This window comes from Oryzias latipes, chromosome 3 (assembly GCF_002234675.1).
Source record: "Oryzias latipes chromosome 3, ASM223467v1".
NCBI lineage: Eukaryota > Metazoa > Chordata > Actinopteri > Beloniformes > Adrianichthyidae > Oryzias > Oryzias latipes.
In genome coordinates this window covers 15,972,777-16,116,955 of record NC_019861.2, presented here as the reverse complement: position 1 = coordinate 16,116,955, position 144,179 = coordinate 15,972,777, and the positions used below count along the sequence as shown (strand labels likewise).

The 144,179-nt window shown below is 39.9% G+C and overlaps 1 protein-coding gene across 4 annotated transcripts; it reads left to right on the top strand.

Annotated features, from left to right (window-relative positions):
• The first annotated feature begins 42,338 nt into the window (after positions 1 to 42,338).
• Positions 42,339 to 100,388, top strand: pcdh17 (protocadherin 17). Of its 4 annotated transcripts, none has more exons than XM_020713010.2 (5): positions 42,339 to 43,070; positions 43,760 to 46,345; positions 63,971 to 64,029; positions 64,418 to 64,587; positions 95,251 to 100,388. In XM_020713010.2, exons 2-5 carry the CDS (start codon positions 44,060 to 44,062, stop codon positions 95,946 to 95,948), a joined length of 3,213 nt encoding a protein of 1,070 aa, XP_020568669.1. In that variant the 5' UTR covers positions 42,339 to 43,070; positions 43,760 to 44,059; the 3' UTR covers positions 95,949 to 100,388. The 4 variants fall into 4 exon arrangements, with proteins under 4 accessions (XP_020568669.1, XP_011488753.1, XP_020568666.1 ...); XM_011490451.3 differs by having other exon boundaries at positions 42,340 to 43,070; positions 43,760 to 46,555; XM_020713007.2 differs by having other exon boundaries at positions 42,341 to 43,070; positions 64,415 to 64,587.
• The last annotated feature ends 43,791 nt before the right edge of the window (positions 100,389 to 144,179 follow it).

The window sequence follows — 144,179 nt, the reverse complement described above, 5'->3', positions numbered from 1 at the left end:
TCACGGTTTCACAGCTGGCTTCCAAAACAATCTATCTTCAAACATTTGCCAATCCATTGTGCCTTTTCATGCTGTTCTGTACACGGGTGAAGAAAAAAGTCTGGGGAGTAACACATTAGACAAAGAGATTAGGATGGTGTTTTGTACATCTGCACATAGTCCTGTCCAAACTATTAATCAAAGATTCATTTTGTCCTCCATCATGAGGAGTTTTAAATCCTTTGGGAGATGAGAGAATTACTACATCCTTACCTCTGTAAGCTCTTCATTTCTGCAGATTTAAAGCGGCATTGTGTCAAAACTCCTAGCAGACCAGCCGGCTCACTTTGTTCTAAAAGCATTAGTCTCCTAATCTCTTCTCTTTTTTTCGTGTGGGGCGACAGGAGTGCGGAAATTAAGCCACAACCACTCTCAAAGTTAAGATGCTGAATAAATCAAATCTGCTCAAGCAGCTTATATCTGTGGTGAGATTGAACGCCACATCTGAAAGCATCCACTTTTGCTTGTTTATTAAATGTATGAGAGGATTGAGTTTTATTGATATTGTGCATAGGCGTCCATGAATAGCCCGGGTTCTGGTGTTTACCATTTCTTAGGCTGTCAACACGGTAATAAATAGGTGCTACTCTTTTCCCATTTGACTGAGTAAAAACAGAACTTTGTTAATCATCTCTGCAACATTCCACATACTGAGCCATTATTTGCCAATAAGAAAACGTTGGTTTGGGACTACCTTGAAGTAATTGTTTTAGTAACAAACTGTGATCTGACTCTGGTAACATGTCAGCTCACAGACAAGGACAATTATTCTATTATCCATCCCATATGGGGCAGTTAGGCAGCCAATTACGAATAGACGCCTCTGTCCTAGATCTTGAAGGATAATAAAGGCAGTAATTATGATGTGTTCATTTTAATGCGGTTTTATTGACAAACATGGTAGCAGCTCGGCCTTGCCCCCCCATTGCAGCTGTTTGTGAAAGCAGCTTTGCAGGTCAATTAGCTTTGACATTGCACTTGACTTAAACAGATGTAGGTGAAAGGAAAAGAAAGATTAAAATGACATTGAATTTTAGTGAATAAAGTCTATTTTCATATCATAAAGTAAAGTTCCTTTTACTTGGTTTCAGCACAGCTTGCCCTCTGTTGATAGAACAATTCTGTCACATCCATGTGACAATGTTTACAAAGATATCTGTGACAAACATTGGTGCAGACAAAAAAATACATACAATATCATTTCATTTAAATTTTTTGTCCTTGCTCATGCTTTCAATTAACCTCTTTTGTGAACCCGTTATTGATTTCACACTCTCTTTATTGCTCCACTTCCCCCTGCACAGGAGGTCTTTACCATCTTTTTATATCACACTTCGTCTTTTCCGCCCTTTTCTTGTCCTCAAGATCCTTTTATATTTATTATAACAGGATTTTACTTGTGATTCCTTTTTCCTAACCGCACTCTTCCTCCTCTCTCGTTTCTCTTGGGACTTTTAGGTCGTGGATGACCATTCATAACCAGGTGTTTTAAACGCTTTGCAGCCTTATCTCTTTATGCTTTATGGGTGTTTCATGACTGAAGGCGTAAAGCCAGAGTACTGTCCTCCAGGTTCTATGACAATAATCTTCATTCTCTCTCGTTCCCTGACAGCTATCGTCTCTCATCTTTTCTGCGCATATGGTATGCAATGCATCATGCATCACACTTCCCAGTATACCAGTAGGCGAGCTACAGCTGACGGGGATGTGGATGGCCAGTCACATGATTTAACTAGCCCATGTGTTGCTCCTTGAAGGGCACTGACGTCATGGGCAGAAGTGGAGAGCTGGTGCAGTGACTGTGTCAATGTCACCTTATGTTCTGCTTAGTTGTTAGCATAGAGTGTCGCTGCTCTAGCTGTTACTGGCCTGGCAGACTATGTTGTGGCAAGGTGGGGGCAGCAGCGTGGCTGACAAGTCATCCTAAACTGCCACTTTAAAACCTGCTGTGGCTAATGGTGTGAGTCTAAAAGTGGTATGTGCGTGAGGCCATTTGCATGTGCCTGAGCGCACGTTGAGAGCATGTGCGCCGCTACATCTGTGGGTGTCAATTTTAATGTGCTTTCATTTAGTTTAGCAATAAAAACACTGTCCATTAACCTTCTAATATAAATCTAATCTATTTTAACCCTTTGTTAAAGGTCAGAACACAAGAATAATCTAAATAATGGCCAAATAATGTTGTCTGTCATGCACCTCTTCTTTCATTTCATTAGCATGCCATCCATTTGTGCTGCCTCTAATATCATTATTAATTCATGAACATATAGTGTTATTTAGCCTTAAGGAGAAAGGGAAGTGTATATATTAAGGTCAGCTGTTCAAGAAAACTGAAGCTGCAGTGAATTAAATGCTCTAGCATCTCTCCACTTTATGTGTTTTTCAGCCAGATGTGCTGTTTCCCTGTCACTTCTTGAACTGTACGGGTGAGGGTTCACAAAAGCATCTGAAGTTGTACAGAATAGTCTGTGTGTGCATTTTTAACTTGACACTACAGAGGAAAATACAGACTGTTTGTTGAAATGTTCTGCCTAATTACTTGTGATTGTCACACCCAGACTCCATCAAAAAGAAAGAAAAAGAAAAGAAAGAAGTCTATTCTCTTTTGCTGCTTATGATATTGTATTTGCGAGCTCCTGTTTAAAACGGAAAAAGCACAGCCTGCACATACACATACTAGTATGGCAGAGTTTATGCTGTAAAAAGCCCTCAAGCCACTGTCAAAATTATCTTTTGTTGCAGGTCCCTGTAGCGTTGTGTGACTTTATGACTGCCTAAGGGTTAACCACGCAGTGGCAGCTCTGCTTGGAACCTGGACAAATTGCCTCATCACAAACTCAGTATATCCAAACATCACTGCAGACAACTGTGATGCCGCATAAATAAACATGTCAATAGTAAAAAAAGTTACATTCAAGAACCTGTTATGGCAGCCTGCATTTGCCTGTCTCTCTTCCCAACTCTATATATCTGCACTGCCATTTTCAGTTGCCAGGATACCACGTTTGTGATGTACAGTCCTAATTGTTTTGAATGAGTAACAAGCTGTTTAATAAAGGCACCTTGTACAATGTTGCAATTCGAGTCATGCACCAGCTCTGTGGATTAATATGAGGAAGGGGCGGAGGGGGGCTTGTGTTGGTGTTCATATCTGTTCCTCTCAGTCAAAACACCACCTCATACCCAACATGAATTCAAATTTAGCCCAATATGAATTCATGATCTCTGTCTCTTATCTAGTTCAGATCTTGGCTCATCACCTGTTTGGTCAAACACAAATAGATAATTCAGGTGAGTTTTTTCCTGTATCTACAGAGTAATTAATTCTGAAGAGAAATAAAGAAAATAGCCATGGTTTTTCTGTTATGATCTATGTCTCAACTCCTGAAGGTGTTAAGTGCCATTCACCAACAACCACTAGCAAAAGCAAAGAATAGAGAGCTGTGATAAAGTATAGATGCTGTAAAGCACATTGTGAGTCTGAGAACTACGGCTTTTTGTTGCATCCACCACAGGAACCCATTCACTTTTTAGCAGCTGGAGGTCTTTTTGATAACATGTCTAACAGGCTTTTATCAGTTTTAGAATTGTATTCAGCCTGTTTATTTCTAAAGAAAATCTCTGTATCTGATTTATTATTTCTATTTTTTTTACTTGGCTTTTGAGAAAAACATGCTCATTTTTTAGAAAGGCTATCCATTTGTGCATGTTTTGCAGGGTCACAGAGGTTACTGGAGCCCATACCAGCTACTCAAGGGCTTAGTGGGGTACACCATGGACAGTTTCCCAGTCAAACGCAGGAACCACACATAGACGCACACACACACACACACTTCTAAGAGGCGTCGTAGTCACAGTTTTAGGACTGTGGGAGGAAGCCAGAGTGCCTGAGGAAACCACACGCATGAGGAGAACCGGAAAACTCCGTACAGAAAGGACCTAGTTGGGATTTGAACCCATCATCCTGTGAGGTGACAGTGCTAACTACATGTCCACAGCACAGCCCCAATTGAAAGCTTATGAGTAAAATGTAATAATTAATAATTTACGAATTTACTGAAACAGAAACCACTATGGATAAACTTATGAATGAAACCTTGTGGGGCTTTGGCTGGGTAAACACAACAATACATGACCTGAACAAATGACATTAGTTATTTTTTTTACATTAAGGAACTTAGAGCAGAAAACCTGACTGTTTTAAAACATGCATTGGGGATCAAACTGCAATAAAAAATAAAGGCTTTATTGTTCCAATCATTGGCTGTGAAAACTGGCTCCTGGGACATGAAACATTACCTCGCCACGAGTCTGAGTTATAGTGCACTGTTGAGATCTATCCACCCTGAAAGAACAAATCTACTTGAGAAGGGGTTCTCAAGTTGAGAGGCAACGACCAGCTGTACCTTCCCAAGTTGAAGCCAGGTCATTAAATTCCTCCTCAGGGAATAAGCTTACCAACTGATCATGTCCTTGGTAGGGAAAAATCTTAGAAAGAACTGGTGGGCCTAAACCTGTTGGGAAGTTTTGTTAGGAATGTAACTTAAAACAATAAAATTCAACCTGGATAAAAAGTTTTTCGCAATAAATATCAACCTCTGCAAATGACCTAAATTATATTTCATGTAGTATTAGAGCATTTTTACATTTTGAGCAAATAACTGTCAAAATCTAACACAGATTTCATGCAGTTTCAATATAGCTAATTTGCCCATAAATCATATGTTTGAAATGTCACCTATTTTGCAAGTAAACATTTTAAAGAGTGATGTAAAAGAGGAACAGCAAAGGGGTAAAGTAAAAATCTGATAATGTAATCTTTTTATAACTATCCTTAATACTAAAAGACAAAACATGTCCATTTTATTTAATACAATTTAAACTTACCATTGTGGAATCTACAAAACCTCCAATGGAGGTTTTCTTTTTTTTTTTTTTTTGAGAATGGCTAAAGCAATAAAATTTACCAGCAAAGTTTAATCTGCTACTCTTAGTGGCTTCTTTGTAAAACATGAGTAGACACAAACAGCTTCATTTGGTGCACTAAAAGCTGAACTTTATTAATCTTGACCAAAACCTGTCCTCTAAATGCCTATTGAAAACTACCAAGTTTTTTTTTTTTTAGGTAAAACACTCATGACAAAAAATGTGTATAAAACTAATGTTAAAAAAGGTCACACAACATTATAATCATTCATCAGATTTTTCCAACAGTTAATCACAAGTTGATGAAAAAGTTGGCATTTACAAGGTATGCTTGACACAATGTGTTTTTTTAACCAACCAGAGAACTAGTTGTCAACTAGTATTCAAAGTCCTAAATGCAGGTCTCAAAAACCATCATTATATTGGCTTTATATATATATATATATATATATATATATATATATATATATATATATATATATATATATATATATATATATATATATATATATATATATATATACACATGTATATATGTGTATATATATGGGCGGATCCACTAATTTACCATTGGCTAATGAATCTGTCAATCAAATTCATCAGCAAAACAGGCATGCTCTCTTTCAGCCAATTGAATGGCCTCTTAGACTTTCTCTAAGCTTTCACACAGGTGACAAAAAAGCCCCGCCCATCTTTGATTCTGTACCGGTCGGTAGTTAGTGTGTTAGCTTTAGCATGGCTCGTAGGTTTATTGCCTTTGGTCTTTAAAAATTACTGGCTTGTGCAACTTTCCAGTGGACTGGGAAGCAAGATGGCATTGAATCCAGGGAACTGTGTCCTGGTGATGGGATTTGCAATGAGTGTTTCACTCAGGATAGATGCTATTACTTTATCCTTATTAGCTATGATGCTAGCGTCAAGCTTTATGCTTTGTGGTTGTTTGTGGCAAAAGCATTCCACACTTTAGATGAGGTACTGCAAAACATTCAATAAACTGTTAACAAAATCAATTAATACATTTGTTAAGCTTGGAAGCAGTTTAGTAATACGGACTTTGAAGTCAATGGCTTCATAGGTCAATTGGCAACTCTAAATTGTCCCTATATTTGGTCTTCAACTATATTTGAAACTATGGGTTAAAAATCACATTTAGATAATTGCTTAGACTTAAATTTCATGTAAAAAATCAAACTAGAACAAGGCAATTATTGACAGTCTTCCAACCTGGCTGTCACCACTTTGGAGAACCTCACTCATCTTTGCCATCTAATTAAAAGCTCTACCTCAAGGCATTCATTGCAGTGGGCTGCATAAAGATATGAAACTCACTGAGGAAATCAAAGCAGGCTACAGTGTTAGGCAAATGGAAAATTTCTTCTTGTTTGTACTAGTCAGTCAGTCTTAGCATTGGGAGGTTGGTGTGAGTGGTTGGTGTGCATGCAAATGCCTGTGTCTGGGCTCAGAGTATGCATCAGCTTTTCTTTAAAATACAACTCAGACTCAGCGGTCACACAGTCTTGAACTTGTACCTGATGAGGCAAGCCATGTCCTTCAAATGAATCTGAATCAATCAGCATGTGACAGGATTACCAACCCTAACCCTGCAGAGTCAGCCCTTTGTTTCTAAGGCAGCTGTAAAAAACCACAACATTTTTACACTTGCATTGGAGAAACAACTGATGGGTAAGTAGATACATGCATGAAGATTAATTTCTTTTGAAGTTGCAGGGTTTTGAACCTTAATACGTTTGGTTCGTTAGTTGGAATGAATGGATTATTTTTGATGCAGAAAATTGTGTTTTAAATGAACATACTTTATTTTTTTCTATTTTTCTATTTTGTATATATCACAATTCACAAATAACACTATTACTTTACTACTTCTGATCATTAAAAATAAGAATGACAACGAGCTTTGGAATTACATTTTTGATCACAACCCTGTAGTGAAAATATTTAATGATAAAATTAAAAAAATGTTCCTTGCTTTATTGTGTTTTAAAAGATATTTGATTACTCCAACATGTTTTTTTGCCCTTAAGCTCTCACTTGGTCATATAGTGAAAGAACCTTACAAGTTTCTTTTTGCTGATGAAAGAATGTCACAATCTTCAGTTTTGTTTTACCTGTTGTGTCTTGTGTACAAGTTGGCTGTGGGTTCTTCTGAAGGGCTCCGCCCCCTCTCCTGTGACTGTCATGAGGGGCGCACAGCTGCCTGCACTTTAGGTTAACTTGTTTGAGCTCTATTTAAGTGTCTTCGTTTCTGCTCTCTTTGTCGGAGTGTTGCCTTAGTTCAGTCTGTTATCCTGGCTTCCTTGCCTGAGTCATGCTGTTGTTGAGGCTGTTATGTTTGTGGAGTTTTTCCCCCACCAAGAGTGCTGTTTTGTTATTAAAAGAACTCTGGATCTTCCCTCAACCTTTTTGTCTAGTCCTGCATCTGGGTCGTCTTGATACACCGTGACAAAGAAACCTTTGCATTGAAGTTCAAGTTGTTGAACTTTTAGTTATAATAAAAGACAATTTACAAATTATGAAACTGCTTAAAAAAAACTTTAAAACACAATTGCATTTGGTGCTTCTACAATCCCAATACAAAAGAATTATTGTGGTTAGACCTGACAGTGATCTCTTGGGGATAAAAAATAAGAGCTGACAAATGAACATTGTTCACAAGTGCCAAACCTCAAGTCTTAAATCCTTCAGATTAAGCCTCAAGTCAAGTCTCAATAAAACATAAATGGTAAGCGGCTTTTACTTGTATAGCGCTTTTCTACCTTCCTCGAAGTCCCAATGCGCTTTACAGTCAAAGTTCCATTCACCCATTTATACACACATTTATACACACGTCTGCTGCAAAACACTCACGCCAGCCTATAACCACTAGGGACAATGTGCAACTCAGGTCCAAATCTCAAGTGCAAGTCCAAAATTTCTGTCTACATGCTATATAAACCTCAAATTCCCCCTGTTTTTTTTTCCTGAAAAAAAGAGGTAATTGATGCGTGAAAAACCAATATTTCAAAGAGTTTCAACATTCACAGAGCTTGTATGCTTATTTTTTGTAAGGCTTTTAACTATTGTAACAGATCTAAAGCCTCCACAGTTCTTTCCTGTTCTTTATGATAAAGCAATTTATCCCTAGTTGTTCTTGTCATGTTGTTTGAGCTTAAAGATGTTTTACTGCTTGTCCGAGGAGCTTCTCCCATCAGCCGTTTGGAACTGAATAACCTACACTGATGATGAGAACAATTTCTTCTAGCTGAAACTTTGAAATCTGAAGAACACATTTTGTCTGCTTTGCCTGTATGTTTTTTCCAAGTTTAAGTTGATCAAATTGTTGGTTTTTACTGTTACCATTTAATTAATACATTTTACTTGTGATTTTTCATGAACCTCATTACAATCTATATTTACCCCCCCCCCCCCCCATTTTTTAGCATGATCTGATCAATGTTTCTGTTCATTTTTATTTCTAATCATTAATTGTTTAGCCAATACCTTCATGCTTTTCTGCATGAGTGGTGACCTGATCTGCATCTCAGTCCTTACTGCATAATTACCATGGACAAATCCATGGTATCTCCATACCTAAATACAGGGATGATAAAAATTGATGTTGTAACGAAATGCCATAATTAGTGCTTGGTTTCCTCCACCCATACTAAGGGCAACTGTTGCATCTACTTTTTAACCAGAAAACATTTTTTGTTGAAGAATCTTTCAGCTTGCTTTTGATAACTTTTCACAAGTTATCGAAAAAAAAACCCCTCTACCTCTCACTGTCATCTGATTTACAACGGTAGAGTCTTTAACATTCAGTTTCATGCCAAATCTTAGGTTTTTTTGCTAACAGAAGCACATGCAAGTGCAAATCTCTGTTTAGCTTTTACTGTTTATTCATTTCATTGGTTGTTGTGTGAAAGACTGCAAGGCTGGAGAAAGACTTGTTTTTTATTTTTATTTTATTTTAAATAGTGCATATTAACTACAGCATCTCAAATGGAAGATGATAATAATGTCTTGTAGACATAAAAGATAATTTATTTAACCTAGACAAACACTGGAAGCTCAGTCTCAGTCTGTTTGCGTGGGCTGTTTTGTAAGTTCCAGGCAATAATTGTAAAACGTTTTCATTCATTTTCTTCTGTTTATCCCTTTCAGGGTCACGGGGCTGCTGGAGCCTGTCCTGGCCACTTATGGGTGAAGGCAGGGACACCCTGGACAGGTTGCCAGTCTGTCGCAGGGTCACAGGTATCACACACACTCACATTCACACAATTTAGAGTGACCAATTAGCCTATGAAGCATGTTTTTGGACGGTGGGAGGAAGCTGGAGTCCCCGGAGAAAACCCACGCATGCACGGGGAGAACATGCAAACCCCCCAGCTGGGACTTGAACCAGGGGATTCTTGCTGTGAGGTAAGAGCGCTAACCACTGCCCCACCGTGCAGCCCCATAAAACATTTTTTGGTTAAAAAAGCTATTTTCATGGAAGACTCCAGATCATTCTTTAAAATAATTTCCTCAGGATTGTTAATGAAGACCCACTTCGAAGAAAATTATGTTTTTGTTGTTTTACATATTCTAGTAGCATTTTTCTCATGATGGAGGACATATACAATGAAAATTTAGTTCAATATTGGATTTCTGAGTATTTCCTTATTCAAATCATTGTGAATAAGGGGCAGATTATCCCTTGTGCTATCTTAGATGACCCCATCCTTAAATTGACGTGTTCTCCATACCATGACAAAGGTGGATAAAGGTGGAAAGATTTCATGTAATCCATGGACACCAGTGAAGATCACAAATCATTGAAGAAAAAAGGTTCAGAGCACTGTCTTGTGGGTCCAGATGACCCAACTCCCAATGTCAAAGTGCCTAGGATAGCACAAGGGTTGCAAACTGTAGTTGGAAAAAGCTAGGAGAAGTGACGTCAAATATACAACAGCATGTCACAAGCTCTCTGCAAAGAATGATTGGGCTTTAAATGTCTGACACACAATTATTCATTGGACATTTTTGAAAATCTTTAGAACTCCTCTGTTAATAGACAGTAACAATGATGTAGACCACGGTGATGCCAAAAGATAAATTATATTGTGTACTAAGAAGCCCACCTTTATCAAATAGTCAATACACTTTGGGGGACTTCCAGATGAAGACAATTGTGGTGGTTTTTTGCTACATTGTATGTGGCTTTGCAACAATTCACTGGTTTGCAGTAGCTGACACTGAAGTTTGTTTCACACCACACACACAGAAAGTACCAGAATTACTAGCGATAAATGTACCTAATGTCTTTTACTTAACATTTTGGAATAAAACTTCAAAACACAAACATACCATTGATAAGTGTCTGGTATAGAAATTAACAGCAGTGGATTTGTGGATTTTTCTTTCATGAAGACTTTTAGAATAATTGACCAATATTTTTATTTATTTATTTGTGTATTTATTTATGACTGTCCATTCCCTTCACTGACATACCAGCAGGAGCAGCAGGTCTGCACAGATCAGTGTAAACATCTTCTGACTTCAGTTTGAACACCAATGCCCAGCCTGTCAAAACCGGCTGGTATGAAGTGATGTGTCAAACAGGCACATCCCTTCAGGGGATGAGAGATTATACAACACATTTGTGTTCAAAACACATTTTGCTTTAAAAAGTATCAAGCTTGTCCTTATTTGCACTTACTGTACAATCGGATTTTGCACCGTCTTGATGGCAAGCAGAGCAATTTCTCTATAAAACATGCAGAAGAAAAATTTGATTGTGCTATACATCATCAAATTAGTATTCTTTGATGTTATGAATAGATTTTAGTAACAAATTTGCATCTCACTGTCATTATGACTATGGAAGTTTGCTAGACATTTCTTGTGGTTAGATTTGAAGTTATTTGTGAAAATGCCCTAAGTGGATATATAGTATATTTAACCTATAAGGCTCAGAGGCTGTTCACTTACAATTAACAAATTCTTGGAAGTGAAATGTATTATTACTTGAGCTTGAGGAGCTGATCTGAGCTTGTCACAATAGGACCTCCAGACTTAAACTGGCAAAGGACTAGAAAGATAATTGAAATGAATGAAATTGGAATGTGCAATTGAATGCTTTGTTTATGCTTGATACTAAATGATGTTGATTAAATAAGTGGATGCTGTTGGATTGGTAAGTGTGAAGAAAAGTTGGACCAGCGGTGAAGGGGATGTGTTTATCTTAAGAGGAGCGCAGGTGTGATTTGCAGTACTGTGAAACATTCATAAGGATACTGTAAGGTACAAGCACACTTGCCGTATGGTGCGTGCACCTTTAGTAATGATCAGTAATGCCGGTAATGATGCTTCCGCAGGTTCACCTACGGGAACCTTGTTTCGACTTTTACTTCCTCTAGATAGTCAAGTTTGATCATCTTCTCGGCGTTCCACTGGATCCTTACTGGCCCCATGAAAATGCTGCAGTCGGTGGGATTGTTAGAACGAACCCTCCGCTCATGTCCCATCCCATCTTTGTTTACACTCTCTCCTGCTAGCTTGTAGCCCCTTACAACCCCAAGCTAACATTAGTGATACAACAAAAATGACAAGCAAGATTGGAGCTATCCATTCATACAGTTTTGAGCCAGACGGTAACTAAGACGACGAAAGTGAAGACATAATCGTATCCATTTGTCTGCAAGTGGATGCATCAGAATGGAGCAGAGCAGGGAGACTTTGGCTCTCCTATTTCAGTTGGTGCATCACAAATGAGAGCTTTTTCAACAATGGGTTTACATGTCCTCCCAATCCATCATGATTTGAATAAAGAAATACTCAGATCTTGAACTATTGTCTGTTGTCCTCCATCATGAGAAAAATGCTACAAGAACATGTTAAACCAAAAAAACACAATTTTCATTGGAATGGGTCTTCAAGCCTTTTTAATCCACACAGTATCTTAGACCGTACATCAGTTTTGCACAGAAAAGCGTTTGCTGCTTTGAGTTGTTACTGTGCTTTTTGAAACATGGTCCTTTTGTCTTTAGTGATTTTTTTAAATATAAGTATTTTCTTTTCTTTTTCTTTGCAAATTCTTTATGACTTAACAAGATTCCTAAAAGGGATTTTTAACATTGATCCTTCTTTCTGCTTCTGTTTATTCTGACAATCTGTCAGACTGTTCCTTAGCAACCAAAAACATCATTATTCTTCAACAGTATTAGCACCTCACACTACCATAACATTCTTTTCTTTAGTATGTTTTCTCCAGGTCCCCCATTAAAGGAAGAACAAAAAGTGAATCTTTTTTGATGTCGAAACATCATGCGAACAGCACCACCAACACTGTGTACCACAGTGTTAAAGCAAAACAAAGTCTAAAGAGGTGAGGAGGGGTGACCCTTGACTTTTCAATCCGTCTTTGCTTTTCTTAATACAACCACTTACAATCACTAGAGTTTCTCATTAAAGGGCACCTCCATTATCAGCCAGTACTTCAGGGTGTATGGTTTGAAGCTTAGGTAATTTCAGTCATATGAAGTATTCGTCAGGTCTTCTCTTCAGTTCCTTTTTTTGACATGAATTAGACAAATAGACAAATACAAAAAGAAATGAAGGCAAATCGGTGTAAACCTAATATGTATGAATTAATTTTTATTTTGCTTTGTGGATAATATTCAGGCATCTGTGTTTAAAATACACATCGTGCCTTAGTCACATGCACCCGAATGGGGGTTAACACATGAGGGTTTTTGGGTTATGTGTTCCTGTAAAGGGTGGTAGACAGGGGCAGCCCCATTTTAAGCCCTAGTCAAAACTGCCTTTATGCGCTGTCTGCAGGTGAAAAATGGGCAAATATGTACAGTGGTCAACAAGTGGCCCTCATAAAAGTTTAAGATTGTAGACCACCCGGTGAGCCCATAAGGCAAAAGCGTCAAAACTTTTTTTTCTGATGCATGCTGTGGGCGACAGGTTGTAGTGAACATTTAAGGCACACATAAGTGTAAGTAAGAGGTAAATTTCTGATGAACTTCTGCTATTCTGCAGAAAATGTTCTTAAAAAAAGGACACAGGCTATTTCATTTTGGCTAAAAAATACATAATCATAATTAAAAAAAAACAAAAAAAACTGGAAAGTTTTCACAATGGATAAAAATGTAGTTAGAGAGGGACTTTAAATCCAAAACAAATTAATTTCAATTTAAAATTTCAAACATAGATATCAAAGACAACTCATATTTCCTATTCTGTAAAATGTCCAGTTCTGTCTTTGGTTTGTTTCTAATTGATTTTATCACCAAATCCATCCATCCATCTTTCAAATCTCATGGGGTCGTAGGGTTTCTGGAGCCCACCCAGCTGCTGTTGGCAAGCTGGTATACACCCTGGACAGGTCTGTTGCAGGGCTAGTCCCAAATCTGTTTGCCAAATTAAAATATGAAGTAATCCCACTTGTTAATTAATTCACTAATGTTCAGATGTTTTTTTTCCAGTGCTTATTTGTCAACCTTTACTGATTTGGATTCTCAAACAAGAAAAATGCATTTTGAAAAGGATCATATTTGTAATTCTGGACGGGCCACAAGCTCCCTGCTCCCCTCCATTCTGATGCATCCACTTGTAGACGATTATGCCTACGTCTTTGTTTTTCTCGTTCAAGCTGGCATCTGGCTAAAACCTGTAAAACTGAATAGCTTCAATATTGCATGCCATTTATGTTGCACGGGTAATGTAATGTTGGGGGTTTGAGGGGCTGTAAACAGGTTGTGGGAGTGCATGTACCAGAAGGATCTCTGGAAGCAAGGGCAGCCTTGCTCCATACCAACAGTTCCGCCCACAACTCAGAGAAAATTTTCTAACGCACTACTCCCGCTCTGCAGAAACTATTCCACAAAATGACACAAGTCTTTGGATTTTCCCTCAAAACACCATAATCGTAACTAAAAGACCACTGGGGACACTTTTACAATAGATTAAAAGATGATTGGAGAGGGTCTTTAAATATTGAGGTTTTTAATGAGAGGAAGCATATTTTTAAATCAGTGTGAGTATAGATTAAAAACAGAAAGAAAACCCTTAGGATTGACATTTACTAAGTTTGTCTGTCACCTGGGTTAATGAATGATGTTGTCTGTTATCAGGCTGCATGCACCAACTTGGCCATGTACCAGCTGGCTGAAAACCTTGGAACTCTACAGGAACTGAGGGAAAAGCAAAGGCTTTTGCTCCAGAGTCTGCTTAGAAATACCAAATAATAATGAAATCACCTGCAACAAAACAATGTGGTCTCTAAACAAGTGAGCTGAACACAGCTTATTGAAGACACCAGTGAGCATGTGTTTTAAATAGATTTGTTACCATTCACATACTTGTTAAAGTCCAGCAGCATGGAAAACAAAAGCGCAATTTAAAACAAAGAAAAGGGAACTTCTGCAGCGTTTTCTATATATCCAGATGATGGAATTTCAACTCCAATTGTTGGGAAAAACAGAAGTTACTTTTGCTGTGTTTTGATAATTCACTGTGATGATTCACAAACCATGTTTTTAGGGTTAGGATCAGACAGTGTCATGTGGTCTACTAACAAGTTGCAGTTGTTGAGGCTCCTATAACTCAGGTTTAAAAAAATATATAAATTAAAGACTTCTTCTTTGATTAAGGAAAAAAAACATTTTATTTTCAAAAACATGTTTTATTGGCTCTTTAATACTTTTTTAAAGTGATAGTGAAAGAGTGAAATATATTCTTCTTTCTTTGTGGTACCAAAAAAGCTTCTTTTTTATTGTTTTCCACTGCTATTTAAGCTAATACCACAACTTGCTAAGAAATTTTCCAAATAGGTATCTACTTAGCTGTTGTTTTATAAAATGTTTTTTTTTTTCAGAGTAACACCATTGGTTAAAATTAAACCAGTGGTACATTGTAAAGAGTGAAATAAAATAAGACAATTTTTAAATTTCTATTTAAACCACTGAAATGTAAAATTGAAAAAAATGGATTGACATCGAGGTGCATGGTTTACACCAACTTGTATGAGACAAAGAATCTCAAGTAAAACTGATTGCTTCTTCTTTTTGCTTTTGTCATCCTACATGGATCTGGTCACGATTTGCTGCAGGATTGTGTCAAAAAATTGCATCCAGAGCACTGAAAAAAGTGAAAAAATATAATCATGACCCAATATTACTTGTGTGCTATTGGGAAGTATTGTAAGAAATGCCATATTTTAGGAATGGGAGGTGCTAAAATGTGAGCTGAGGGGATCTAATATGCTTGAAAAGAATTCGATTTTATAGCCACAAATATTTTAAACTTTTTTGACTGAAACATGTAATGTATTGCTTTAAAACAGAGGGAGGTTTTCTCAAACAAAAAAACCTAAAGTAAACCTCCTTCAAAGTTATTAAAAAGCATTTAAAACTACTAATCTTGCTGGTACTTTTCCTAAAATGGCTTTCAAAGAGGAAAAACCTCATAAGCATACTTTTTATATATATATTTTTTTTTTTATTTGCATCAGAGCATCTAAGCAGTATCAGTCAAGCAAAGTCAGTGATAGTTCCTAGAGATTTTTTTATTCATTTTGCAAACATCTACATAATTATGACTGACTTTAAAAAAATGCAAATGGAAGGAGAACGGTTTGCATACAAAAACTTCTCTCATTTTGCACAATTATTCTATGATTTGTTCAAGGCTTATTAGCATTCTGTAAGTACCCTGGCAAATTGTTGAGCTACTTTCTGAACACGGAGCACTGGCACTTCCAAATGGAAGTAAATGTGTGTGCTCACTGGGATGGGCCTTGATGTGTGTTTGTCGATCTTGACTGTCTTCAGCCTGTCTATCAGAAAGCTGAGCGTCGACGTGATGCTGTAGTATCGCGAGAGCCGACGAGAGGAGTGTGGTGAGTTTACTTGGCGGCGCGTAAGTTGTGAACAAACATTTTTGATTTATTTAATTACACCGCCATATTTAAATAATCCAGAAAGTTTAAAAAATAAAAATCTGAAAAAGTTTGTCAAGCATTTGCCAGCCTGGATGACCTGGAGGACCTGGAGGATCTGGAGAATTACATCGACGAGTGTTTCAATACCTGCCTCATGAAGAAATCCAACACCGCCACTCCGTCCACCAAACGCAACCGTCCCGAAGACTCCCCGGGGGCTGCCTCCTCCCCAGGCAGCAACATGAGTGATATCCTGGATTCAATTGATAAAAGGCTCTCCAGCCTTGATTGCCGTTTAAATCTGCTGGAGATCCTCCATAAGGAATTCCAAGGTCTGCGAGAGTCTCTGGAGTTCAGCCAACAGCAGGTGCAGGAGCTCGCAGCGGAGAACCAGGCCCTCAGAGAGACCGTGAAGATCTTGGGCCACGACACCGCCCGTCTCTCTGAGGAAAACCGATCCATCAAGGAAACCCTCCTGGATCTTCAGGCGAGGAGCATGAGGGACAATCTAGTGTTCGCAGGGATTCCAGAAGAGGCAGGGGAAGTCCCGGAGAACATTGTTAAGTCCTTCATAGAGGTCCACCTGAAACTCCCCAAGGAAGAAGTCCAGAAGATCTCCTTCCACAGGGTTCACCGGCTCGGAGGAAAAAGGCCGGACAATCAGCGTCCCCGTCCTATTGTTGCTAAATTTGAACATTATAAACAAAAGATGCAGGTAAAAAGCAGAGGGCGAGAGCTGAAAGACACACAATACAGCGTGAATGATCAGTTTCCAGGCGAGATCCTCCGCCGGCGGAAAATCCTCTTCCCGCTGAGGAGGAAGCACCTGTCTGCTGGAGCACGCGCGGTGGTTGCCGTTGATAAACTTTTTGTGAATGGCAAGCTGTTCCGGGACCCAGAGGTAACACCCTGGCTGTGCTGAAGGCTTTCAGAGGCGCACTGACATCTGCGCTGCCCAGAAGAAACCCGCAAACTTATTTAACTAGGAAATAATCGGATCATCAATAATCCACACCTCTCAGGAAAAGTGTTTTTTCTTTCTCTCACATTCATGTTTCTGTTGTTGTTTCGTTGTTTTTGTTTTTTGTTCTTTCTCTTTCCCTCTCTCTTTTCTCTTGTCCCCCCCCCTTCCCATGTCCTCATATGTGAATCAGGTAAAGTCAACGCAACCACGGTGAGTATTTATTTATGCACGGAACGGGCGCGCGCGCATACTAGCGCGCATAAGAGCATGCACACGCGATCCCGCACACACACGTTGATAAACTGCAAAAACCTCACTTAGGCTCACACAGGACGCACATAACATGCAGCTCATAGCCAAGACACGTTCACCCACAACGCATAGCGCTTGTCAGTGTAGCAGGTACGCACAGCGGGCACGCGCACACGGACGGGCACACGCACTATTTAGCCTTGCACTCTCCCGGTTAGAACAGCTATGAACAGTCTTAACATCGTTAGCTGGAATGTGCGTGGACTTGGTTCTGGGCCAAAGAGATTGAAAGTGTTAAATCACCTGAATGATCTTAAAGCAGATATAGCTCTGCTGCAGGAGACCCATTTATCATTATCAGCTGGTCATCTCCTGTGCTGTTCCCAGTATCCAGCTATGTATTCTGCCAGTTTCAACTCCAAACAAAGAGGGGTTGCAGTTTTGATTAATAAAAATGTTACATTTACTCATAAGGATACAGTTACTGACCCAGAAGGCAGATTTGTAATCATTAATATATCCATTCAGAATAAAGACTTTTGCATCGCCAGCATCTATGGTCCTAATGTTGACGACTCTTCCTTCTTTCACAGATTCTTCACCTCACTCTCAGTTCACTCTGACTCCACAATCATTATAGGAGGAGACGTCAACCTTGTTTTGGACCCTGAACTTGACAGACTCAGCACAGCAGCAAACCAGCGTACATGGCAGTCTGCAAGTATTCTAAAGCAGTACATGAATGATCTGGGTCTCTGCGACGCTTGGCGCTCATGTCATCCAAGCACTAAGGGGTTCACCTTTTTTTCTCCAGTTCACCATTCACAATCTCGTTTAGATTATTTATTAGTCAGTAACTCCCTTTTGAAAGAAATTAAAAGTTCCAACATTCATCCAATTATTATCAGTGACCATGCACCAGTTTCTGTTACTATTTCAAGGGAAGTACCCAGACCCTCGGGTTCAACCTGGAGGTTTAATACGTCTCTGTTAAAAGACCAGGAATTTATTGAATTCTTTAAAAAAGAGTGGGCAACCTTCTTAGAATTCAACGATACTTCTGAAATATCACCAAGTATTCTTTGGGAAGCAGCAAAAGCAGTCATGAGAGGGAAAATCATCTCTTATTCAACGCATAAAAAACGCAAGGAGAAAGCAGATTTATTAGAATTAGGAAATAAAATAAAAACTCTGGAGACTGCTTATGCTGCTTCTGCACAGGAACACATACTGGGGGACCTGAAAAATTTAAAGCTGCAGTTAAATGACATCATCAATAAACAAACACAATTCCAGATACAAAGGCTTCGACTGGAAAGATATGAAAACTCAAATAAATCTGGCAAATTTCTAGCTAATCAGCTTAAAATTAATAAAGAAAAATCAACAATCACTTCGATTATGGACCAAACAGGGAATGTCACCCATGACCCGGTAAAAATTAATAATGCGTTTAAAGACTTTTATCAAAACTTATACACTCCACAGATCAATCCATCAGAACAAAGCATCAACTCATTTCTCAACAATATAAACCTGCCCAAGTTAAACGAAGATCAAATCACAAATTTAGACTCTCCGCTCTCGTTGTCTGAGCTTCATGAAGCTCTGTTACTTATGCCTAATGGTAAAGCACCAGGGCCTGACGGCTTTCCTGCAGAGTTTTATAAGGAATTCTGGGAACAACTGGCACCAACGTTTTATAAAACGGTAAAATTTATCAATGAAAGCCAATCTCTACCACCTAACATGAACTCTGCCAACATTATCCTTCTTCTAAAACCAGACAAAGACCCCACGAGTCCTTCAAGCTATCGCCCCATTTCTTTAATTAATGCAGATGTAAAAATTATCTGCAAAGCACTAGCACAGAGAATAGAAAAAGTCACTCCTCACATAATTGACTTTGATCAAACTGGATTCATCAAAGGCAGACACTCGGATGACAATGTCCGCAGACTCGTTAACATAATAGACTTTGCCACCATCAAAAACCAGGAAATGACTATACTATCACTGGATGCTGAAAAAGCCTTTGATAGAGTAAATTGGAAGTTCCTCATTGCTGCCCTCCATAAGTTTGGGTTTGGAGAATCATTCATCAATTGGATCAAAATATTATATCACAACCCCAATGCATCAGTTAGAACTAATAAACAGACTTCCAACAGGTTTTTTCTTGGAAGAGGAACTAGACAGGGTTGCCCACTCTCCCCCTCGCTTTTTGCAATATTTATCGAGCCTCTAGCTGCAGCAATAAGACAGAATGAGAGTATTAAAGGAATTAAAACCAAACACAGCCATCATAAAATTAGTCTCTATGCAGATGACATATTACTGTTTTTAAGTAATATACATTCTGTAAATGAAACGGCAACAATCATTAATGAATTCTCTTCTATATCAGACTATTCCATTAATTGGAATAAATCTGTTTTATTACCACTGAACAGTAATGCGGAGCAAGGACTCACAATACCAGTTAAATCAGGCAATATAAAATATCTAGGTATTTATTTTTCCCCCAAAATATCAGAACTGGTGCTGCTAAACTACACCCCATTACTGAAAAACATACAGGACGACCTAACACGCTGGACCAACCTGCCTTTGTCCCTTATGGGCAAGGTAGCCACGGTTAAAATGAAAATCTTACCCAAAGTTAATTATCTCTTCTCAATGATTCCCACACAACCGCCATTAAAATGGTTCAAAACATTAGACTCATCCATATCAAGCTTTCTATGGAACAATAAACCTGCAAGAATTAGTCTAAAAACTTTAAAATCTGCAAAAAGCTGTGGAGGATTAGAATTACCTAACTTCCACAATTACTTTCTTGCAAATAGATTACAATACATCTTAAAATGGTTAAAAAATAATCCAGAAACCAACTCATGGTTAGACTTGGAACAGGCGTTATGTGGAAAGATCAACCTGTCAGATCTTCCATTTATTAGTCAAATAGTTAAAAAACAGGATTGTTTCAAAAGTATTAATATAAATGCCACTTTAACAGCCTGGTGGGAATTTCTCAAAATATCAAAATCATCAATTCAACCGTGCAAAATGACACCCATCTGGAACAACCCAGACATCCTCATAAACAAAAAAATTATCCACTTCCCAGCTTGGCAAGCAGGGGGCATAAAACAACTAGAGCACATAATTATTGATAGAAGATTCATAACTCCCCAGGAACTTCAAGACAAACATGGAATATATAACTTCTTGGAATATCAGCAACTTAAATCAATTATTACTAAAAAGTTTAAATACAGAGACAACGATTTAAAGCTACCAGATGTAGTTACCACTCTGATCAATTTCTCAATGAATAAAACTCTCTCCAAAATATACAAACTTTTATGTAATTTAGATAACAATATTTCACTTCCGACAACAAAATGGGATGCGGATTTGAGCATCAGCACAGATGAAAGTTTTTGGTCAGAACTTTGTCTAAACACCTTTAAAATGACAAAAAATCCAAATCTGCAGCTAATCCATTTCAAAACTCTTCACAGAATTTACTACACTGGACAGAGGATGTTCAAGATGGGTCTCAGTAACTCAGACATTTGTCAGCACTGTGACAGTAATCTACCCGACAATTACATGCATGCACTATGGTTCTGCACGCCTGTCCAGGCTCTCTGGCAGCAGGTATGTGCCGATCTATCAGTCTGGCTTAAGGTTTCAATCACAGCTTCACCGTCACTTTGTGTGCTTGGTGACATGAGTGCCATCGATGTAGAAGGAGGATTAGGCTCTATCATTTTCATAACTCTTTGCATTGCTAAAAAAACTATTTTAATAAATTGGAAAAGCAAAAAAAATATAAATATAAGTCAACACAGAAATCTGCTGCTTGATCATATCAGCTTGGAAAAAATGTCAGCCCAAAGTTCAAGTAACTTTGAAAGAATTCGGTCTCTCTGGTCTCCCATAGCTAACTCCGTGACTTAGGGGGTGGGGGGGGCATGGTCGTCGCTGCTCCTTGCCCTTCTGCCGTGGGCCGGGGTGGGGGTCGGGGCCTCCGGTGCCTGGCCGGGGGTGGTGGGGGCTCCGTTGGTCGGGGGGTCGGGTCCGGCGCCTGGATGGGGCGGCCTGGGGCGCTGCGTGGTCCTCTGGGCTTGGGTGTGGGGGTGCGTGGTGGGGGGGGTGGGGTGGTGGTCTGGCTTGGCTTGGGGGGGTGGTCCCTTTGCCTGTGCTGGGGGGGGTTGGCGGGGGGCGCTGCTCGGGGGGGGGGCCCAGCGGCGCTGGATGGGCTTCCCGTCTACACCTGGGGCTGGGATCGGCCCTTCCCTGGCTCTGGGGCGGGACGGGACAACCCTCTTGGGGCCCCCGGTCGCTCTGGGTGTCATCCGCTTCGGCTGCGGGGTCTGGGGGTGGGGTGGGGTGGGGGTCTTGTCGGCCCTGTCCTGTGGGGGGGCATTCTGGGGGAGGGGGGGGCCACTATTGGTACGGGGCAGGGGGGGTTGACGGGTCGGGGTCTCCGCTGAGGCCATCGGCGGTTTCCCCGGCCGGTTGGCTGCCTCGGTCCCGTCGAGGCCTGACCAGAGCTCTTCTAGGGCCGGCGTTTGGGGGTGGGGGCCTGGGCTTGCTCCGGGGGGGGCCGGCGCTTTCTGGCTCCCCTCTCTCTGTGTGGGGGTGGTGGTGCTGGGCCTGGGGTGTCTGCGCCTCCGGGGGTGGGGCCCCGGGGCTGGGTGGGCCTGGCCCCCTTGCTGGGGGGGGGGGCGGGGGACGGCTGTTTGACCACCGGGGCACAGTCTATCATCTGTCCCCAACTTACCCCCTTCCTCATATAACCTCATAATAGGGTGAGGGGGTGGGGGGCTTAGCCTGCGATGAGCCTTGGGGGGGGGGGTTTACTAGGCAGTGACCCCCCTCCTGTGGTTGCCGTATGGAGTGGGCCCCCCCTCTTTCGGTTTTATTTGCACCTTAGACATGTAGGGCCCTTGGTAGGGGGGGTGCTTGGACATCACTGCCAGCAAGCAGCGGATGTCCTCCTAGCACCCTACCCGCCAATTTTTACCGCACCTTAGACATTTAGGGCCCCTTGGTGGGGAGGGTGAGGGGACGTCACTGTGAGTAATCAGGAGACGTCCCCTTAGTGCCCTACCCGCCAATTTTAACCGCACCCCCCTTAGTACACACACCCATCCCCCCTCAATATATACATCCCAACATAAACACACACACATGCACACACACACTCTCTCAAACACACATACACGCACACACATTTTGCAAGGAAGGTGGGACCTAGGACCATCTGTCCCCTGCCTCTTCCCTGGTGGGGGGTACGGGCCCCTTTGCAACGGCGGCTGTGTCCCCGGGGTGCTGGCTTCCTGGGCCCGGCGGTGCTCTCTCCGCGCGGTGGGGGGGTTCACATTACATCTGAGCCGGGGGTGTTCGTGTCCCTGGGGGGTGGGTTCTGGTCCTTGCTCCTGAGTGCTGGGCCCCGCCAAATTTCCAACTGTGGCCGAGCCTGGTCGGGCCATATTTACAACACCCCTTGTGGGCCCTCTTTTTTCCCCGGGGTTCCCCCCTCCTGGGCGGGGGCGGCGGGCCCCTGCCTCGCTCCTCCCTGGACCAACCGTGGGCCGGGCGGATGGCTGCCTGGAGTGCGGAGTGGGTCTCCCTTGGGGGGTCCTGGCCCGTACCTGGGGTTGGGGCGGGGGGATGCCCGGAACTCCTGGGTGGTGGTGGGGTGCTCGTCTGGGGCTGTGGGCGTCCTTCTCCGGTGGGGCCCTGCGTTGGGTTCTCCCGGCGCGGCGGGGGGGCTGCTCTCCTGGTTGGGCTGGGGCGGCGCCCTCTTTCCCTCCGTGCCTCCCTGCTCTCTGTCTCTGGGGGCCTTGCGGCGGCCCTGCTGGCCCTGGCCTGGGTGGCGGGCTTGGTCGCCCGGGCGGCGGTTGTTCCCTGCCGGTTCCCGTGTGGTGTTGGGGGGAATCCGGCTGCCGCTGCTGGTGCGGTGGGGGTCTTGGGGTGGGGATGGCTGGGCACTCTCCCTCCTTCTTTTCACGTTCCACCATCCATTTTAGAAGAACATAAACACTCACCTGAGCACAGGTGTTAGCTCAACAGACTGAATGACTGAAATATTTCACACTAGTTGGTTTTAAGGCATAAGTATGCGTGTGAACACTATCTGTTTTGTGTACATGTCGACAGGTGGACATTTTTGCAACTAACAGGTGTGTTTATAACATTTGAGTGTGTGTGTGGACAGGCTCCGCCCTTTTTTTTTTGTTTGTTTTTTTTTTTACATTTGAACCTTACCATAATGATTAACAACCAGTAAACTTGTTGCTTTATGCTGCTTCATGGTCTTATCCCCCTTCCCCTCCTATTATCACCCCCTACCCCCCCTCTCTCTAACGTCCCTCTTTCTTCTTCCCCTCTTTCCTTTTCCGTCCGGTCCAACACCAAAGATTTTCAGACATGTTTGAAATTAATAAAGTTTGGCCTCAATTACAAAAGGGGTTTATTCAGACATACCTTTGGTTTGTCTGAAGATTAATAACCCCTCTTGTTAAAGTAAAATATGTCCAACCCAAGAGGCCCTCAGCTCTCATCTGTCTGCCTAGCTGTTGGACAGGACAAGTTAAAGAAGAAAAAAAAGAAAAAAAAAAAAAAAAAAAAAAATGTGTGTTTCTAAAGGAGACATTTGAAGATAATTACATGAATATCGTAAAAGCAAATGCGCAAATTACTTGACATTCAGAATTCTTTATCAACTGGCTAATTAGCTGTGGTTTGAAATTTCTCTTAATTAGAGTACTTGATCTGCCATGCATACTGAGTGTATCAGAGTTTATGATTTAATGCATTCTTTGCCAAACAAGGGTTATATAAATAGATTTTTTTGTGTCGATGAAAGTTACAGGTACAGGTTGGATCCTGCAGTGGGACAGAGGTACTTCTAAAGTCAGCACTAGATGGTGCTGATGTGATTGCTACCTCATTAGTGTCTATAAATAGATTTTCTTAGTAATATATTTGAAGCAATGGGGTTAAATAAACATTTACAGATACATCTAATTTTTACACACTGATGTATTCTGTTTAAGGCTCTATGGTTTGGGTGAAAACATTGTGAGAGCTTTGGTCTTTCTGGGGAGAAAACTTCCTGCTTGGGCTTTACTGCAGAGCTGCATCCTCTGCAGGATCAAATTCAGTTAATTGTCAAGTGGGGAGTTTATTTATGAAAATACATCAGGAGATAAAATTATATAACAAACTTGTACATTTAACCTTTCATGCTCAGTTTGTAAATGATAAAAAAAAAGGTCCAGGGAAGAACAGACAGAAGAAATAGTACAGGTTGTGAACAATGAAGTGTGTTCAACAAATCAATACAGAGAGCTAATAAAAGTCATCCCATCTTATGGGAGTATAAAAAAAAATTGTTGTTTAGAAAAGAGATAAAAAATGTAAACGTGCCAAGATTTAGCACAAGAGTTCATGTCATTTTGCTTGTACAACAAATCCCTCATAATGCCTACAGGGGCTTTTCCTAGAGTCAGAAAGTTGTCTCCCTGACTGTTGTGTAGCCACATCAACTCATGATTAATACAGCTCATATGCATACTTCAAGGCCTCAGGAGTCTGCAGAGATGTCCGTCAGTTCAGAGGGAATCGGGTGTTCCACTTTTGTGTGATGCACATCTGAGCGCAGGATCCACAGTGCTCTGTGGGCATTTTTTTTTCTCCCTCTCATCCCCTTTGATAACTCGTGATGTGAGGGTAGATGGTCATGCACAAGACAGAGAAAAATACAAATGTGAAAGAGACATAGGGTGTAGGGAATTCAAGTGGGTGTTAGGCGGGATCGTTCTTGGTTTTTCTGACCTCTATATTGGCCAGCTCTGTGCCATGGAGCCTTAGAGGATCACTGAGTACATTTGTTTGGTTTGTTATTTATATACTTAGAATAAGAAACAGTACAGAGGTTGACATCATGATTGAACAGCCCACCCAGTGTTGTATTTCCCTGTTACTGCAAATACAGAACATTGAACTCAATCAGTGAAACCGCATTATGAAACTGGAGTGTAATTGCATCTAGTGACATGTAACCCTAATCTCTGCATTGCCAGTGCGCACTCTGCCACTCTCAGTTTTCACTGTAAATATTTAATTCAGAGCATTTCTGATCAATATGTCTTGTAATAGAAATATGAAAAATATAATTATATTATTGAAAACACATTTGAAGGTGTCACACACTTCAAAATCTTAACTATAACAATATACTTTTCAGGAACTTGCAATGATTGTTATGTAAAAATTGCAATGAATCAAATTAAACTTAAAACCAAAATCATTGAGTACATGGGATCCACTTGCCCCTGGTATGACAATTCAGGTAGGATTTACAGGTTAGTGCCAGATTGAAAAACCTGAGATATCGATAACTTTAAAAGATAAATTGTATTTTAATTGTATTATTTATTGAAGACACACTCAGATGAAAATTGTGTTTTTAACATGTTCTTGTGGCATTTTTCTCATGATGAACGTCATGTATAAAGAAAATTAGGTTTAAAATTACATTTCTTCATTCAAACCGTTGTGAATCAGGAGCAGACGAAAAAAATGCAGTTGGAAAAAGCTTATAGCCATGATGTAAAACCAACAATGGCAAGCGACAAGTTCCCTTCCCCGCTCCATTTTGACGCATCCACTTGAAAACGACAAGATTCATTTTTTTCTTGTCTGAGCTGGCTTCTGGCTCAAAATTGGAAAGCTGGATAGCTCCAATAATGCTTGCCGTTTTTGATGAGCCAGTAATGTTATGTTGGGGGTGTGAGGGGCTGTAAGCCAGCGTGAGAGAGTGTAAACAAAGGTATGATGGGAGATAGTCCCACCCACAGCTCAGAGGAGAATTTCTAGTGAACCCCTGCTGCTCTGCAGAAACTATGTCCTAGAAAATAACTTTTTTTTTTTTTGTCTGAAACTTGCAAATTCATAATTAAAAGAACCCTTTTACAATAGACCAAAAGATGATTGGAGTGAGACTTTAAAACCAGTCTGTATTTAAATCTAACTGCTCCAACCATCTTAACACAGGCCTAGTGTTAGTGATTTGAAATGTACATGCCAATATGTGATGTTTTCAAACATAAACAAACTAATGGGATCATGTGCTAAAAACTACCCACAATGCCTTATATTACTATGGAGCCAATCTCCAATCATAGCATCACAAACATGGATGTGAGCAATATCCCAAGATGCATCACGCTTACCTAAGATGCATTTCGATCAGCCAATCATTGGTCTTTTTGTTACACCTCAGTTACAGGGACACGGTGATTGGCTGAAATGCATCTTGGGTATGAATTTCGGCTAGGATCTAAAAACTAGGTCCGGCGAAGCAGCCAGCCTAATCTTATGATATTTTTCTGATTTTCATCGAGACAATAATAGATCGATCAGTCTTGCTTTTTTTGTTACCCCTATTGAATGCTCACAGAGACACGGACGTAGTGGCAGAAAGCAGCTTTTGCAGCAAGATGGATGCAGACCATACCAGGATCATGTGAACGAATGTGATTACCGATGCTTTTTTGCTTTTTAAAATAAATAAATCTGATCTATAAACATCCTCCGTGTCTTCAATGCAATGTAATGACACACAGACAGACAGAAATGTGAAGGTATCTGCTGTAAATCAATGACGTGACTAACAGGATAAATGATCGGCTAGTTAGTTAGCATGTAGCCTGCTAGTCTTCGAATGTAAAGCCACTGCTAAAGAGTATGTTAATAAAGGACAAGTCCTGAATATTATTATTCCTATTCGACCCTAAACTACAATATCAGCTGGCTGTCTGTCTACCGGCCAGCCAGCTGCCCGAATGCCGGCATCACAAGCAAAAGAGCTCGGCGGCGGAGCTAGTAGGAGCTATGTCCGGTGAATCGTATGGCAAAGCAGCAAGCCTAGATAAGATAAATCTTATGTACTTTTTCTTACTTTCATTGAGACAATAATAAATTGATCATTCTTGTTTTTTTATTTCCTTTCTTGAACGAATGTGGGTCACAGAGAGACGGAAGTTCCCGCTGAAAGCGGCTTTTGCGACCGGACGGAGAGCATATCCGTGTTTATGAATGACTTAAGACGTGAACAATTATTGCGTTCGCACGAGTTAATCATTTCGAGGGAACAAAATAGTATTTTGAGGGAACGCAATTTTATCTTGTTGGAACGGTATAGTAATTTGGGGGGAAAAAGATATTAATTTGTGGGAACAAGATATTAATCTGTGGGAATAAGATATATTTAAATTTTTTAATGTCAGGACACGGGCTCTTTACATTACTGTCATATACTGGATTTATAACTGATAATGACAGGTCCTAGAACCATCCAGAACTAAAGGAGCATGAATATTCTTAATATTTCAGCCTATTTTGCGTTAAGTTCAGTGCTTTAAAACATTTGTCACTGTTACAGAAAACAATCCCCCAAAACATATTTTTTTCTGTTCCTGTAGAGACTGCACAGTCTGACTGTGGAGTTAGGTCATAGTTTGTTTGATTTAGAATCAATTGTGAGAGGAATCTGTGCCACAATACATGGTACGTACAGTGAAAGTTAGGAATTCTACTGAAGGTTCTTGTGTGATATTTACTTTAGTAATTCCTCTTCATAATCTTTGTTTCTTGTGTGATGATAGTAAATGATGTTCTGAATACTTTTGTAGCATCTTAGAAAAACAGTGTTACTAAAATATAAAACAATACACAATTTGTTCTAATTTGTTTCTAAAACCAGACAAGATTTTTTCTATCAATTTCTGAGCATAACCTTTCAGATATGACAGAATTTTTTGGACAGTTTAGTTCCTTCCCTGCAACTATTAGCCCATTTGGCTTGTTTTTATGTAACACTGTCATAATTAGTTGTAGCACACAAAAACTCAATTTACAAACCGTAAGATTATGTTTACATGCACACAGTAGTTTCCCCTGGTGGGATGAAAGAAGTCTAATCTTACACTGTAAAACTAACCTTTAGATAGGCTTGCCTGTCACAAGATATAAATGAGATTGCACTGCTAATGCATGCTACTTCTAAAAATAAAGTAAACACGTTTGTGTAATTTAAATATGTTTTAAATGTTGTATAATTTGGTGAACTTTTGGCAACACTTTGTTGAGAAAAAACATCAACAGATCAAAATTTTCCTACTATTTTTCAGGTTCTTTTAAACCAAACTTTTGATAACATTTTACAAAATTGAGAAAAAAAATCTTTTTGAGTGAGACCCATGGTGTCGGATAACGGGGGCGGCCGTAGTGCAGAGGTTGGGCGGGCGACCCATGATCGTAAGCCTTCATGTTCGATTCCCGCATTGCAAGCCCACGAGTCAATGTTTCCTTGGGCAAGACACTGAACCCCACCTTGCCACTGGTGGGAGGTTGGCCCCAGCGTTCGGCAGCGGAGCCTCCACCAGTGTGTGAATGTGTGTGTGTGACTGGGTGAATGGGGCTGTGACCCATTTGGCTGCACCAAAGTGCTTTGGGCCTTGTAGGTAGAAAAGCACTTTATAAGTATACACCATTTATTTATATTTTAGGCCAATTATACATGTTTTTGGGTATATGTTTTCTAAAAATGAACTGAGAATGTTTGCATATCAAAATATCTGTAAACATTTTCTATTTACAATCAAATCTCACCACACTGTCTCTCGTTTCATCATTAGTGCGGAAAAAAGGGCTACTGTGTTTGCATGTTTGTCTGTCTGTCAACTGCCTGACATGTGAGATGACGGAAGTGACTGTGAAGCAGATGGACTCTGATGGGGATGGCTTGATCAAGTGGAGCGTTATCAGACCACCCACTCTGGCTGACATAAGCTGTGAGGGCTAAGCGTATTAGGAGGCAGGGGGTCTACGGGGACCACAGAGCCACTTCAGAGTAATATACTCATCAGGAGAGAGACAGATACACCTGTTCACCACAGGGTGATGGAGAGAGAGGTCACTGAGGAGGAAAAAGGAGGAGGGAGTGGTACAGCGGACAGACAGAACAGAGGGGTTGGCTGCAGAAAACAGGGGACAGAGATATAAAAAGGAAGAGACAGACATGCTAAGCCACTGAGAACCCAGTCTGTGACCATCCCTGGAGTCCAAATCGCCTTAGACAAGACAAATTGAGCTGGCCCAGTTGATTCCAAGTCAAGCCAAACACCAAAGAGGAATTCTTAAATCCTCTTCTCAAATGACAAATCCACTCAGAAGTGTTGGCTGAAGTAGAACGATCAAAATGAAACGAATAATTCTAAGAACAGTGCTCCGATGTCAGCCATAACTGATAGTTTTATGTATGCCCATTTCTGCCTGATACTCTTAAAAAAAGCATGAAGCATGAGGTCAAATTACTGAATGCTTTTCAACATAGAAAGAAACTGTGCTTTTGCAGCACTTCAGCTTTGACAGTCACAGGAAACCATTCTATAACTAATGGTGACAAAGAACAAAAGTGATGAAGTTCAGATGAAAGGAAATGGAATTTAAGACACAGTGAGAAAGAGATAAATCTACACCTTCCACATATAGAAAACCTAACACAAGACAAATATAGACATTCTTGCAGGTCACCTATATAAAAATGATTGGTAATTTTTAACAATGCTTGCTCTTTCTCAATTGCCAGAAATATTGCAGTGACCCATGTAATTCCATTTCCTCAGTAGAAAATCACTGACCTATTTTGATGTAAAGTAGTCCATGTTCTTGTTTCTGTCCTAAGTCTTTTAAAGGAATGGAGCAAACGAAACATGTGGACAGGTCTAAAACACAGGCTACGCCACACCTCAGACTTTTATTCAGTGTCAATCAAAAGAGTTTGCATTATTGGCCCTGCAAGGAGCAAGCCGGTGAAACAATCCTCCATCTAAAGCACGGCTGTTGCTGATTTTGGAATACACGTTATTATGAGTTTGTGATATGATAAAAGTTTGAGATTAATATTAAAATGTGAAATCACAAACTCTTCATCCGTGGAAGGTCTGTTAAAGAATCAAATTATACATGGAAAAAAATTATTTTTGGTGTTAAAACAGCAAAGGAAGCTCCTCTGGTTGCATTTGTGTTGTAGCAGTCATTTTCTCCATCAATAACATTGTGTAATTTCAATTACATTTCCTTAAAATATGCTGACTCTTCAGAATTTTCAAAATGCGTTTATTTCAGCAGGACAAAGTCAAATCAAGAGCACTGCAGATGCTACTTTTAATACTGAGAAAACATGACGCTAAGATCAGACTTTCAGTTGTGTTTATTGAAAGTTTTTTGTGTTTATTTGTTTGTTTTTATTTTTTTTATATGAAACTGAATGGATGCATGCTTTTGTATTAGAAGGTAATGCCTTGGTCACAACTGCCCTTACAGATGGACACGGGCTGTCTGTCTAAATTGTCCATAGGTGTGAGTGTGAGAGTGAATGGGTATGTGATTGTGGCCCTGCAACAGACTGGCGAACTGTCCAGGGTGTACCCTGCCTTCACCCACAAGTGGCCGGGTAGGCTCTGGCAGCCTCGTGACCCAGAAAGGGATAAAACGGCAGAAAATGAATGAATGAATCAACTCTCCCGAAACCTGCACATTGCACAAGGGGTCTGTCAATGCTGTTCAGGTGATGCACTCCTGTTGCGTTTTTCATACTTCAAACCTGACTGTTAGTAAATAGACAATCAGAGGGTAGTTTGTGAGGGCATTCTAAAAGCGTCTCATGTGTACTCACGTTTCATGCGTGCAAAAAATTTGAATGGTCAGTGAGGAGCCAGCACACGCACCTTACAAATGACAGAAGTGTGGCGTCAGAGGAACGTACAACAGCATCACCAGTACATTTAAAGGTGTGTTACTTACATAATCGTTACAAATACTTCACAATACACTTACCACATGCATAACATTGGTACGTTCCATTCTTATGAAATCCCTTACAGTGGCCACAAAAAGCCTCAAAGGAACTCCAAGACACACCTGCACTCCCTTTAAGATGTGGCCACACCTGTTTATGACCCCCCTACGGGCCCAGAACACCCACAAACCTGCAGCACCCCCACGGGTCAAAGCATGTGATTAAGACATATGGGGTTGTTTTCGCACTACAAACAGACGATGTTAAGAAGGCGTAAAGAAATTATTGTCAAACGATCAACTTTTCTACTTGTTACTACGCAAGTTTTTCTTGCAGATATGAAATGAAAGAAAATGCACCAACTTGAAATCCCACATTACACCATTTGTATTCATGTTCAAACTCATTTTAGCAGTTATCTTTTGTAAAACTAGATTTTACGTGAGTGCTTGGAGATTTTTATCCTTCGTAACTCTGAGATCTTCTAGTTTTAGGTGACCTTATACAGTGACACTGTTTCAGCATCAGTCAAAAGCTTTTCATTGATGTTAAGGATGACTGTGTCACAGCAAAACCTTCAGCTTTCCCCCTTTTGTTGCAGGTTTGGTAATGAATTATTTTCCCTCTTGCTTTCTTCATTTCTCTCTATCCCTCAAGACACCCGCAATCAAGGTCATCTGTTTGCAGGTGCAGCTTTACAGTACAGCAGCACAACATTACTAGAGTCTGCTAAATGTTCCTGAAGGTCTTTTGTAGGTAAATGACTTTGGGTTGTCTTACCATAAATCCCAGAGGAGATGTTATATTGGAAAGTTTCCTTGGTCCTCTAGAAATTAACTTGTCCTACAATGTTCCTGTTAACAGCCATTTCCTAAATTACATCACAGAGTGAAGAAGCCTTTCAGTGCGGTGCTGTCTTCTGATGTCGTAGCTGCTGATCATTAGAACATAACGGTATAAAAACATAAAATGTGCCTCACATGGCCCAGATGGTAGGCCAAATGACTAAAGAAAAATATTAAATTCAGAGAAATGTGTTTATTTCTTACAATGCTATGTGATTAAAAAATAAACTTATAAAGAATTAAAACAAATCCAGATTTGTACTTGAGGGTATGACCTTATGTTTAAATTTTATACTTAATTGAAAAAAAAGCATTAATACACTTAAATTAGAACCTTTGAAGAAATTTGAGGGTCAAATACTTTTTTTCCCTCTTTTTTTCTCACAATATTGGACAGACAATTTATTATGGCCTTCAGTTTTCATAAAAAAAGGTTAATATCAGAAAATACCTTTAAAACTAAAAAAAAACAAAAAAAACATTTTATCTGAAAGATTAGAGAGACTTTAAAATAAAACGACAGCAATGAAAAGATGTAAAAGGCATTTGTAATGGATGTTTTTAAGGTCATTCTGTTGATTTAAAATTTCTGTCCTGATGTTTTTTTTTAAATCTCTGTGCATATTACGAACACGTAGCCACAGTTCTACATTAGGTTTTAAAGTAACCAGTAGGGCTGAGTCGCTGAATGGATATATGGATGTGGTAGCATCATTTTATCTTATCCAGGCATTTAAAATCTGGCCTGGGGCAAAGGCCACAGTTGGCCTCATCTTATTGCCTCAGCATGTTACCTGACTCTTTGAGGAAAGGTAATTATTTGCATCTCAGAATAAATCAAAATCATATTGATGGTAAACAAACCAACGTGCCTTGCCACATATACCACTGCTCTGAGTTCAAAAGTCTCGTCAGCCTGGATGTGCACAGAGAGCAATAGTCGATGCAAAGAAACCACATTTAAACAACAAGTCACTTGATTTAATTACATTCATTTGACATTCAAACTTGAATTTTCAGTCTAAAGAGAACAGTTTTTGAATATAAATATTGTAATCTCTGAAATCTTCTTAAATCCTCTACAAAAAGAGTGTAAAATAAAGATTTGCATTGTCAAGTAATGCTTAGTGTTTATAGAGATTAAAGCAGGTAAGCTGCAAAGTCTTAAATAGGTACCACAAACCTGGCAGTATTTCATGACATAGATAGTCACAGTCACAAGTGAACTGAACACAAGTGAACTGACATTTTTTAATCTAAATCTAACAGTGGAAGTATTTATCGTTCCAGTCGTGATGGTAGTAAACGTATGCACATAATTTCCCCACTCATACCCAAATACATTTAACACTAGGTTTTCTTTTGTTAATCTTTTTTATGCTAAACATATTTTAAAAGGTTTTGTTGCACTGCTGATAAGCTGTTCTGCTGTTAAAACAGATCTGTATAGCAAAGACTAAATATTGTTGATGGACAGATTCCTCGCAGTAAGAAGTAAGTTAAGCTTTTCCTGGATGTCTTTCTGACCCGATCAATGCATTGACACTTGACGCGCCTTTCCCATTCTTTCCAACTGAATGTTTAAATACAGGTTTGGCACAGATTGGCTTTAATGTCAGCAATTAACTGAATTAATTGATTAATGACATGCATTTATTAGAACAAAACTCTGCTGAAGACTATAACACACTGAGCTTATTTTACTTTCTGTTCAGCTTTTGGATTAGATTTAAATGTATATAATCAAACTGGGTTTAGCTTATTCTGCAAATACACGTTACATTTTTTAATTTATAAAGTCTCATCAGAACCTTAGCATTATAACATCTGTGTCTGTACATCTGCCTTCAAATAGGCCTGAACAACATTTTACTCATTTGGTGTCTTGAATAACAGATCATTAAAAATTATATTAAAAATCAAAGAAGACATTCCAATAAAATGATGACAAATGATAAAAGATTAATTATTGTATTGAGTTATGTTCTGTCACTTCCGCTTTCCCCTTCTCCTTGAGTTATGGTAATTTTCTCTGCTCTGGGTCAAAGGGGTCTCACCTTTCTTTTACCTAGCCAATCAGCAATTCTTCTTCAGAACTTTCTCATACTCCATGTCTCTATCCGCCAGGCTTCATCAATCCGTGGGGTATTTAAACCCTCCGAGATCCACCCCCAGTGTCTGGGGATTCTATCCTATTCTGTGTTGGAGTAGCACCCTGACAATCTCTAGGTCTGACCACCATGGATTTTTGTTCCTACCCACAAACTTTCTTCTCAAATAATTTTGTATTTTAGGATTCATGAAAGATCCATCTTTAAAAAAAAAAAAGCGTTTAGAGTCAGCTCATGTGAAGGTAAAATGAGCTAAAAAAGGTAAAAGTAACCAATCATCTTGGAGGGTGGCACAGTCTGGACAGATTGCCAGTTACATCCACGTGTCCTCAGTTCTTACGTTGACTGTTGCCAGATTATACACTTCTTTGATGACTGCAGTACAGGCGTTCTACAAGCACTAATGTATGATGTGTACAACCCATGCGTGCAGTATTTTTGCTCAATCAGTTAAGGGGGCAGTTCTTGCACCTTACTAATGAGCGGGGGATAAAGGTTCCATACAACAGCATCACGCGTACATGATGACACAGAGCCTGTAGGATGCCCACACAAATTCTGCTAAATTTCCTAATTTCCTCTGTCTTACAGCCTAGCTGCACACAAGGGATGCACACCTTTCACTTGAACAGCACTAACGGGCTTCTTGCACAGTGCGCTGTTTTCAGGAGGGTCAAAAAATAAAAAATCTGTAGGACACGCATGCATCTCACCTACTTCCCCCTTATGTGTCTCTTAAGTCTTTACTACAACCTGTTTCCTACAGCATGCCCGTTGATAAAATGTGCATGAACAACTTAGACTTACAGGCTCATTAGGTTGTTTACGATTTAAAAATCTTATGTGGGTCACCAGCTTTTGCCCATTTTGTACCCACAGACAGTCTTTATCCACCCGTAAGGGTAGATGTGACTATGCCTTTACAGTTTCCTTATGGATGCACTCACTCTGTGCACGACAGTCATATGTTGACAGTATGACAGTTAGGCACTTCTCTCTATAACCCTCCACGGACCAAAAATCGAAAACCCTACAGCACCTGCATGGGTGAACCCCCTTATGGGTGCATGTAACTAAGGCTGAAATTGCAGTGTGAAACTAGACCAATTGTAGAATTCTTAGATTGCTTGCCATGCCCCAACCAAGCAAGTTTGTTGGCTTATTTTTGCCTCGTAATACTCTGAATTGGTTATAGATACCTGAGATGCACCCATTCCTATGTAACACAACAGCAGAGTAAACTGTTAGCAAGAGGAGAGGTTCAGAAGCAGATGGGAGAACAAAAAATGTGAAAAAGAACAGGCAGAGAGAAAACAAAATACAATGGGAGAGGTGGGAGTATATAATATTTAAATGTACTCACCTTTAAAGGTAGTTTTAGTTTTAGTCTCTTTGGTTTTCTCACTCAAAAGGTAGTACGGGTTAAAAAACAAATGTAGAAACATACATTCAGACACTGAGCATTAAAAATAGGTTTCTGTCAGGTGGAAAAGAGTGAGACCTTTATTGCTGAAACAAAGAGAAGTGTAATCATGTGGGAAAAGAAGGAAAAATGAATTCAGGAATGGGTTAAATAGAGTTGGCAGGAAAGGAACTTCTCTCTGTTATTACCACCTGAAGAAAGGCCATCACCATTATATTGAAATTTAATTTACGAAATAGGGTTTTAATGCAGCTGTTCACCAGCAGCCCATTCCAAATACACTTTCTGTCAGTGCATTTCCTGAGGGCCATTTAATTGGGCTAATGAAGAAAGCGGCTAATGGCTGGGTTTATCTCTGGAAGCACTGGTGACATTTCATCAAAGGCAGGTAATTTTCACGGCATTGTTTAAGCTCGGTGCATTTCATGGTTAGCGGGAAAAGAGGAAGTAAAGAAAGGCAAACATGCGACTTGGACATATTATGGAAAACAGAGAGGGGAACAAAGTGATCCTGATGAAGAATGGCTAATTCAACTTCATTTTAAAAACAAAATGAATCATTTTCAAATTATTTACACGCATTGTGCATAAATCATTCATAGAAAATCATGTTTCAAAATGGGCTTGTTGCTACTCAGCAGTTTTATCGTGAACCGTTTAATTATAGAAAAAAAGGCACAATGAGTGGGCAAAGTACACAACACATTTGAATAGGCACACACCCACGCAGCCGCACACTGACACACAAGCACGCATAGTGTGCTGATATAGACAGTGATGACATTTACCTTCATCAGTTATCAACATCTTGACATTAGTACATCAAACCTGCTGTTTGATAATGAGCTTTGGTCGCCATCTGACTGAACGAATCTGACACTCTTGTCATTCGCTCCTGTCAAAGGGAAAGGTCAGCAAGGAAAGTCAAAGAGGTTGAGGCCTACAGAAATATCAAACAAAATATTTGGTCAACAAACTCCACAAAATACAGGTTGATGCTAGGTACACAGCAGGCATGTGATGCACATTCAAGAATGCACTAAACAGGCTTCTTGAACGTGCTTTTAGAATACAGTGTTCCCACTGACTGTTGCTACCTGATACTAGCGCATGTACCTAAAATTGGAAGAGGCTTAGTACAAAATGTCGGACCAGTGCAAATCTCAAGAATCTTTCTGTCACAAGTACAGGCAGATGGCTGGTTCCAATTGCAGCAGGTTTATTAGCTCAGCTAAAAGTCCACAAAGCTAAATCAGGGTCCGGTGTAGGTACCACAACCGTTCGGTCTGGAACTTCCGTTCGGGGTCCTCGGACTAATGCTGACGTCACATTGTGTGATTAGCTGTACGTTGGTCCGATGACGTTTCAGACAGTGACAGATTACAATACTACCATAAAAGAAAATATTATGAAGTCTGTTGTAAACAAACACAGCTCCGACACAGAGCGAGATTGTCTTCTAAACGTGCCTTTATCATAGTTGTTAGTATTGAATGCATGTTCGCTTATAGTTTTTTTTAATCCATGCGCCCAGTGCTTTATTATTGGCAGAACGGACCCGGAAGAACAACATTTAGCCGTGCTGAACTTAAACTGGAATAACAAGCGGATTGTGGCAACATGTCTTTATCGAAATTACAAAGAATATTGTCAGACACAATTTATGTGGGAAAATAACTTTAGATTACAATAGGGAACGTGAAAATATAAAACTTTTTGTAGAGCCCGAGCAGATCTCGACACTACATAGTTTGCCCAAGTGGGGTTACCGTAGCGTGATGTCGAAAGGACCCCGAACGGAAGTTCCAGGCCGAACGGTAATGGCACCTACACCGGCAGGCAGGGATCAATAAAGAGCATGAGAGCGTCAAAGAAGTAACAGGGGTAGTCAGGATCTAGACAAGATTCGAAGCAGGCAGCAGTCAAACTGAGTCAGAGGCAAAACAGGGTCAGGAAACAGATGATCAGATCCAGCTATAACACTTAGTAATGCAGGCAGAGTGGTACAAACAATATGTCACACTAAGTGATACTCAGTGCAGTGCTTAAGTATGTAGTGCTTGATAGAACTCCGTCTCCCTCTGTGGTCACCGGCGGGAACCATCCCCAAGACATCTCCCAGCAACCCCAGCGCACAATTCCTGGATGCCGCACACCTGACTAATTTATTCAGACTTCTGACATTTGCTCCAGGCTTTAAATTTAACATCTCTAATCTGAAATATGAGAGATTTGGTGTCATATGATTTTGACCAGGCACAAACCACAATTATGAATTCTTCCTGCACAATCAGTTTTCCAACGGTTGTCACTTCCGTGAATTAAAGGACACTACACATACGTCTCAAATCCGGGTCCCTGATTGGTCCAAGTTCAATGGTTTAACTTCCAATGTTCATACTTTTTGAACATAGAGCCTGAAAATGGACTTAAAAACTTGCGTAGCGATGCGTGAACTAAACTGTTTTGAACGGCTAAAACGTGGATATACCGGTATTTACATAGATTTTTCATTGGAAGTGGTCACTTGAATGCATATTTCCGGGCCTAGTGTGCATATAAAATTAGGATTAAGTCAGGGTAGTCACAAGGTACACGTACTGCATTTCATTAGCAAGCCCCTTTATTTTTATAGTTTACATACTGAATTTATTTTCACCTGCCAAACAGCGTACCAGCCTCAGCTATATTGAGTGTAAATTTACACATTTGATGATAGGGTTTCACTCTAATACATAAGCTCAGGTGATTAATAATAAATTAATTTTGAAGTTTTCAGTTTAACCTCTTGTTTGTTTTCAATTTGCTTGGGGCTGTTCACAACAAATTCCCCTGTCATAAAGGATTCTCTTACGGGAAACACGCATCCCAACCTTAAAAAATGTATAAAATAATGTTAAAAGCCATATGGAAAAACTCCTTGTGAACAAACGTTTGTATTTTAGTAAATGGTTGTAGTTTGCATCTTCTTTGCACAATTTAATATAGTAGTCACATGTTCAAAAACCTCTAAATAAATTCTGATACATTTGTTTTTAAAGGAATTACAGAAGTTATGGCCAAGGGTGAGATTTTACTTAATTTTAACTGGAAACATTGAAATTAACCAAAGAAAATCTTGTTTCAAGTAACAAAAACCATTTACTTATATTTAAATCTCTGTGTTTTTACCAGTTTTTTAAATTCTGATCTCCTGATCTAAATCAAGATAGATATTATATGTATTAAATCATTATCATTTGTATTTTAATACATCCAGTAAAAAGACATACATAATGCAATTGTACAAACATATAACATTAAAAAGACAGAATCATGGTTTGATCAATGAATCGCTGAGCTTAATTCGTGAATCAAATTGGATCGCCACCTAAGCAATGATCCACAGCCCTGGCTATGGAAGCTGAAGCTGTCCATAATGTGACATAGAATTACATTTGAAGGTCCATTTAAAGACAACCAATAAAAATGTTGAAATTCTCAGTTCGTAAAAACTTATTTCAGATGATAACCTGTCTGACACAGTAATATAAAAAACAAAGACTTGATAAATAAATCCAAAATAAAACAAAAATTCCAAAATTCTTAGCTCTTCAGCTTTCACAAATGTGCAACGACAACATAATCTGAAAGGCATTATCTAGAGGGGCTGCGTGAAACAACACCAGTGCCGGCAATATTCAATTTGGCCTTCTCGCAGAATGGAGGCAAGTTCCCCAGAAAAACTGAGCGATGTCATGTGTGAATGCAGAGGGTAATCCTCCAGAGCATTCATGACAAAATGCTCCAGAGCCTGCAATGCAAGAGCCAGCGACGAGAGAGCCATCTATACTGGAGCCAAGTACAACTCAGCCACTGCCAAGGTCCACGGTGCTGCTAGTGCCAAAGCCTACTTGGCCCAGCTGCTGCCAAGGTCTACGTCATGGCTGGTGCCAAGGTGCATGCCACAGTCCGTTTCTTTTCCACCTGTCTACACAGGACTGATGTTCACCTGCTCCACAGACATTTTTACTGCTCCAGCAAGGTGAGAAGGTGATGCAGGATCTGCAAAGCCAACTCTTGCATTTCTTGAAATTTTATGCATATATCCCCATTTACTCATGACACTGGAGATCAAATCAAAATCAAATCAAATCAAATCATCAAATCATCAGATCATCATGCTTTATTTGTTCTTCAAGTATATTCTGCTCATGGTTGTTAGTCTTTGTTTCCCTTACCTTTTCTGGAGTTCACCTATATGAGCCATGGCTGTTCTGACATTCCACCACTTTCTTCAGCCCCTGATTCCATGCTTGTCTTTAAGTCTCTGCCATTGACTGTATAAGAGAACTAGTTTTAGCGTGTGTGACGTCACCCATAGAAAATGCATTACTTCCGGCTCCAGCAAAATGAAGCCAATTCAGTCACCATATTGGAGCCACTCGACGGTGCGAGTTGGTCTGAATCAACGTTTCTATGGCAACCACAGTTCCCAATCAGGAGTTAGCTTGTTCGAATTCCATACCCTTTCCACTGTAAACGGGCTTGGGAGAATGTGTCAATCAAACATAGAGGTGGGGACCAGCGGACACCACATTCTTTTATTGAGGCATCTGATTGGTCAGTTTATTACTTAATTAACTTGTTATAAAGAAGTCAATGGCAGAGATTAAAAGACAAGCGTAATAAAGAAAAAAAAAACGTGAAAAAATATTAGGATTATCAAAAATATGTTAAAAAAATATATCAGAGCAAGAATGGTTATTTTGACAATAATGACTGAGTTATAGCTGTTTATTTCTCAATAAATAATAAATCTCTGTATGAGATTTTGGCTTCTTGAAGCCAGTGAGTACTTCCTGTTTGGAAAGCGAGGAGGGAGGAGTCAATCAGTCCAGATCTCTTTTACAGTCAGTGGTCTCTGCAGTAACTTCATCAGCTATGGAACCAACTGATGTCTCTCTCCAAGGACCTTTTGAACACTCCCCTCAGAACCTCCAGTCTGAAGTCTGGACTCAAATCTGGACTTTAAAAAAAGCCAGAGAATCCTAATAATGAGGTAAACGTTTTATAAGCAACTCCAACAATAGTAAATGTAAGCTTCTATAAATGTCTTCCCCTTTCCTGCAGATGACTGATCATAACATTCATGAATCCTACTTTGCTTGAACTCTGCTTTTCAATTAGATTTTTTTCTTTTTTTCAGTTTTGGTTGTAACATGTTTAATTTTTAACCAAATTTTCTTTCTTTTTGAACAACAGTTACATCCTTCAAACACAAAAAATGTAGCAGCTTTCCCTTTTTTGTGTACATAAAGAGGAAAGATGATAGGTTCTTGACAATTAAAGTAACATCTTTGTATAAGTTTCTGCCATCAAAATCCCACTCCAGTCATGTTTAGATTTATTTTAAAAGCGTTCCCAGTGATTTTTTAACCCTTGTGCTATCCTATGACCCCACCCTTACATTGACGTGTTCTCCCTACCATGACAAAGGTGGATAAAGGTGAAGAGGATTTCATGTAATCCATGGACACAGTGAAGATCACAAATCATTGAAGAAAACAGGTTCAGTGCACTGTCTTGTGGGGTCTAGATGACCCAACTCCCAATGTTAAAGTGCCTAGGATAGCACAAGGGTTAATTAGTCGTTTTTAGCCCAAAAACAAAAACCATTGTTTTCTAAGACTTGTAGTTCCTGAAATTAATCTCTAAGTTGTGTGAAGGTCTGTTGGGAAGAGTAAGCCTTCCACTCTTCCCATAATTCCCTTGTTTACATGCTCTCCCACTATCTTACAGTCCATTATACCCCAACATAAAATTAGCGGTGCAACAAAAATGGCAAGCAATATTGGACCTATCTAGCCCTACAGTTTTGAGCCAGATACCAGCTTGGATGAGGAAAATGAAGATGTACATGGAACTATTTGTCTCCAAGTGGATACATCTAAAGGAGTGGTGCAGGGAGCTTGTTTTCCGCTGACTGCACCTACGACACTGCTAAAAGCTTTTTCCAATCATTTGTTTGTCTACTCCAGATTCACATGCAGTTTTAATCTTAATTTTCTTTATATATGACCTTCATCATCAGAAAAATGCCAAAAGAATATGTTAAGAACATAAAAAATACGGTTTTAATTGGAACTCTGCCTCTTTAATATTTTTGAACCACACAAGCATAATTTTTTATATGTTCTTTCATTCATCTTCTAAACTTGTTTTGTCCCTTTTGGGGTCACAGGGATGCCGGAGCCTATCCCAGCCACTCGTGGGCGAAGGCAGGGGACATCCTGGACAGGTCGGCAGTCTGTCGCAGGGCTTATATGTTCTTCTTATTCATTTAAACATTTTTTTTCCCCATTAAGGATTATTTTACTTTTATCAGCACCTCATAGCTTCATTTAAATACCCTAAATAATGGCCAAACTAATCCATTTTTGTCTAAATTAGACTTTGAAAGTAATTCCCACAGGAAGTAAATGAAAAGTCAGACAATTTAGCAAATACATGTCCTTTTGACAAATGTGCTTTTTACAAATGTTCAGTCATAATCCTGAGCCTATGAAATTCGAGAAATACTTCATTTGTTTTACTGTCATCTGGAATGAATAGACAGAATTCAAAAGTCTTGATCCCTAATTTTGTTAATCTGGAACTAAACTCATTTTTTCTTGAACTGGATGTCACACACACACACACACACACACACACACCCGTCCGCTCTGTTTTTCTACCCTTCCAACTGAAATTTCAAACCCCATGCGTCCGGCCCCCAGCGCGCTGGAGTCCGTTGGTGACCGTGTTCAGCGCACCGTTTCCTTTAATTGTCGCCTGAACAACAATGAAGACTGATATTTGAAAAAAGACAGCTCCTCCACCGGTAAACTCCCAGCCACCAATCATTTGTAGTCTGGACCCACAGCGGCATTTGAATCCCTCCTCCTCTTCCCCACCTCCTTCAAAATCATTGGCTGCTGCGAGGAGCAGCGACAATGTTTAACGCACCGTGCGGTGTCCGGACTTCAGTCAGTGAGAGGAGGCGCTCTCTGTGGTTCAGCTGCCACTACGTGTTGACAATAGCAAGCTTGTAGGTGAATAGATACAAACGGTAAACTGCATCAACAAATCAGTCCATTTTTGACAGCTACAGAAAGACATGTGCCAGAATGCGCCATTCTTTCTGACCACCTTGAGCTGCCCGCGTGCGGACTTTTGACGGGGACGCGCCACAAGGACAACATGCCACGGAGAGCAGGAACTCAGAGATGAGTCGGACTTGAAAGAAAACCTCTGATCGTCTTTTAAACACCTGCTTTGGATCTACATTTTCACTCGTGGGGATGTTTTTTCTTCTTCTCTCTTTTCTCTCCTGTCTTTTCTTCACAATAGTTTTCCTTCCTGAAGAACGGTGACTCACTGCAGGCAGAAGGAGAGACGCTGCATCCTAATCAGACAGCAGAGAGGATTTCAGCTCATTGACATTACAGTCATACTTTGGAGGACTTTTTATCCCCCTTCAATTTGCGCTGTTCTGTACTGTCGCGTGCATGCGCTTTTGAGGCTTGTGACTATTTTTGCGCACAGAAAAGGAGGATGCGGGTGGGAGAAGTGGTGTGAGGATGAAACTCTCCCTGAGCCCCACTGGAAATGACTGTTATATTTTTTTGCGGTCTCTTTTACTATCTTGAACTGATAGAGGAGTGTCTGAAGGTAAGATTGATTAATCTTTATCTTTTTTCACAATGTCCTACTGCAGGTGCAGGATGTCGTTCATTTGCCTTTTTATTTTACATGGATGCAACAGCTTCTTTCAATGATTGAATTTCTCAGACAGAGCATCAGTGCAGAGAATTACACGGCTGTGCTGAGATGCTGGCAGCTCATTTCGGATTTTTTTTTATAAGGCTCATTTTTAAATATCCGGATTATGCGGATTTGTTAATGCCTGTAAGAGGCTCATTTTATACTCACTCATTCAAATAGCCGCCACAATAGGTCATCCTTAGTTTCATTCCTGGGATTTTTACCACATTATTGAAGTTGCTGTTTTTCACCCTAGTTTCACCCAACACTCCTATCACCGGGAATGAGGGTTTTGTTCCGAGGTTTATGTAGTGCACTTCACATCAGACAATAAAAATCCTGTATTGGTATGGTGAATAAACTGACAGAAGAACCTGCATTTACCTGTGTCTCTGGACAGCAGTCTTTTCCAAGGTTAACTAATTGACAAGCTTCTCCTGTAATTCTGGAGATGAATTACACATGAGCTGTGCTTCATTTTTGGCTTGCCAGTGGATCTGATTTCCTAATGGCAGAGATTTTTGTCTTTTAAATATTATTAATTTATATATTAGAATTTCTAATGTAACATATTTATTTTCCTTTTTTCTTCTCAGGTGGTATGATTGAATACTTACAACGAGAATTCTGTTTGGAGACTGGGACACGATTATTGTTTAGTTGAGTCTGGGTGCTCAGCTGAATATAAATTAGGTGTTCAGCACCAGAGATTGCTTGCAGAGGAAGAGAGCAACGAAGCCAAGACAATCTTCAAAGATAAATGCCGAGGCCTCACACGATGAACGGGACTCTTTATTTCAACTGGAGAATTAGAAATACCAAATTTTAACAAAACAGCAACAGGTTAAAGGAAGTGCAAACCTTGCACACATATAAGTAGCTTTTACAGTGTGGAGATGCATCTTTCCATTTTCTTTTTTCTCCTTTTGTGGGCTCAAGCCCAGACACTGAAAAACTTGAATTACTCGGTCCCGGAGGAACAGGGACCAGGGACAGTGATTGGGAATATTGCCAAAGATGCCAGGCTTGGACTGGAACAGATTGGGCAGGGAGGACAGGGTAAGAAAGCCAACTTCAGGGTGCTGGAGAACTCTGCACCTCATCTCATTGATGTGGATCCCCAAAGTGGATTGTTGTACACTAAGCAGCGCATTGACAGGGAAACATTGTGTAAAAGAAACCCAAAGTGCCAGCTCTCCATGGAAGTGTTTGCCAATGATAAAGAGATATGTATGATAAAAATAGACATTCAGGACATCAACGACAACTCACCTGTTTTCCCCTCGGATCAGATTGATATTGACATTTCTGAAAATGCAGTGCCAGGAACACGGTTTCCCCTGACCAGCGCACATGACCCAGATGCTGGGGAAAATGGCCTAAAAACCTATCAAATTACGCGTGATGACTACAACCTCTTTTCCTTAGAGGTAAAATCCAGAGGGGATGGGACAAAATTTCCAGAATTAGTCATACAGAGACCACTGGACCGAGAAGAACGAAGTCATCACACCCTTATTTTGTCGGCTACTGACGGCGGGGAATATCCTCGATCTGGAACCATGCAGATAAATGTTAAAGTTATTGACTCCAATGACAACAGCCCTGTGTTTGATCCACCCTCATATGTTGTGGAAATTCCAGAAAATTCAACTCCTGGTAAAGTCTTGATTGATTTAAATGCCACTGATCCTGATGAGGGAAACAACGGTCAAATAGTCTACTCTTTTAGTGGTTATGCCCCCGAGAGAATCAGAGAACTCTTTTCCATTGATTCCAGAACAGGAGTCATAAAAATTCAGGGTGAAATTGACTACGAAGAGAGCCCGGTTATTGAGATTGACGTTCAGGCAAAGGATCTTGGTCCCAATCCAATCCCAGGCCATTGCAAAGTCACAGTTAAAGTGCTTGACAGGAATGATAATTGGCCGTCCATAGGCTTTGTGTCTGTGCGACAGGGAGCCATCAGTGAAGCTGCACCCCCAGGCACAGTTATTGCTCTGGTTCGTGTCACAGACAAGGACTCAGGCAGGAATGGCCAGCTTCAGTGTAGAGTACTGGGTAATGTCCCATTTAAACTTGAGGAGAACTATGATAACTTCTACACTGTGGTGACAGAGAGGCCCCTGGACAGGGAAATGCAGGATGAGTACAATGTCACAATAGTAGCTAAGGATAATGGCATTCCTCCACTAAATTCTACAAAATCTTTCACTGTCAAGATTCTGGATGAGAATGACAATGTGCCTCGCTTCACCAAATCAGTATACATTCTCCAAATCTCAGAAAACAACATTCCTGGAGAGTATTTAGGTTCTGTTCTGGCACATGACCCAGACCTTGGACAAAATGGGACAGTTTACTACAGTATTGTTAACTCCAATGTCAGCGGCGGGGATGTTAACACCTATGTTAACGTAAATGCAGCCAATGGAGCCATCTACGCTGTAAGATCTTTTAACTATGAGCAGATAAAATATTTTGATTTTAAAGTTCTCGCTAAAGATGCAGGATCTCCACACCTTGAGAGCAATGCTACTGTCCGCATCAGCGTTCAAGATGTCAATGACAACATTCCCGTTATAGTTTTGCCGCTCCTTCAAAACGACACTGCTGAAATCCATGTTCCACGAAATGTTGGTGTTGGCTACATTGTTACCACAGTGAGAGCAGTGGATAATGACTATGGTGAAAGTGGAAGGCTCACCTATGAAATTTCAGATGGCAATGAGGAGCACCTCTTTGAGATCGACCCAGTTACTGGGGAGGTGCGAACAGCCCATTCCTTCTGGGAGGACGTAAGCCCTGTTGTGGAGCTAATAATCCGAGTGTCGGACCACGGCAAGCCAACACTAACTGCTGCCGCTAGACTCATAATTAAGGCTTCCAATGGACGGCCTCCTGACGGACTGCCCCACATCAAAGACAATCAGAATTGGGACACTTCTCTGCCTCTTATTGTAACTCTAAGCATCATATCTCTCATGCTTCTGGCTGCCATGGTGACCATAGCAATCAAGTGCAAACGGGAAAACAAGGAAATACGTACTTATAACTGTCGCATTGCAGAATACTCACACCCTCAGCTGGGGAAAGGCAAGAAGAAGAAGATAAACAAGAACGACATCATGCTGGTGCAGAGCGAGGTGGAGGAGCGGGATGCCATGAATGTGATGAATGTGGTAAGCAGCCCTTCCTTGGCCACCTCTCCCATGTACTTTGACTACCAGACACGCCTGCCACTCAGCTCACCAAGGTCAGAGGTCATGTACCTCAAGCCCACTACCAATAACCTCAGCGTGCCCCAAGGCCACGTGGGATGCCACACCAGCTTCACAGGCCCAGTCACCAGCACTACAGACACACCTACTAACCGCATGTCCATCATACAGGTAAGAGAAATGGCACCTTTCTCCTTCACTGTTGTGCCACCATTACTACTCCACAACCCTCACAAAGCTCCCAGTTCCTCCACCCAACATGTGACCCTTGTTTTGTATGAAATCAAAAAGACAAGAACAGACAATAGCTCAGAAGCCCACGAGCACAGAGGGAACGAGAAGAAAGGGAGGGGTTGAGCATTAGAAGGATTAAGCAGTCATTCTGCTGCTCTTATAGAACAGACCCATTCACATAAACACTCATCAGTTGTATCTGTGGGTTGTAAATGCAGACTTCTGCAATCAACTTTGGAGCAGAACATTTTCATTTGAAACTGAAATTAAGTTGTTTAATCTGTAAAGAGAACAAAAAAGTCTAGGTTCTGGCTGAAATTTTCAGTTCGTTTTAGTTAATGTACCAATCCCAGTCTGAATAATCAACTATTTCACAGAGCCACCATTTTTATTTTCACGATAAAATGTCAGTTAAATGTGTTTTTACATATTTTTTTTTTTTACTAAAACAGCCATATCTTAAATTCACTTGGTAAATCAAATTTTTTTTCCAAACAGAAGGAACAGGCATGTTTTGTGTTGTCATGAATTCCTATAACACTTCTGAGTTTTATTCCAGCAGATTTAATACCTTGAGATTAGGAGATTGTACTTATTTTCACAGCTTCTTTATACGTCTTTGTGCGGGTTACTTTGGTATATAAGCCTCTAATGTGATAACTTCTCTCTGTCTTTGGCCTTAAGCTCATTAAAAGTCTGTCGTGGCAGATGAGGATTATACTCCACTTAGGACAGTACTATGTGACACTGGAGATAATGGACAGTCCCAGCAAAGTGAACGGGTATTCCTATTATTTTGTGTTTAGTTAAAGCACATGGCCACAGTACGGTTATCCTGTTTAAATGGACAATTTTTCCCTTCCTCTAGTACCACATGTTTTGTTAAAACAAAACAGTTAGGTTCTTACTGCAATTTGGGTTGCACAATGTATGTTCCAGATTATATTTGACAAAAATACTATAAACCTGTTTCATATGCTCTAGCTGTAGCCAAGGGCTTTTCAACACAATCAAGGAGAAACACTTTATAATTCCATCCCAATGGATTTCATCTAGTTGTGTTTAGATTGAGCGGCCTTGTGTCTTTTATATCCCTCTATTTTCACTAGACATGGATGTGATGATGACTGTGATCAGATGTGACATTTTCTCACCAGGGAGGAAGGCCAGTGTCTGTTGTTTTCACTACCGGTTCCTCTTCTGCTTCTATTATGAACCAGCTGCATAGGGCAGGGGTCAGTTCAAAGAGCGTTAAGGCTTTCTAATCAGAGGGACACAATAATAACACAATAAGTGTTGTTCCATTCAACAAATCTGGTGATGATGAATTGGGCTGAGACAGCCTGCCACACACCCATTTGTTCGTAGACATCTTTCTGTCTATCTCGTCAAACACTAGCAGCATCAACACATTTCATAGTAGGTTGTTTACAGCAGGTCTCCTTAACATATCAAGCTTGGGTCCTCTGTTGTATTATTCAACAGAAACCTGTGTTTAGGGAGATGGCCAGAGGCATCAAATTTCTTCAGATGCTGTACAGAAACGTATCACTTTCCTTCCTCTTGCTTTCCTCTGTTCAACTCTATCCGTGCATGCGAACAGTAAGTAACCTGAGCCAGGAGGGTGTCTATGGGAAAAATGTCAGGAAACAAAGACATAATTCCCTTTCCATCGATCCCAAATTCCTCAGCCCATCTGTCAGTACAGTTGCCATATTGAAAAACACATAAAAAAATTGTAAAAAAAAGTGGGAGGGAACATTATCCGCTCCCTCAGTCACACAAAGACACCTCAGTCCGTGATGTGCTTTGTGGGAAAACTGTGTAGAACTTGTATCCTGTTCAGTGTAACTAGACTTTTTCAGTGATGTTCTGTAGAGTTGCACAGGTGGACACATTGTGTCTAGATGGAGAGGGGAAATTGTGTGAAAAATACACAAGAGCTCTTCTAGCATTATTGATATCAAGGCTGGTTCTTTTGATCCAGCAGAGAGCGTCAATTTCATTTTAGGAAAATTTTTCTGAGATTAGATGAACTGTCATGTCTAATTTTGGTAAAGGTGCTGAAAAGAATACTTTAATCCTGAGTCAATAGTAAAACCAATATATAACAAAGTTAAAGTCAAGTGTTCAAGACAAAGGGAGATGTAGTATGTTTCAGAGAGTTAGCCTCAGCGTACGTGTACTTTTTTTTTGACCTTTGTAAGAATTTGCATTTTCTACGACCATTCTGAACAATATGAGCCTTAATCTGAGACATTTATTTACAGTTCTTTGTCTTTAAATTTATTTCTGAAAGGGAAAAAAGTCCAGTTAACCTTAATTAAACCAGATTCTCCAGGATTTTTTAGATGCAAGAAACTCAGTCTAGAGCTAGAGCACAATGACAAAAGTCAGTCTAAAAAGGGTGTATAAGCTGCCTTTAGGTGGCAGCATACTGCCTTGTGTAGGGTGGCATTGAGATAAGAGTGGCAAGGACAAACGGGGCTCCAGTCTCTGCTGACTTGATATCATTACTTGTCACTTTGTAAGAAGGCCCCTCCTGCTCTACTGAAAATGCCTGACATGGAGAGATGAAATATGGCGTGTCATTTTTAGATCTGCCTCTCATAGCACTTCAGTTCAGCACTTTTGAATGACAATGACTGCATTTACATCTGCACAGAGTCTAGGATTTTTACAGATCTCCTATACAAATTTGAGACAATCTCATTACAACTCACATTGTAGCATGGTTTTGGGACTCATGGCCTTAATCCTGTAAAAATTGAAGAAAGAAAAAAAGTGTAATAAATGTGACAGTGGTTATTACGGCTTAAAGTTTCTTTCTTCTGAAGGAGATGTCAAATCTGCATGTAAGCTGATGCAGATGTTGAAAATAGATGTTTCGAGGAATGGCTTTACTTTGCACAATTTGAAGAGATTGTGCTCATTTGGGTGTGTGGGTGTAACTTCATTGTGTATTTCAGCCTCCTGATTTAAGCATTCAGCCGGCAGCCTCTATGAAAGAGCTCCACTCTTTTATGAGTCTGACAATCTCGCATTTGTCCAAACCTCAAGACACCCATAATGCAAGAAACACCAACACAAAGACGGTGGGATGTTTTTTAAGGATTCCCCCGAAAAAGGTTCCATCAAAGCCTCAGCTGTGTATTGTGTTGCAGATGCTTCTGTGGCCAATGAGCCCATGAATATTAAATCACTCTTTATTTGATTTACCTTCATCTTCAGAAAACTGTTTTCTTTTTTCTTTCTCTTCCTTTCATACATTACTAAACCTCCATACTGAAACGTACTTGCATTTTGGATTTCACAGTTCTGAATCCGCCATGAATGTTCAAAGAGTTATTGATAGGAAGGAGAGACAGTTTAAGAAACCTACTGTAAGTTGTTTACATTTGCCCCCCAGCAGAGACTCGTGAGTCACTTGGCCAGATTTGTTTTATTTGAGTGTGCCTGTACATGAAGAAATATTATCTTACCTAAGGGTGCATTTTCATATCTCCTCAAATAAATCTGCCCTTACTGTACATAAAACATCACACGGAAATTCTAAATTATTAATAGACACTTTTATTTGTCTTTGTAGCCCCCGAACCTGATAGAATAGAAGCAACCAAGAGGAAGTGTAGTCAGCCTCCGCAGTGTTTTTCTGAGAAATCAACTTTAAATGTTTTTTTTTTTGCTGCTGTTGTTTCTTTAACAGCAATAAAGAAGTTTAGATTAAATCTTTTGTGTATTAGCTACCATCTCCGGTGTTTTATCTGTGGTTTTGGCAAATGTGTATGTCTCTATAAGTAGCAAAATACTTTGTGTTCAAAGCCAAGAACAAGTCATATTTGCATTTCTTTCATTAATTCATGATGATGTTTATTAGACGGGGATAAAAAACTATGTCACAATAATTATTGGAGGTCCCCGCCTCTTTTTATGAAAATATGTGCACAAAGGTGCAAAACCCTACTCTGAAAGCAGTAAAAGAGAAGCTGAATAAATTCAGGCAATTTTTTTTTCCTATTTTTTTATTTTTTTATAGATGGAATTGGAGAGGGCTTATGTAGTAAACTCTTCAGTAGGTTGTTTACCTCTCCATGACAGTTCCATTTTAGCTTATATCAAAAGAATACCAGAAATTATTGTGACTGAAGTGCAACCCTTGTTAAAGTCCCACTCCAATCATTTTTTTCATCTATTGTCAAAACGTTCCCAGTGGTCTTTTAATTATGATTAGGTAACTTTTAGCAAAAAAAAAAGAAAAACTGTCGTTTTCTAGGCCATAGTTTCTGCAGAGTAGCAGTAGTTCTTTTGAAATTCTAAAAAGCAAACCCCCCCCCCTTTCCCTTCACTCATAACCGAGCTATCTCTTTACATGCTCTCCCACTAGCTTACAGCCCCTCAGACGTCCAACATAACATTACTAGTATAACAAAAAAGGTGAGCAATATTGAAACAGCTCAGTACAGTTTTCAGCCAGATGCCAGCTTGGAAAAGTAAAACAAAGACGTACATGGATCTAGTCGTCTATAAGTGGATGTATCTGAATGGAGCTGAGCCGCCAGCTTCTGGCTTGCCCAGCATATTGTCTTTGCCACAAATAAGCTCTTTTTCCATCTTCATTTTTTTGCCTTCTCCTGATTCACAACGATTCTTAAAATAAATACACAGAGATGCAATTTTGAGCTAAATTTTCTTTATATATATTGAAATATAGCCTCCATTATGAGAAAAAGGCCACACAAACATGTTAAAAACACCTAAAACGTTGATCTTTAACTGATATTTTTCTTCTTTTTTTATGTTTTGCTTGGCAAAAATTTATGGACAGTATCCCTACTCAGTAAGTTTTGATAGGCTTGTTTATTCATAAAATATATTTTCATGAATTTTAGCCAACACTGCTGAAGAATAAAATTAAATCTTTAAAATTCAAAGTGTGCACCGTAGCTGAAAATGTCCCCCTTGTTTTTCCATACGCCCCCTCTAAGAATCAGCCTGTTGACAAGGCCTAAATTTGCCTTCCTGGTCATTGGGTTTGTATCCTTTCAACATCAGCGTAGAACATTTAATATTTCCTCACCCCTCACCTGAGTTGCATAATATTCATTTATTTAACTGACCTTCCAACCAACCAGTGCAGAACACAGGAATTTTATTTTTTTGTGATTACAAAGGAAGGAAATGAGAACAGGAAATGACCTTCCTGATAGGCAGATTGGCCAGACACATTAAAGCAATTTTCTTGGTTCAGTAGGAAGCAGCCGATGGGAGATGACATGGGCATGATTGTAAGACTGTGTCATTGTGTGTTTTATGGTACAGGAAGAAGTGAATGATCGTGACTCTTTTGTCTAATTTGGTGATGCCGGAGCCTCAAAATGTCATGTCATTCTGTTGAACAGCAAGAGTCTTTGTTTTTTTTTTTTTTTTTCCAGTCGGCAGACAAGTCTCATGTGTCTCACTAATTACTTTTCTTTTCTGGCAATTGAGATCATGCCTGCTAATACTTTAGGTAACAACCTTTTTCTTTCTTTTTTATTTGTGGCTGTTGTCTTATGTGAGACTTTACCCTGTTTTCCTGACCTTGTTGCTACTTGCCAGCATTTCTATTACTCTGCAGGTGCACACACCTACACAAGATGGAACAACGCATTTTGTGGCTGTCAAGCACTGTAAAACAATGCATTTCCTTCTTAATGTAAACCTCCTTCAATATGAAATGTTGAAATTGTAAAATATATATATATATATCTGCTTGCTCACAGTTACTTTGTGTTCAAACAAGTCAGACGTAAGACAGCAACTTGGCTTTGAAACAGGCAGTAAAAACAAGACAACAAAGAATAACCTTCACAGCTGAGGAACCTATGATTCAGCTGCCATGGATCTATGTGTGAGCGTACACGTGCGCACACAAGCATGCACCTGTGTTACTCCCAGCTGCACTCTGAAGCACAGGTCTTGCTGGTTTCCTCAGATTGAAATGGGCTCCCCTGTTGGGGCCGCCAGCCCCCTGAAGGCTTAAGATCCCACCTGGGGTCTTTAGACTTAAAATTTTAGGCAGCAGGGCGTCTTTGATGCAGCATGAGATGGGTCCAGATAGGACTGACCACACAGTAATGTGTGGGAAAACGCATAGGTAACATAGGGTTGTGTACTGTAGGTGTGCACGGCACGGTGATGTATTCTTTGAAGTGCCAGCAGCTGGGTCTCCTTGCTGTAAATCAAACACGCTCAAAGTCAAACAAAGTGGAGCTGGCTGTGCTGTGTCTTGGAACTGGTCCAGCCAGGAAGAGCTTCTATTCATGCCACATTTTCTTTCTCTGTGCCCCCTAGACATGTGCTTTAGAATCAACACACAGCTCAAAGCATGAGATGTGCGAATCTGTTCTCACCTTCCATCTCATTAGTGTAAGAGAGATGATTTATCCGCCTTTGCTTGAATCTCTCTTGCTCTCCTTGTCCTTGCTTTTTACAGTTCAACACTTCTTCGGCTTCATCAGTAATGTGATTAATTGTTTGGAGGAATAGATCTTGCGTATTATCTCATTTGCGGTAATTCTACCTTACTGCATGTCAAAACAAACGGTTATGACTTTTTCTCTGCTGCGCCACCACTAGTGTGATACTGTCAGATTCCAGTCAGCCAGCAAATTATGATTTGCTTTGCAATTTGATGATCATTTTCCTAAAAGAGTGAAATGGAAATGGGAGCAGTGGATCTCTGTTTTATTTTATTTTATTTTATTTTGTGTGTGTAATGTGTCTTCAAAGAGAACTATCTCCTCTTTTAGTCCTAATATTTGCAACCCAGTTTGTAACCTAACGCCTGTTTCCAAGCCCTGCGTTGTCTGAGGGGAGTTGACAGCCACTGTGTTTTGCTACCACTGTTACGTGTTTTGTGGCAACAGAGGCCAGACTTACCACTCTCAGATGTTATTGCCTAAACAAAAAGGCTCTCTAAGAGGTAGTCGCACAAGATTTGTGGTCAAACGTTGGTGGTGTCTGTTCTTAGGCGTTGCAGTTGGATAGCTGAGGGCAAGAAGTTTGTAAAAAGTTGCATATTTGAACAGTCTTATCTTTTTATTTATTTATTATTTTTTTTTCTGTTGTACAGAGGTACAGAGGTAATTGGTCCCTCACTGCGTTTATGTTTTGGAAAGAAACCTTTCTTTGCTCTTAAGCATTTGGATCAATTCGTGGTTCACTCGCTGTCTTATTGATTTTTTGCTCTGTTTGGTACTGAAATTCTGGTTTTCATTATCTATTGCTTTAAGCATTGTTAAGTGAAAATAAAAAAATAAAAGAGCTCGTCCTTTTTGGTTCAACTAATATTTTTTGGAGTTCTTTTATATTCTCTACTCTTGTCATTTTGGATAAGCATCGCAATTGCTCACGTTACAGACGATTCAAGCCAAATTCATAATGATGAGATTATCTTGTCAACATTACATGGTGTATATGTCTGCTGTATTGATCTGCACGTAGCTCTAATAAATTAAGTGACAGGATGAAAGTGTTGGCTCAGTGATAACACTGAACAGATCTTGCTCTTTATAAACTCTCAACACTGCAGATGATGAATGGAACTTTTTTCAGTTTTCCTCCTGGTTGCTAGTCCTCTCCTCATCTCTCTCTATCCTCTCCTCTCTGATGTGATCAGCATGTCACGCTGACATGCCGCGTCTAGGCGGAGAGTCATGGGTGCTGCTGTGTGAGAAACCCATCAAATAACAGCCTGCGACTCACGACAACTGGGAAAGAAACAGATTGCCAGGGCTAGACTCAGTTGTGTGTGCGCAAAGTAACGAAGTTCGAACGGACGTTTATCTTTGCATTTGAGGAGAAGGTCAGCGGGGTTTAGAGCCTTAGATTACACGTGATTGCTTCTTCTGTAGGCTAGCTGATTAATGCTAAGGCTGAACTGACAGACTCCTAATGCACAGTAGACACACTTGAAAGAGGCCGAGAGAAACTGACTTCCCACCCTTTGACAAAAGAGCATTATCCTAAAGCCTTTTCAGTGAGCCTTTACCCAGGTGTATTGACAGCTTCCTCCCTTTCTGCTCTTCCTTCATTCTCTAACTCAGCCTTTGCTAAGATACCTCAGCTCTATTGACCTGATATATATACTGTAGATAAGTGACCTTGATATGAAACATACTCAATCTGTTTGTGCCTGTGCCTGGGTGTACGTGCGCTACTGCAGGCTTTTGAATTCAATGCTTGGCATGAGTTTGTATTTGTGTATTTTATACATATGGCCTTAATTGTGGGTTTTTGGGAAAACATGTTCAACCTTTGCGACTCTGAACACTTCCGCCCTGTTCTATTTAAATAAAAGAATTAGATTTTTTTGAAAGTTGGAGCTCCAGCCTTATTAACCTATGGACAAGTCCTTAATTTGTGAATCATTTGTTTAAACACTATGTAAAAATAAATAAATAAATAGATAGAAAAATGACAGGAGTAGAGAAAAGAAAACCATAGATTTAAAATAAATCAAGCCTTTGAACAAACACTGCCTCACAAAATACTTGTTTAGAAATGAATCCAAACACCAAAAAACCCAAATTCATTAGTTTAATGAAGGCATCTGTATTCATTTGTTTTCTTTATCCCGTTGTTCTGCTATGTATTCATTATAAACACATCTAGTAATCCAATCCCTCTAAAAAGAAAACAATATGAAATGTTCTTTTTTTATATAATTTTGGTTAACTGCTGTTTTACTTGAAAGCAAATTAGCACAGAAGTCAGTTTTGTTTCTTGCTTAGAACAAAAAGGCAGGTTAATAATTTAGACCCCACTCCTGGTATTTGCGCAAGTAGGATTGTGTCTTCCTGTGAGATTTGACTTCTGATTCTTCAGTATTTGAAGGTAAATAGTTTTTTGAGGTAACTATGTTTACTCAAATTCTTGAATCTTTATTTGTATAGAACAATTAACCAGACAAAATGTTTCCAAATTTCTGTACACTGAAAAAAAAGTGTATGTATGTATATATATATATATAGTAACAAGAAAGTAGAGGCTTGTGTATACACAGGTTTCAGGTTTCCAAATTAATTCTCGTGACGTAACTCACTTTAATGAGAATTCCCTTTAGTTTAGGGCTTGATTTATTTACAAAAGACCTACCTAACCTTAATCACCACAGGGATTATCATAACCTGCACTGTAACTTAACCTTAAAAGTTGCCCTGCTGTGTATTTTCAAAGCACTATCTTTCCCTAAATTGTAATGAATGTACTTTTGTCTTTTTGGTTTCCATATAAAGGTGGGTCCCCACAATGACACTGAGTAAACAGGTTTTGGTCCCCTACAAATGAATAATACAAGTACACGCAGACGTGCATGTAGGCACACGCACACACAGATCCCCTCACACATGTAGACATCAATTCCCTGGTCTGCCAGAAGAGGATTATAGCAGACTTCTCACTCAGCTCCAAAACCCCAGGGTCAGTCATATGAATTCACTCAATTTGAATGTAGTTTGCAGCTTGTTAGGATATGAATTGTGCCAGTGCCACCCAGATGAAACCGGAATTAATTCTTTTGCTTGAACAAACGACACATATGGCATTTTTTGCTAAGACAGTCTACTCGCCTGAAGACAAACAGCAGCTTGTAAGGTAGCACAAAAGTGCAATGTTTTCCCTTCAAACTCCTTTCTTACATCAGAATTAGGATTACTTTGTTTAAGGTTTAACAAACGAGAATTAATTTTGCATAATGAAAAACAAAAAAAACTCGGTTCATGAAAGAGATTACAGTATATTTCTTAAAAACAAAATTCTAAAACTGAAAACAAAAATTTTACTAAATGCATGTATGAAGTAGAGCAGGACGGCTTTAAAGAATGCATTCTAGTTATAAATATCTCACAAATATCTACAGTTGGTAAGTTTAATAATAATTACGTCTAAATTAGTACTGTTATCAGCTCTTCAAAAGGGTTATATTTCATTTTTATATAGATAATTGGATATTTACATGCATCAGTGAGCAAGACATAGGTCAAATTGTTTTTATTGCAAAATACTATACTGCATTTAGCCCAAATAAACTGGTTTCAGTTGTTTAAATCATATTTATCTAGGTCTAAGCTTTATTAATAAATAATCTCAAAGAGGATTTCTAGTGGTTACTACAGTGTCTTGTTATGGTTAAGCGTGAACCTAGTTTTCATTAGTGGACCTGTTGTTCTCCAGGGATTGATCCTTCCACCTCTGATGGTGATCTGCTGTGTTTGTGTGAAACAGCACAGGCTGGAGCTCAAAAAGTAGATGAATGAAATCTGTAGGATTCCTATTTTAGGCAGATCATTTACCAAATTAACCTTGCCCCACTTGTTCTGTGCTCCTATCCTTTAATGTAAGTGCACACAGGGAAGAGTTGTGCTCTGTTGAAGGTGATACATGATGTCCAACTGAGTGAGATTACACTACCTTTACATGGAAGTGACCGGGGCACTTATTCATGCGTGACGCCAGCACTTTCAACTGCCATCATATTAATAGTCTTATAGGACTTGTGGATCAAAGCGATCCTCCTTGACAAATACTTTAATTTGGTGGGGTGGGTCACCGAATTCCTTATTTTTACTTATTTAAATTGTATGCAACTGTTGTGTGTGATATTTTCATATTTGGTTATTAAGCACATGCTTTTGTCCCACCCAACCTACAGGTATGATGCAGTTTTTCAGAAAGCCTCAATACACATTGCGTTAAATCAAATGCATCTATTTTAATGATGGTACAGGTTAAATATGTAGATGATGAGAATAATTTATTACATGCAAAATAGTTACATGCAGCTCTAAATACACATTAAGTCTATGCTTGTTAGCCATTTTACTTGTAATGTGTCATTCATACTAAAACTATCCTGGCTGTGAGACCCTTTTGCGCCTATATTAGTGCAAGTGTTTAGTATATGAACTGAGGTGGTTAAGGAAGTGATAGAAAAACAAGTTCAGGTGAATTCAATCTCTCTGGTGTGTGTGTTTTAGTGTAACCTACGTGAGCTGCTTCTCAAGATGATAATGGCCTGCTCAGGAAAGCATTCAGGCTTTCTCTCATAGTCAGGGTCTGTGCACCTACTGGAGTGTCCTTTCCATGTCCTGTGAAAGTATCAGTAATAAAAATGATTACCGAACAAATAAACTGAAGAAATTACTTTTCCAAAGAAAAATATTAAGTATTTATGGTTAAATGCCTACTTTATGTGGGAAAGGATTAAAACAAACTAGCCACTCTGAGGTAGTAGTGTTTTTGGTGTTTTTAACATGTTATTGTAGCGTTTTTCTCATGATGGAGGACATATTCAAAGATTAAAATTGCATTTATGTGTTTTTTTTATTAAAATTGTTGTGAATCAGGAGCGGACGATATAATGTCCTTGGAAAAAGCTGGTAGGTGTGATGTTGAAGGTACTATGGAAAGCCACAAGCTCCCTGTTCTGCTCCATTCTGATGCATCCACTTGAAGACAAATAGATTCATGCATCAGCTTTGTTTTCCTCATCTAAGATGGCATGTGCCTCAAAACTGTATAACTGGATAGCTCCAATACTGCTCGCCAAATGTGTTACTAGGTTTGGGTGTGTGGGGCTGTAAGCTAGCGGGAGAGTGTGTAAACAGATGGATGATGGGACATAGGTCTCCCCTACAACTTAGAGGCAAATTTCTAATGAACTACTGGCGCTCTGCAGAAACTATATCCTAGAAAACAACATGTCTTTGATTTGGGTTAAAAACAGCATCATCATAATCAAAAGACCACTGGGAACGCTTTTACAATACTTCAAAAGATGGTTGGAGTAGGACTTGAAAATAAGCAAATCTGTTATTTATGTTTAATCTACATTTAAGTTCTGCTATGATGGAAGCTATTAGGGGATTTTGATGTTTTTATAGCGGTATTGAAAGGCAGCTCTAATGACAGTTTATAGTCAACCAAAATATTAGCTGATCAATGAGAGCTGCGGTGTTTCAATCATGGCTATCGAATTTTTTCTGGGGAAGAATTAGAAAACGTGAGAGGTCATTGTGTTTATGGAACTCCACATGAAAGCCTTCCAAGAGCTATTTAGCGCTATATAATAAATGAGAGAGACATGTTTTATCAATAAGTGGACGCTTGCATACACACAAAAGGCGAAACTCATAAAAATAATCCAATGGTCTGTTTGAATAAAGTAAAGTCATTACTTACATGATGAGGCCAGTACATTGCATTACCAGTGCCACTGGTGTCACAGCAAACCAGCAGTTTGTTTTATCAGAAGATATTCTAAAATAAATTTGCAACTAAGTATCTTAACTAATTCATATCAAATTTGTTGTATAAAACAAAGCTTTGAAACAGAAAAGGAGATCAGAGGCACACACGCACAGAACACACCAGATCTTCCTGACTATAAAAAAAGAAAAGTTCTGAAGTTCAGTTTGAGCATTGCACACTGGCTGTAGATTTTGAACAAAGAAACTGTACATTTTTACTCTTGTAGTGTTTATGCCAGACTTTTTTTTTCAAACTGGTTTATTTTATGAAATCTATTAAATATTTGGAAAAATTTAAAAGCTGTGTTTTAAACGTGAAATGAGTCAGATCTCTCTTTTTAATTTGTTTAGAATACATATTGCAGTGAAATTACAATGACACCATATTTGTATTTGTGTTCCATGATTTAAATTAACCTCACGAGTAGAAATAAGCCAGGGTAAAAGTAAAAGAATAACTTTATCTTCTCAAATTTAGCCAGAAGAGCCAAAATCATTCACAAACCAAATACCTTCAAAGTGCATAAGAAACAAGAAAAACAAATGTGTTATATTCCATTATTGTTTCATCTCTTTTGTGAATTACTGATAGTTACAATACTTTAGAAAACAGCCAGTCTGGAATGTTTGGGTACTTAGTAAATGTAAAAAAGTATTGGACAGCTTCTGTTATGTAAAAGATGACATGTTTTAATGAAGCAGTTTTGTTTCTTCCTCATAGCTGTTAAGCCTCATGACAAGGAAACAATCGTAAACCCTTCAGGTGATATGATTAGATTTAAGTTCTTTTTACCTACTTCCAGAAAGAAAAGAAAAACAGCCACCTCCTGTTTTACAGTTCAACATTGCAAATTCCAAAATGCAGGTCAACATCCTAAAATCAGTTCTTCCCACTTTTATTCCGCTTGTGATCTTGCATTTGGAACTGAAATGTTTTGTTTTCCTGTGTCTGTGGAGCCAACAGAGCACAAAAAGATAGCATGAGAAGTCTGAAATAGGTGCATTAAAGCAGGCCAATCATAAAGCACAACCAATATTATCTACTGTCCAACCTTGGACAAACAGTAAATGACAAACCTGAGATTCTAGGGTTTTGTCTCATGATGCTGTTTTTGAAATAGGCAGTGGATGTAAACAATATCATTTTTTTTGTATAAAAGTCACCCAAGAACAAGTCAGCAATGCAATAATGTGAATATTGTGACAACTCTGAGACACATCAAAATCCAACTCTTTCCTTGTACTGATAAGGTATCTTAGAGATAACATCCCATTTTAGTTTAAGACTTCAACTCTTTGTTCTCTGGCATCAGAAGATCAGCCTAACTGTCAAAGCATTCCTTTGGAGCAGATACGCAGAAGAACAGAGGAGACATTCCACTGTTAGCCTTAAGTTCATTCAAGTACATTCACTGAACAGTCTCTTATCTCTAGGAAGACGCTTCAATGCTAATTAGATCTGATCACTTACAATTGCTCCTTGGCCACCAGATAATCAATGCAGTGTAATTATTGTCTTGTTTGCCCGCCCATTTTTTTTCTACTCTTTTTGCCATCCTCACCAGTTGCTGTTCTGCAAATTCCCCCTTCCCACACATTCATTTTTGCTTCCTTTTTATCACAATTCTTTTTTATGTCTGCTTAATTGAATCATTGTCTAATAATCATATATTTTTAAGATAAAAACACATGTTTATAATTGACAAATAACACCTGTAGATATAATGAGCTTAATGACAAAAACAGGTTAGAGATTCCTCACACCATCTGATCGGGAGACACAGATGTTCTTACAAACACACCCAGACACACACAATAAGAGTTATGTGCATCTTCTGCAAGACAGCAAAGGACAAACACATGTATCATACCAGGCGGGATAGGTAGAGGGAGGGGTCCTCACTCGTGTTCGCTGAATAAAAGAGAGCTGTCCAATGATGTGTGAACGAGAAGCTGCAATTTTTCCTCATTCACCATTCCTACGTAAGGTACCAAACCATGTGCACACAACGACACCTAAACACAGGTGTAGCTTTACAGAAATGAACAGTGTTCCAAAATGCACCAGCATGCGCCGACGGCAGGACAGCACTCCCGCATTTTCTCCCTATTTTTCTCAATCGGCCCGCTGTCTGAGCGGTCAGTCTTTGGCCTCATTGGGAATACAGAAGAGAGTGCAGCTTTTTACACTTACTCAGCCTCCCTGTACTCAGTATTCCTGTGACCTTTGTGGCCTTGCTTCATGAACTAGATATAACCCATCAGTCACTGCTACTTTGCAGCATGCTTCCATCCAAGCTAGACAAAAGAAATTGCTCTGACAGCCAAACATGGCGGAACAAGACGGTATCTCTGTGCATTTTAAGCATGTCTCTCAAACTGCATCGTACAGGTTGCAATGCGGAGATCACCACTAACCTCCAATTAACTATACCCTTTTAGACAAATCTAACCATCATTCAAAGGCACTTTAATGGGTAATGCACAGATCTCCCTTTTTTACCACCAGTTGGGCTCAAAGTTGAGTTGAAGTTAGATAAACTACAGTCAAACCTTGTTCACTAACATTCAGATTAAAGATCAGATGTTGGGGCTTTACATTAGTGTTGTTGTTAGTACTTTTACCTCACAGCAAGAAGTTCTTGTTTCAAATCCGAGCTGGCTCCTTTTTGTGTGGAGTGTCCAATTAATACAATTGGTCAATCTTAATTGTCCCTCAGTTTAATTGTATGGCCATACAATTGACTGGCAACCTGTCCAGGGTATACCCTGCCTCCATCCACAGTGGCTGGGATAGGCTCCAGCAACCCCATGACCCCAAAATGGATTAAGAAGGTTTAGGAGAAGGAAAGATTGGATCAGAGGTTGTTTGGTCAATAAGTAAATTAGTTGTTTAGCTCAGCTCTGATCTTTCCAGTTCTCTCATACTTTGCCCATTTCTTAAATTTAGAGTTTTGAAAGCTTTTAGGATGAAACACAATATTTAAAGCATTTAATTGATTAAACACTCTGTGTGGTTCAGATTATCAACCTCTCCTAAGTTATCTTGTATTGGTTGTGAGCACTGACTGGCTCAGTACAAAGCAGCTCATACTGCCCGTTATCGACCCATTCATTTGAAAGCGCTCCATTGTACTGAAAGGGCTGTGCAGTTTAGACAGACAGGAAGAGATGAAGGCTTGAGATCAGCCTGGACTCTTAACTGGCAGGAAAGAGGTTTGTATGAAGTGGAGTAATGTGTTTTTTATTGGCTTGTAGGGCTTGGAAGGCAGGTTTCTTAAGCTGTGATCTTTGTCTTAAGTGGAAGAAAAAAAAAACTCTGTTAATTAAATCTTGTAAGATTATTTTCATTTAAACACATGTTCAAAGACAAGTCTTACCCACACATGTCCTTATGCCAGTTGATGATGAAGTTTTTATTTAAATTTATTGTTGGAGAAATTTGGCACATTTTTTTCAACTAGTTATAAAAAATAAACGAAAATGCCCTTTAACCCTTTTTTGTTTGTTTGAATGCTAAAGCTATTGAAAAAGTATGTCCAAGTTCGCCAATCATAAAGCATAAAAGAGGTCAGTGAATAAAAAAAAAACGAAAACCTTATCTTCCTCTTGAAAAAAAAAACTGTTTTTCTGCAGCTTTTATTATTTCATTGCCAAACATTGATACCTTCTTTTCTTTATGGTCAGATATCAGCTTTTGATATTTTCTATTGGGGTTTTCTATGAATACTGGTGAAGGCTGAACTGGAATAAAGTGCTTAGGTGGAGATAAAGCTGTTAGTAAAAGCATGGAAGGTCAAAGTACCGAGGTGGCCTGTCTGACCTTCACGCACCCCTTTTTCAAACTGAGCTACCGCAGTGCATGGATGACATTGAAATACTCTGTTGGCTGTGAGTCAAGCTGTGCATGTGAAAAACCCTGGCACAAGGAGACATTACTCACTAAACATGACATTTTACCATTATGAATTCAAGACAGCGAGTTGTGCACAACGTTGGGTAATTATGTGTGTTGCAGTGAGGAAAAGAACGGTTGCTGCATGAAAGCAGTTCTCTGTTTAAGTCATTTCTTCCCTCATTGCTTTATCTACATGAAATCCGCATTGTCTGTATTCCAGTCATAATTTGAACTAAAGAAAACAGCTTAAATGTAGTATTATTTTTCTTTTATAGATAGAAAAAAACCCACGACATACATGTCGCAGAAACACCTGAAGTTTTTTCGTACTAATGGGCTTGTGTTTCAGAAATTTGCCAACGAGCGCACTTAGATCTATGTGACCTTTTAACTGCCTTAACATGATTAAAACCCCTGATGCACTCTACATTGATATAATTACCAAGAGAATGAGACAGACTGAGAGAAAGATAGAGTGCTTCATTGCCAATGTGATTGATCCAGTTTGTAAGGCGGGGCTGCGCACAGTGCTGACCGTTCAGTGTTTGCATGCTCCCCCATAGGGGTTCATACCAGTTTTCCATTATTCTTCCATACACTGTTACTGTTTGGTAATAATGCTTTGTGAGTCCATGTTTGTACAAGCATTTGTTTGCAAGGTTTTTTTGCCCCTATTGATCTAAATGGAATGAAGACCCCAGCGTAGGATTGGGTACCCCTTGGCGAATAAACATAATACAGTTCAATAGCTACAAGCTGCAGTTCTTTAAAATACAATTACAATGTGTCAAAATGGAAAAAAATAAAAAAGTTAGACATTCGGGAAGTCAGCGGGGTCTAAAAGTAACAAGAATTAAATTGAAATTTCACTTTTAGTCTGGTTATCAAGAGTCTTACAAAAGAACCATTTGTTTTGTTTTTTCTCAGAACTGTTTTATGAATCATCAGATCTTTTCTGTCTTGTGTTTAATTCAGTAGCACACTTTTTAACAGCAGACCAGCCTCACTATTGTTACTGAAATGACAGCTTAAACTTTCCTTCTAACTTTTATACCCCTCATCTGTAATTTTCTCTCTATAATTAGTCATATTTTGTCAGGATTGAGTGTTTTACATTCATTTTCTGCAGAGCTTACTACATATTTTCTTCTGTCTTCTTCACAGACGGACAATTTCCCCACCGAGCCTAATTACATGGGCAGCAGACAGCAGTTTGTTCAAAGGTAAGAGTTGGAATCTATAGGCACCCACTGAATCTCAGATTTTGATTTCTTAATATCCCCAGCACAGTATGCTAATAACAGTAGCTGTGCTGATTGTTTGCACACTTAATAAGGTTCAAAGCTTCACAAGAAGACAGAAAATGTATTAAATGCAACTTAGAAAATGGTGTACTTCCTCACCATGGCAAAAAGTGAGGCTGCAGAACTTTGCACTTTGTGGCATTTTTTTCTTAATGATTTTCTTCCTTGTTTTTTCATTTAACTATGTCTATCACAGTTACTACAGTTCTACCAAAGCTTGTGAAAACATTATATTGTCATCGATCCACTACTGCACACTAACAAGTTTGTATCTTTTTTATTTTGTGTGGTTTGATTTTTCTAGTAGTTCCACATTCAAAGACCCGGAGCGAGCGAGTCTTAGAGACAGCGGTCATGGGGACAGTGACCAGGCTGACAGTGACCAGGACACCAACAAAGGCTCATGCTGTGATATGTCTGCAAAGGAAGCCCTCAAGCTGAAGGCTGTGGGTGTGAAACCACCACCTCTGGAGCAAGGTGAGCTCTCACAGGGAAATTTAAGTGGATCTGAAATGAAAGAGGGAGCGTTCTTTTCTTCTTGTGTTTGTGTATAAATGATGGCATTGTCTGACTTGCCTGAACCAACCCCTGCGTTCTGAACTTATTGAGCTACTTTTTTCCCACTACTTTGTTCTTTGCACTTTTTTTATCATTTAAAGTGCATGTGTTGGAGGGTGTGAGTGTGTGTGCATTCGGTTCGCGTGCTCGGTTTATCAAAGCAGACAAGGCCATTGTGTTTTTATAAGCCCAACCACTTCAGCCTCTCCATTTAGTCCCCCTTCCCACAGCAACCGTTTCTGAAACTTTGATAATGGAACATGGAAAATGACTTAGTGAGCGGCAGATGATGTAGCTCGGTAGTGAGGTGATTAAATATGAATAATTATTCTAAGCGCTGTGGGTCGGGCAGATTACACATGACATGTGTAGAACAATAACTCCCCAGATATGAGGTGTTGCAGTCACCCCCAGCCACTTCACGTGATTAGCACAGGGTCAGGGGAGGCAATAGACTGACGATTATACATTAAGTAGATTTAGGTAGAAGTAATGGGATAGGAGATACATTTCTCATTGCTGCTTCAACAACAGATGCGCTTTGGTCTGTGTCATTACCTGCTTAACAAAACAGTTATTGCCACAGAAGCATAAACGTACTGACATAGCCAGACTAAATCGTATAAATTTCTCTGACAGAATCAAAAAGAATAATCTTGTATACTGAGCATGGATTCCCTTTAATGGTGCTATTAATCCATGGAGCAGAAGGCCTGTTTTACTCCTCTGCGGAAGGACAATGACAATTTGTGCAACATTCTGCGCAGCAATATGCATGTCTGACTAGATAACAGTTTTTGTTTTCCATTTTCATTGGTTTTTTAGGATGGGTGGAGAAAAAAAAAACACACATGTTGGCAAGAGAAATTGGCCAATTAAAAAGCTCCATATGTTTCTCATTTTGAAAATGTTCTAATTTAATTGTCCATGAGAGACCAAAAGGATCGCGTTTACACACACAGGGCACACGACAAAAGGACGTACGAGTGGTAGGGCATGTTGAATGTTTGTTGGTGCCCCCATTCATTCACGTCTCCGCATGTGGTCCTGAAGCAGCACACGGTGAAAGGCCACGAATGCCCTTTAAGGTTTTTTTTTTTTTTTTTACTGCCCTGCTCTTATGACTTTCATTCCACTTCTCCATCTCTCCTTGTTTGGAGAAATTGACTGATGCAAGATTAGACAGTTAACCGACTGCAGCTGGCTGTGTTTAGCCAATAACATAGGGGGCTTAGCTAAGCTGTGGGGGAGGGCAGAGGCAGGAGGGCAAGACACAGTGCAAGAACGGCGATGAAGAGTGAAGGGTGGCAATCATCATTCTGGCAGTGTTCCAGTGCATCTTTATTAACTAGTAGAAATACAAGTTGAATGCACAAAAGAGTTTTACATAAGGAAGAAAAAGACACAATCGCTGTAATGTCTGTAGCTGGTTTTATATCCTGTGGATCATGATGGACTGTAAGATAAGGCCTTTTTCAACAGAAATACCAGTTTTTCGTTTGCTGTTCCGTCAGGTGCAGGTGCTAAAAGCTTTATGTGACCAATTAACAAAGCATGATAAAAAATTTAAAAAGGGCAAACCGATGAAATTACCTGTTGAAGATGGTGTGTTTTAAGACCCACTCCAATAAAAAATGTGTTTTTGGTGTTTTGAACATGTTCTTTTTCTCCTTATGAAAAATATATATAAAGAAAATTAATGGCGGCTTTGGTGCAGAGGTAGATCGGCCAACGTCTATTCAGAAGATCGCATGTTCCCGTCCTGCCCGTCCCGTCCGAGCTGGCATCTGCCTCAAAACTCACTTCACATAAACAGTCTGGCCCACAACTTTGAGGCCAATTTCTAATAAACTACTGCCGCTTTGCAGAAACTACTGTATGTCCAAGAAGACAACACAGTTTTTAGAATTTTGCCTAAAAACAGCATAAGAATAATTAAAAGACCACTGGGAACAGTTATACAATAGATCAAAAGATAATCGGAGTAGGACTCTGGATTCTGCCCAGAATGAATGGTTCTTGATAGAATATAGCCATTTGAGTACACTTGTATAGACTGCACACTGTAAATGGAAAGACAGTCTATTATTGGATGGGGAAAAAAAGAAGTTTGTTGTTGTTCACTGGTCATTGTCCCTTGGGTTGTTTTCCTACAGGCTTATTTTCTTCACATCTCAGCACTTAGCATCTATTTCATAGGTCTTTCCCTATTACCCACCCGCCCCTTCCCCCATGTTCCTTCCTTCATCCAATCTTAAGTCCTCTGTTTCCCTCTAAGTGTAGCCTTTGCAATTACTGTGGAGCTCTCTTTGCTTTCCTGCCAGAACACTGCAGCCTTTTTCCTTTCAGTGCCTCTGTATAAACAGAGCAGCAAGTGCATAGAGCATGTACTTAAAGTCCTGATCACTCCCTGATCCTGTTTAGGTTCCAAGCATTCAGAGGGATATATTATTCCCTTTTTTCACAAGTTGACACAAGTACTAAGGACTTTTTTGGAATGCGATTTGATGAAAGCATCATAAATAGACGGAAGCACAGGTCAGTGCTTCATTTTTGTTTTTCTTAATGTCTCTCCTTTGCTCCACTTTGTTTTTTTGTTTTTTCTTAATAGGCTCTGGGTGGGTAAACTTACTCCATTATAGAATCCCTGCTTTCTTTTCAGTATACTACCCATAATCTGGATGGGCCAGCCCTGCTCATCAGTCTCAGATTGATTAATTGGTTTCACCAAATTGGTAGCAATCAATAAATTAGGCTTAAGTACATCAAACCCATTTTTTTGTCAGTTTTAAGCAGCGATTAACTGATGCCTCAGTGCGCCTGCAGCAGACTTTAATACAGTCCTGTCTGGCTCTGTTGGAGTGGCTGGCAGCACGTCGCCTGCCTCTGTGGAGAAGACTGCTAAAGCTGCTATCATGAGCAGACAGGCAGCAGGGGTGGAAGGAGATGCAACCCTGATACGACCGTCCAAGCAAATGAGTAGGAAGAAAGAGACGCTGGAGTAAAAATATGGAGTGGGGGACAGACACCGCTTGACAGTACCACCTGACCAATCTCAATTAGCTGGAGCTGGATTAAGATATTCAAACCGCATCTTGTCCTGTTTTAGAAAAGGAGGGATGAGCGAGAGAGGGGGGAGGATAATGTGAAACTTCAAGGACAATGTGGATATGAAGAAGAGGCCACAGGAGATTTATTCCTTTCAAAGTAGAAGACAATGAGAATGACTTTACTCTGAAGTTTATAGCTTCCAGATAAAAAAAAAAATAAATCCATCCGAGTGTTTTCATGCAGCTCATGAGCTTCTTCAATTATTCTTGGATTATTATTTGCACACATGCAACACACCTTAACAATTATGCAAAAAGAGGCTGTCATGTTTAGTAGATAAGAGAAAATAAATGATGCTGGCATCATACACTATTGAGTCATTACTGACAAAACTGTTATGCAGCAATGCCTGTCCTCTGTGGGAATAAGAAGTTTATAGTAAAGTGAATGGAACTAGAATTAGGGTTACATAATGAATATGCAGTTTTAAAGACACAGTTTTTTAAAATCATCTATTAAGCTGTCAGGTTAGCTCTTTGTGAGAAGGATGAAAGGAATCCTTGCGAGAACCGAAATGTTTCATTGATGTCCCTATTTGTTGAGCAGAACCTATTTTTTTACATTTTACCTGCATTTTTATTCTGAATGGTTTTAAAGTTGCTAAAAATCCAATCTTTTCTGTTGATAGTTTGTTACTTTTGTATTTTATACCTGTTATATTTGTTGTAAGACTTGGCATCAATAATAGATTCCCTTTTGTTGGAAGTCTAAGTCTTTGTTTTTTTTTAAGGATTTCTACTGACTGCGTTTCAGTCTATCTAATTAATGTGTTATTATGCAAATGTGATGTCATTTTATCAGTCTAAGCCTATAGGAAGGGCAATACTTTACATTTAACCATGACTATAATCATGAAGTAAATCAAGTTTTTATCAGTGTCTATTTGTTTTTTTTTTGTAGGTCTTTCATTCCTGATTGCTCAAGCAAACAAAATATTCAGAATCTATTCATCTCAAATTTTAACCCATCATCCCTTGTGGCAGTCTTAATCTTAAAATGGCAGCATTACAGTGGAGTTTTCAAAGAGTTTTTTTTTTATCCTCACAATTTAGACTTTTCTTTGTTCTTTTAATTTGGCACAATTAATGTTAAAGCAAGGGCGAACCTTTGATTAAAGTAAAAGAAAAGAGGTGGAAAAATTGCAATTGCAAGATTAATTGACTGGTCAGGAGTCAGAATAGATGCCCTTTTCACACTTGTAGCCATAGCAACCTCTATCCTGCTCACTCCAGCCTTCAATAAACCTTTATCAGGCTCTTTGAAAAGGGCATTCCATTCAACATTATTCATATTTCATGGCCAGATGAAATACAGACATGTTTTTCAGTCAGTTGGGGCATGCGTGTTACATCTTAAGTTTAATGGCCTCTAAACTTGTTTCAAGTTTCAAGACCTGAGATTTTTTTGTTACTGCTTGATACAAATAGTTCACTGCAGACACTACATATGACTGGAAGATTTTAGTAATGCATGCATATGAAACTAGTTTATATTTGGAATCTTTCTAATGGTCTAATTGATTTTTGCCTAAAGAGGTCTGTGTGTGTGTATAACATTAGCATCTTAAGAGCTACATTAGCTCATAAATCAGTGATCTAAGGAGTTACTTTGTTTCTTTCTAATCATATTCACTTGTTGTTGTGTGTGAGTCGTGTTTAATGATAAAAGTTTTAGTTGGAGAAAGAAAGGCAGGATGAGAGGGAAAGGAGAGGGGGAAGAAAACGGCTCCAACACGGCACAAAAAATAAAAATAAATATATAAATCTAAAATGGAGGAACAAAGCAGCACAAAATCTGGCTGCTGAATGACAGGCTGCTTGAAGACACGTCTTTTGAAACATTTCCAGCGGGCTTTGAAGCCAAAGTGAAGAAGTGATAGAGCCGTGGCACTGCCAGAATGGAACTCAGTCATATCTTGTGGACAGCTAGAAAGCTGACTTTTTGACATTTATTCATTGCATAAAGACTTGAAAAGCAACAGTTGCTGCTGCTGCTGTGAGGGTCTGGTAACTGATGGCACAGTGACATTTGATGGGGCTGGTCCTGTCTCTTATTACCTTTTAATATCTCCATATCTTTTATCACTTTGCACGTAATGTGTGACATGCATACACATCTTTCATAGTTTCTACTCACTGTTCGTTTTAATACAATATTGTGTAGATAATCATGACTGTCTGCCTATTTGTTGAACCTCCAATGATTTCTTATTGAGAAACTGACATTAAAAATGTGTCAACATGCTTTAATCTATTGAGTTGATAAGAAAAAAAAAGGAAAATACTGTTGGGTGGCACTTTCTGTTGCAGGGTTGTGTTACTGAAAGGTACTTCACACAGTGGTGAATTGCTCTGAAGGGAAAGGACAAAAAGCCGCTGAGAGACAGACTTCATCTGACAAAGCTGCAATTACTCAGTTTACAAGCATTACTCTGAGCAGGTAACATATGGAGGAGTCATGGTTTCATGTGATGGCATCACATCCGTCTGTTTCAACATGATTAATTTAGGCCATCAGTGGCTGTTTACGCCAGTTGCCCTAATGGAGATACGCAGGCGCATCATTTCAGAGGACTGTCTGTAACTTGCATGGCTCTCTGTTTGAACCTCCTCTTTGCTTGTGTGCATCTTTTATCAGCTATTTAGTGGACAAATGGGGGATTATTATTCTAATATCTTCAAATATAGCACCTTTTTTTTTCAGTTTAAATATTCCACTGAAGCATCTATCGATAAACCATTGTGGCTTTGAGGAAAACAGAAAGCGAGGTCCTTCTCAAGGTGTGTGTGTGTGCCAGTCAGCAGGGAGGATTTGTCTCAGAAATGCCCATTTTTTTCTCACCCCTCATCTCCTCAGCCTGTCCCTGACCGGGCCGATACTCTGATTCATGGGGGCATCACCAGCTTACTTTCCTGGTGGGGGAAATAAAAACCATCACCAATCTGGAGTTCTACAGGATACATCAGTCAAAGTCAAATAAGATTTGTGAGTGTTATTGTACTCACACACATGTGCCAGATTGCGCGCATCTCACCCCATTCTTAAAGGATGTGGCAGTATCGCAAAGCAGTGAGGCGATTTGCAGCTAAGCTAGTGGAATCCTTTGGAAAGCCTAAAATCTTATGGGGTGAAGGGAGGGGAACTATCACAGTATGAGGATTGCTTCTGTCTCATTACGGAAGATTTAAAGGGATTATTCAATTTTCTTTACCGCACAAAGTTTTGGATGAAATTCCATTGTTATGATTTTAGTTGAGAAGTGAATCGTCCAGTCCTGTGCCCTTCTTCCTGCTAGTGAGGGGTATGGGATTCAGGGCTAAGCAGGCAGCTATAGGGTGTTATTCCACCTCTTAACCCTGGCCTGGATGGTGGATCACCTCCTGATCCCCATTTAGCAAGTGTAGCACCACAAAAGACTGACGAGGATCTTTGACTTTTACCACTTGGGCTGTAAATCTCTGACATCATCCCCTCACCCTGGTTGCCAAGGTGAATAATTATTAGGTACTTATAGAAGCAGTAAGTATAAAGTTTTCTGATTTAAATTTAGGTGTCAGGAAAATTCTCAGCATTTCTTCTGATTCAACTTTTTTGCCCACTATTCCACTTTTCTATGTTTTTAATAAGACTTGTTGAATCTAAAAGTTTTACAGATGCCTGATTATGTATAAGGAACAAATTGAATAGATTTTTAAAAGTAAAAGATCAAAATAAAAACCTTAGAGGTGACACTATTTGTTGACATTTTAGATCTGAAACTGTGGCTTCCAGCATGGCTGTATATTTACAGGGCACTGCGACATCACAAACCTGCAGCGGTCCAATTATCCAGCCTTTACCTCTTTATATGCACCCAGCTTCATATCACTCTTCAGTCACTGCCCCTTAGACCTTGTTAACACAAAGCTCTAACACTGATTATCAAGCAAGCCACAGCTAAATGAAAGAGGGGGGTGATATATAGTGGCTCAGTGCCCCCCCCCTTACCTTTTCTTTTTTTAAATTTGATTCTCTATGGAGAGTTTTTTGACAGGGGTGCAAAAACAAGATGATGCAGTTTTTTTTTCTGTTGTGTTTGAACCCTTTTTGTCAGATTTCTTTCAAATTTCAAATGAAAAAAAAAAAAAGGAAAATGGTTCTTTAACAAACATTCAGTCAAAGCCTTGCCTTGATGGTTTTGACGCTCCCATTGGAGGCCTCAACCTGTGAACAGATTTGAATGTCTTTGTTTTGGGCCCTCATTTTTATGGAGCTCAGACAGTGAAGCGTGGTGGTTTGATTAGTTTGCATATTCCATGTTTACAGTTTATACAGTACATGCACTCTTTTGTGCTTGATGTAAACACACTTGTAACCTACTTTGTCATCAACAACGGCTGACATCACTGTACTGAGTTGAGTCAAAAATAACAGCAGCACAAAGTCAGCCATAGTTGTTTTATGCACATGCGTGTTCCCTGCTCTGAGGAGCAGCAGGAGAGACAAACCAGTGCACTTATCAGCTCCATCATAATGACAGACATGTTTCTGCTCCCAGTTGTTCTCTTTGTAATCACATGATCAACAGCCTTGTAGATGTAGGGTCTGTACCGCAAATAAAATTAACATTGTGTAGCTGAGCCCCTCGGCAGTGCACCCAACGCTTTTATCAATTTATTTTGTTATTTCATTTTATTCCCAGGCATTAACTCCTGTCATAAAACTCGGTTGCTTTTGTGAATCCAGCCCGAACAATTACGATGTTATCGCGACATGTGATGCAGAGATTGTATTAAAGATAGACGCTCTGGCAGTTAGTTTAGAGTGGAGATACTGTGCTGCAGTTTTTCAGACCATGAGTGGTACGCAATGAGCCTTAACTGAAACCAAACAACAAAAAAGCTTAATGGACAAGGCGAACCCAGACTTTCCAGCTCTCTATCCATATCAAGTTTCTGTGGCAGATACAGAATGAATGACCGCATTGACACCTGAAAGCCTGAGTCTGACTTGTTGGGGATGAGATTAAAAACAGTTTTTATTTGTTTTCATTCCTGCCAAGACAAAGTAATTGATATCCATTAGATTTTTTAATTTGCTTGTAGTCAAGGGGTGAGCAAAGGAGCAGTCAATGCATTTGTCAGTTTGTTGTCACAGGACCTCTCGAGGAGTGTGTGTTGCAGAGCGGCAGCAGCAGAACTGTTCCAGAGTCTGCTCTCAGTGGGTGAAACATGTTGTCCTGCACAGCGGTAGGGAGGATACTACGGAGCAGATTATAATAATGATACAGAACATCGTCACTCCCTGGATCAGAGCCACTCCACAACCATCTGTCCTCTGTCCGTGGACAGCCGGGCATTTGTGCATTTGTGTGTATCGGATATAACTCTAGAAATTAAACCTTTCTATTTGCATACACTTTGATAGCCTCTTTTTTTCCACCTCCTATTTTTTTTCAGCCATACACTTCATCAACTATGTATCAATTGCCAGAGTTGTTTAAATGTGATTGAAACGTGGTGGATTATGCCGAGTTACAACACGTGCTTCAAAAGAGGGATCTACTTATCCACAGTTCAAACATTACAATAACATAGGAAACGATAGCATGGAACTTCATTAAAAACCTTTCGGTAGTTTTACAACTTCTGTTTACAATTGACAGCTTTGTAGTCTGTCAGAATTGTAACCAGCATCAATTCTTTCAGGTAATTCCTAATGGTTTGGTCATGCAGATAAGGATAATGAGGATTCAGTAGTATTGCTTAAACTTAAGTCTAAAGCTATGTTCATAGCAGGCATGTGCCCCACAATAAAAAATGAGCTAAATGCACCTTCTTGAACATGCGTTTAGCCCATGGTGTTTACATTGGACTGTCACTACCCGATACTAGCACATGTACCTACAGTTGGAAGAGGTTCAGTGCGAAAGTGGTGCAAATCTTGCTCCAAGCTTTTTCTTTCACTGTTCCTTTCCAATTTATGAAAGACTTGGAGTAATAACATTTCAGCCAAGCACAAACTGCAATTATTTATTTCTCTTCCATGATTATTTTATAAATGGTTGCCACTTCCATGAATTAAGAACATTTAGATAGACTTGTTATTGAAACTGGCCGTGTGGATGCATGTTGACGATGGCGGTAGGAATATAGATTTAGAGTTAAAAATCTCACGTTGCAGTGAAAAAACAAAGCAAACGTCTGTCTGTTTTAGCTTAACAGATTCTCTTAACTTTTATTAGAAAATGTTTGATCTTAATTTCAAATTATTTTGTTTGTGACAAAATACTACCCAGTGTATTTTGAAGCCACATTTGTTGGGGTAAAATATACAGATTCAGCCCCTGTGACTTGTTTTCATTGTGTTCTCTGAGATCTGACTCACTCTCATTGACAGTAAAGTGGTCGGCACTGGGACTTTATTTTTCCTGGAATGTCACAGCAAGAATCAACTCACTTGAGTTACTGATTATATTATTCTTTGACTTTCCATCTTGCAACAAAACAGTTGCGAACGGGTGGCATGCAGAAATCCGGTTTTCTTCACAGTGTTTCTCTTTCTTCTTGCTCAACGCTCTCCACAGCCGACAAACCCATTACACTGAATAGTGATTTACTCATTTGCAGTACCAAAATTGCTTGTTTGAGTTTGGAAACTGACTGATTGCGTCTTAACTTTTTAGTAACTTTAGCTCAGTGGTGGCACTTGGCATCAGACTACTATAGATCACAGACACATATGACTTTATTGTGGGGTTCATTCAGTGTGTGTACTCTTCCGGGATTCAGACCTCAGAGGTTCATTTCAACCTATATTAAACAGAACTACACTGTTTTGAATTATATATTCTTTTATTCTCCTTTTTGTGAGGAGATTGTTAAATGTATGTGTCTGTGTGGGTTTTTCTTTGGCTCCGCAGCTTTTCTTCCACATCCAAAAGGCATGTTTGTTGAACTGGTGATGCTAAGGTGATGACTGTATGAGTGTGAGTGAATATTACCCCTTACAAAAATTGGCAGCCAGTTCAGGATGTCCCCTGTGTCTCATACGATGACAGGTGGGATAAGCTCCAGAAACTCCTGCAGTCCTGAGTGGAATATGAGAAATAATCATCTTCTTGATGAATGTATATTAATTATATTAACAGCGATGAGTTGGATCTGCGTAAGCAGTCGGTTCCAAAGTGGGGAAATTGAAATAAATTATTTTGCTGTATGACATAAAAAAAACATCCCACACGGTCAACTGCAGTCTTTGAAATATAAGCAAAGGGTCCTTCTGTCTGAGCAGTTTTCATGGCTGATGCAAGTGAATATTTCTGATGCCCTGCAGCATTGTTTTTCCATGTTTCACTGCATCAGAAACCAGAGAGACAAATGGCCCCGGCCTGTCCGAGGCATCAGGATTTCTTCTCTGTTCAACCATAACTAGTAATGTCCTCTCATCCACTGCCTGCAGTGCTGTAGATAATGGAGTAGTTGAAGAGGAGGAAAAGCTAAAACAAAAAAAGAAGAGGGTTGTGGTTTCAACATGGTGGCTGATAGAATGATCGGTAAAAAAAAAGGGAAAAATAAAGTGGTAGAAGTGGGGGTTTATAACCAGCAATAGAGAGGATTTGACAATAGAAAAATCGGAACAAAGGATGGGGATGAGGAAAAGAAAGCTGATGGATGTACGGAGGGATGGATGAACGAAGATAGGCAGGGCAGCAGGCGGACTCCATGGGAGATTGGTTTAAGTAGCATGGTGCCTGGCACCCAACAGTCGCCAAGTCGCCAGTTCAAATCCCAAAGAAAAACCTGTCAAGGTTAACATGCACCTCTAATACAGGCATGAGCCATGTCTCACTCTGGGGTGTATTGATAAAATAGTCATTTGTGTCAACTGCTGCATACATTTGTCATAAATATATAAATATGTTTTTCAGTATAAGCCCTTTCTGGTTTTTGTCTTGATTGCATGCTTTTTTTTTAAAACAGAACCCTTTTACATGTGTGACATTGAAGCAGTCTCATACTAACAAAAATTGATGGCATAAACATATAAGTATATGTGAGCATGTGAGAATGGCGACTGGCAGTGTTTTTCCCAGATAACCTCAGTTTGTTACTTTTTGATCCTGCTAAATTAAGATAACAGGCTTGGTTAATTAAACTGTCACATGGCAATACCTTGAGGAATTGCAACGCCAACACAGCTTTAATTGGGTGGCTGCAATTGTCCCTTCATTCCCTCCCCTCTGCAAGAAGCGGCCGCACAGAGGAAGAAAAAAAAAAAGCAACTGAAGTGTATCATGATGAAGAGAGCAGCAATCGCAACATATCTGATTTTTCAATGTAGGAAAATCACTGTGCACCACCCAATCTACACATAATTGAAGCCACTTAATACATTTCCTTATAAGTTATGCTTGCAGTTACACCATGACAGGGTCAACACCAAATCAGACTTAACGTGATTTTTTCCCCACTGCCTTAATTTGCATTAATAAGAGTTGTTCAGTTTTCTGTACATTGCACTTTTTTGTGACTGTAAATTAGTTACACGGGGTCCACAAAGCCCAGTGGACAATGTCGGCAAGCTCAAGATGCATCTGTAATTACCAGCGGCTAATTAACAGCTGACCTCACCATCCCACCTCAAACCGCAACAAAGATCTATTATGGAGATTTGGGGGGCTTGTGGTGTTAACAATTAAGTGTGATAGATTTTTTTTTTCAGATTCAGCTTTATGTTCAGATATTCCTTATTCTGAACATTGTGGAGCAGACAAACAATGAGACTTATGTTTGTATGCTCTACAAACTGCAGTATTGTGCACCATTTTTTCCTGAATTGTCTTAATCTGTTCATTGTATCATTGCTTGAGCATCGTGACGTTAAAGGTGACACCATGCGATGGCTGGTATTAACTGAAAGGTATCTAATATAGTGCTCGAGAATAAATACCCTTGAGGCTATTAAGGGATCTCAGCGGCAATTTGAGGTTGTTGTTGTTGGAAGATGTTCCTGGACAGCATAATTCCCATGCTGTTGTGGTGTTTTGAAAGCAGTTGTCCATCTGTCACTGAAGGTGATCAAAATCTGCCTTGATTAACAAGGAGGAAATCTGAGTAATGGTCCCCTGTGCTGCCTCTTATCCCCTCCCAAGTAAGGATCAAAGCGGATGAAGTTTTGAGCTCAGGGATTATCTGGTTCCCTCGATTGTGATAATGCTTCTCTGGATGATCATGCGAACAAGAGTGGGTCTGAGTGTGCTCATGACTTAGGTTTTGCGCTTACATGTGTTGGTGCTCAAAAGAGAAAAGGCTGACAATAGCAAAGTGAGACAATGAATTAGCACAGGAGGTTCAATGGAAAAAAACACTCTTGCTGTAGCCGTACCCAGGCAACCACGGCAGAATTAATAGCAATTTAGACAAAAGGCAATTTCCACAATCTACTTTCTTCATCTTTAAAATTCATCCAATTTGAATGATCGAACAGATGTTTTCAAAACTACAAAAAATTAGGAAAAATCCAAATAATTTGCCAACTTTAGACTAATTTTCTTTTCTTCTGAAACATCCTTTACAGAGGAATTAGTAAAGTTTACTATGAAATGTCTAACTGATCCATTTTTTAGTATCACAAAATTGTAGCATTAACGTATTAAATTCCCCATCATTTAAGCATTACTAAATCATTACAACTGTAGAATTACTTTTACTTTGTAATGGCACATAAATGAGGCAGAAATGAAAACGTCTGACTTTTGAAACTGCATTAAAGGAAAAACTTTTAACTGTATTAGAATAGGTGCTGGCTTTAATAGCATTTGGAAAAAGTGCAATGCTGAACATGAAACTGGTGCATATTGAAAAGGGGTTAAAAAGATGTATATGAAAATGTGGCTTTACTACAGAATTCTCTTAGATGAGTTCAAGCAATGAGTAGTGGTGTGGTACTGTCAAACAAACAAACAAACAAACAAAAAAGACAGATGTTAACTTAATGGTCACTTTTGAGCAAAGAAAACACAAATTTGTGTGTAATTTAATAACTTGATGGTAGCAGCTTCCCCTCAATTTTCATGAATTTTCACTTTGGCCTCCTCAAAATATTTTGCTGTTCAATTTTGCCATATCTTATTTTTTTAAACAGAACTTGCCAAAATTGAATACATTTTATGCATTTTTTGTGGAACATTGTTGCAACAAGTGGACCGTATACAAAAATACAACAGTGTATTAAATTATACACTTACTTTTTTTCCAAATAGACTTACTAGATTTACACTTTGGAATACAAAATGTAAACTTCTGGCTAAAGGAGTTTTGAGAGTATATCCTTAATGAACAGAATACTTTGAGCATTCCTCTGTTAAAAATGAAGATGTTAGAGGGTTTGTTGGGAGTATGGCTGCAACATTGAAATGATTATTCTAATCTGGACTGTAACTTGACCTTTCTGCAACCTCCTGTTACTTCTTTCTTGAGTCATTCCTTGGTGGAATTGCTGCTTTGCACAGGACCATTTTCCTGCTCAATAACCTACTTCTAGTTCAATTTCAACTCTTGGCCAGATCAAAACTTTACTCTTGGCAAGCTTTGATATGATGCTGAATTTGCAGTTGAATTAGTGAGTGAAGCTGCTGAGTCCTCGAGGAAGCAAAGTAAGCTCAAAGCAGGACATTTTTACCACACTTTATGCTTGATATGAGGCTCTGCTCCTGAAAAGGAGATCTGTGACTTCTGCCAAAAGTCTTTTTCTTTGGCTCCAACAAAGAATTATTTTATTTTTTCAAACTGCGTCATGTAATAAAAGTGGTCTTTGTTCTAATTTGCAGTGACATACTTTTTAGTGATGTTATCCCTACTGTATACCCAGCAGCTTAACAGCTACAGGATTTAACCACAGAATCTTAGATGACATTGTGATTCATCAGATCACAAGGTCTTGTTTTTTTTCTGAGTCAGTTGGCAGATTTAACAGTTATTCAAAATGCTTTGCTATTTACAGAGTATATTTTTTCAGGGCTGTGGTTTAGGCATTGTTATTTGCCGTTGTGAATCCCAGACGTTAGCCTTCACGTTGTTTTCTTGTAACGGTTTTTTAGGGGTTTCTTTGCCATTCAGGGGGTCTTCTTTACTTTTTTTTCATTGTAAAAAATGGTCAAAACAAGGAATTTGTTTCCAACTACTGTGTCTTAGTTCTTTCTGTATTAAATCGTTTTTTTTTCTTGTCTTTGCGGCTCTCAGTTTGCAAAATGACTCTGGGCTTAAGCTTTATACAATCTCATTTGGGTCTTAAGTTCCCTGTTGTTGCGCGTTGTCTCTTCCCACCCTGATCTGCGTCTGGTGTTGGAGTCCAGCTGTTCCATCGGCACGACAAGTGGTTTAGGAAACTCCCTCATTGTTCACTGACCAATTGCAAACACACCAGAACACTGTCAGCGAGCATTTTCCACCCACTGGTTTGTATTTGCCTGCACCTGTGGTTTTAACCCGGAGGGCAGGGGATGAAAGAAGGGGATGGCAGAATGGGGAGAACCTGGGCACTGGGGTGGAAAGGCAGTCAGAGATGGGATTAGGCCATCATTGTGTCTTCTGAGATTAAAATAAATAGATTCACAGTGTGTTTTTCTTCTTTTTGTTGAAAAATGCATCACAGGACAGCTGAGCCGTTCCGCCTGTTTTTGCATATTTGGGATTTGCATGAACTCAATGGAGTTGGAGGCAACTTACAGTTGTGTGTGCATGCAGGCATACTTGTATGTTTTGGCATGAGCTCTGCAATTTCCTCCAAAATAAACAACAACAAAAAACCAAATACCTATAAAAAAAGTGGAAAATATTTGAAAGAATATCCATGTATTATCTGCCCTAATGTGATACGGAGAATTACAGTTTCTGTGAGCCCAAAGTTACTTGGGTGTTTAGTAATAGAACTCTCTGCCCTCACTGTTTCATAACTTGTTGTAACACTGTATGATATTGCAGTAGAGAGTCTACTGTTGAGTGTTACTGGGATAAATAATCACTCTGCACTGCAGTGCTTTGTGAGCTGGATTGTGAATCTTATCAGGCAGATACATTGTGGTGGTGGATTGTGTGTGTGTGTGTGTGTGTGTGTGTGTGGGAGTGTTTGCGAGCATGTGTGTGCGTGCGCGTGTGTGTGTCCAGGCCCCTCTGGAGTCCATTAATCCCAAATCTAACAGACATACTGCAGAAGCAGCCTTTGATGTGTGCTGAATCCCTCTATGGAATATTGGTTGCAGATTCACTTTCCTTTTCCTCGTCAGGAATGCTTTGTTTTGTTAGCCCCGCATGATGCCGGAGCCGTCCGGTAGGACAGGTGGCTGCTGCGTTATGAGTTTGTTTACAATGCAGGTATGTTTTCGCCTGTTCTCTGATCTGTAATTTTACATCTCTTAGCTCTTTTAATCCCATTCTTATCTTGTGTAAGCCTTGTAATCTTTGGCCCTAATCTTAAACCGCTCAATAGAACGGGGCAGTGTGGATTGAGAGAGGTTGTTTCCCCACCTTCAAACGCATAGCCTGCATTGGACATTCGTCAGAGAGCTCAGCTCCTCCAGCCTTTAGGGTTTTTGTCACAAGTTGAGTTCAAATTATTTTGCTGTTTGGTATTTTATCTGAAGGTGGAAGCCTTAAATTGAACCCGACCTGTTTTAAAGCTCTGTATCCACTACTCACCAATCTCAGGAGAAAAACAAATGGAGAGGCAAAGAAAGTGTAAATTAGATAGTGAAATGGAAAAAGCATTTCAATTTAAATGGATTATCTTCCCTGATGGCTATACTAATAGACTGTTATTACATTTCCCTCAGTTTCTTTTAATCTAATCATGCTTATAAACAGATGAGTGATAGTGTTACGTATATTTATCCACACAGAGACATAAGCAACCAGTGTCTAGACAGCAAGCACCACTTTGGTTTGTGCATAGAGGAACATCAATGCTAAAGCAGTGCAGCTGAAACTCTAGGTGTGTTCTGCTTTTTTTTTTTTTTTGTGTTGTTTAGAGAATTTAACACCAGCCGGGTTGCATTAAGAGGAGGAGGAAGATGAGCGGTTACAGGAGAAAAAGAGCAAAAGTTGGCAGAGCTCACCGTGGCTAATACATCCAAAGTGTGTCAGTTAGCTCCCTCAATATGTTAGGCCCCGGGGCTGAAAAAGCCAACACCATCGACTCCACACACCTCACTCCACCTTCCCACTTAGCCTCTGTTCAACACCCGCCAATATCCTCAGGGAACTTAGACTCGTGTTCATTGGCACAATTGATCAAATGCCTTCATGCTAAAGTCTACATTTTTCTCATTGGGCTTATTAGTCTCATGGGTGCCTGCGCTGGAGGATGAATTTAGAGGAATGCGATGCTGGGTGGCATGTAGCTGCAGAAGCGCTGTGACTTCACACTGAGTTCCCTCTTTTGGTTGATCTGTCTTACCGTTTTAGCGGGAAGTCAGGCTGAGACGGATCCATTTTATTGCAGTTTGTCTTGAGACCGTTTATTTGCTTTATGCACTCTAGAAGAGAATAACCTTATTGCTTTGATGACGGTAATGATCAGTGCATCCAGATCTATCTTTGTTGAATGGCATGTTGGGATTGGTCACTCACTTAGTGGAGTTGAATGTCCAATAAAATGCTAAATGCTTTGAATAAACACGAATTAGAAAAAAATGCCAATAGTTAGCGCTATCCTTCACTTATATAATTCTGTGGTCACACAATCCATTTCCTACAAAGAGACATTAGGAAACTTACAAAATGCTCTGCTATACCCTGGTGTAACTAAGCAAAAGGACAAACCAAAGACAACAGGGCAGGGACATTTTGATCACTAAATACTATTTTAAGCTAAATATTTTTAAGCAGTTTATGGTACAAAATATGTTCTGCAAACACATGTGCTCTGCTTTGGCAAAAACATTAAAAGAAAATTACACACAACTGGGATAAATACCTTTGTGATCTTGAATCTTAACAAATTTACATCAAACAATGTTCCAAACCGTTCATTTTTGGAATACAAGATAAAGAGTTTACAAAGTATTTAGTGAGTATCCCCTTTATATTTGTTGAAACTTTACCTAACATACATTTTTTATTTCATTATTTTATCTGTTTTTCCCACCTTCCCTCCCTTGGATTGGATTATGCTTGCTTGTCAACTTTCTCAGCCTGCATCACCTGCTCACCTTATCTTTGTAGAGTCTGTGCTGACGAACGTATTGCTTGTGGGATCAAACTGCCAAAAATCCATCAGGCTTACCTTTACCCAGTTTTTCCATCGTGGTGAATTTTTGTATATATATCCATTTATTATTAATTTATTTACACATGAGCAAGCTGTATTCAGCACACACGCTGCCACGCCAAGATGATCAAGGGAAATTGATTGCACAAAACCCTAACGTATAAACAATTCTTTTCTCCTGCATGCAGTACTGTAATGGTAGAGTGAGGGTTTTGTTGAGAGGAAGAATCATAGGCACTTTCCCTAATCCTGCTAAGGCTATACACACGGGGATGATTACTACCACAAAGCCATGACACCTTGGGTTGTTCAAATCCCTTTGTTCAAAAATAGAGCAACAAACAGAGACAGGGAGACAATAGGAGAAAGTGATTTCATTCAATAAATGCGACAGTATTAAGTGTATGGAGGCTCTTTTACGGTAAAGTTAGTGTGCATGAAGCCTCTGCGGCTCAGATCAGTCATTCTTGAAAAACGGCTCCTCCATTCTCGACTGATGGGAACGGCATCGTTAAAGGAGCGTGGTTAAAAGGTAAAAAATTTGGCGGAGCGAAGCACTTAAAGCGATGGCTCTCCGTGAATTAGCAACAAAAGGTTTTTATTCTTTCCGTCTTTAATGAGGTGTTTTAAACATGCTCGGATTTTTGTAATGAGTCAGTGAGCCATAAATTCTCTGGGTTTATTCTTTAAAATTCCCTGCCCCCTTCCCTCTTTTTCACTTCATCTTTTTTTCGACTCACTTTCTCTCTAAATGGGCCAAGGCAACTTTCTTAGCCATCTATTGAGGAAGGAAGTGGATTAAGGCTATTAAGCGGCAGAAGGATGCTGATCGTTCTTGATAGTCTCTGATCTCTTCACTAAGGCATGTTTTGACTCTGCAGCATTCTTCAAACACAATGTTTTCTTTGTTTCATCTGTGTGGTGGTAAAAGTGCTGCTCTTTGACTGAAACAGCCAATCGGATTTTCTCAAATGGGTCCAAATGTAATTTGAGTGTCAAGCAGTGACCAAACGCGGCAAAGTAAAGAGTCCAATCTCCTTACTCTGTAGACGGTAAGTAATGGTGTCTTGATAGAAAGCATGCTGCCTGCCCGCTAAGGCTATTTGTGTTGCTTATGAGTAACAAATAAAGAAAGCAAAGATACAATCATGCTATATTTAGATGGCAAAGTGCCATAAACTCTGGCTAAAGGGGGATGAAATAAACAAAAGAGAGGAGGGGGGAAATAAGCAAGTGGTCCAGAAGCATTCCCCGCCACGATGCAATCCCCCATGTCCTAATTACACAGGCTTAGAGGAAACGGAGGATTAGCCACCGATTCACCACACTTCTCGCCTCATCTTCCAATAAGTCCCCTTCTTGTCTCCTTGCTACTCTTTGTGCCACCGCACATGTCTTACTTCAGGTGAAGGTAGAAAAAATATTGACTTGTGCAGTTTTTTCCCCATCATATAGACATCCAATTCCAAATTGTTAAAGTAAACTGTGCTGCAGATTTGAAAACAAGCTTTTGCCCCTTTAATCTACAGGCACTTTACTCCTATTTTATAGGAGTAAAGTGCCTCCTAAAAAAAAAAAAAAAATATCAGTCAGAGCTAAACTACTGAATTCCTATCTTTAGTGTTTCTGTCATAAACGATCAGCATGATGTAAAGACAAAAGATGAATTATATATATTATATATATAATATATATATATATATATATATATATATATATATATATATATATATATATATATATATATATATATATATATATATATATATATATGTATACTCCAGCAGCCATCTTAATTCCAAAATTGGTTTGCCTTAAAGCCACTGTCTGCAGTAACAGGAAAAAAAACAAAGTGGCATGCGACAGAAGATGCCAGAAGTACCATATATCTCTGATCTTGACTTTATTACATCAGACTGAAATTCAGTAATAGAAAAAAAACAGACAGAATTTTTGGAATTTATAGCTACAGTATACTCCTAAGTAGAAGACATTATTTTAGAATAAAACAACATAGGTTTAGTGTTTAGTCAGATGTTACCATTCAATTACATATGTTATAATCTGGGCAGCAATGATATGTATATAACTTACATACAATTATTTTTAGTTAGCGTGACTGCAATTTTTGTTTTTGTTTTTGTCTTTCTTGTCACTCACCATGTTGATCATTCACAGCTGCATTTAAGTGGCTGCTTTTCATGCTTTTTTACATGGGCAGGTCATCTGATAAATGTTTTAGTTTCTGCCACCAAGCCTAGTCTCCTGCATATTAGGTCTTACCCTACCTGCTTCTGTTAGAAAACAAAATTCTTTTTTGTTTCCTTTTTTTCAATATTCCTTTTTTTTACGATTAAGTTTGTTTCTGGAGTATAAATTGCTTGAGTACCATCCCATTGATGCAAAGGCTTATTTGCTCCCAACATCTGCATCCAATAACCTTGCTTGTGGCAGCTTTCCTGCAAAGGCTTTACGGTTGAAACACTTAAAGGTTGAATAAAAAACTCGGTCTACCTGCAGGAAATGTGAATTATAGAAGATCTTAAGGCTCACATGGTGGGGGGGGTTGCTGGTGTAAGGTTTGGTTGAGGCGAGGATCTCTGACTAACTTTGCAATATTTATCAAGTGCCTATTGCTGTCAGCACATTTGAGGTTTAGAGCTGTTGCACAAAATAAAAACACCATTTTAAGTAGGGGGGGGGGGGGGGGGGGGGACACTGCCTGAACAGGTTCGAATGTTGTCACATGCCACAAATGTGATTACAGATAAACATCAGCTTGACTGTTCTCAGCACTTTTGTGCCCTGGATTGGCTCCCATGACTGTTCATTACTGTGAAACAATTTTTATTATTTTTTCCTATTTCTTCTTCTTCTGGCACCATGTTTGATCATCAGCAGATAAGAGATGAACATCACAATCGTTTTTGTTCTATTTTTTTTTTATTTCCCCCTCAGTTGTCTCCGGGCTGACCTTAACTCACAGTAAAGGCTGGATTCTGTCTTTCTTCTTTTTTGAGGAGATAACAGGCAGCTCTTGGCTCAATTTTGAAACCGCCGAATGCCTGAAAGAAAAGAAAAAATCATCGTTTGAATTAAATGGGTTTCAATGAGATTTTCCAAAAATACTATTAATGCAGCAGATTCACTGACAGTGGAAAAGCCCCAAACGGGAAAACACAAATACTTTCCCAATCCTCCGTTTTGGGGCTCTTGTTCAGCTTAGTGATAACTGAAAAGTGCTGCTTGAGAACATCCACCTGCTTGGATGCACCTCGTCTCTGCAACCCACAGACCCTTACATCCCACAGCACACAGCTACGCTTGCTCATCATTGATTAGGCCCTGTCTGTTTGTTTTCATTTCAATAGGAGCTTATGCTCCTCTTTGGTTTTTATCCATCCCTCTTCCATGCATAAACACTTTCTCCTCAGAAATGTTCTTTGAGCTACTAAGCCCCTACATTAGCTGACAAAGGGACCAAGGGCTTCATGAGGGAATGCCTAAAGAGAGGACATGTTTGATGCAAAGATATGTGTCCTTGATTCAGTCTGTGCGCTGCACGACACCGCCACAGCTGCCAAGCACTTCCTGCTATGCATCAGTATTCTTCTGCCTCGCAATGTGATAAAATCTATTACACCAGAGAGAAGCGTCCTCTTTCTGCCATTCCGTGCCATTCTGCCAAGCTACCTATTGCACAAAGCAATAGACTCACTCCCTTAACTTACATCTGCACTCACAGCAGAACAGTGATTTAATAATTGCAAGCAAGTTCGCTTTTTATAGTTATTATCTTTATATTAACTCTGGAAACAGGTGCCATAGATGGCAAAGTAGCAGAAGTGTAAAAACACTACAAAGTCTAGCTAAGCTTGTGTTCGCTTCAAACTACCGTTTAAATGAAGTCATAGACTGACCTCTAAGGTTTGAAGGAGATCTGTAGCACCAGCATGAAGAGCAGGTTTCACATGAAACCTTGATAATATGCTAAAGCTGCAATTTTATGGAAAACTTTTCCACACTTGTGAAATAGTGTTGGCAAAACAAAGCAGCCAATGGCTCAAATGAGTCAACTTCCTCATGATGACAGAGTTTCAGGTCAACATTAAATGAGACGTTTATGTGTGACAAAGATGAGTACAGCAATTTATTCCTAATTTGCATAAATTTGTTTTAGGCATCACCTTTTTTTTGTTTGTGTGTAAATCTTCTGTTACCAGAAGTTTAAATAGCTTTGCAAAGAGTTCAAGCTGAAAATATAGTGCAAATGTTTTCCTTTTTTTTCTAAAGACACTCTGAAGAAAATATCATTTCGAGTGTTTTTAATGTTTTTGTACCAAATTTTTCATGATGGAGGAAACACATGAAGAAAAATTGACTTACAACTTACAACTTAAAAAAATAACTTCAAATTGATTCAGGAGCAGACAAAGTAATGCTGTTGGAAAAAAAATTGTTGCTGTGACGTAGAAGCTACTATAGCAGGCCATAAGCTCCCTGCTCCGCTCCATTCTAATGCATCCACTTGCAAACAAGTAGATCCATGCGGTCTTTGTTTTCCTCGTCTGAACTGGCATCTGGTTCAAAAATGTTTGGGTGGACAGCTCCAATATTGCTCGCCGTTTAAAATTAAGTTGGGGGTGTGAGGGTCTGTAAGCTAGCGGGAGAGCATGTAAATAGAGGGATGATGGGAAAAGTAGGTGGGCTTACTCCACCCCAAATCCCCTGCCTACAACTCAGAGGTGAATTTCACATGAACTACTGTCGCTCTGCAGAAACTATGTCCTAGAAAACGACACAGGTTTTTTTTAAATCTGGGCTAAAAACAGCATAATGAAAATAAAAGACCACTGGAACGATCAGAGTGGGACTTAATGACATCACCATGAAACACCTTTTACACATTTTCCAAGACAATTTCGTTTATTGAATTTCTTTTCGTGTGCGTGTATTTGTGTGTTGGGGAGCTGCAGCACTTTGCACCTTTAAATGTTTATTTCTGCAACTCTGCTCTAAAAGACTTAATTGACAAGCTTTATTATCTGCAAACAGCTCAAAATGTATTCTTTAGAAATAGCCAATGTCTTTCTACTAAATTCTAACTTTTGAAATACTGTTTGATGGAGTTGCTACCTCAAAAGACATTTGCAAAACATTAGGCTCAGTCAGGGTGGAGACTCTCTTGCCTGTGGAGTGCAAATATTTAGTTAACCTGATTGGCTGAGGAAGCGGAGAAGGGGGATCAGCTGGGCTCGATAGCAGTAGGAGGGGAGATTAAAAAGAAAATAATGCACACACACGCTCATGCACACCTAAACACACCCTGTGAGCTCCCTCAGGTGAACAGGTGCAGTCATGGTCTGTCACAGATGCTCTGCTGAATCGTCAGCTGCCACTCCTCCTGTCCACCCTGGGTAGATTGGGGGAAGTTCATCACAACACAACCTCTACACAACCTCTACACACACTCTCTCTCACACACACACACACTCATATCATTTTCCAGTCTCACAGGCTTCTTTAACAGCTCATAGAGCTGTCTGGTGACTACCCAGGTGTGCACAATGGTGGAGTGATTCATCACCGCTGTTGTCTGTTGCTTTACTTCCTTTTTGAACTTGGGCAACACGCTACCCTTTTGTGGGCTCGCTCCGTGTTCAGCTTGCTGCCATTGCTTTGCTAGTATTAGCTTGTGAGCACAGCTCTGTCCCTCCTCATCGCTCCCTCCTCCTCAGGAAGCACAGTGTGTGACAGAGAGGCATTAATCACAGGCCTGGGTAATAAAGTGAGGAGGGATGGGCATGGAGCAGCCAGGGGGCAGGCGTCTAGAGGGAGAAAAGGCTGTTTAGGGAAATCACACTATGGTTTGTGGCACACACACACACTGATACACAAGAGCACTTTTACAAGATCACGCACCATACTTGTGAGTTTTTAAACAGTAAATAGCTGCTAAAATAAATATGTTGAGTGAGTGCTTCTTACTCACTGACATCAGTGTGTCCTGCATTCATTATTGAAGTGTACATTTTAGTAAACAAGTTTTTGTTGTGGGGTGGAGGGGTAGGATGGTTGGGGATAGACGAGAGGCGTTCAGCATCACAGTGATGATGAGATGGCGGCTGGAGTTTACGTGATACTAATAACCCACTATGAGAGACACTGATGTGCCCTGTGCTTGTTTATTATTACTCACTGCAGCAGCTTGACCCACAAATTGGACATCCTCTGGGTTTCCATTTTCAAACTTATTATCCCTTTCAGCCTTTATTTCTAGCTTTGGGAATTGTTTCTAAATGAATTTTATTCAATCACAACATTTAAAATTGGACAATTGGTTATTAATTAAAACAAATGGAGCTGCAGTAGGGGATATCGTGTGTGTGGGTGTGTGCATACAAACCTTCAACTGCATTTTTTGTCTTTTGCTGCATTTGCTCAGGGAGTGCTTGAAAATGAAACATCAATATTGTTTTTCTTTTAGCTCAGATCAGTCGGCAAAGCAGATAAAGTGCGACTCTCAGTCAAATCTTCTGTTATTGTGTTCTCATGTAAACCCACTTGTTCAACAACAAATATCCAGATGCATATCCTTCATCTGCATTTCCGGGGAACAGCATGTTCTGGTGATACAGAGATGTCCCTCTCTTTAAACACTTTGCATAATTTTACTATTTTGCATCAGGGCTTTGTTGTTCCACCAGGAATGAAGCCTTTATTTGTGCATCTGACATTAAGTCAAAATCATTTACTTTTGTTTCACAGACACATTAAAGGTATTTCTAAAAATATCAAAATATCCCTTTAACATTGATGTTTTTATTTTTTATTTTTTAAGTTAGCTTGAAGATTCCCTACTGCAGTTTTGCCACTTTAATTTTAGTTTCTTGTGCTTTTAGCACTAAGGATGACTGGCAGGTGCAGAGCTGTCCTATTTAAACCATTGTTAGCTACTTTTAAAAATCTGCCCATAAGTAATGCAATTAACCCTGCCAAACTAGTACGACAAGCTGGATCTTTGCTTTTCAGGAGACATACACATTCAGAGAACCTGGTGCAGTGTATAATTACACCTTTTTCATTGACTCTGGAGATGTTACTTTTGATATCAATCAGATATCCAGGTTAAGTGCTTCTGGTGAAAATGCTAAGATAGGATAATTAACAGCTCAACTCCTGATCAGATGATTCGATTAGCCTTTCAATGACACGTTCTTAAGTTTTCCTTTTTTTTAGTTTTTTAATCTTCCTTTGGAATCTTATTGATTCAGTATTTATTGAGTGATATTTTGAAGGTTTGGGTTTGAGTTTTTCCAGTGTCTGGTATTTTACATTTTGTACACTATATGTAAAAAAAAAATGTCAAGGATACTTGGATTCAAAATCCTAGAGCAACCAAATACTTTTTTTGTTTGTTTTTTAGTTTTATATAAAATATACTAATAAAAAAATGCATGTATTTTCTGTGGGTGTTTGATCAGTTTATTGCGAAAGGAGGTCTCATTATTCAGAAATGTCAATATATTTGTATTCAAAATGTCAAAATTAATCCCACTGGCTTGCCTGCTTGATATCCCTCTCATCCATTCGAAATATGAGATGCTTCCTTTTGCTCACTATCACCAGCTTTTTTTCACAGCCCCCTTTTCTTTTATAATAAAAAATAAAAAAGATGCTTTGACAAATCTAGTGAAGCACTTTTCTGGTACATTGAGTGACAGCTAGGAATGAAAAACGTGAAGGATCCCTATTCGCATGCAATCTTTGTTTTTCTGTTTGTTCTCAGTCGATGGGTGCATATTGTATGTTTAAAAAAAAAGTTTAATGTTTCAAAAAAAAAAAACAACTATCCTGCAAAACTTCTTTTCAATAGAAAATTTGTCCCAAAATATTCACACTCAAATGGTCGCCATTTCTTTGTTGTCTATATTATTTAACAAAAAAAAAAATAACGAAACAGTCTAAGTGATCTAGATTTTTGACTGATTCATGAGTGAATCATATTAGGGGGGTCAGGGGTGAAACAGATTATGACAAACGATTTTATGATTCATTGCGTCTGTCGTCATAAGTCATATTGGACTCAATGCAGAGACAGAGCCTGCTCTCTTAGTGGCCAAATAATTATAGGTAAATGTGTCCTTGGTTTGAGGCCTCTGCTGGCCATCTCAGAGAGCTGCCGAAGCCACAGTGAGGAATCAGGGAGCACAGGGAGAGATGAGTGTCACCCCTGCTCTCATATGTCATATTGTTAGCCATGGATATGAGGAGAACGCCTCAAGGTTGTACGTGCAGCAGAGACATAAATAATCTATCAGAGGTCTTCTCCCACCAAATAGAGGGAAATATGTCTGCATGGATTATTTATGCTTTAATATGCACATGGTCAATGGACAATCACCTCTGAGCACAGAGACATCTTATGGCCAAGTTACTTGTTTATCTGCGGAAGTCATGCAAGCTGAGTGTGTAAAAAGCAGAGGCTGGCATCCAGTAATCATGATTAGATGTCAGTGCAGTGTTTGAAGCCTGGATGATGGAATACAGTAATAAGGTGGTTTCCTGTTAGAAACTGTGTACAGGTTTGTATTTCTTGTTTTTGACCCATTCATCAATCTGCGCTTTGACATGTTTGCATTTTCTTATTCAAACATCAAATCAGTCTGCACAAACTCAAGCGCATACACACACACACACACACCCACACACACACACTCCTCAGTGTTTGCAGATGCATTTACTCACCCCTTTACTATTTAAATGTAGTCCGTTTTATATTTGGTCTAGCCCCTGCTTTCCAGCTTGCTTTATTTCCTCTTCAGATGACTGGTTCGACATGGGAAATGTCAGGCTCTCCTCGCAAGCACTGTTTGCCTTCTTCAAACATTTGTGAAGTGTTAGGCTCATCTCTGCAGCTTAGGAGGGCAGTCTCTCAGGAATCCAGGCTGCTGACCCATAACACAGCAAAGACAGGCAAGCCAAGTGCACTCGAGCACATCCATTCTGTCCGCTCATTCGGATCAACGAAAGATTGTATTAGTCCCAAGTTTGTGGTCTTTAAAGCAGCACTCTCGCTGTGCTATAAAGGTTCATGCATTGCATAATGGGATGGATGGGGTAGCTTATAATAATAACGTTGTGCTCAAACATCAGTGGAAAAAATATATTGAAAATGTTGCATAGCCACATCCGAACCCCATTAAAAGTTGGCTTTAGATTAAAGCTGAAGAAATGGGTGCAAGCCCTACTACAGCAAATATCGATGATAAAGTGTTGACCTCTACAGGTCAAAGTGTCCATTTTGTGCATTGTGTGCATTAAGATAAAAGTTTATTACCAGTATTTTTGAAAGTGTGTGTGTATAAATTGTCAACAATGTGTACTGGGAACTAGTATAATCAAAAACAAATGTCACTATTCAGTTATGATACATTCACATGAGGCATGATGCGTTTTCAAGAACATGCTAAAAGCGCATTCTTGAACATGCGTTTAGCATATGGTGTTCACACTGAACAAGCAGGGAGGGGCTTCTTCTTCTTATGTTGTTCTATTGTTGACAAGCGCTTGTCCGCCACCTACAGTTGGAAGAGGCTTAGTGCAAAATGTCAAAGTGATGATAATTTTGCGAATGTTGCTTCAGGCTTTTTCTTTTACAGCTCTATTCCGAAATCTGAAAAACTTGGTGTCTCATAAGTCCGTCCGGCCAGAAACTGGAATCATTGATTTCTCCTCCATGATCATTTTTCAAACGGTTGGCACCTTCTTGCATGAAAAGAGACGCTATCCAAACGTCACTACCAAATCTGAGTCCCTGATTGGTTGAGGTTTAACTTGCTCCACCCACTGTATGTGTCTTCTTCTTCTACACATTTGCTGCATTTTCTTTGCATTTTACAAGTTTCCACGTGCAATATTGCCACCAGTGTATCCTGAGATGAGTAAATTAATGCTCGCCTTGTGCTTTTTTTTTTTTAATTCAGGAAAAGATTATACATTTTGATTTTAGGATATGTGCACTTCTGCTTTAACAGCCCTTTTTATTTATGGCTGCAACAAGGAAGGCAGACTGAACAAAATGGCGATGTGTTGATCGTTAACGAAACGGCTCTTACGGCCATATTCTTACAGTAACGGATCTCATATTTTCCAGTAGACTAGAAATTTTTCCAACACTACATTCCCTGCTTCTGCTCAGTGGATGAAGTCAAGTCAAAGTCAAAGTTAACTTTATTGTCAATATCTGTAATGTTTTCACATATATAGAAATAGAAATTCTGTTTCTTTCAACGAAACACACCACCATGCAACAAGTCAATGAGCAGGATGTCGTTCATGTTATAAATTAACCCTAAAGACGGTCGCGTAGTTTGAAAAGTAAAAGCACTGCTCAGAAGTTCATTACAGATTTTGCGGACAGTCGCAGGCAAATCCAAACATCACTAGTATGAACTCAACGAGCAATTATGGATATGGTGCGATGACCGATCGCTTCGCTCTTTAAAGCGAACAACAAGAGCCAGGTTCTTCCTGGGAACTGTTTCTTTTTAGCTATCCTTCACACTTTTTTACTTCTTTTTCACTTCAAGCCGCTCATAATTGGTGGATACCCGTTTGTGAAGAGCAGGGGAGGGGAAGCGAAAGCTCGTTACACGCGCAGCAGCACAGTGCATGAATGGAATAGGATGCCAGGGTAACCCTTGTGCTATCCTAGGTACTTTACCATTGGGAGTTGGGTCATCTAGACCCACTAGACCAGGGGTCGGGAACCTTTTTTGCCAAGAGAGCCATAAACGCCACATATTTTTAAATGTAATTTCGAAAGAGCCATACATTAATGTAGTGTCCCTTTACCACACTGAGGCACGGAGACTTAACCTTTTTTAAGGTTCTTTATTCTGGTTACTGCAGGCCGTAACAAACGCCGTAAAATTAATTCAGCAACTCCTGAATCTCTCCCGCCGAGACAAGAGCGATTTTCCCAACTTTATATTCCCCCCTCCCGCTCCAGCCCTCCCATTTCCCTTATTCGGCCCATAGCTGAACTCCATTGGTCCAAACTACCTAACAACAGGCTGAGCGACAGAACTGAGGGCCAATCAGATCTCTGCTTGACGCGTTCAATGAACTCCAGAACTTTTAATGCGACCCAACAGCCTTCCAACTCAGTCCGCGACAATATGTTTAAAACTAAATATACAAGTGAATGTGTGCATTTGATGTAATTTCAACATTTTTAAAGTACAATAAGTCTGTGGATTCTTTTTAATAACATTGTTATTCTGTTGCTAATAAATGATGAGTATTTCTCGTGGTAGTTCTGCTGATGGTCTAGTCTGGTTGATACGTGGTGAGTTTCTGCTTCATGCAGGCGTTGAGACTTTAAACGTGATCATAGGTCTGAAAGTTCTGTAGATGATGATGTGAGACAGACTGATCACATGCAGACCTGGAGCCAAACACACACTCACACGCTGCAGTGAGTGACGGGCAGCGGGTTTTACGTTTTTACAATCCCAGCGCGATTCACCTGCTGCCTGTCCCAACAACCCCTCACCCCCACCCTCTGCTTTCTCCCTCACACATCCCGTCCCCGCAACTGAAAGAGCGCGCAGTATTAGGCACGGCAATTCACAGGTTTCCGGCTGGTACAAACTCTGTGAAATAATAGATAATAGTAAACTGATAGCGCTGGCGCAGATTTCTCTCTCTAAGCACCGCTACTACTGCGCGCCTCTGGCATCGCATCGCGCCCGAGAAGGACTGGTCTAATGAAAAAAAAAGTTTAATTAAAGATTTGTCTGCGAGCCACATGTGACCATCAAAAGAGCCATATATGGCTCGCGAGCCATAGGTTCCCGACCCCTGCACTAGACAGTGCTCTGAACCTTTTTTCTTCAATGATTTGTGATCTTCACTGGTGTCCATGGATTACTTGAAATCTTTCCACCTTTATCCACCTTTATCATGGTAGGGAGAACACGTCAATGTAAGGGTGGGGTCATCTAAGATAGCACAAGGGTTAAAAAGGAGACTAGAATAGACGACATCAACTGAAAACGTACAGAAATGAGTGACACTGGAAAAAGAAGCAAAATCTGGACCCACTTCAATTTAATTGATGATGCAAAGAGAGAATTTAGAGTTTGCAAGAAAACAGTCCCCACAACCAACCTGCACCTGACAACTGAGAGAACTTTCTCCTAAACAGAGCAGATCAATACGGTCTGAAGAAACCAGATCAGCTTCACAAAGATGAGACACTCAGTATTTTTAAAAGCCAACTTTACTGTGCCGACAAACAGTGGGCGTGCCTCAAGCCGCTTAACTCCGCCCATGTTGAGGCACACGTTGGTCTGCACACTGCAGCCAGGGGCTTCTCGTTTGAATTGCAGAAAATGGTGGTCTTAGGGAATTTAAGAAACCCCATGTTGTCACCCTTTGAAGTCAACTAGGATTCACAGTTGGTTGCTTCTATAGATAAAATTAACAGAGGAATCCATGCATATTCACTCTTTATTGCCTCTTAGACAATAGATGCGTGAGGGTTACATTTATAGGACAAACACTTGCTCTTTTGCTCTGAGAGGATGGGGAAGCCTTTTATTTATTTTTTAAACCAAGTTCTCTATCCATTTGAACACTCCTGTAATCAGCCAGAGTGTGCATCCTTCTGAATAGAGATGAAAGAGGAGGACACACGGTCTCATTCACACATGAGCACACACAAACACACGGGGAAGAAGCACAAGCCATTTGGCACTGCCTCTCTATCTAGGGAGGGCTTCAAAGCCCACTGACATGAATTTATGATAACGGCACCGTGCCTTTGCCAAACCTGAGCCATTGTTGTTTTTTCTCTCCCTCCTTCCTCGTCTTTTCTGTATGCTCTGCCATCTCCTTGATCAGAGCATTGGAAAATGCAAGCAGGTGTCCCCCCCCCCCCCCCAACTCTAGTTCCCTCTGGAAAGCTGTGTGCATGCATGTGTGTGTTCATGTGTTTATATATGCATTAGTAAAAGAACATCCTCCGTATGCTGATGCTGTTTTTGAATCTTTTCTCTTTTGGCTTTGATTTACTTTTTCAACTTAAAACTAGCACTCCATTTATTCAACATTAATAATAGCAATGTTGTTTTTAATTACCCCATGATTGTGTGATTTTGTATACAATGCTGACGTGAATATCCCTCTTCTATCCCCCTCTCTTTTGTTCTGCAGATGAGGATTGTGTGAATTGCACAGAAGAGTGCAGAGTACTGGGTCATTCTGACCGCTGCTGGATGCCACAGTTCCCTGCTGGTGGAAACCAGGCAGAGGGCATTGACTACCGCAACAATATGTTTGTGCCCGCAGGGATGGAGACTGTGCCCGAGACTGAGACCTATGAGGCTGTCAATCCCAACGGCAAGAAAACATTCTGCACTTTTGGCAAAGACAGACGTGACCATACCATCCTCGTTGCAAATGTCAAACCCTACCTGAAAGCAAAACGTGCCCTCAGCCCTCTTCTTCAAGAAGTTCCCTCTGCATCTACCAGTCCCAGCAAGGGCTGCTCTACAATGTCTCCCTGTTCCGCAGTCAAAAGCCCAGCAGATGGGGCTGAGGGAAAACCTCCCCCTGCGTCTTGCTCTGGCCACTACGGGCCTCCCGATGGTCAGTTCCTCTCTCCGACTAAACAAACAAGAGACCAGCTGATTTACCCATCCCTACCCCCCTCAGACCCGGTGGCAAAGGTGCTGGCTGAGGCCCGCTCACGGATCAGTCAGGAAGCAGCAGCTGAAATGGAGTGCGTCCTAGAGCAGGCTGAGCCGAACGTGAGCCGCGATGGTATGGACGCTGAACAAGTGGTGAGGGACATCGACAAACTATTGCAAGACTGTAGAGGAAGTGAGGCCACCGGCACGCTCAGGAAGTGATATATTAAGCCGTAACTAAGGTCAACGTGGATGCAGAGAGTCGGAAGGGATGGCATCCCAAGAACTCTCATGAGAAAGACTCACCAAAATGAATTGAAAATGTTCAATGGCTCTTAACATTGGGGCTCTTTTCACTATATTTGTTGTATAAAACTACCAATACTGGACTGTCAATACACTTTCGTATGTCAGCCACCTGGCACTGGTTTTTGTGCTACCCAACCAATCTAAAGGAACTGACTTCTGAATTTTTTGACTTTTCTTTTGGATTTTTAAGCTAATTGCTGAGGTTTTTACCTCTTGCACCTCGCAAGCTCTTATCTAAGTGCCCACCAGCTCATAATGTGTGTTGTTCATGGTCTCTCGTGGAATCCGACATATCTCAGTTTGTGTAGGTGTATTTTTTTTGTTATGTGTGATGGATACTGAAACAGCGAGGGAGAAAAAAAAGACGTTTTACTGTCAAATGTGACAATCGATGTGGAAACAGAGAAATACATGATAATCTCTTCAGGACACCAAAAAAAACAAACAAAAACAAGCCGAAACACACAGCTCATTTTTTTCTCAACTTAACACACTTTTAAGTGCTCAGCGTCAACAGGTCCTGTAGCAGAAGAGATCGGTCAGTCAGGAATAAGTTTGCAGAAGGTTAATATTAACAGTGTAACCATGTTTTACCTGTCATTTGTAACACGTGTAAACTGTGTCTGTCTCTTACACCTCTATTTAAATGTTCATGTTTCTGAGTAATGTAGTGGCACGCATCAATTTTACACGTGCGCTACTTTGTTGCTGACCTGCTCATAAGCACCGACACCCTGCCACAACACAGATACACGCACACACTACAGTTACACACAATAAACATCTGTGATTTGTCTTATACATGTTCATCATCAGCTTCTAGTCCCTTGTGTACAGTGAAATATCATGTGTGTGACAATGCCCGAAGGCAATCACAAGTTGTATAAAAAGGGATATTTTTCCTCAACTGTGAAAAGACATCTATATGATTATATAGATTACTGTATGTATGACTCCATGTATAGTGTCCAAATATTAACAGAATATTTATACATTTTCTAAGAAAAAAAAGAGGAATCTCAGCAAAATGTGTCCTGGAGTTAAGGTCGCGTGAGTACTAACTCAAAGAACTGCAAAGGACACTGCCATTCTTTTGAAGACAAATATCCAAAAAACACAAGTAAACAAGGAAATGTCCCTTCACATTATCACTATACATAATATCATTATGTGTGTATATGTATCTATCCAATTTAGATGTGTTTACATAAAAAATTGACATATTTTTTATTGATTTCATTGCAATTTCTGTGCATTTGAGCCAAAATGTTACGTGTACAAAAGCTATATTGTGTATTTTATTAAATTAATATATTGTTGTGTTGCAATATACATGGGCTTATATTGTATTTGGCAAAAGTTGCCTTAGTAGCTGTCGAACTCTGTGAGTTTGCTTTAGTTTGGGATTTTTCTTTTTCTTTTTTGGTGTTTCCTTTTTCATCTCTATTTCTGCATCTTTGCAGGCTGGCTTCAATGCTTTTTACCCTAATGCCCCGCTGGATCAAAGACAATAACTCCTTAAAGCTTAATGAACCAGCTGATCTAGAAAAAAAAACAATTCAAACCAACAACAAAAAGCAACAATTGCAAGAAAACAGTCTAAATATTTTTACTGAGCAGATTTTTAAAGGGCAGCTATTTTCTTTAACAGTAACCAGTCAGTGTATTTTTTTTTCTTTTTTGTTTATAATGTTTTTACTTTCTTTTAAAAGAAAAAATGAAACCTGCCATATGGAAAGCGGATCGATTTCCTTGGTGATCATAAAATTGCCTTACTGTCTCTGCAGAGAGCTTGTTGTATCTGTGGAGCCTTGTGACTGCTTATAAAACCCTGGTCCACCAGAATGTGCATTTTCTATAAAGGACCAAAAGAGGTTTTGTTCTTTTCAGCAGTCGGTGTTGTTTATGTCTGTACTCAATACATGTTAGGAAGCTCATACTTTGCAGATGAACTTGAGACCAGATTTTTTTTTCCTTTTGGGGTGGTTTTGATGTCTTTGCTCTGTTGCTATATGGTTTTTATGACCAGACATCTGTCATTCAGGCTTTCTTAAAAAAAAAAAAAAAAAATACAGAACCTTTATTTTTGGAAATTTTGACACCTTTCAGACACTATAGTGTGAGATGTTTTTTTAATACTCTCTGACAGTGAAATACACCAAACATTAGGTTATTAGATTGGAGGTCTTTTGGATAATATGACTACAATCACCAAATCTGTTACGTACAGCTATGGGGGGGAACAGTGACTTACCACTATGTGGCTCTGAAACTAAGTTGAGCTGGAATTTCAACAATAGAAGAAGCACCATTATTTCTTTTGTTGTTGACACATTACTGTTTTCACATTTCTTCTCATGTTTCTTCTTTGACACTGAAGAGTAAGCTTAGGCACCTATGCCGGTCTTCTCGTCCGTGCCATTTAGACTTCTTTTTTTGGGATTTTGCTTGTTGCAGATTTCTTTTTATTTTTTATTTTTTTGAGAAAAACCTAACCTAAGAGTCAAGGCTTTTCACTTCCATTCTGTATATACATACTCCTATCAGGAGCACCCCTGAATATGCTTACAGACGGGATTTGCTGCAAGCTAACAAATGTGTTTGTCTGTGTGCGTTCGACGTGCACTTTTGTTTTTATATCTTTGGGGATCATTTATAAAAATCAGCTTTGACAAACCTATAAATAAAGTAACCAAGGACTGTTTTTATGGAGTTTTTTGGGGAGCCAAAGATTTCAATAAGTTGTAAATATGACCTTTAATTTGTGTTTGGGTTATGTGATGAGCATCTTGTCAGCAAAAATGAGAGCATCCCCGCAGAGATATTTAAACAAACCTGCATTCTTTTTTCCCCTTTTTATCTAAACGTTTAATAAATTATCTTCTTTTCATCTTCATCTTGCATGAAATCACACTTTTTTTGTTTTACCCTTTTTCCATTGACAGAGGCATGCATGTGCATTTTTGTTTCATCAGAAATACTTTTCAAGCAGCAAAACATTTACCACAGCTGTTGCTATTAACAGCTAAACTCAGCAAAACAAGCAAAAGTATCAAAAGAAAACTGGCTGAAAATCAGGTTTCTTAAAATTATAGATCTATATGTGTCTAGATTTCTGTGCTAGAAAAATTGTCAAAGGAAAATCCTGCATGTGATCAAAAGCTGGCATATCTGCTGACCTACAAATCACATGGCAGGTCCAATTGTGACGAGTGATTTGGTCATCCTTTAAGCAGCAAAATCATTTTAATTTGTATACATTTGAAGCAAAATCATTAGTTTCCTGTCAACTTTAAATTCAATCTGGCTAGTTTGTCAACCCAATTTACAATGCATACGAACAGCTGAAAATATGTTTGCAATTAATTTTGTTCTAAAAACCTTAAACACTGTTCTCTGTATTCCTTCTGATTCTATTGCTTTGATCATCTACAAAAAAAGTTAATTTTTCTAAACCCTTATTTTGACATGAATATTTGAATGTTTTGCTCTGACAGACTGCGGTCATTCATTCATTTCCACTATTTTACCAGCTCCAGTACTGTTGCCAAGCGGTTGACATCAGTGACATGGCTCTCATGCCCTTTCTTACAAAAACGGTGCAAAGGTCATCCCTCAGTTTTGTCTTTCCACTTCATAATCTTTCTGCCACCAATAGTCCCAGCTCAAAGCACTGTCCGCTCTTATAGTCCCTGGGTCCGGGCACCATCGTCACATCCCAAACTAAGGCATAAAGAAATGAGCGGCTAGAAGGAATTCTCTAAAGCCATGCACACCCCCCCCCCCCCCCCCTTCTCTCAGGCTATTTGCTGTTTAATAGAGCAGAAGCTGCTGTTAAGGCCAACACATAGTTTGGCTTTACAAGTTTAGAGATTGACCATAATGCGAGGCCTCTCATTATTAGATAATTACTCCTTGGCATTGTACACATTTGGCAGTGATTTACTCAAGCCAGCAGTGGTGTACTTTCCGCCCACTGGAGACTGTTGGCTTCGCCGTGTGATTAGGGAAAAGGCCTCGCTGAATGTGGCTAACCAACTTTGGTCTCTCCTTCATGCAAGTGTGCACAGGCCCACGCAGTTACTGCTTTACATACACGTAGAGGCGCCATGCCTTTTTGGTTAGTTAAAGCAAGCACCCAGTTTGTGTCAGTGTTGTGCTCTCATGCCAGGTCCCCACTGCTAGCATATGGCTCCACGCTACAAATGGGCAGTTGATGAAAAACTCCAGAGGAATTCATTTGTATGGATTATTTCAACTGCTGTTGTCTAAAAGCTGTGTTCATTGTGATCTATATGGGAAAAAAAACAAAAAAAACTCAAAAGATCTAATAAATAAAGCAATTGCTAATAAGGTTTGCTCCTGTATTTGTATGAGTTGGTTGAGAAATGGTTAGTCATGGCTGTGATTTAATTTCTCTCCTCCTGAGAGATAAGCCCACAATCCTCCCTTCCTTTCTCCCCTCGAGCATCTGCACCGCCAATCTTTTTTCCCGCCGTCAAATAGGATTGTAATGTTTACCTTGCAAGTGCCAGCTTACTTACGAAACAAGAGAAAATTTTTTGATGGCATTTTTCAATTCCAATTAAATGCACATATGCACCTCTAACCAGATCCACACAGACACACTCATGCACTGCAAACAGTTACTAGCTTTGGGCAAATGATTCTTCATTCCTATTAGTTCATATTTTCACCACACAAAACATTTTCTGCACATGTGTCTTTTTTTTTTGTAATTTCTCAGAGGCAAAAAAATTGCTGTTTGAATTTTTTGTACCAGCACTTCTCGGAAAAGATTTAGCATTTTAACCCTCAGCTATATTTGCATTTACAGACCAATTTGAAGTCTTTTCAACACTTGCCCGTGGTTACAGTGATTGACCATATGCTTCAAAATTGCTCAGTTAAATTTGCCTTACTTAATTCTTAATTTATGCTTACTTGCCAGCCGATGCTTCAGGGTGGAATGAACTGGAAGTGTGGCCTTCCTTGAAATGTTTGGTTCCATTTCAGAACAAGCTAATGCGTGAAAATGTGGAAACCTGCTTTGCTGCAAATGCTCATGCGGCTGTTAATTTTGGATCAGAATTAATGTTATTAGGATGGTTCTAAGACGTCCCTTTGATAATATTTTTAGGACACTTTCATGTTAAGGTGGTCCAGTAACATTTAATGGTGTATGGGTGTAACATTTTTAATGCATGGGCAGCACAAAAATACTAAAAATTGGTACTTTTCATTCACATTATTTAAGGAAAGTTTGGATAATTTATTATTTAAGGAGACCTCAATTAAATTAATTTTCATTTTGACTACAAAGAGAATCGTTGACTCTCCAGCAGATCTTCAGTCCACTGGTCTATTGGTATGCAGCAAGGATTTTTCATGTTTGTATCTAACTAGTTGCCTCCAGGCAGATGTTAATTAAAAAGATAGCCAGTGCACTCTTCAAAAAAAAAAAAAAAAAGAAATAAAAAAAACATCACTTATAGGAGTGTATGTTCACACAGGGTTGAACTGTGCTGCCTGGTGGTAAGTGGATAATGGATTTTCTCACAATAAATATTGGCCGTTGCCCACAATGACAAATTTACAGATTACATATTTTTGCACAATTCCTGGTTGAAATTCTGGATGAATGTAGACTCATGTATTGCATTGCAAGCAGTATGGCAGCAAAAACAAAAAAATGCTCATAAAGTAACAATTTTAAGGCCCCTAAATATACTGTATGCATTCTGTTGAGGAAAGTTTTGAAAGCTTGGAATCTAAAACATTTGAAGTGATTTAAAGAAAGATTTATCTCAAGAAAAACAAATTACAATTAAAATCTAAGCCTAATGCCACGAAGCAACATCTAAGCTTCTGACAGGTGTTTGATCCAAATAGAAGCGCTGCATCTTTACTGTATTGCTTGGAACTGAGTTGTCCAAAAGGGCAAATAGGAAGAATAGATTTCCAACATGACAAAGGAAAGCCATTCATCCTCTATTGTCAAGCGCCAAAGATCTTGTTCTCATTTTCTGATCACATTCAGGCGGTTGCACAAAAAGAGAGCATGTGCTCTTTAAATGACTTGATGAAAAAAGACATTAGAGCAGCTGGAAAAATTAAGGTTTAAATCATTAACCTGGCTCTAAGTGATTATACTTCTTTATAAGTAGACTAGGTTCCCAGTTCTGTTTACAGGCATTGTGTTGGAATCAGACCAGTACCCTTACTGTTTTAAATAAGCAGACACTTCTTGGACAGCAGAGAATGTTTTTTTTTTTTTTTTTTTTTTTTAATATGGCCCACAAATTCAGTTTTCATCATCTCTCACTTGGTCCTGACTGACGGCATTTATCCAGAGTGCGTCAACCCTCTCTCCACATCCTTTGGCCTTTGGGCCACGCCTGTCCCTCCTAACACTTCACACGTCACAGTCAGTTTATCATATGTGGGCCACATCTGGACCATACAGCAAATACTATAACCCAGATTTGGCCCTGGTTATAACCTTTGGGCTGTGTGTGTCCCACATTAAACTTGCCAGTGTCATAAGAGACACAAGACAATAAGATGTGGTTCAAATTGGTACTATCTGTATGTGCTTTGAGTCCCCAGTAATGCCCATGAAACACACACTTTTATAGTTAGCCAACAGAAGTGGATTAAATTTTCAAAATAGGTTATTTTGAATTAAAAAAAATAATTTGAAATTTTCCTCCACAGATTGAATTTGACCTTAGGCTTAAACAAAGAATATTGCAGTGCATAAACAGTCAATTTTGATTTTCTTTCTTACATTATAACATGGACTATAACATAAAAAATATGTCTAATTGAAAAGAAAATAAAAATACATCCACTCAGCAAAGATAAATGTTGGCTAAGCAAGAAAAGTATAGTGATTTAACCAATATATTAGATTTTTTTGTTTAATTACTGTAAAATAAAATCAAAACATTGCAAGCTTTGAATTACCATTACAGTCTCCTAAAATAGTGTATAGAGAAATGTTTGGCCCTGTTAGAGTTTTACTGGTATAACAGATGAAATTGGCTGGGATGCCATAGAATGTCTTCTTGTCCTTACAGGCTATGTCAAAAAAATAACCATAAGGTTTTGAGTCCTCTGTATGGCTGACTTCCAGTTTCCCTATGCATTTAAACTCACTTTACCATTTAGGTGAGTGTTCAAGTGTTTCTTATCTGACTCGAAGGAACCAAATAATGGGTTCAGACAGCTCCTGTGAAGGAACCAGCTCACATCGGAGAGTGAAAATGCTGGTGATAAGGTCAAAAAGCCGCACAGGAAACTTAATATGAAGTAGACACATGAATTCCACCACATGGGTTTGTGCCTGTGGCATGGTGCAGGACGGAATGGCATTGCTGAATCAATTCATAAATATCCAATGTCTTGTGTGTGAGAGGCTGAAGTACTAAAAAGACCTTTCACAAAATGCCACCTGGACTCTTAATGCAGTTTCACTCTCCCATTTAAATGTGTGGTATTTCTAATGATGGTTGAGATTAATATCAGAACTTCTCACTTCTTCTTTCTCATCAATGTTATTTCCTAGTATCTTTTTTGTTCAAATTTATATTGTATTTTTTAAAGCATGCTTGCTGTATTTGCTTTTTTTTCTTATATTTTTCTTCTTAAAGCACTACGTCTTTTAACTTATGGTTCATTATTAGGGCCCGAGCACGGAGTGCAAGGACCCTATTGTAATTCGAATGTTTATTATTAGGGCCCGAGCACGGAGTGCAAGGACCCTATTGTAATTCGAATGTTTATTATTAGGGCCCGAGCACGGAGTGCAAGGACCCTATTGTAATTCGAATGTTTATTATTATTATTATTAGGGCCCGAGCACGGAGTGCAAGGACCCTATTGTATCTGTTAGAGTTATTATTATTATTAGGGCCCGAGCACGGAGTGCAAGGACCCTATTGTAATTCGAATGTTTATTATTATTATTATTATTATTATTATTCTACCGGAAGAGTCGCCTTTTTGAGGCCTTTAACATACCCCAAAACTCACCAAATTTGGCACACACATCAGGAGTCGCGAAAAATTTCATATTTTATAGGAGATTGGCATGGGCGCACAAAAACGGCTCGATAGCGCCACCTACAGTGACTTTTGTCCCGACGCCCCGCATACGCTTTAACGTACAAGCTTGATTTTTACAGGGCATGTTCTTCAGATGGAGACCTACAAAAAAGTCTGAAAGGACCCACCTGTCACTCGCACAGGAAGTCTGATATATTGAGGTCAATATGTCATTTTTGCTTCATTTTGGACATTTGCAGGCCTCCTTCTAGAACGAACTCCTCCTAGAGATTTTGGAGTAATGACTCCAAACTTTGGTTGTGTAAACTAGACACATGTCCGATGTTAAATTGTGAAGCTTTTAAGTTTTTACGGATGTTTGTGACCGTGGCGGCGCGTCGAAAATGGAGGTCATTTTGAAAACACGCCATGAAAAGAAAAATGGCCATTACTCAGCCATGCAAAATCCAATCTGATCCAAAATTGATATGCATGATTGTAGTCTGACCCTGACCACATCAGAAGTGGAAAAATCCAGAACAGGTGTAGCGCCACCTGCTGGCAAAAGGAAATGACATGTTTTACTTGGAGCATCACTGCTCCGAGTAGGATGAGCCGACACACCTCAAAATGGTGTCCACCTGTTGAAAAGCCATTGAAGTTTACTCTGATAAAAAGCCATAACTTTCAATGCAGGGCTGTGGTCGTGACAGAGCGGCAAAGTTGGGCGTCTCGCCATGCACACAAAAGTTGCTCTCACGTGCACATTCCTTGTCCAATCTCACTGAAATTCAATAGAGGTGATGAGGCTTCCATTCTGAACCAATGGATATGACAATCTTGGACGAGTTCTATAGCACCACCTAGATATAGACAAATACATTTTTTGTCACATTCTGACCTATCTTTTCTCTGTGCTTTGTCCGACATTCATAAAATTACAGCAGGAGATACTCATAAGGGTCTTCTCTCATCGTCTAAAGTTTCATGGGTGTACACCTGACGGTGCCTGCGAAAGCCACCACCAAACAGGAAGTGGTTGATTGCGTTGCTGTCAGATAATTAAAAATTCATAAAAAATCAGCCGTTTGTATCACGAGGCTGAGATTTCAGAATGAGAGGCCTCTTACATATCTCCAACTTATATATACAGCACTTGCATGGGTGAACAAAAACGGCTCAATAGCGCCACCTACCATGTTTGTTTTTGAGAGCCCCGCCATGTTCTTTAACATACAAGCTTGATTTTTACAGGACATGTTCATCAGATGGAGACCTACAAAAAAGTCTCTTGGGACCAAGCTGTCAGTCGCACAGGAAGTCTGCTATATTGATGTCAATATGTCAGTTTTGCTGTATTTTGGTCATTTGCAGTCCTCGTTCTAGAACGAACTCCTCCTAGAGATTTTTGAACAATGACTCCAAACTTTGGTTTTGTAAACTAAACACATGTCCAATATTAAATTGCGAAGCTTTTAAGTTTTTACGGTTGTTTGTGACCGTGGCGGCGCGTCAAAATTTGAGGTCGTTTCGAAATCACGCCATGAAAAGAAAAATGGTCATTACTCAGCCATAAATAATCTAATCTGATCCAAATTTGTTGTGCATGATTGTAGTCTGACTTTGAACACATCTGCAGTCGAAAAATCCGAAACAGGTGTAGCGCCACCTGTTGGCAACAGGAAATGACATGTTTTACTTGGAGCATCACTGCTCCAAGTAGGATGAGCCGACACACCTCAAAATGACGTCCACCTGTTGAAAAACCATTGAAGTTTACTCTGATATAAAACATATGTTTCAACGCAGGGGTGTGGTCTTGACAGAGCGGCAAAGTTAGGCGTCTCGCCATGCACACAAATGTTGCTCTCATGTGCACATTCCTTGTCCAATCTCACTGAATTTCAATGGATATGATGAAGCTTCCATTCTGAACCCATGGATATGACAACTTTGGACGAGCTCTATAGCGCCACCTAGTTATTGCATGGGGCACATTCTGCCCTGTATTTTCTATGTGCTTTTTCCGATGTGCATGAAATTAAAACTGGAGATACTCAGAAAGCTATTCTCTCATCATCTCAAGTTTCATGGCTCTACATCTGACGGTGCCTGCGTAAGGCACTGCCAAACAGGAAGTGGTCGATTCCGTTGCAGTCATATAATCAAGCTTTATAGGAAATCAGCCGTTTGTCTCAGGAAGCTGAGATTTCAGAATTAGATGCGTCCTACAAAGCTCCACGTTTGAAAAGCAGCACTATACGTAGGAGAAACATTTAACCACCTTATTCACTCTATTGTGCTAAAAGCAAATTTTTGGACATTTTGACTCAAGCAAATATTTTTATCATAACTTCTGTTTAGTTTATCAGCACCAAAATAAAAAAATATTTACATTTATAAAATGAACTGGTCAACTCTAGGATTTTATTTATTCAATCTTACATCCTCAAGCTTTTCATTAGTCTCCCCTGCTGCAGTAGTGGAGTTAGCCCCCCCCCCAACCCCCGGCTGTGTGCTCACATGTAAATTAGCCAGGAGTGGCAGACAGAAAGTAGAACAGTTAGAAAGCCTAGTTCAACACTAAAATACAGCAATTTCCTTTGTTTTGTTTGTCTTTTATACATCCTTAGCACTAATCATTGCTTTTTTATTCATCCAAAATACAATTAACTTTATATTTTATCTTTTTTTTTTTTTTACAAACAAAACATATGAATGTGCTCCAAAACAAAACCCAGCCTCAGTACACTCCTACAGATGTAACATCAGACAGTAAATGTCTCTTTTATGCTTTTTTTAATCAATGCTGCAACTTCTTTTCATTTCCTTTCAATACATCCAATAAAATTAAACTACAATGACAACAAACACAACATATAGCAAATGTCTCTAAGAAGATTGTGTATATACAATATGTACCACCTTTAAACACCAAATAAATAACAAATCTTTCTAATAAAATCACAAAAAATGGAACACAAAATGTAAAACCCAAATTAGAAATTGCAATTTTAAAAAGATACATTTTTCAGCAGCTTTTCAAAATCAATCACATATTTTACTCTTCTGTGGATGAAACAAAGAAGTCCAGAGCAATGTAGCCACTTCTCCAAAGTCTCTGTCACCTTCAGTTTTAAACAAAGTCTGTGAAAATCCATTATACATTGGTCACATGTATTCAGAGACCTGCTAAAAGTGCACAATTGTAAAAGCTCTTTTATATAGACAACTGTTTGTTTGCTTAGAGCTATAAATATAAAAAAATGCTTTTCTATCACCTAGACACAGGTGGAGAACCACATCAACTGGATTAGTAACAGGGAAACATGTTTAGGTTTAAACTTACATCAATAGACAACATGAAGCTGTTCATCACATTTTTGACCTAAACATGTAAACACATCCTTGGCTCTGCGGTTAGGAAATGGTAATTGGGAATCTCTTCATACCAGGAGCCAGCCTGAACATTGGAACATCACCACAGTGCCCATCCAGACTGGGACAGCAACGGGGTCCACTTCACAGCCGTGAGGCTGCTGTGTTTAACTCCAGCTGTCCCAGCAAGGGAGACAACTGCAGCAACATCCACTGACCAAGCCGGCAAGCCCTGGCAGAAAGGATCCCCACAAGAAAAACACTGGCTCAGGCAGGCTGGTCAATAAAAAAATATAGTTTTGCCAATGTCTTGCAGCTCGCAGATCAAGTGGTTTAGTTTTCCAGTAATGTCAGTCAAGAATGCAAGTTCAGATTCACCATATTCATATTCACCATATTCAGCAGATATCTCCACCAATAGCACCTTAAAAATCCTGTTCTGTTTTGCTTTGCAGCTGAGGTTTTTTTTATGATTTTCACAATAGGAGTCATTATGTGTCCAGAGCCAATCACTTCTGCACATAAGGCCTACTGGTGAATGACGCAGCAGTAATGCAGACATTTTGGAAAGTCTGGGTCAGCTTTACAGCTTACAGTGAGTGATGAAACCTGTCTGCAGTCACTGCTACTGGCTTTTCTAATGGTACCCTTTTCTGCACAAAAACTCCTTCACCATGTTATACATTTCAGTCAGACAACTCTTGCAGAAGAACATTTATTTCACGACATCTTTAGGTTTTCACAACATCTTTAGGATGACATTCACAATTTGATTCACAACTTCGTTTTGGCATAAGGCTCCGTTCAATTCCTTGAGACAATTATTTTTTCCATACACTTTCGGGTAACAACCCCCGTAACGGAGCCCACAGGTGGAAGCCGGGGAGGAGGGAGGGGCAAAGAATGAGCGCTGAAGGTAAGAGAGAATGAACAATTGTACACCTGACTTAAATAGGACGCTAAGCAGGTGGGTTAATTAACAGACCCGCCCTAGGGGGAGTAACCTGCAATTCTGCCGAGTGTCTGCCCGAAATGCGACGAGTCGCTTATTTCAACTCCTCTTGTAGTTGTCTGTTAGGGCAGATGTGTCAGGAGTTCTTCTCTTGTGGAAACCAAAGGCTATGCTGTACTGTTGCCGTCCACAGACTCATCACACTGGACGTAAACCCTCTGCACTTTGCAAGATCCCGGTCCAGCTAATTGGCCAAGTTATCAGACATAGCTGACACTCATCTAGACATTGTAGTGGAAATTGAATGAGTTCTATTGTTCTCATTCTTAGGAACAGTGATAGCAATTATCATCATTGCTTGTTTCTTAATCTGATAAAAACCTTCTTCTACTTGATGAGAAATTGAGCAGGTCTAAACGAGGCTTAGATTTAAGAATTTTTTTCATGCTATATGCATAAGTCTTTGTCCTTTAAGGAAACAGATTACAGTCCCCCGTCCCCGTCCCCCCCCCCCACAGGCTGCTTTCCTATTAACATTAGCTTGGAGCTCCAGAATGGACAAGAAAAAACAACGAGAATGGCTCGAGCAGGGCGTTGCTCACGGGGCGGTCGCTCGTGCCAGGCGGTCGCACGTGCTCGGGCCCGCTAAATGCTACTTGTAGCTTTAATTATTATTATTATTCTTTTTCTTCCGACGGAAGAGTCGCCTTTTTGAGGCCTTTAACATACCCCAAAACTCACCAAATTTTGTATACACATCAGGAGTCGCGAAAAATTTCATATTTTATAGGAGAACGGCATAGGTAAACAAAAATGGCTCGATAGCGCCACCTGCAAAATTTGTTTTCGCGAGCACCTCCATATGCTTTATAGTACAAACCTGATTTTAACAGGGCATGTTCATCGGATAGAAACCTACAAAAAAGTCTCTTGGGACCAAGCTGTCAGTCGCACAGGAAGTCTGATATTTTGATGACAATATGTCATTTTTGCTGTATTTTGGTCATTCGCAGGCCTCGCTCTAGAACGAACTCCTCCTAGAGATTTGAGAGTAATGACTCCAAACTTTGGTTTTGTAAACTAGACACATGTCCGATGTTAAATTGCAAAGCTTTTAAGTTTTTATGGAAGTTTGGGACCATGGCGGCGCGTCAAAATTGGAGGTCGTTTCGAAAACACGCCATGAAAAGAAAAATGGCCATTACTCAGCCATGCATAATCCAATCTGATCCAAAATTGATGTGCATGATTGTAGTCTGACTCTGAACACATCTGCAGTGAAAAAATCTGGAAAAAGTGTAGCGCCACCTGCTGGCAAGAGGAAATGACATGTTTTACTTGGAGCATCACTACTCCGAGTAGGATGAGCCCACACACCTGAAAATGACATCCACCTGTTGAAAAGCCATTGAAGTTTACTCTGACAAAAAACCATAACTTTCAATGCGGGGGTGTGGTCGTGACAGAGCGGCAAAGTTGGGCATCTCGCTATGCACACAAAAGTTGCTCTCACGTGCACATTCCTTGTCCAATCTCACTGAAATTCAATGGATATGATGAAGCTTCTATTCTGAACCCATGGATATGACAATCTTGGACGAGCTCTATAGCGCCACCTAGTTATTGCATTGGGCACATTCTGCCCTGTATTTTCTCTTTGCTTTGTCCGATGTGCATGAAATTAAAACTGGAGATACTCAGAAGGGTCCTCTCTCATCATTTAAAGTTTCATGGGTGTACACCTGACGGTGCCTGCGTAACAGGAAGTGGTCGATTATGTGCACCCAAATAATAGAAATTTATTATAAATCAGCCGTTTGTCTCAGGAAGCTGAGATTTCAGAATTAGATGCCTTTAATAACCTCCAGCTTTGATATGTAACACTATAGGGTCTACGAGAAACTTCATCACTTGATTTTTTTAATGAAATTTTGGACTGAACAAAGATTTTTAGCATAAATTCTGTTTAGGTTATCAGCACCAAGAATTCAACTTTCATAGGCATTTATGTGCTACTGCTTCCTAAAAAAATTCAGAATGATTGAAGTTACAGGTGAACTTTTATTCAACATTTCATCCAAAAAGGTCCGAAAACGTCTTTTTAGGCAAAACTACAAACACCTATTTTTTTTCATAACTTAATCATCATATATCAACACCATTTATTTTTTTAAATGTAGGGATCTGTGTTTGCTGCCTTCCATATTTTTTTCAGAAGTCCAGGTGAAACAGATGATTTTAAAAAAATCCTGATTCATCCCAAAACCTGTGCTTTTTCCGTCTGGACTCCAAACAAGTGTGTTTTAAAATTACTTATGCTTCAAATATCCACACCAAGTTTCACACGCATATAGCTGAACATGTCTAAATGCTTATTGAATATTCTTTACAGATATAAAATGAACTGGTCAACTGTAGGATGTCATTTCCTCTTACATGCTTCAGTCTTTTCCTCATGCTGCAGCTTGTTCCTCAGCCTGCTCTGTTGTTGGAGTCAAATTTCACCCCCCCCCCCCCCCCCACACACACACACACCAGCTGCCTGTTTATATGCTAACTAACCCAGAAGTGAGGTGACAATAGTTTAGACACAAGAGGGAGGGCAGACTGCTTTTTCATTTGTTTTGTATGTCTTTCATAGATTTTTATGAATAATCATTGCTTTTCTAGTCATGTAAAATGCAATTAACTTAATATTTTATCTTTTTTTTTTTACAAACAAAACATATGAATGTGCTCCAAAACAAAACCCAACTCTCAGTACAGTTCTACAGATGTAACATAAGACTTAGACAGTAAATGTCTCTTTTATCCTTTTTTAATCAATGCTGCAAATTCTTTTCCTTAATATAAATCCAATGAAATTAAACTACAAAACCAAAAAACACAACGTATAGCAAATTTCTCTAAATAAATTATGTGTATATACAATATGTAGCACTTTTAAACAAAATAATAACAAATCCTTCCAATACAGGCACAGAAAAATGGAACACAAAATTTAAAACCCAAATTTGAAATGGCAATTTTAAAAAGATAATTTTTTCAGCCTGCTAAAAGTGCACAATTGTAAAAGCTCTTTTATATAGACAACTGTTTGGTTGCTTAGAGCTCTAAATATAAAAACAATGCCTTTATGGACGTGGCACGGATGGCACGGATGTTCAGCAGGGTAAACCCCAGGAAAGCGGCGGGACCTGATGGAGTTCCCGGAAAGGTTCTGCGGGCCTGCGCCGATCAACTCTCCCAGGTCTTCACAAAAATCTTCAACCTGTCGCTAGCTCAGGCTTTCATCCCTGCTTGCCTGAAGTCATCCACTATCATCCCGATACCCAAAAAGTCCTCATCCACAGCCTTCCTCATGGACTTCCGCCCAGTTGCACTCACTGCTGTCATCACAAAGTGTCTGGAGCGGCTGCTCCTGGGACACATCAAAGACTCCCTCCCTCCAATCTTCGTCCCCCACCAGTTTGCTTACAAAGCAAACAGATCAACGGATGATGCCATTTCCATCACCCTCCACACTGCGCTGAGCCACCTGGAACACAGAGACACCTACGCCAGGATGCTCTTTGTGGACTATAGCTCAGCCTTTAACACAATCATTCCTGACATTCTGGTCAACAAACTGTCTGAACTAGGACTCCACCCACTCACCTGCACGTGGATCAAGGACTTCCTGACAAACAGACCACAGACAGTCAAACTTGACCCCCACCTCTCCTCCACCCGGACGCTGAGCACAGGCTCCACACAGGGATGTGTGCTGAGTCCTCTGCTGTACACACTGTACACAGCAGACTGCAGACCAGCCCACACCAGCAACACCGTGGTGAAGTTTGCAGACGACACTACTGTGGTGGGGCTGATCTCTGGGGACGACGAGACGGCCTACAGAGACGAAGTCCTGAAACTCTCAAGGTGGTGTCAGGCTAATAACCTCATCCTGAACACCACCAAGACCAAGGAGATCATCCTGGACTTCAGAAAAAACAGAACAGATCCACCCCCACTCTACATCGATGGAAACTGTGTGGAGAGGGTCCACAGCTTCACCCTCCTGGGCACCACCATCTCTGCTGACCTCACATGGTCTAACAACACCATGACTGTCATCAGGAAGGCCCAGCAACGCCTGCACTTCCTGAGAAAACTTAGGAGGAACGACGTCAGCCAGGAGCTGCTGGTAACGTTCTACCGCTCAACCATTGAGAGCATTCTGTCCTATGGCATCACAGTGTGGTTTTCCCACTGCACTGAAGCAGAACGGCAGAGTCTCCAGAGAATGGTAAAGACAGCGCAGAGGATCATCGGCTGCCCCCTCCCCTCACTGAAGGACATTTACCAGTCTCGCTGCCTCAGCAGAGTGACTAGCATCACCACTAACTCCACCCATTCTGCTTTCCCTCTGTTTGAACTGCTGCCCTCTGGAAGGAGGTACAGGTCCATCTGAACCAGGACAAACAGACTAAGAAACAGCTTTTTTCCACAGACAATTATCATACGGAATGCACATACGTCCACCAACCACACCTCACTCTAATTTTACTACAATGCGTGCAATATCCTGACTGTCTAACCGGGTCACTGTGCAATAACTTGATATTTATTAAGCTGTGCTCACAGCAACTCATGTAATTCCATTCTATTTTATTCACAAATATTTAATATTTAACAGTTTCTGTCCATATTGTTCATTTTTTGTTAAGAGTTGTAAATACAGTATTTCTTTTTCTATTCTATTTTTATTTTTATTTTATGTAACTCCTTCACTCCAAGGCTGCTGCAATTTCATTGTATCCCCATGTACAATGACAATAAACGATTCTGATTCTGATTTTATCACTTAGACACAGATGGAGAACCATATCAACTGGATTGGTAACAGCAACAACCACCGACCAAGCCGGCAAGCCCTGGCAGAAAAGATCCCCACAAGAAACACTGCAGGCTGTTCCATAAAAAATATAGTTTTACCATTGCCTTGCAGATCACAGTTGAAGTGGTTTAGTTTTCCTAAAAAAATTCAGAATGATTGAAGTTACAGGTGAACTTTTAGACAACATTTGATCCAAAAAGGTCCGAAAACGTCTTTTTAGGCAAAACTGCAAACACCTATTTTTTTGCATAACTTATCTTTCAAATATCAGCACAAAAAAATTAAAAACGGTAGGGATCTGTGTTTGCTGCCTTCCATATTTTTTTCAGACTTAAAAGTGTAACAGATGATTTATAAAAAATCCTTTTTCATCCAAAAACCTGTGTTAAATCTGTCTAGACTCCAAACAAACATTTTTTTATGGTAACTTATGTTTCAACAATCGACACCAATTTTCACAGACCTATAGCTAAACATGTCCATAGCTACCTGAATATTTTCATAGATATAAAATGAACTGGTCATTCTAACATCTGGCATTCTAACATCTAACATCTTACATGTCAAAGCCTCTCTCAGCCTGGCTCTGCTGAAGGAGTCGTGTTACAACCCCCTCCTGCTGGGACCCCTGCTATGTAAATTAGCAAGCAGTGAACAGAGAGATGAGGAGTAAGAATGGCCATTATTCAGGCATGCATAATCCAAAGACAGCCAGTTAAACACTGAAAGACATATTTTTTCGGTATGTCTTTCATACATCTTTAGTATTAAAAACTCTCCAAGATGAATGTGCCTGACTCCACCTGCAGGTGGATCACAGACTTCCTGACGGACAGACAGCAGTATGTGAGGCTGGGGAAGCTCGTCTCAGATACTCGGACCACAAGCACCGGATCCCCCCAGGGCTGTGTCCTTTCACCCCTGTTACTCTCCCTGTACACAAACAGCTGCACAGCTGGTCACCTGTCTGTCAAACTCCTGAAGTTTGCTGACGACACCACACTCATCGGCCTCATCTCTGACGGAGATGAGTCGGCCTACAGGAGTGAAATAGCCAGGCTGGTGTCATAGTGCAGCGCTAACAACCTAGAGCTTAATGCTCTGAAGACAGTGGAGATGACAGTGGACTTCAGGAAGGCCCCAGCCCCCCTCCCCCCTGTCATCCTCTGTGACTCCCCGGTGACCTCTGTGGAGTCCTTCTGCTTCCTGGGAACCATCATCAGCCAGGACCTCAAGTGGGAGCAGAACATCAGCTCCATCACTAAGAAGGTCCAGCAGAGGATGTACTTCCTGAGGCAGCTGAAGAAGTTTCACCTCCCTGAAAAGATGCTGGTAGACTTTTACACCGCCATCATCGAATCCACCCTCACGTCCTCCATCACAGTCTGGTTCGCTGCGGCCACGGCCAGAGAAAGGCCAGCTGCAACGCGTCATCCACTCAGCAGAGAAGGTGATCGGCTGCCACCTCCCGTCTCTCCAGGAGCTGCACATCTCCAGGACCTGGAGGCGGGCAGCCAGGATTGTAGCCAACCCCTCTCATCCAGGACATAATCTCTTTCGGCCCCTCCCTTCTGGCAAGAGGCTCCGGTCCATCAGGACCAGGACCTCGCGCCACAAGAACAGCTTCTTCCCCACTGCAGCCAGCCTGCTGAACAGAACCCCAACTCCCCCAGGTGACCCCCCCCCCCCCCCCGCCCACCAAAGGACTGTCGGTGCCACTTACAGGCCCCACCATCCCAGCCCATCTGTGCTCCCACTTTAATTCACCTTACTCTACTGTATATAGTGTGTTGTTGTTGTTAACTTAATTTTTAACTTATTCTTAATTGCACTATACACCAAGTCAAATTCCTTTTTTTGTAAAGTGCGCTCTACTGAACCTGGCAATAAAACTTTTTCTGATTCCTGATTCTGATTCTGATTCTATTAATCATTGTTTTTTATTCATTCAAAATGCAATTAAATCAATATTTTATCTTTTTTCTTTTCCTTTTTCTTTTTTTTTATCTCTTATATCCTTTTTTATAATCAATGTTTGAACTTCTTTTCCTTTCTATTGTCATGGTTTCAGTTTGTTGTCTTGTTTTTCGCTTTAGTTCTTGTTCTGTCTTGTTTGGTTCTGTTTCCTGTTTTATTTTGAAAGGTTTCCTGTCTTGTCATGTTTCTTGAGTTTTACTTCCTTTGGTCCCCATCTGCCCTAATCGTGTTCACCTGTGTCTTGTCTGTATATAAGTCTTGTCTCTGCCTTCCTCCTGTGCTGGTCCATTAACTTCTGCTCATGTTGATCACGTCTTCTTGTCTGGCGTCCATGTCCCTTGCCATGCCACAGTAAGTTTTTGTTTTTAGTTTTGTCATCCTGCTCTGCAGCGCTTTTTGTTAGTTAAATAAACCCACTTGCCCTGAACCCGTTTGCCTCCCGTCTCTGCGCCTGGGTCCTACCTGCTCTCGAGCCTCCCCCCCACACGACATCTATACATCCAATGAAATTAAACTACAAATCAACAAACACAACTGATAACAAATGTCTCTAAAAAATGATGTGTATATTTGCAGAACCTTAAAAACACCAAACAAATAACAAATGCTTCCCAATTAAAGCACAAAAAATGGAACACAAAATGTAAAACCCAAGTTAGAAATTGCAATTTGAAAAAGATACTTTTTTCAGCAGCTTTTCAAAATCAATCACCAATTCTACTCTTCTGTGGATGAAACAAAGAACTCCAGAACAATGAAGCCATTTCTCTAAGTCTCTCTCACCTTCAGTTTTAAACAAGGTCTGTGAAAATCCACCATACATTGGTCACATGAACTCAGAGACCTGCTAAAAGTGCACAATTGTAAAAGCTCTTTTATATAGACAACTGTTTGTTTGCTTAGAGCTCTAAATATAAAAAAAAATGCTTTTCTATCACCTAGACACAGATGGAGAACCATATCAACTGGATTAATAACAGGGTGGCATGTTTAGACAACATGAAGCTGTCCATCACATTTTTGACCTAAACATGTAAACACATCCTTGGCTCTGCGGTTAGGAAATGGTATTTGGGAATCTCTTTATACCAGGAGCCAGCCTGGCCATTGGAACATCGCCACAGTGCCCATCCAGACTGGGACAGCAACGGGGTCCACTTCAGAGCCGTGAGCTGCTGTGTTTAACTCCAGCTGTCCCAGCAAGGGAGACAACTGCAGCAACATCCACTGACCAAGCTGACAAGCCCTGGCAGAAAAGATCCCCACAAGAAAAACACTGGCTCAGGCAGGCTGGTCAAAAAAAAATAGTTTTGCCATTGTCTTGCAGCTCGCAGATCAAGTGGTTTAGTTTTCCAGTAATGTCAGTCAAGAATGCAAGTTCAGATTCACAATGTTCATATTCACCATATTCAACAGACATCTCCTCCAATAGCACCTTAAAAATCCTGTGCTGTTTTGCTTTGCAGCTGAGGTTGTTTACGATTTTCAGAATAAGAGTCATTATATGTCCAGAGCCAATCACTTCTGCACATAAGGCCTGCTGGTGAATGACGCAGCAGTAATGCAGACATTTTGGAAAGTCTGGGTCAGCTTTACAGTGAGTGATGAAACCTGTTTGTCTATTGATCATAGCAGGAGTCCCATCTGCAGTCACTGCTACCAGCTTTTCTAATTGTACCTTTTTCTGCACAAAAACTCCTTCACCGTGTTATACATTTCAACTCCTCTTGTAGTTGTCTGTTAGGGCAGATGTGTCAGGAGTTCTTCTCTTGTGGAAACCAAAAGCTATGCTGTACTGTTGCCGTCCACAGACTCATCACACTGGACGTTAACCACCTGCACTTTGCAAGATCCCGGTCCAGCTAATTGGCCAAGTTATCAGACATAGCTGACACTCATCTAGACATTGTAGTGGAAATTGAATGAGTTCTATTGTTCTCATCCTTAGGGACAGTGATAGCAATTATCATCATTGCTTGAATTTTTTTCATGCTATATGCAAAAGTCTTTGTCCCTTAAGGCAACAGATTACAGCCCCCCCCCCCCCCCCCCCCAGGCTGCTGTCGTATTAACAATAGCTTGGAGCTCCAGAATGGACAAGAAAAAACGACGAGAATGGCTCGAGCAGGGCGTTGCTCACGGGGCGGTCGCTCGTGCCATGCGGTCGCACGTGCTCGGGCCCGCTAAATGCTACTTGTAGCTTTAATTATTATTATTATTATTATTCTACCGGAAGAGTCGCCTTTTTGAGGCCTTTAACATACCCCAAAACTCACCAAATTTGGCACACACATCAGGAGTCGCGAAAAATTTCGTATTTTATAGGAGATTGGCATGGGCGCACAAAAACGGCTCGATAGCGCCACCTACAGTGACTTTTGTCCCGACGCCCCGCATACGCTTTAACGTACAAGCTTGATTTTTACAGGGCATGTTCTTCAGATGGAGACCTACAAAAAAGTCTGAAAGGACCCACCTGTCACTCGCACAGGAAGTCTGATATATTGAGGTCAATATGTCATTTTTGCTTCATTTTGGACATTTGCAGGCCTCGCTCTAGAACGAACTCCTCCTAGAGATTTTGAATAATGACTCCAAACTTTGGTTTTGTAAACTAGACACATGTCCGATGTTAAATTGCGAAGCTTTTAAGTTTTTACGGATGTTTGTGACCGTGGCGGCGCGTCGAAAATGGAGGTCATTTTGAAAACACGCCATGAAAAGAAAAATGGCCATTACTCAGCCATGCAAAATCCAATCTGATCCAAAATTGATATGCATGATTGTAGTCTGACTCTGAACACATCAGAAGTGGAAAAATCCAGAACAGGTGTAGCGCCACCTGCTGGCAAAAGGAAATGACATGTTTTACTTGGAGCATCACTGCTCCAAGTAGGATGAGCCGACACACCTCAAAATGATGTCCACCTGTTGAAAAGCCATTGAAGTTTACTCTGATAAAAAGCCATAACTTTCAATGCGGGGGTGTGGTCGTGACAGAGCGGCGAAGTTGGGCGTCTCGCCATGCACACAAAAGTTGCTCTCACGTGCACATTCCTTGTCCAATCTCACTGAAATTCAATAGAGGTGATGAGGCTTCCATTCTGAACCAATGGATATGACAATCTTGGACGAGCTCCATAGCGCCACCTAGATATTGACAAATACATTTTATGTCACATTCTGACCTATCTTTTCTCTGTGCTTTGTCCGACATTCATAAAATTACAACAGGAGATACTCATAAGGGTCTTCTCTCATCGTCTAAAGTTTCATGGGTGTACACCTGACGGTGCCTGCGCAAGCCACCACCAAACAGGAAGTGGTTGATTGCGTTGCAGTCAGATAATTAAAAATTCATAAAAAATCAGCCGTTTGTATCACGAGGCTGAGATTTCAGAATGAGAGGCCTCTTAATATCTCCAACTTAGATATACAGCACTTGCATGGGTGAACAAAAACGGCTCAATAGCGCCACCTACCATGTTTGTTTTTGAGAGCCCCGCCATGTTCTTTAACATACAAGCTTGATTTTTACAGGACATGTTCATCAGATAGAAACCTACAAAAAAGTCTCTTGGTACCAAGCTGTCAGTTGCACAGGAAGTCTGCTATATTGGTGTCAATATGTCATTTTTGCTGTATTTTGGTCATTTGCAGGCCTCGTTCTAGAACGAACTCCTCCTAGAGATTTTTGAACAATGACTCCAAACTTTGGTTTTGTAAACTAAACACATGTCCGATGTTAAATTGCGAAGCTTTTAAGTTTTTACGGTTGTTTGTGACCGTGGCGGCGCGTCAAAATTTGAGGTCGTTTCGAAATCACGCCATGAAAAGAAAAATGGCCATTACTCAGCCATAAATAATCTAATCTGATCCAAATTTGTTGTGCATGATTGTAGTCTGACTTTGAACACATCTGCAGTGGAAAAATCCGAAACAGGTGTAGCGCCACCTGTTGGCAACAGGAAATGACATGTTTTACTTGGAGCATCACTGCTCCAAGTAGGATGAGCCGACACACCTCAAAATGACGTCCACCTGTTGAAAAGCCATTGAAGTTTACTCTGATAAAAAGCCATAACTTTCAACGCGGGGGTGTGGTCGTGACAGAGCGGCGAAGTTGGGTATCTCGCCATGCACAAATGTTGCTCTCACGTTCACATTCCTTGTCTGATCTCACTGAAATTAAATAGATTTGATGAAACTTCCATTCTGAACCCATGGATATGACAATTTTGGACGAGCTATATATGTTCATAAATGATCATGAAGCATGATCATATAATCAAGCTTCATAGGAAATCAGCCGTTTGTCTCAGGAAGCTGAGATTTCAGAATTAGATGCGTCTTACAAAGCTCCACGTTTGAAAAGCAGCACTATACGTACGAGAAACATTTAACCACCTTAATCACCCTATTGTGCTGAAAGCAAATTTTTGGACATTTTGACTCAAGCAAATATTTTTATCATAACTTCTGTTTAGTTTATCAGCACCAAAATAAAAAATATTTACATTTATAAAATGAACTGGTCAACTCTAGGATTTTATTTATTCAATCTTACATCCTCAAGCTTTTCATCAGTCTCCCCTGCTGCAGGAGTGGAGTTAGCCCCCCCCCCCCCCCCGGCTGTGTGCTCACATGTAAATTAGCCAGGAGTGGCAGACAGAAAGTAGAACAGTTAGAAAGCCTAGTTCAACACTAAAATACAGCAATTTCCTTTGTTTTGTTTGTCTTTTATACATCCTTAGCACTAATCATTGCTTTTTTATTCATCCAAAATACAATTAACTTTATATTTTATCTTTTTTTTTTTTTTACAAACAAAATATATGAATGTGCTCCAAAACAAAACCCAGCTCAGTACACTCCTACAGATGTAACATCAGACAGTAAATGTCTCTTTTATGCTTTTTTAATCAATGCTGCAACTTCTTTTCATTTCCTTTCAATACATCCAAAGAAATTAAACTACAACGACAACAAACACAACATATAGCAAATGTCTCTAAGAAGATTGTGTATATACAATATGTACCACCTTTAAACACCAAATAAATAACAAATCTTTCTAATACAATCACAAAAAATGGAACACAAAATGTAAAACCCAAATTAGAAATTGCAATTTTAAAAAGATACATTTTTCAGCAGCTTTTCAAAATCAATCACATATTTTACTCTTCTGTGGATGAAACAAAGAAGTCCAGAGCAATGTAGCCACTTCTCCAAAGTCTCTGTCACCTTCAGTTTTAAACAAAGTCTGTGAAAATCCACCATACATTGGTCACATGTATTCAGAGACCTGCTAAAAGTCCACAATTGTAAAAGCTCTTATATAGACAACTGTTTGTTTGCTTGGAGCTCTAAATATAAAAAAATGCTTTTCTATCACCTAGACACAGATGGAGAACCATATCAACTGGATTAGTAACAGGGAAACATGTTTAGGTTTAAACTTACATCAATAGACAACATGAAGCTGTTCATCACATTTTTGACCTAAACATGTAAACACATCCTTGGCTCTGCGGTTAGGAAATGGTACTTGGGAATCTCTTCATACCAGGAGCCAGCCTGAACATTGGAACATCACCACAGTGCCCATCCAGACTGGGACAGCAACGGGGTCCACTTCACAGCCGTGAGGCTGCTGTGTTTAACTCCAGCTGTCCCAGCAAGGGAGACAACTGCAGCAACATCCACTGACCAAGCTGGCAAGCCCTGGCAGAAAAGATCCCCACAAGAAAAACACTGGCTCAGGCAGGCTGGTCAATAAAAAAATATAGTTTTGCCAATGTCTTGCAGCTCGCAGATCAAGTGGTTTAGTTTTCCAGTAATGTCAGTCAAGAATACAAGTTCAGATTCACAATTCATATTCACCATATTCAGCAGATATCTCCACCAATAGCACCTTAAAAATCCTGTTCTGTTTTGCTTTGCAGCTGAGGTTTTTTATGATTTTCACAATAGGAGTCATTATATGTCCAGAGCCAATCACTTCTGCACATAAGGCCTACTGGTGAAAGAAGCAGCAGTAATGCAGACATTTTGGAAAGTCTTGGTCAGCTTTACAGTGAGTGATGAAACCTGTTTGTCGGTCAATCATAGCAGGAGCCCGTCTGCAGGTATGGCTACCAGCTTTTCTAATGGTACCTTTTTCTGCACAAAAACTCCTTCACCGTGTTATACATTTCAACTCCTCTTGTAGTTGTCTGTTAGGGCAGATGTGTCAGGAATTCTTCTCTTGTGGAAACCAAAAGCTATGCTGTACTGTTGCCGTCCACAGACTCATCACACTGGACGTTAAACCACCTGCACTTTGCAAGATCCCGGTCCAGCTAATTGGCCAAGTTATCAGACATAGCTGACACTCATCTAGACATTGTAGTGAAATTGAATGAGTTCTATTGTTCTCATCCTTAGGGACAGTGATAGCAATTATCATCATTGCTTGTTTCTTAATCTGATAAAAACCTTCTTCTACTTGATGAGAAAATGAGCAGGTCTAAACGAGGCTTAGATTTAAGAATTTTTTTCATGCTATATGCAAAAGTCTTTGTCCTTTAAGGCAACAGATTATAGTCCCCCCCCCCCCCCCCCCCCACAGGCTGCTGTCATATTAACATTAGCTTGGAGCTCCAGAATGGACAAGAAAAAACGACGAGAATGGCTCGAGCAGGGCGTTGCTCACGGGGCGGTCGCTCGTGCCAGGCGGTGGCACGTGCTCGGGCCCGCTAAATGCTACTTGTAGCTTTAATTATTATTATTATTATTATTATTCTACCGGAAGAGTCGCCTTTTTGAGGCCTTTAACATACCCCAAAACTCACCAAATTTGGCACACACATCAGGAGTCGCGAAAAATTTCGTATTTTATAGGAGATTGGCATGGGCGCAGAAAAACGGCTCGATAGCGCCACCTACAGTGACTTTTGTCCCGACGCCCCGCATACGCTTTAACGTACAAGCTTGATTTTTACAGGGCATGTTCTTCAGATGGAGACCTACAAAAAAGTCTGAAAGGACCCACCTGTCACTCGCACAGGAAGTCTGATATATTGAGGTCAATATGTCATTTTTGCTTCATTTTGGACATTTGCAGGCCTCACTCTAGAGCGAACTCCTCCTAGAGATTTGTGAATAATGACTCCAAACTTTGGTTTTGTAAACTAAACACATGTCCGATGTTAAATTGCGAAGCTTTTAAGTTTTTACGGTTGTTTGTGACCGTGGCGGCGCGTCGAAAATGGAGGTCATTTTGAAAACACGCCATGAAAAGAAAAATGGCCATTACTCAGCCATGCAAAATCCAATATGATCCAAAGTTGATATGCATGATTGTAGTCTGACTTTGAACACATCTGCAGTGGAAGAATCTGGAATAGGTGTAGCGCCACCTGCTGGTAAAAGGAAATGACATGTTTTACTTGGAGCATCACTGCTCCAAGTAGGATGAGCCGACACACCTCAAAATGATGTCCACCTGTTGAAAAGCCATTGATGTTTACTCTGATAAAAAGCCATAACTTTCAATGCGGGGGTGTGGTCGTGACAGAGCGGCGAAGTTGGGCGTCTCGCCATGCACACAAAAGTTGCTCTCACGTGCACATTCCTTGTCCAATCTCACTGAAATTCAATAGAGGTGATGAGGCTTCCATTCTGAACCCATGGATATGACAATCTTGGACGAGCTCCATAGCGCCACCTAGATATTGACAAATACATTTTATGTCACATTCTGACCTATCTTTTCTCTGTGCTTTGTCCGACATTCATAAAATTACAACAGGAGATACTCATAAGGGTCTTCTCTCATCGTCTAAAGTTTCATGGGTGTACACCTGACGGTGCCTGCGCAAGCCACCACCAAACAGGAAGTGGTTGATTGCGTTGCAGTCAGATAATTAAAAATTCATAAAAAATCAGCCGTTTGTATCACGAGGCTGAGATTTCAGAATGAGAGGCCTCTTACATATCTCCAACTTAGATACACAGCACTTGCATGGGTGAACAAAAAACGGCTCAATAGCGCCACCTACCATGTTTGTTTTTGAGAGCCCCGCCATGTTCTTTAACATACAAGCTTGATATTTACAGGACATGTTCATCAGATGGAAACCTACAAAAAAGTCTCTTGGGACCAAGCTGTCAGTCGCACAGGAAGTCTGCTATATTGATGTCAATATGTCAGTTTTGCTCTATTTTGGTCCTTTGCAGGCCTCGTTCTAGAACGAACTCCTCCTAGAGATTTTTGAACAATGACTCCAAACTTTGGTTTTGTAAACTAAACACATGTCCGATCTTAAATTGCGAAGCTTTTAAGTTTTTACGGTTGTTTGTGACCGTGGCGGCGCGTCAAAATTTGAGGTCGTTTCGAAATCACGCCATGAAAAGAAAAATGGCCATTACTCAGCCATAAATAATCTAATCTGATCCAAATTTGTTGTGCATGATTGTAGTCTGACTTTGAACACATCTGCAGTGGAAAAATCCGAAACAGGTGTAGCGCCACCTGTTGGCAACAGGAAATGACATGTTTTACTTGGAGCATCACTGCTCCAAGTAGGATGAGCAAACACACCTCAAAATGACGTCCACCTGTTGAAAAACCATTGAAGTTTACTCTGATGAAAAACAAATCTTTCAACGCGGGGGTGTGGTCGTGACAGAGCGGCGAAGTTGGGTATCTCGCCATGCACAAATGTTGCTCTCACGTTCACATTCTTTGTCTGATCTCACTGAAATTAAATAGATTTGATGAAACTTCCATTCTGAACCCATGGATATGACAATTTTGGACGAGCTATATATGTTCATAAATGATCATGAAGCATGATCATATAATCAAGCTTCATAGGAAATCAGCCGTTTGTCTCAGGAAGCTGAGATTTCAGAATTAGATGCGTCTTACAAAGCTCCACGTTTGAAAAGCAGCACTATACGTACGAGAAACATTTAACCACCTTAATCACCCTATTGTGCTGAAAGCAAATTTTTGGACATTTTGACTCAAGCAAATATTTTTATCATAACATCTGTTTAGTTTATCAGCACCAAAATAAAAAATATTTACATTTATAAAATGAACTGGTCAACTCTAGGATTTTATTTATTCAATCTTACATCCTCAAGCTTTTCATCAATCTCCCCTGCTGCAGGAGTGGAGTTAGCCCCCCCCCCCCCCCGGCTGTGTGCTCACATGTAAATTAGCCAGGAGTGGCAGACAGAAAGTAGAACAGTTAGAAAGCCTAGTTCAACACTAAAATACAGCAATTTCCTTTGTTTTGTTTGTCTTTTATACATCCTTAGCACTAATCATTGCTTTTTTATTCATCCAAAATACAATTAACTTTATATTTTATCTTTTTTTTTTTTTACAAACAAAATATATGAATGTGCTCCAAAACAAAACCCAGTCTCAGTACACTCCTACAGATGTAACATCAGACAGTAAATGTCTCTTTTATGCTTTTTTAATCAATGCTGCAACTTCTTTTCATTTCCTTTCAATACATCCAAAGAAATTAAACTACAACGACAACAAACACAACATATAGCAAATGTCTCTAAGAAGATTGTGTATATACATTATGTACCACCTTTAAACACCAAATAAATAACAAATCTTTCTAATACAATCACAAAAAATGGAACACAAAATGTAAAACCCAAATTAGAAATTGCAATTTTAAAAAGATACATTTTTCAGCAGCTTTTCAAAATCAATCACATATTTTACTCTTCTGTGGATGAAACAAAGAAGTCCAGAGCAATGTAGCCACTTCTCCAAAGTCTCTGTCACCTTCAGTTTTAAACAAAGTCTGTGAAAATCCATTATACATTGGTCACATGTATTCAGAGACCTGCTAAAAGTGCACAATTGTAAAAGCTCTTTTATATAGACAACTGTTTGTTTGCTTAGAGCTCTAAATATAAAAAAATGCTTTTCTATCACCTAGACACAGGTGGAGAACCACATCAACTGGATTAGTAACAAGGAAACATGTTTAGGTTTAAACTTACATCAATAGACAACATGAAGCTGTTCATCACATTTTTGACCTAAACATGTAAATACATCCTTGGCTCTGCGGTTAGGAAATGGTAATTGGGAATCTCTTCATACCAGGAGCCAGCCTGAACATTGGAACATCACCACAGTGCCCATCCAGACTGGGACAGCAACGGGGTCCACTTCACAGCCGTGAGGCTGCTATGTTTAACTCCAGCTGTCCCAGCAAGGGAGACAACTGCAGCAACATCCACTGACCAAGCCGGCAAGCCCTGGCAGAAAAGATCCCCACAAGAAAAACACTGGCTCAGGCAGGCTGGTCAATAAAAAAATATAGTTTTGCCAATGTCTTGCAGCTCGCAGATCAAGTGGTTTAGTTTTCCAGTAATGTCAGTCAAGAATACAAGTTCAGATTCACCATATTCATATTCACCATATTCAGCAGATATCTCCACCAATAGCACCTTAAAAATCCTGTTCTGTTTTGCTTTGCAGCTGAGGTTTTTTTATGATTTTCACAATAGGAGTCATTATGTGTCCAGAGCCAATCACTTCTGCACATAAGGCCTACTGGTGAATGACGCAGCAGTAATGCAGACATTTTGGAAAGTCTGGGTCAGCTTTACAGCTTACAGTGAGTGATGAAACCTGTCTGCAGTCACTGCTACTGCTTTTCTAATGGTACCTTTTTCTGCACAAAAACTCCTTCACCGTGTTATACATTTCAACTCCTCTTGTAGTTGTCTGTTAGGGCAGATGTGTCAGGAGTTCTTCTCTTGTGGAAACCAAAGGCTATGCTGTACTGTTGCCGTCCACAGACTCATCACACTGGACGTAAACCCTCTGCACTTTGCAAGATCCCGGTCCAGCTAATTGGCCAAGTTATCAGACATAGCTGACACTCATCTAGACATTGTAGTGGAAATTGAATGAGTTCTATTGTTCTCATTCTTAGGAACAGTGATAGCAATTATCATCATTGCTTGTTTCTTAATCTGATAAAAACCTTCTTCTACTTGATGAGAAATTGAGCAGGTCTAAACGAGGCTTAGATTTAAGAATTTTTTTCATGCTATATGCATAAGTCTTTGTCCTTTAAGGAAACAGATTACAGTCCCCCCCCCCCCCCCCCCCCCACAGGCCCCTGTCATATTAACATTAGCTTGGAGCTCCAGAATGGACAAGAAAAAACAACGAGAATGGCTCGAGCAGGGCGTTGCTCACGGGGCGGTCGCTCGTGCCAGGCGGTGGCACGTGCTCGGGCCCGCTAAATGCTACTTGTAGCTTTAATTTTAAAATTGTCTTTGTTTGACTGATATTTGCCTTTATTTGGTTTAATTTTGAAACCATTTTCCCCTTCTCATTTTGTTCCATTTTATTCTTGTTTTTCTAATTAATTTAAGTTTCCTTTGTTTTTCCTCTTTCCATTTTTCATCTGTAATTAACTTTTTTTGTATTATTCTGGGATTTCTTAGATTTTGTGGTCATTGTGTACTGTCCATCTTTGAAATAATTAGCGGCTACGGTGTTTTGGTAAGTATTTTTCTTTAGGCTCTTTAGAAAATGTCACAAGTTTCACGTAAGGTGTGAGGAAAACTGTGCAAAGACTTAAGAAAAGGCTTGGCACTGGTACGAGAGTTCAAGCTGATTTGCAACAAACTGGGATTTTAGATTACAGCTGTTACCATGTACACTTGACATGTGGGTCATAATTGCGTTTGTAAGAATTCATTATGCTGGAGTTTTTATTTTAATCCCTTCCAAGCAGATATTATGTTTGCCTTTTTTGCTGTGTTGTAGTAAACTACAGCTCCAAGCTAAGATGGCATGAAGAGGCCATATGCCTTAACTTGTTTATCCTGATTGCTTAGGTCAGGGGTTGGGTTGCTTATTTTCCTACATACCCTGTTTCGACATCTTCTAATTGCCAGGACACACCTGATCCAGCTAATAAGCCATGTGTAGGGCAATGATAACTGGAGAGCACTCGTGCAAACTCACTCGCCCTGGAGGCATGGAATTTCCCACCCTTGCTTCAGGTTAAGAGTTTAATTTAATTTTTTGCTTTTTTGTGTTTGTATGTTTTTCTCATTAAGTTAGGTTAGATCAGTGTTTTTCAACCAGTGTGCCGCGGCACACTAGTGTGCCGTGGGAGATGGTCAAGTGTGCCGTGGAAAATTGCCCTCATTCACTGATCTAAAAAACATTTCCCATCTCCAGGAAATCAGCTCTTTGTTCATCCAAACAGGTCCTGATAAAACACTGAGTAGTTAGGAATATGAAAGATCATAAAATACTTTTTTCTTTGTGTTTATTTGATTCTATTAAAGACATTTTTATAAGAATGACGGTAACGCGATTTAGCTGCAGCTATAACTGTTTTCTGAAAAGTCCCGCAGCTTTTACTGTCTCCACGACTCCACCAATCATTCTTGAAGGCTTAATCACATGTCATCAGTCTGACCAATCAGAAGTGTTTAAAGTATTCACTTCCTTGTTCCAATTTAGCTCATAACTCACTCAGTTCCAACAAAAGCACCAGCTAAAGCTCGTCTTTAGCGGTGTAGCTTTCCACAGAAGCCGGTATCAGACTGGAACAAGTGAACAAAACCATGAAGCTCAGAGACGCGAGTCTTTCTACCGTTTTGTGGCAGTTTTTACACTACATCTCCCATGATGCATTAGCTTAAAGGGACAGCGCCTCAGCGTACAATAAGTCGTCCTTACACGTCTTGAAACCACAACGAACATACAGTTTGTATGTAACTTAACTTTTATTATATCTTTTAGAAAAAACATCTGCAACTTCCTGCTTTTTCTGCTACAATTATCACAAAAATGCACGTCAGATTGCCGGGGGGAGGGGGGGGGGTAGATCAAAACAGACTGAGTTTCTGCTTTTTTTTTTTTTTTTGGGATGCTGGTGTGCCGCGGGATTTTTCTCAAGGTCAAAGTGTGCCGTGGCTCAAAAAAGGTTGAAAAACACTGGGTTAGATAACCCTTAAAAGAGCTTTTGTTATGAAGCGAAATAAAATAGGCATTTTTTTTGCAGCTGGGAAGGGCCAGAATTCACAAATGTAACAATACTCATCCCATCCTGAAACACCCCTACAAACTTTACACAAACTGTAGTTTGCGCAAATGAACCACTCTGGGAGTATTTCAGGCAGGCAACTGCGTTTACCTGGTTACTCCTCCCTGAGGGCGGTTCAGTGTAATCAACTCACCTGTTCAGTGTCCTATTTAAGTTCCAGGTGTGCGGTCCATTCCTTCTTTCCATTTCTTTCTTTCCATTTCCTTCTTTCACCCCACCCCCCTCCCAGGCTTCCACCTGTGAGCTCCGTTAGGGGTAGTTTAATAAGTTTTCTATGGAGATCTTTGTGTTTTTAGTAACTGAACTGAGCCTTATGCCAAATTGAAAGAAATATGAAAATAATTTTCTTTACTGCATGAGTTATCTGACTGAAATACACAAGATATATGCAGAACAGGCTGTTTATACTAATAGACTTTTACTAACTAATTATTCTAAGAGAACAAGCATTTCTACTTTTTACTTTTTTTTAATTCAAGTAGTGTGTCTTGTTTTGTTTTCATCCCGTCTTCCGTGGGTTTCTTTTGGGTCGTCTTTAACATAGCCTGACAAATTTGTTAATCTGTTTCCTGACGAGAAATGCTTTCCGAGTATGTCACGCATGAATCGGTTATTTTAAAAATCAATACCACACAGGAGTGTTCTGTTTGATTTTGTTGATGGCTCTTTACAGAGGCACTTCCACAAAGGGGAAAGGAAAAGATGGACAGCTAAATGGCTGGATGATAAGAGGACTGACCGATTGCGACGAGGGTACAGGAAGGTCAATATTACAGTAACTGAATATGACTTTGGGGACAAAGATCTTACTGTCGAAGATGTCCTCATTTGGTTTAGCTGCACCATTGATCCTTTGCTATAATATCAATTAGCTCAGCCATCATTACGAAAGCTTTACCGCAATGTCATTTTGTTCTATAGAATGTATTCTGAGATACATAAATGGAGATGAAAGACAGGCTATGGTTAATATCGCTACTCTTAGTTTTTGTTACATGATTTATTTTGATGGTAAAAATTAGCTAGCTGGAATCAAATATGAATGCAAATTACAATTTCAAACATTACAAACTACTACTATGTGATTATGTGATGGCTGCTTGGGTTTGCGTTAATAGAAAATACTGATGTAATTTTTGTAAACATTTTGAATTTAGTGTGGTTTAATAAAAAAGAAAAAAACGCTCCAATATCTTTTTTCTACCAAGAAGGAGCCTTTTTCTTTTAAATCTTACTGCAGTGCTCCTCTTCATCTCCAATCAAACCCTACCCCCATCTTGTCTCCATACACCCACTTCTTAATCTGTATCTACAGCCTCAGAACAACTATCAGTGTCTATATTTGTGAATAGAGCAGCCATCAGATTTTTACTTAAGTTTGGGTCATTATAAGAATTAGATTTTTTTGGGGGAAAAGGGTGTTTTCAGACAGGACACATTTAGTCCACTTAAAGTGAACCAGGGTTTGTTTACCCCGATAATCTGGACCAATACACATTGTTTCTCACTGTTTTCCCTACAATCTATATGTCATAAACATTCGTCAGTGTGCCTTCTTAGCCGTCGTCTCCTCAGTAACTGCTTTGCAGCATGATTATGCTGGACCAAAGGAGTAACTGAAAAGTGTTGTACCACACGTTGATACAGGCGTTCAAAATTGAAATATAAAGTTTGAATAAGGGAACTATCCCCACAAGAATTGCAATGCAAAGGATTTCCTAGTTTCTGCTTGTAGTTGCTTTGCCCTGCCCTTATAAATCCTGACCAATGATTGAAGATATCTTTAGTCACGTTCTTATGTCTACAAACTTTGGTTTGAAACAGGAATGGCCGCTTGACAGTAGTTTGAATACAGACCAAACGCAAGGTTCAGGACTTGATCCGGATCAATTTAGGTGGACCAAATGTTTTTCCTAGTCTCCATTAAGTTATGTTTTCTTTAACCTGAATTTACACTGGTCCGTCAGCGGTGCATCTCCATTCATTGCGTCTCACAACCATTGGTTAGTTTACATTGTCTCCATTGTGTCTCCCCTGTAGTGATTTGTCCAGCCACTCTTGTGTCAAGGAGATTGTCCCGTTCTCCTTACTCATCGAAAAATTAAGCAATCAGGGCTTTTCCCTTCACCTCTCTCACTGAGTCCTTGTAAAATGCATGTTTTATGTCATAAATGTTATGTTTTTTTAGTACTTCCAAAAGTAAACACTTGATATTAATGGGAAAAATTGACGCAAGTGTTATCCGTGGTGTTACGTGTGTTATCGTGTGGGCACGTCACCTTAAATATAAAATTATTCATTTTGAAACCCCAACCAATTTTTGGTTTACAGCATTTTGGCTAGAAATTGACACATTAGCGGACTGATAACAGAACACTTGCATGAAGCTGGTGCTGTGGTGCGGAGGGATGCAGATGTAATGGAGGCGATGTAAACATTCTGATTGATTATTGAATATTCTATTTTCATTTTGTCAACACAACGCAGTGAAGATGCACAGCAAATGGATCAGTGTAAATCAGCCTTGAGTTTAAGTCAGGTTCCGCATTCAGGTTTGTGTTTTCCCTCATCCAGACCATCAATAAATTCTGCTTTTCTTAAAAACTGTATTTGTTCATTAAAAAAAATATTGTCTATTATCTTTGTAGACCTCTCAGAAAAGTGTGTTTTGTTTTTGTCAGCCTTTCGTATGTCCATGAGAATGATGAAAGGCTTTTTTTTTTCCTCTTCAATGACTGGAGACTTGGGACCCTGAGTGTCAACTGACCAATGGAAATCTGTGAGACATTTATCTGCTGGCACCTTTTCAAAGGCTCTGTTGTGGTCACACTGGCTTTAGAATAATATAGTGTGTGCAGCTAAAGCAACTGACATCTAACAGCCAGATAAAATCCCTAAGCTTCTGACTTCTTCCCTTTGTTTCAAAGTTTATGGATCGCCAGTATGAACACAGCAGTGGGTCTCATGAAGGGATGTCGGCCCTTCTCTGAACTGAGAGACATGGCCGACAAAGGCGATTAAAGCCTCTGACAGCTTGCTTGCATGTGATTAGACGATCATTTGGAGCTTTGAACCCCTACCCTTTACACTCCAACGACTCCCCAGTCTTATATCCACAAAAAACAAGCAGAAAATGCAGTTCTTCAAAATGAGTGAGAAAAAGGCGATCAAATAAAAATCAGCTAAGGAAAACAAAGGGTTACTAAATAAGCATGGTAACAGACAGGGAGCTTTATCTTCAACTAATGGCCACCACAAACAAAATAGGCCTTGAGGGATTTAAAGGGCTGCGTTTGACAGTTAAAGCAGCCTCAAGCTGATCTAAAGTGGGAACGCAATGCTTCCACACCCACCTGGAAAGGATGAGAGGCTGTAAATAACAGGCACTCCCAGGAGACGTTTGCCACAGAACACGGAGACCCCCTGGTTTGAGTGTTTGATTTGCTTGAATGCCATTTGACATTTACTTAACCAACTGCCAGGAAATTACCTTTAAGAACTCACTTTTTTTGGCTCAACAGCTTGCATTTTGCTTTAAAAAAAAAACAACTCTCTATTGTTTGGATTATATCCAGATTTGCTGCATATTTTTTTAGTATCTATTTCAAAGATTGGTCCTGTGCTCCATCTTGATCCCGGAAGCGAACGCTGAAGCATTGCCTTGAGATAAGCTCTGAAAGTCACAGTTAAATCATGCCAGCCTGAGGTTATCAAGGACAGAAAACACAGGGCCCATTTCCATTTATGTCTCCTTCTCTTGTTATCTGGTCAAGCATCCAAGCCATCACATCTCCGTTACCTTAATGGAAAACATTAGAGATGCCCTTCTAATGTTTCACCCTTCAGATATACTACTCTTTCTCTCTTTGTCTCCCTCTTCCTCTGGACCACCACAAAACGCAGCGTGTGGCGTGACTGAGTTACTGTGCATCAAAGCTAGTGTTACAGCTCACATCACAGCCCAGTGCACAAATGAACATCCCTCTTTCAAGAGTCTGAGTGGCAGAAGGACAGTGACTTGCTGTCTCAGACCCAGTGTGACACGATGTACCTGTCATCAGTTGACAGTGCAGTGTCACATTGAACATCCAAGGGAATGAATCCGGTCAAACGACTTATGGCGCGTCTGGAAATTCACGCTCAAATCCCAATTGACTGATACATCAATTTGCTAATCAATAAGCTGCTCAACAGATTATGCTATTGATAAAAGCATTGATTTATTTCACAGCAGCATCATAAAGCCAAGTTTCCTCTCATTTGCGACCGAGAGGCATCAATATTTCATTGACAAAGAATAGGCGTGTACATTCATTAAAAATGAGAGAGCGGCAAGGCAGCTGCACATAAGAAGCAGCATGACTTTATTTATTTGTACCTGTGTTTTGAAAGTAGGCCTTCGCCAACCAGCTAATTGAAAGTGATATATCCCACGTGCCTCAAAGTGCAACAGTAAGATACTGTAGATTCTTATTAGAGGAAACTGATCACATCAACATTTCAGCTGTCTTACAAAGTAAACCTTGGTAAATCTGACTTCATTTTTACCCACATGTGGGTCAAACTTTCAAATTTAAGTTCAATGAGAATGTTAGTAATATTTGATATACTTTCATGCAAAAATAAAGGGCTAAGGGTATTGCGGACTCTGTGTAACCCCACCAATCCCAATGACTTCCATTACTAGAGAAAATCAGATCAAATGACCTCATTGAAACTGTATACGTGACACATTGTCAGTTAAATTAATGCTTCGAAAAAGTTGCACACTTAGGACATCCCAAGATGTCCACTTTGGTACTTGCAAAGTCATTTTAACATTCAAAAACTCTTTAAAGAGCCAGATGGTTTCAGCTCTAAAACACATGAACCATTGAATTTCAAAGGTTGAGATGATGCCACGGGTGACAAAGCTACATCTGGTGTGTTACCAAGAGGCCTGTGTGGTTTCTAGACCACATCCAGTCCTGATGGCACCATCCAGGACCACACTGCCGCACGGTGATGCCCAATGACGACACTGAAAGTATAATCTGAGGCCAACACCTGCAAAATGTCAAAGACAGAAAATCGTTAGTTCTTATGTATGAAAAATCTCGCAAGGAATCTTTAATTTAAAAGCTTTTGATACTGGAAAATTACACAAATGCCCCCTGGAATGTCCTAGCAGCATATTTCTCTCTGGCCAAGATCTGGAAACGGTGAAACATCCCATCCCAACTATCTGCACCACCTGATAATACTTTTACAAGGCAGAGAATTATGGTTATTTCTGATGTGGTGAGCTGACAGAGTCCCTAGCTTTCATTGTGCACCTGTATGCCAATGAATCATTTGTTTGCCACATTTAACACGGTACAACATCTTTCCCTCTGAGAGCAGGCTGCACTCAACTGATGACTGCCTGTTGTCACACATATGTGGGAGAGGATGTGTAGACTGCTAAGTACAAAGGAGAGCACTTAGCCCCACCCTGAAAAACTGCTCATAAATACTGCAAGGTGACGCTTTGTCTTTCTGCTGCACTGAACCCAACCTCACTTACAAGACAGCTGTGCTTTGGCAATGTGCTCTCCAGCCGCACAGACAGCATCCAGCCTGACAGCCTCCATATATTCTGGTGTATTGTTGTTAATGTTTAAATGCTTTTACTGGCATGCCAATACAAAGTACAGTAATGTACTTCCTCACAAGCTCTACATGCATGGATGGAAAAAGTAAGGTGCACCAGACTTTTGGAGATAAAAATGGAAACGTAATGATCAGACTCTTCGGCTCGACGAATGTGATGTCTTGACGTGTGAACGTTTCAGCCTCCTCTGAGATTATTTATCTAGTTTGCACAGCTGACAGCGTGAGGCTTTGCATATAGTCAGTATGCGTTGTGGAAGTGGCGTGACGTTGTGCTAAGCTCTTTAAGGTCACAGTCGTTTCAAACAGCAAAGAAGCTGAATCACACAGCAGACATACCTGATTAAAAACCTAAAATGCTCCCTGGTTTCTTTGGGGAAAAATATGTAATATTAAGCAGCAGAAAGTGTTATGATTGTGACAAGTAAATGTTGGGGAAGTTTGCATTTCAGATCAAGGCCTGACACTTGTTTACTTACAAACTTGTTTGGCTTACAACCAGATATTGCTGCTTATTTAGGTAGATAGAAGCTGTATTTGCACCAACCTTTGATTTTAGGCAAATGAAAGCACGCAAAGAAGCAACAGCCTCTTTGTTGGGATTAAGAGTTTATTTGTCACATTAGTCAGAATTAGCTGTGTTGGCGTCAGCTGAGTGCAATAGGAGCTGTGCAGAAAGGTGGGATAGAAAGGCACAGCAAGGGTGTAACGCTTTGTAGATACAAAGAGGGAAAACGAGAAAAGGAAGAAAGAGAGGAGATGCATTCATTCAACTCTTCATTGCCTCATAAGGTGCTCCCTCATCTCCTCCCACTGATAATAACTATCTCTGCGTACTGTGAGCCACAGGGGAGAGGCAAAGCTCCCTTTGCTCCTGTTTCCTGCGACCTGGGAGGGCTTGATGTGCTGCAGATGTGCTCGAGCAGCTTTGTTGGCCTGAACCTCTTCTCCCCTTAGTGTGTTGGCTGGATGGATGTCTACCATAACAGCTGGTGGTGTTTTTGAGATGGAGGCCTGTGGAGATGGATCACCCTCCCGCTGAAGCCTGCTTTGTGAAGTGCCGATGATACAAGCACCTACATAAAAAGACTTTGCCCAAGTGAAAGATCAGTACAGAGATTAGAGGCGTGATATGTGTGACAGGATCATGTTGGCCTTATGCCGTCTTGGCTATTGCCAAAACCTTTGGATGGCCCTATAGATTAAAGAGTTTTGCAGATCACTGTACCCCAATCATAGTGGTCATCCCGGTCCTTCCATGCAGACAAATTGGATAGGAAGTAAGGGGCAGATTAACAAGTCCAAACTCTGGTTTCTTGCTTTTCGTGTTTGTTTCAGCACAGATGCTGGAACAGATGAACAACATGACATTGAAAAGGGTCAAGCTACAATTGTCCTATAAAATTGGTAATATTTTGTTTTTTGACTAAAAGACTTTAAACCAATCTACTAAACTGCATACTTATTTGTGATGCTCTGCTTTTTCTCTGCAGAGCACAAATAAATAAAAATCTCAGGGTTAATCTCGACCAAGTATTACTGCTTCATGCTACAAAAGTCCAATTTTCCCTCCTTGGCACTTACTGCTGTGTCAGTCATTACTTCTTGTTTCCTGCAGAAACAAACCTTTCCCGACACCTGCTTGTATTCACTTTTTGATTATCGGAGTCAATTGGGTCTCCAATTCTGCTCCAACCGTGTTCTTGTTTTTTTGTGCATTTTCTATTGCTGTTATTTGTCCTTTTTTTTTTAGTTTGGTAAGCGCGTTGCCCTTTGTTTTGCAAAATAATTTAGTCTTAACACTCCTAACACTCATATCACTCCTAAGCTGATAAAGTGATGCACCATACGGCTGATGCACAAAGCTCAACCTACTTTCCTTCCATTCCCAATTTAAACTGTTTTTTTTTAGTTTTTGAATCTGCTTTTCTTATCTTACAGTTCTTGCTAGCTTCTGTCTTTTGTCTCATTTCTCTATCCTCCCAGAGCCTCGTTCTTTCCTCGTTTCTGTCCTCCTCAAACACCTCTATAGCTGAAACATGCTATGCTTTACGAATTGCAATGTTTTGCCGAAGCCGGATTCACATGCTGTGCCTCTTATCCAAATATAAGTATGTGGCGTGCGTCCGCATTTGGTTGTCACTCAAAACTACAAGACTCCACTCATCGCGGTGTCACAGACGTTGATGAGAAAAAGACTGTAACCTCTATTCTCGTATAAAAACTACATTATTTGAAGCTCAGTGAGACTAGTTGTGGTCTGAATCCCACTCTGTGACCCTTGTGCTATCTTAGATGACCTCACCCTTGCATTGACGTGTTATTCCTACCATGACAAAGGTGGATAAAGGTGGAAAGATTTCATGTAATCCATGGACACCAGTGAGGTTCACAAATCTTTGAAGAAAAAAGGTTCAGCGCACTGTCTAGTGGGTCTACATGACCCAACTCCCAATGGTAAAGTGCCTAGGATAGCACAAGGGCTAAAGGCATGAAAGAAATTATGTGTTTTCTTTAGTCAAATACAGAACTGAATCGAACCCCAACACCTTTTGCACATGAGATACTGAGAGTATCTAGCAGATGCTGAAAGATTTCTGTATGCATGCAGTAATTGGCTGAGAAAACATTAGCCTGTGGCTGTTTTAACACCAAAAAAAAAATATGACAGAAAAAGTCTAAAAGGTGTCCACATAAAATGGAAAACAAAAATGATAAATGTTGGGAAAAGAACATACAAAATTCAATTTGGTAAATTGAGAGCATTCATTCTAAGTCATTGAATTTGGAGTTAATTGAAAAATACTACAAGTGAAGGGGTTTTTCAAATATTTTTGTAGAATGTGATCAATATTCAGTTACATACATATTGATCATAGCAGGTGAAGAAGGCGCACGAGTTCTATTCTGTTTGAAGGTAACTACTTCAGAATTTGTGTTGAGAAAATCAAATATTTGGCAGTAAAAACACAGCATATGTCAGGTCACCTTTCAGCAGCCAAAGCAGTGCCACTATTTTTTTATCAGTGCGCATCGCTGCCCAGTTATTTCAGTGGGTTTGAATGCGGCTTAGGCCATCTCAACAGATCATTTGATTGGTTAAAATTTCAAGTGTGAAAAATAAAACACAAGGCAGCTTAAATGTTAATCAGTAATCTTTACATCTGTTAAAAAAAAGAAAACCTTTAAGAGTCAGAACTTCAGCGGGCTTTCCCCAACATTAATGCCCTCTATATGCCAACAGGCTGCTCTCATTGTATGGCCAAGACTTAAAATCACCATCTGTGAGCAGACGGAAAGGGAGGGCTGGGGTGGAGTGACAATAATTCTCCATTCCAGATGTGACCCAATGCCAAGCTTGGCAGGATGAGTGCATTGATTCAGGCAAAGGATTGAGTGGGGGGCTGGGGGAGTGTTATGGGGATCATAGGGCAACTGGGCTCACACTTAATGGAGAAGGGCAGACTTGTTATGTGTTCATGACTGTCAAAAAGAGGGCATTGAAGCATGCAAAGTCTGGCTTCTTGGGTGATGTGGCAATGCTGGAAAGGCTCAGAGGCGACCAGTTGCTGTTTGCTGATGTTGGGGGGCAGATGGGGCAAGAGCCAGCCGAGGACAGCCATATGTGTGAAGCAGCTGATGTGTGAACCATTATGACCAGCAGCTCGTCTACAAACTGCTGTGTGTGAGGGCACCTTGGCCCCCTCAGAGCCACGTTTTACCCAAACCTCCTCATTTCCAGCTTCTCATTAGTTAGAGTGGGGTGGAGGAGGGGCAGCAGTGTTAGGCTGTCTGCAACCCTGGCCCTCCCACTGGAATTAATCAGGCTGTTTTATATTGTGTTGTTTTTCTTAAAGGCGGTATTTCTTTTCAGAGCTTCCTTGACCTCAAGTGTCCAGGGACAGAAGTGGAAACATCAGACAATGGTTTCAAATGCTCATCAGTGAGCCTCTTTTTGATTCAATTCAAATGCACAGAAGGAACATTCAAGTTCATTTAACTGTTTGTCCTTTGACAAATGTACAAATTATGTTTAATCCTTGTGCTATCCTAGGCACTTTAACGTTGGGAGTTGGGTCATCTAGACCCACTATAACCAGGGGTCGGCAACCTTTTTTACTCAAAGAGCCATTTGGGACCGCCCCTAATAAAAAAGAAAGCACCCGGAGCCACAACCCGTTTTGACATCATTATATATATTATGCATGTATATATTATTCAAAGGTGCTCATTACGTCGATCTTCAATGAGTGTAGATCGCGGGCCAGAAAAGTAAAAAAAAAAAAAAAAGTACTTCTTTAAAATCCACCAAAGTCCTCACTGAGAAGTACGGGACTTGATTGACATGTAGATTGGCCAATCGGACATCGTCTGGAGCATACGTCGCTGCAAATGCACATTGTGTTCTAAAGGATGATACCGCGGCCGCGTTGGGAGGAGTTACTGGTTCTGGTCTGATCGCTGCATGGAGCGATGTGTTTATCAATGCATGGTAGACACTGAGAATGTGGAGAGATCATGTTTATTATTTTGAAGAGTTCTACTTGGTAATCATGTTTCCATGTTTGAGTTCATAAAATCATCCCAGGGAAAGTCTCTGCTTCAACTCCCGCAGGGAAAGCTGCGTCTGACGCCCGTGTCTCCATCTCTCTGATAGAGTTTGAAGCCAAAGCCCCTCCTCTGCCTCTTTACCTGCTTTTCCTCTCTACCTGTTCACCTGTTCATATCCTCTGCAGCTGAGAGTTGGTTTCCCCCGCGTTCCTCAGTGTGTCCTACACAGAGAACGCAAAATACGATAGTCGGGTCGCTCCAGCGCAGCACAAGGATGAAAGAGCCGGACGCAGGTTATAGCGGGGATAGAGCGGGTTGAGAAAATGAATGGAAGAAGGCAGCCCGCTGAAGAAATATTCAATATTGTACACATTTTATTTTTAGTCTGAACTATCTTTTATTTAGAAAAATCTTTTATTTTATCAGTCCAGTATAAAAAAAACCATCAACAAAAGCTGTGATGGGTGGTTTTTGGCTGGGTCTGGCGGTTTTCAGATGACTTTTAGGCTGGAAAACTGTGACTCTATCTGGCAACGCTGGCGCGAACTCTCAGTCTATCATCAGCGAGTTGGTCTCTGCCCCACGGCACGTCAAGTTCCCGGCAGAAGATCGGAGTGTTTATTGAAGCCGCCCCGCGTGCCTCTCCCTGCTATCAGCTCTGCAGGTCTCGCCCGAGAAATACGAGCTCATTACGAAGCTGTTTTTTACGTGGCTCACGCTTCGTACGGAGCCATCAGCGCCTTTGAAATGCAATGAAAAATTGACAAACTAAAATAAAATTTAATTATTATAAAATACTCATTATTTTCCAAAGTCACAGGGAGCCACAACAGATGGATGAAAGAGCCACATGTGGCTCCGGAGCCATGGGTTGCCGACCCCTGCACTAGACAGTGCTCTGAACCTTTTTTCTTCAATGATTTGTGATCTTCACTGGTGTCCATGGATTACATGAAATCTTTCCACCTTTATCCACCTTTGTCATGGTAGGGGGGGACACATCAATGTAAGGGTGGGCTCATCTAAGATAGCACAAGGGTTACAAAAGACCATTTGAGAGAATCTAATAAACTTTTATTCCTTGTCTGTGTTTGTTTTTGATAGAATATATATTTCTGTTATGTGGCAGTATGTGTCATCAATAAATACTATTTTTAAAAAAAAATTTATGTGGTAAATGTTCTTCTATTCTGCACAATAACGATACCTATGATTGAGGAGTCAAGGAGGTAAGAACTTCACAACTTTTGACAGGAAGACCTAATCTTAAATCTTGGCTGAAGACTTTCTGTGTGGAGTTTGCTCGCTTTACTATGCGACTGGAAAATCCCAACGGAGTTGCTCCACTCCAGCTTCCTCCATGAAAATATAAGCAGTTGCATTCTTGTTTGTTTAAAACGAAACCAGTGACCTGTTTAAGGTGTGACTCAGTTCCCTGGTGACAGCTTTGCTTTACCCTCTCACAACTTTTACCAGAATAAATAATCTCTTTCAGATTTGAAGGTAGGACAATAACTAGACAACAAAGATGGACAGTGAACATGGTATTTATTGTAAGTATAGACACAGAGTCATATCAACACAAATCTGCAGATTCTGCAGAAAAAAAGGATTTTAGTCAAACTCATTTTAAATTTTCTAATAGCATTAGTGGTTTGTTCCTTTATTTTACCTTTAAAAAATGCCTCTTGCAGAAAAATAGATATTTTCTATATGTTTTATTTTCCTTTTGAAACAGTTAAACCAAAAGTTAAAAGTGAAAATATTACCCCTTATGACATCAAGGACAATGGTAAAGTGTGAGTAAAGAGATTAAACACCATTAATCAGGAGTAGTCATTCTAAAATAGTAATAATGTGTAGGACGTGTTTTTTATGCCCCTAATCTGTACAATCATCTCTTAAAAATTAAGAACTGTTATTGCCATGAACAAGGAAAATCATTTCCTGAACAAGATTAATTTTAAGTAATATCTAAAAGCTGAGGGGGCTAACCTTGGACAATTTAGACAAATAAACCACATGCATCTCCCTTGGAAGGTTATTAATTTGGTAATGATTATGAGTCTGAGTTGATATCCACCACTGCCACACCCTCAAGTTATGTTCCTCCCAATTTCATTCAGCGTAAAGCTGTCCTTTGGCCCTTTACATTATCTAAAACAACATTTGCCTGCCTCTGCAATTTGTTTTGAGCAGTAGAAACTTTGGATATAATGTGACATTCAAACAAGCCAGCATCTTATTTTGCAAGACGACTTGTGACCATGTCTGTCTGAAACTCTGGCATGTCCCGGGTTTTAGGAAGGATGTGCTATTTCAAAGTGCATGTAGCTTGTACTGAAATTAATGATACTGCTTGTTACCTATGATTATTGTTTCAAACTCAGGCCCAGGAGTGTCTGGGTGATGATGTCTCTTTGTTTTGGGAGTACAGGCTTTTCAGCGTGGAATCTATTTTAAAACAAGAAGGGTTTTTTCTCTACAAATAAAGGCTCACACATGTGTTATGAAAGATTCTTGGTAATTTTACTATCAGAGGCATTGCCAAAAAGAATATGAGGTTATTTTCTACACCAGGTATACACAGAAATTTGAAGCACTGGAAAATATATTGTAATTTGATGTATTCACTGCAATATTTGTGTAATCTCATAGTTTATAAAAAGTGTGGCATAAAAATCTTTATCTGTTTTTTTTCTTTCCTTTAATTTTCAAAATAATGAGTTATAGAGCATTCAGGATGTAAAGTTGTCCAACCATTTCAATTATGTCTTTTTTAATTAGCTATCTGCAATGTGCTCATATGCGATGTTCTAGCCATTAAAATACAATCATTTGAATTCTGCAGAACTGTATGAGAATGTCTGTATATTCACCAAGGTTTTGTTTCACACATTTATTACTTTATATTACTTCCTCCTGCACATACCTGCCTCTTGACAGTTGGCCCACAACCATGAACTCTGCTTTAGATTAAACCCCAGATACCACTATACATAGCTTTACATTATTCTCAAGGGTATGATAAGTAAAGTATGTACTGTACGTTGCACAGGTTGAAATTATGGTAGTATATTAAATGCAGTGAGAGTGGGTGGGTTTGTAAAGAGCACTTTCCTATGTTGTTGCATAGACAGCTACGATATTCAGTGTTTTTGTCATGAATTATCCATCCTAAGCTGCAAAGTTACTCATCTTGCTACATTTTTAATTTCCTAAAGAGAGCACAAAATAGGACATACGGAGTCTTAGTCTTTGGAGCTTGACTTTACATTTGTAAAGTTTAAAAAAATAAAAACTACTTACAGACAAGTCCATCCCAGTAAGAAAATGCTTAACCCTTGTGCTATCCTAGGCACTTTAACGTTGGGAGTTGGGTCATCTAGACCCACTAGACAGTGCTCTGAACCTTTTTTCTTCAATGATTGGTGACCTTCACTGGTGTCCATGGATTACATGAAATCTTTCCACCTTTATCCATCTTTGTCATGGTAGGGAGAACATGTCAATGTAAGGGTGGGGTCATCTAAGATGGCACAAGGGTTACAAAAGGACACTCATTTATGAAAGATTTTTTTTGTTCCACTTTTGTAGTTCATACCTTTTTTTCTGTTTTGCATCTGTTTTTTTTATTCTGTAACCCTTGTGCTATCCTAGGCACTTTAACATTGGGAGTTGGGTCATCTAGACCCACAAGACAGTGCGCTGAACCTCTTTTCTTCAATGATTTGTGATCTACATTGGTGTCCATGGATTACACGAAATCCTCTTCCCCTTTTTCCACCTTTTTCCTGGTAGGGAGAACATGTCAATGTAAGGGTTGTGTCATAGGATAGCACAAGGGTTAAATACAAAGTTATCATTAGTTGTGGGGGTTTTTCTCCAGGATCCTTCATGTCTTATTGTTTTATATAGGCCAAAAATCATTACCTTACATTGTGGAACCAGAAGTTAAACATAGTTCATTATTATTAATATTTTGCTGATGGGACTGTCTTTCTGTTATTTAAAATACAGAGATTCAACAAAACCATGTGTTGAAGTTGAAACTAAGTTTGTCCTTGAACTGAGTCTGTTTTCTGGGGGAAAGTAAGCTGAATATTCTAACATAGTTTAAATATGCCATGAAAATCACTGTTCCATATGTTAGGTTCATACCAGAAGTGGTCCTAACAAGTTTGTGTGACCAAGCAAACAAACAGACAAACAAATACACACAAAGTTCACATTGTCTAATGAACTATAAAGATGGTGAGCAAAAGTAAAAAAATATATTTTGTTATGAAAAACATTTAATTACATCATATTCTTGACCAATACTCCACAACTGGTTTTAAAAATAACTTATGTTTGACATTATGTTTGACAAATGTCAAGAAATTATGAAACAGTGATTGACAATCTGGAGTATTTCTCCACGGATGCAGTCTTTGCTCCAACAAACCCAGAGGAGCAGCATCATTTGCACTGTCGTCAGCTTGTATTTCCCTCTCAGCAAAGATTTCCTGGCAATCATAAACGTTTCCATTTTGATCACCCCCGATTTCTCCTTTGCCGTCACTCAAACTGTGCTCAGAAATGATTATCTTCAGATCATTCATACCTGCAAATAATCAAGGCCAACATCATTAACCTGAATGACCTCTCGCTCCTTGTTCAGCTCATTTCTCTCCACCGCCGAGTCTGTTTCACAACCATTCATCACTCCACTCTGACACGATCTCCAAACACCATGAGAGGGGAACAGTGTGTCTTATTGATCTCCTGTCAATGCCAAAGATTGACCAAGAAGAAAGTGATATGGTACTCAAACTGTGGTATGAAGCAACAAAAAAGTGAACAGGAAAGACACCAATCTAACATATTTGGATCTGTTATAAAACAAATTGTTATGTTGATGAATTGAGTTATTGTCTAACAAAAAGATCAGCTTGATGTTGCACTTCAGGATAAATCTAATACAGATTTGAAGTAAAACTTTAAAAATCAAATGAAAAACAATCCTTGACTGCGTTCTTGTCAAGTTTAAATGACGATGTAGAAATGGTGGATTCAATTTCAAATTCTGGCCACTTTGTTAAAAATGAAAGAATAAAAGACACATACTATTGACCAGTGTATAAGTATAGTGTCTGTAGATGTGATAAAGCTTATTAAAGACTTAATGTATACTCGTTTGGGTAGACAGAGGGTTAAATAGAAACCAAGGCTCTGAGTTTACTAGACAGTATTTGCATCCACCTTCACTTATGGCTGTAAGCTGCAGGTTGTGAACAAAAGGAAGAGCAGGTTCAGACACCGAATGCAGCCTATAACAGACTACAAGCCCTCACTGCAAAAATGTGCTGCTTCTCTACTGAATGAGCTAAATAACTTGTTTGCTTTGAAGCAGCCAACAGATCCCTGCACATAAAGCTCCCCCAGGTGAACAGGTGCCATTGCTGACCTTGGACAGAGTGAGGGAATCCTTGTGCAGGATCAAGCCCAAAGCCCCAAGTCTAGAAAATATACTGGCTTGTGGACTAAGAAACTCACAGATGTCTTTTCAAGCATATTTAACACCTGACTGAGTCTGGCTGTTGTTCCCACATGCTTCAAAACCAGCCTTCTGA

What these genes read in the sequence shown, in the direction of transcription:
- pcdh17 (XM_004067076.4), top strand. Translation starts at nt 44,060, where the DNA reads ATGCATCTTTCCATTTTCTTTTTTCTCCTTTTGTGGGCTCAAGCCCAG. An exon ending in ACCGCATGTCCATCATACAG is followed by an intron (nt 46,556 to 63,970) that starts GTAAGAGAAATG and finishes TCTTCTTCACAG; the next exon opens with ACGGACAATTTCCCCACCGA. An exon ending in AGACAGCAGTTTGTTCAAAG is followed by an intron (nt 64,030 to 64,414) that starts GTAAGAGTTGGA and finishes TGATTTTTCTAG; the next exon opens with TAGTTCCACATTCAAAGACC.